The sequence below is a fragment of the Podarcis erhardii genome (genome assembly GCF_964252035.2).
Source record: "Podarcis erhardii genome assembly, chromosome: 7".
NCBI lineage: Eukaryota > Metazoa > Chordata > Lepidosauria > Squamata > Lacertidae > Podarcis > Podarcis erhardii.
In genome coordinates this window covers 57186214-57308109 of record NC_138511.1, presented here as the reverse complement: position 1 = coordinate 57308109, position 121896 = coordinate 57186214, and the positions used below count along the sequence as shown (strand labels likewise).

General features: G+C 46.0%; 4 protein-coding genes across 12 annotated transcripts; 2 read left to right on the top strand and 2 right to left on the bottom strand.

The window, feature by feature from the left end:
• The first annotated feature begins 510 nt into the window (after positions 1-510).
• Positions 511-24335, top strand: DRC7 (dynein regulatory complex subunit 7). 3 transcript variants are annotated; one of them, XM_081872426.1, is made up of 18 exons: positions 511-530; positions 3119-3297; positions 4666-4840; positions 7284-7409; positions 8383-8577; positions 11460-11618; positions 12268-12486; positions 13377-13505; positions 14209-14281; positions 15787-15915; positions 16348-16476; positions 18066-18292; positions 18669-18884; positions 20514-20624; positions 21496-21606; positions 22775-22969; positions 23279-23418; positions 23717-24335. In XM_081872426.1, the coding sequence occupies exons 2-18, from the start codon at positions 3158-3160 to the stop codon at positions 23808-23810; spliced, it is 2568 nt and encodes an 855-aa protein (XP_081728552.1). In that variant the 5' UTR covers positions 511-530; positions 3119-3157; the 3' UTR covers positions 23811-24335. The 3 variants fall into 3 exon arrangements, with proteins under 3 accessions (XP_081728552.1, XP_081728551.1, XP_081728553.1); XM_081872425.1 differs by lacking the exon at positions 511-530 and adding an exon at positions 533-644; XM_081872427.1 differs by lacking the exon at positions 511-530 and adding an exon at positions 556-605.
• Positions 24336-32812: 8477 nt separating this feature from the next.
• LOC309347710 (cell adhesion molecule 2-like) lies at positions 32813-46378 on the bottom strand. The gene is made up of 8 exons (XM_081872462.1): positions 46356-46378; positions 44862-45034; positions 41649-41975; positions 39739-40059; positions 37933-38235; positions 37078-37269; positions 36036-36082; positions 32813-33477 (listed from the first exon to the last, which is right to left on the bottom strand). The coding sequence occupies exons 2-8, from the start codon at positions 44902-44904 to the stop codon at positions 33334-33336; spliced, it is 1377 nt and encodes a 458-aa protein (XP_081728588.1). The 5' UTR covers positions 44905-45034; positions 46356-46378; the 3' UTR covers positions 32813-33333.
• A 2639-nt stretch (positions 46379-49017) lies between these two features.
• ADGRG5 (adhesion G protein-coupled receptor G5) lies at positions 49018-68996 on the bottom strand. Of its 7 annotated transcripts, none has more exons than XM_081872442.1 (15): positions 68511-68995; positions 68232-68322; positions 64605-64728; positions 62974-63112; positions 62030-62162; positions 61050-61197; positions 58845-58979; positions 57229-57345; positions 55826-55868; positions 55067-55176; positions 54694-54815; positions 53217-53485; positions 51449-51548; positions 49546-49820; positions 49018-49441 (listed from the first exon to the last, which is right to left on the bottom strand). In XM_081872442.1, the coding sequence occupies exons 3-15, from the start codon at positions 64674-64676 to the stop codon at positions 49350-49352; spliced, it is 1755 nt and encodes a 584-aa protein (XP_081728568.1). In that variant the 5' UTR covers positions 64677-64728; positions 68232-68322; positions 68511-68995; the 3' UTR covers positions 49018-49349. The 7 variants fall into 7 exon arrangements, with proteins under 7 accessions (XP_081728568.1, XP_081728570.1, XP_081728569.1 ...); XM_081872444.1 differs by having other exon boundaries at positions 62974-63089; positions 68511-68987; XM_081872443.1 differs by lacking the exon at positions 68232-68322 and having other exon boundaries at positions 68511-68996.
• Positions 68997-75273: 6277 nt separating this feature from the next.
• On the top strand, positions 75274-112797 carry CCDC102A (coiled-coil domain containing 102A). Its single transcript, XM_081872451.1, has 9 exons — positions 75274-76002; positions 92153-93080; positions 96972-97198; positions 97294-97402; positions 99128-99244; positions 100736-100945; positions 102695-102865; positions 104208-104311; positions 111765-112797. The coding sequence occupies exons 2-9, from the start codon at positions 92478-92480 to the stop codon at positions 111889-111891; spliced, it is 1668 nt and encodes a 555-aa protein (XP_081728577.1). The 5' UTR covers positions 75274-76002; positions 92153-92477; the 3' UTR covers positions 111892-112797.
• The last annotated feature ends 9099 nt before the right edge of the window (positions 112798-121896 follow it).

Below are 121896 nucleotides of genomic sequence, written 5' to 3'. Positions count from 1 at the left end.
GAGATTAAACACCTGTTATATTCTGCATGTCTGGATAGGCTGGCCTAAAGAAAAATGTTTTAGGTGCTGAAAGGGATAAGGTGAAGATGCCTGCCTGCAGGGAGTTCCTAGAGCTGGAATTGTGGGATGAAGTGGCCGGGGGAGGGGGCTTCAATGTAACCAAAAAGCCCCACTGCCTGACTTTCCGCAATTGTAGCTTAATCTTAAAAATAAAAACGCAGCTAAGGGAACCATCAGGCCCCCCAATAAATTACGCACTGGGACAGCTGCACCAGCTGGGTTTCTGCCTGTTAGGTTTTGCATTCTTCCAGAACTGAAAAACATGGTTCCCACCGGAAGCTAAATTGTTGGGGTGGCATTGCCCGTCGCAAATGTGCTCTTTCTTTGCAAACTTGGAAGAGAAGACAACTCAGACCTCGTTTGTGGACGAGGAAATGGACACACACGACTACAACTCCCAGAAGCCTCAGCTTCCCAGCAGGTGGTTGCCATGGGGACAGAAATCAACAGACCCAGGAGAACCTGGCGAGGTGAGTAAGTGGGAAGGGCGACCTGTCTGTGCGGCTGCTGCGTGTGCAGCTTCAGAAAGGGAAGAGAAAGAAAGTGTGCGCACAAAAGCTCATCTACACAAACAGGACGTTTTGGTAGATATTCTATCCCTGGCTTAGCTCCCCAAAGAGGCCGGTGTGTGTGTGGTTGGGGGGGGGGAATGTTAGCTTGAATTCTGTGCGTAATGCGCACTCTAAACCTCCTCTCCTGGGCTCCCCTTCAACTGCTTTTCCAGTGTCATTTACATTTGGCAGCCAGGGCAAAGCACCAAAGCAGTGGAGCAGATCGTTTAATGGCTGTTCAGTGGATAGAACAGATAAGTGACTTGAAATGAAACCACTTCTGATCTTAACCACCTGGCCAGCAGTATTTCGTTGGGCCAAGATTGTGCCATTGTTTCTAACTCAGCTGCCCAGAGCCCCTGGGTTTACCCTGGAAAGGTAAATCATCTGAAATAAAAATGAGGTGAAATAAAGTTAAATGGGGCAGGTTTCAAAATGCTGAGTGTTCAGTTGGGATTTAGGTTTGTATGATGGAGAGGAGGTTCAAGCGGAATGCAGTCATGAAATCAGAAACCATGATGTGACATTGCGGATGTGTGTGTGTGTGAGAGAGAGAGAGAGAGAGAGAGCGCGCACACTGCATTACCACTTCTTGGTCAGATGATGGTTGTGTGTGCACAAAGCATTTTCCTTTGCCTGTTACATACTTTATATATTTCCTGCAGTATTTAAACTATTTTTGTTTGTTTAAATTCACGCTAATTTCTATTAAATTGTCAAACTTTTATATAATCAATGTTCATCAAGCAAATATCTTGCTGTTGGTTAACTTCTATTTTGTCAAGACCATGTTAATCAAGTAAATAAATTCTGCAGCCATTAAAAAAAAAAACATTGCCAGTTCTTTGGCTCAGTTCTGAGCAATACTAGATGTCCTCCACCTACCCACACAAAGCATTTCAGGGGGCAATCCAGATGGCCTTCTGTCTTGGTAGGGCTTGGTTGAAGGAATGAACACCGACATGTCCTTGCATTTATCTGTATGCATAATTCTCATTCTTTCCCCCAAAACAAGTGGAAGTAAAGGGGATGTACAAGGTCCTATTGTCATCTGGTTATCTCTGCCGAGCACAAAAACAAAATCAGAGAGAAGTTTGCCTTGTCAGCCCTTCTTTCTCTTTTGCTCATTACCCATTTTGTTTACATTCTTGGAATTGCCTCTCTAATAAGAATAATATTTTTTTTTATAATGGTGACAGGGGCAGGGGGATCAGCATTCACATAGTTCCAGGGCTAAAAAAGTGTCTTTTCAACTCAGTTTCTAATTTAGGGCTGAGGAATTTCCATTTCACAATCTGTCCAGGGATGTTTGGGGAAGGATATGGGGAACATCCCCCTTCTCCCCGATTGTAGGCCATGCATGATGGAGCCCCTCTGATCCTGGCCAGCTCATCAGTGCAATTCATGATGGTTTGAAACAATTAAATGGACCAAGGTAAAGTAGAAACTCCATTGACCTCTGCTGACAACCTTCTCATGTTGCACTGTAAAGATGTATGAAAGCAACCACAGCAGATGTTCATAAACGAATGCACTCTGTTCACAGTGCAATCATATGAAGTCTACTCAGAAGCAAGTCCCATTAATTTCAATTGGGTACATTCCTAGGTAAGCAGGTATAGGTTTCCAGCAGATGTCACCAACCTTTTGGAGCACATTTGTGGACCAGAGAAATTGTTGTGGACCTCACACACACAAGCACACCCTGTAATATCTTCTATTGGCTACATCAGAATGCTTCTTTCCAGCCCAGTTTCAGCAGGAGTGTGTGCCAGAGGACCCAAAGAAGGCCTCTGTGGGAGTATGTGTGCCACAGCTCACTGGCAGAGGAACAGGGGTGCAGGGGGAGCGCACTGCCCCCGGCGGCACAATCTCGGTGGGGCGCCACACCCCCAAGATGCGCACCATGCCCCTGTGGGCGGTGCACCATTTACCCAGGATGCATGCCACGCCCCTGCGGGCAGCATGCCACACCCCAGGACTCACACCAGCCATGCCCCTGCCTGCTCTCCACCCCACCCCCGCCGGAGCTCGAAGCTCCACCACTGCCACAGCTGCCACGTTGATGACCCCTGGTGCAGAACATGCTGAGCTAGATGAACCCAAGACATAGCCCTGGGTAAAGAGAGCATCCATCAGGCCATGCCAGCCTGAAGCTCTGATGTCCTTCAGTGGGTCTTACACAGGACAAGTCTAATGGGCTGCACTCATTGGATGGAATCCAAATGAAGTTGGACTTGTCCAGACAAGTCAGCAAGACTTGTCTAAGGCTAAGTTAAGCCCTGTGGATTTCACTGCAGTGTTAACCCCATTGATCCTCAGTTCAATAGGATTGACTTCTGACTAGACATGGTTAGGCTTGGACTCTAAAGCAGCACTAAGAACCTCTCGATCCAGCGTGTTGGCCTGCAGACATTTTGTATTAAGTGGCAGATAAATAGAAATAGTATCGGTAATAATGCAAGAGGTAAATTTTTTTTAAACACTTCCCTTCATTACTGCCCTAGGTCTTCTAAACGCCGACGTGTGCAGCCTCTAGGAGCAGGATGGAGAACAGTGAGGGGAGCTACGTCTCATCAGGAGAGGAGGAGGAGGAAGAGCTCTCCTCCTTCCAGCTCAGCGATGAACTTCAAGATCTAGAGAAGCAGCTGTCCCACATCCAAGTCCATATTCCTGAAGTTGTATTGTAAGCCGGGTCTTAACGTCCATCTCTTTGTGTGAACATGGAAACACCACCTTCATCCACACCTTCCTGGCTTAGTCTTTGCTACAGAAACCCCAGCCCAAAGCAAAAGATTTTGCATTCTTCTAAAACAGATGGGGAGCCTGTGGTCCTCCAAATGTTGATGGACTCCAACTTCCATCATACCCAGGCATTTGGCTGGGGCTGATGGGAGTTGTAGTCCAGCAACATCTGGAGGGCACCAGGTTGGGTAGGACTGGAATATGTAGACAGTAACTGAGCTAGATGGTTCAGTGGTCTGGCACAGTGTAATTCAGCTTCCTATGTTCTTAAAGCAGGAGAGGGGAACCTCTCACTATCTGGCCCTTAGGACTCACCGCAGGCCACCCACCCTCTCCACCCACACCTCTCACCAGCCTTCTTTCACATCCTCCTTGTGTGATTTTGCCTGGCTGGGATGTGTCCTTGTGGGTGACTGACTAAGGGACTTGGGAACAGTTGAGGGAACTGGCTGTGTTTAGCCTGGAGGAGAGGAGACTAAGAGGTGATATGACAGCCACCTTCAATTATCTGAAGGGCTGCCACATGGAAGATGGAGCAAGCTTGTCTACTCCTGCTCTAGAGGCAGGGGCCTGAGCTGTGGATTCAAGTGGCGAGAAAGGAGATTCCAACAAAACGTTAGGAAGAATTTTCTGAGGGTAAGAGTTCAACAGCAGAATGGACTCTCTTGGAGGTTTGATGGCCATCTGTCAGGGATTCTTTAGCTATGGTTCCTGCATATTGGGGTTGGACTAGATGACCCTTGGTGTTCCTTCCAACTCTGCAGTTCTATGATTCTATGAACTCCTATGATGCCTCTTGCTTGCCTGATGAAAGGATAGAGAGGGGTGCGCCAGTGTGTGTGAAACTAGAGTACTGTAGAAAGGAAAAATGTTCACTCTTGCTTCTGACCCCACCTGCGCACACCCCCCCAAAGTTGCCCAGGAGGGAACATGGCCCATGAGCTGGAAAATGTTCCCTGCCTTTGTCCTAAAAGAAGGAGCTTGCTTGTACAGTGGTACCTCTGGTTACAAACTTAATTCGTTCTGGAGGCCTGTTCTTAACCTGAAACCATTCTTAACCTCAAGTACCACTTTAGCTAATGGGGCCTCCTGCTGCCACTGTGCCACCGGCGCACGATTTCTGTTCTCATCGTGAGGTAAAGTTCTTAACCTGAGATGCTACTTTTGGGTTAGCGGAGTCTGTAACCCTAAGTGTTTGTAACCCGAGGTGTTTGTAACCCGAGGTACCACTGTATTGAATGCTGCAAGGATGGTGCTAACCCATTGCTCTACAAATGGCCCATTTATCCACTTGTTCTTCTGCATACAGTGAATTTGACTGGAGTTCCGTTGACACCAGCAACCTACCCGAGTCCTACAAGACAAACTCTCCCAAGGAGCAAATGCTGTTGCAGGTGGCTGACAATTTTCACCGACAGTATGCGCATCTCTGCCCAGACCGGGAGCCTCTCTTCCTCCACCCTATAAACGAATGCCGTGTGGAAGTAAGTGGAAGGGCTGGGATTGGTCCAAGAGTTTTACTCAGCTTACAATTACAATTGCATGGACAGAGTTTTACATGAGGTGAGGCTCACCATGCCTTAGCTAGCAAGCTCTTTTCAGAACCAGGCTCAGACTCTACAATATATAGAGAGAAAATCAAGGAGCCCCTCTGAGCATGTGCAGTGCCCTTCACTTACCACATACTTCACTGGGTGGCCTTCCAGATCTGGGACAAGGTTACTTTGCATTGTTTCTGCCTACATCCTCCCTGTGTAGAAAATAAAACTCTGTTTAGACATTTCGAGTTCTCACAAGGAGTCCTGGGAAATGCAGTGTAGTGAGTTTCCCAAGCACCCGCCTTCACCAATTACAGTACTCCAGGAAGAAGGACTCATAAGCCAGTTTAATACTGTAATGGAGATATGCACATATTTGTGCTATACCTAGTGCTGGTGCCAGGCAAATTTGCACCCTAGGCAAAGCTAACTACTTGCACACAGGCTCAAAGATTGCTTACTTCAATTTTCAGAAATGTATATCTTGTATAAAAAATGAAAAGGACATAACTTGAAACTGCTAAATTTATTTTCAATTGCAAGAATAAGTAAAACAACAATCTTTGATTGTCTTTCTAAAATACAAATAAAAAAAGTAGCATGCAAATCATTTTGAATAATCCTGTAGATTGTGGTGTTAAAATTTAAGGCTCTTAAAAGTCTCAGTTTCAGGCACATCAAAATCTCACTTTATGTGCCTTTTCATATCCAAATTTTGTCACCAATTCCTTCAAGTCGAGTGCTGATACTTGGGCATGTTCATTTGATATACAGGTGACTCCCCACTTCTGTGGGGGCTACATTCCGAGCCCCCCACACACACACACATAAGCGAAATCGTATAAAGTGGGGAGCACCCTCTATACACCCTTTAAACGCCCTCTTCCACTCTCTCTTCAATCCATACCAAAAATACTGTGTCCAAAAATATCCACAACTAGAATTGAAGCCCTGGAGCTGGCAAAATGCTGGAAGACATAAAGGTAGGCTGCTACTACTGCTGTGCTACCCCCCACACCAGCTGTTAGGCAGGGAGGCTGGGCAGCATAAACAAAGCCCTGCTGAATCTCTTTGGGGCTTCCTCTGCCCCCAGTGGCATCCTCTTCAGGCTCCGTGGAGGGTCTCCTTGCAAGCCACAAGGACTCTCCAGCTCTCTCCTACCATTTCCAGGTTTGAATTGAAGTATTTCATTGTTTTCCGGCGCTGCGCATATATGCAGTCATGTGCGAGTCAATTGCACGTAAGTGGGGGAACATCAGTAGCTGCTAAGTCAACTAGTCCCTTTTGCAGCCTTGTTGAGCGTATGTAAGTTTTTCATAAATTTCAGCTTTGAGAAATTGTGTTCACCACTCGCCACTGACAGTGGAAATGTGAGAAGGATCCTTACAGAAACAGAAAATAAAGGCACATTATCCAGGAGTTTTTGTACTTGTAGCGGCATAGACTTTGGAAGTCTTTGAGCTACTGCTATAAGTTCACACCATCAATATGTTTTGTTTCCACTGTGCATCAGTGATTTTTCCAATTTCTTGCAGGCCTTTAGTACATCTTCAGTAGATGTTTTGTTGATAGTGTATATATCATACAGGAAGCCAAACAGGGAATTGTGTTGTAGCAGTTGGAATCTCTCTTCAACAGATTGTATAGCCATGATCTAAGATAGCATAGTAGAAACCTACTTCGGATTTCTACTTTGAATTTCAGCCATAGCTCACTAGAATAATGAATACATTTTCTAAATTAAATTAAGATGTGATAGTAAGATTTAAAATTAAATGAATTTTCACTTTTTATGTGTGTGTGTGTGTGTGAGAGAGAGAGAGAGAGAGAGAAAGAGAGAGAGAGGGGGGGAGAGAGAATAAAGTTCTGTGCAATACATAGTGCAACAGTTGCACTAGCAGAAACTTCTTGTGCATAATCTGCATATCATTTGCACAAACGGCGCAAATCCCAAACAGCAGTTGTTGAGTATATGTTTGCTTTGCCAGAGGGTCATTCGGAAATTATTGATCCAAATGGGGAATTCCTCAAATTAGTCTCCCCCCCCCTTTTTTTTTGCTTTTAAATGATTGATTTATGTATTTATTATTTAAAGGGCTTAATTGTTTTGCAGAGTGTGTTGTTTGTCATACCAATCACAAATGAAGAGAATATATTTTACTGAAATAAACATGCTTAGGTCTAGAATATAGAAACATTTTTTAAGTGAAAGCTATGATTTTCACATGTGCAAAAGCAGCCACGCAGCTGTGCTTCCAGGGCCATAAGTAGCCCTCCGCGGGGAGTGGGGTTTGAATGTATTGCTCTCTGCTGAAGCCCAGACTCCTTCCTTGTGATCAACTTTTCTCCTTCCCTGATACATCCACAAACTGGTGCTATTTTCTTGCAGAAATTTGTGAGCACCACTGTGCGCCCAACTCTGCTTCCGTACTCAGAGTTGTACAACTGGGATGGCTGTGCCCGCTTTGTGGCAGACTATCTCACCATGGAGCCCCTTCCGTCTCCTATCGCACCGGTAAGAAACAGGGCCTTTTTGCATTATTTTCTTCGCTCAGATTCTTTTAGGCAATGTTAGCCAACAACACTAGGGGGTGTGGGTTCCACCGGGGCATTTCTCAAGGTCAGAGCAATGCAAAGGACAATTCCGGGTGCTGGTTTTGACTTGGGATCAAGTGAGACAGGATGCTAAGCATGTCATTAACAACCACACCTGCTTCTTCTGGAAAATTAATAGCAGGTATGGGGTGGGTGGGTGATTTTCACCAAGGCTGCAAAAAAGAAGGAATGTTTAATCCTTTCCTCCAATGCTACAACCCCTTGCCAGCTTATATGAGCCCCAGGTAGCAGGAGGAATGGAAGAATCTGTCAGTTTCTCTCTGCTTCCCATTTCTTCCAGTCTTAAATTCAGTTCTACACATTTCTCCAGCAATTTGCATTTTTGAAAATATTCTCATGAAAATTCACCAGCATTTTAGCGTGAATTTATCCCCATGAACACATTTCATATGCAGTTTTGCCTCACATGCTCACTTTTGCAAAGCAACATCTCCTGATACAATGGGTTTCTGTATGTTATTTTCATGAATCAATGCATTGTTATATGTACTTTCCCCCTCGTATATTGCATTTTTTGGTAGTCACTGTAGGATTGGCAAGCTGCATTCAAAAATTTGAAGAAGAGAGTTTCAAATGATATCTATGTTTCGGTTCTCACTTTGTTTCAGAAAGTGTGAATTTGACAAATTCAGCTTTAAATGTGAACCAAAAGACACTCCCTCCATTCCTGTTCAGTATAAGGCAGCTTCCAACAACAACTTGTTGCTTGCAACCTGCCCATCTGACTGGGATGCCCCAGCTACTCTGGGCAGCTTCCAACAGAATATAAAAGAACACATAACACATCCTGTGTCCCTAACCCTTTCCATGACTATTTCCATGACTAGTGTAGGGCACTATTCCATTGAAAACATGGTCTTTTGTCTACACAGCCCAGCTACCTGTACTCCCCGACTACGATCCTGCGCTACCAGCGGGGGAACTGCTTTGACTTCAGCATCCTGCTGTGCTCTCTGCTAATTGGCGCAGGTTATGATGCCTACTGCGTCAATGGCTATGCCACCCGGGAAATATGCATGATGGATGAGTCCAGGGAAGTGTGCCCACTCTTGAAGAAACCAGAAGAGGTGAGAGCTGTGGGTGTTTTCAGAGCTGAGCAGTGTGTAAGGGGCTTTAATTAGGACCAGGGGGTGGGATTTGAAGGGCAAAACATCAGTTGACTCCTTGGCCCTGGCTCAAGAAAGCTTTGCTAACTCTGTTCTGCTGATACTCTCCCAGCAGATGGCAACAGGAGCCACTAGGAGGCAGCAGAGGCATAATTTTAATGGGCATCAGAAAGATTTTTTTCTCTCTTGTATATGTTGATTACTTCTCTGTATTTCTTTTTTCTTTTTTCAAAATTATAAATTTTATTTAATCATCCATATACATCCCTGTATTTCAACTGCATATTCTTAGACATATCTAAGGTATCATACCACATTTATATGCTTATATAGAAACATGTAATTTGCACATGGTCTTTAATATATTCCGTGCATAAATACCACATGCTACTTACACATTTCATCAGTACGTTTGCTATACTATGAAATGCCTAAGATCCTATTTGAAAAGGTATAAAGGGTGAATATTGTGTATTATATAATAATATGTAAAGACTACATGCATGCGTGCATGTTATGTATTAACTGTGGCATAATTAAGAAAGATCAATAAATAAACAAATGAATAGTGTATCAATGTTCATGTAAGAGCACACAAAATCATACTCATCTTATAATAACGTTAAGTCAAACCCAATTCCACAAAGTTTAGACTCATTTTTTTAATATTGGTGTCTTGCCAAATGCAAGGGGGTTCTTTTAATGAGATTCAGAAGCAATACAAACAAAAGTGAGTGAGAAGATTAAAGATTTTATTCTAAACAGTAAGCAAGATATACATTAACAAGCAAGCACTTCAGTCTGCCACTGGGAAGCCCTCAAGAAGTGGCGAGGTGACCCCCAGGTAGCCTCAGGTTGCACAAACCTGCAATCGATCAGTCCATGCATGAGCTTCTCAGAACTATGCCCCAAAAACATCCGATTTATAGATAGCTAACTTGTTAGCCTACATGCATTGCCCAACTAGCTAGCGCAGATTATTACCGTATTTTTCGCCCTATAGGACACACCGGCCCATAGGACGCACCTAGTTTTTTGGGGGGGAAATCAAGGAATTTCCCCCCCCCCCACACGTTTGCGCAGCCATCCCCAAGCTAGAAGAGGGAGACTGAGCGCTCCGTCTCCCTCTTCTGCCTTCAGGGACAGCCTCTTTAGCCTCCGTGGGGCAGCGGCTTGCCCCGCTGTCCCCCGAGTTTGTGGGGCTGGCGGGGGGGAGAAGCAAGCTTGCTTCTCCCCCCCCCCCGCCAGCCTCCAGATCAGGTCGGGGAATAGCGGGGTGGCAGCGCTGCGCCTCCCCGCTGTCCCCCGAGCTTTTGGGCTGCAGGCTGCTGCCCGCAAGCCTTGCGAGCCCGCGGGACCTCCCGCCGGGCTTGCAAGACTTGCGGATAGCTTCCTGAAGCCTGGAGAGCGAGAGGGGTCTGTGCGCACCGATGCCTCTCGCTCTCCAGGCTTCAGCGAAAGCCTGCATTCGCCCCATAGGACGCACACACATTTCCCCTTCATTTTTGGAGGGGAAACAGTGCGTCCTATAGGGCGAAAAATACGGTAATTGGCTATCCTCCTCTTCCAATACCACTCATTCCTCCAAACAATGTCTAACAGAATGTACCCTGCATTATCACTGGCCTAAGAAGGTCAGAATGTACCCTGCTTTATCACTTCCTTCCAACAAATTAAAGGCTGTTCTCAGCCATCAAAGAGCAGAACCAAGAGATAAAGAGGGGAAGTAAACAGAGGCAGGAAGAAATGACCATTTCAGATCACTAAATTCCTCGAAATACAAATATCTTCCGGAAAAGATTGCCCCTACAATCAGTCCAATGACTGGAGCAATTCTGGGAGCTTCTGTGGGCGAGGACCCTTCTCCTTGTGGAATGGAAGTGGTTTCATTTTTCCAGGGGTGGGTTGGCCACCCCTTCCCCCAACGTTTTAGTCCCATAGGTTCCTACATCAGCTGATGAGAAGCAATTTTCATCTTGGGATTCTAAGCATCTGCTTGCTTGCTTGCTTGCTTGCTTGCTTGCTTGCTTGCTTGCTTGCTTCTTCTGCTTCCCTTTTAAACATACCTCTGCCTTTCCTCCAAAGAACTCATGGCAGCATACATGGTCCTTCCTTCCCATTGGCCTCCCAGCAGCCCTGCAAGATAGGCAAGGCTGAACAATTCTGGCAGGGTTGCCCAGGTGAGCAAAGATTTAAACCCAGATCTCTCCAGACTAAGTCAAACATTCCCTTTCCAGTACACCACATTGGCTTATACAGCAAGATATTTGCTCATAGTATGGCAAGTCCCATTCCTATCCACCCCCACCTCTGGCTCATTCATGAACTGTAATAAGCCCACACTCTTCACACTGCCAGAGGCTGCCAAATAAACACACACAACCTTGCCCAACTACATACAGGCACCCTCTGCTTAATGGCAGTTCATTTAATCTGAAGGTAGACAGAATGTGATTGTAATATTCTGGCAGATGAAAGGCAGTGTAAATGAATGAATGAATGAATGAATGAATGAATGAATGAATGAATGAATGATGTAGCAGCTCAGTGGAGGCTGCTGTGATTGGGACAGGTAGGAGGGAAGGCAGGGAGTCCAACAGTAGGTCATGCCAAAGCCCAATGATAGACAGAGACAACTAATTCTGGTCTTGTCCCCATCCTCCTCCATGCTGAGTTCTATAAGGGCAACACAGACTGAGGAGGAGGAGGAAGTGCTTTCATCAGAACTCAATGTAATAAGGAGGCAAGGAGTGTGGGGCTGGCCAGGAGGAGGGTCAGCACCCCACTTAACTGAAAGTACTTGTCTCCACTGGAACAGCTTCCTTTTTGATTTATGACTACAGGTCGCAGTAGAGGCTACAAAACAGAAGCCCAAGAAGTATGCCATCAAGCCCCCCCGGGATTTAAGCAGCAAATTTGAGCTGCGCCAGGAAGCCAAGCAGGAGGCAATTGTGCAGGCTGCTCTGGAGAAGAAGCGGAAGGAGGAAGAGGAAAAGAGACTGGTGAGCAAGGCTTGCAGAATTCTGTCTTGCTGCAGGCACACAGCCTGGATACGGAGAAGAACACCCACCCACCCCCTGGGAAGAATCCTGGGAGCTGAAACATAGTTTCCCCCAAATGTTTTCATTTGTGCAAAAACCACTCTGTGCACGCACGCACACACACACACACACACACACACACACACACACACACAATCGTTTGTGCATTCATTAGGGTTGCCCTTCACTTGATCTTACTCAAAATTGCCTTCAGTGACATAATCCTCATTTAGCAACAGCATGGTTTGTCTGAGCATCTGACCTCAGCCCAGCTAACTAACCATGGTTAGTTTTCTGACAGTAAACCATGATGTGAAGCCATGGGTTTTTTTTGCCAACTTACGAACCATGACTAAGCTTACCCAACAGCCCAACAGCCTTGTTCAGATGTGATGATTTCTTTGGCCACCTCAAACATTCATCAGACTGCGGTGGCACAAAGCAAGAACAGCTACAAAACAAACCAGGTTTTGGAGAACAAACAATGGCTTGTTTTTTCATCACAAACCATGATTAAAGTAAACCATGGCTCAGTGATGTGCACAAAGGGGAAGAACAATTGCTTTTAGTTGTATTATAGTCATTGCTCTTCTTTGTTTCTGTGTGGCAGGAAGCTGAGAAGCCCCCGCCAGACAATCTGTATGGTCTCCGGGTCCATGCCTGGGTTCTGGTTCTTTCAGGCAAGCGTGAAGTGCCAGAGAGTTTCTTTATCGACCCATTTACAGGGAAAAGCTACAGTACCACAGACGATTACTTCCTTGGTATTGAGAGTGTCTGGAACCATCGGAATTACTGGGTCAATATGCAGGACTGTTGGAATGCCTGTAGGGTAAGCCAACGGAATGACTGGCTGGGTCTGAGTGTGGAACAATTAATTGACTTCTGGCTAGAGGGGAAATGTTTCTCTTCACCAGATCTAGCCTGAGTGATACCCTCTAGTTGTTGTTAGACTACAACTCCCATCAGGCTCAGCCCACATGAGTGATGGCCAAGGATGATGGGAGTTGTAGTCCAATAGCATCTGGATTTGTAGTGGTTGGCTATGTAAGCTTGGGGCCACTGACAAATGGGAGCTATCATGCAGTCTAGGAGTGTTGAGTAGTGGGATGGGGAACCCTGCAGGCTCTCCAGATGTTGTTGGACTCCAACTCCCAACAGCCACAGCCAGCAGGCTAATGGTTGGAGATGATGGGATGCGTAGCTCCTGGAGCCCTCTTTGGATCCATCACAAGGCACATGCCTCTCCAACATAGTCCTGCCTTCGGCACACTCTTCCCATTCTAAATCAGGGATGGCCAAATCGTGGGTTGTGAACATCGCCAAATGCAATTTGACCATGACACAGAGGTGGCTGCCCTCTCTTTCCACCCTGGCAAAACAGAAGGGGTGTTCACACATTACATCCAATGATTGTACAATCCATTGAGCTGCACCCCCTTGCAGTGATTCGCTCAACAAGTGTTCCGTCTGCGTAACTGTGAGCATGATAGTGGAGCTGCCCAAATCAAAATGCGTCCATGCATAGAAACAGCTTATTATACCTGTCTTTGGTCCAATGTGTGAAGGAGCCTCCAGGGAAGGAAAGGGACAGAGGTGGGAAAGAGCAAATGGAGGACAGGGTGGGGGCACAGCGGCAGCGTCTCCGAATGATCTGGACTCAGAGCATCCCTTGCAAAGTTCCTGAGATCTGATTCCTTTGGCAACTGATTGTTTTTCCAGGATCTCCAGTTTGACCTCGGGGACCCCGTGCGGTGGGAATTCATGTTGCTCGGCACTGACAAGCCCCTCCTGTCACTGCCAGAAATGGAGGAGGAAGAGGACCTGGCGGAGGACGAGGTGGATGACATGGTGAGCCATCCCGCCTTCTTCCTTGCAGTGCCAGAGGATTCTGTGCTGTGCACTAGCTCTTCCTGAGGATGGGCTCATGCCTTCCAGCAGCTTCCCCAACCTGGTACCCTCCATATGTTTTGGACTACAAAGACCATCAGCTCCAGTTAGCAGGACTGTGCTGACTGGGGCTAATGGGAGCTGTAGTCTATTGACATGATGTCACCTATTTACATAGGATCAGCAGTCACTTGAGCAGCAAAAGATCCTAAGAATGCCCTCAACCCTCCCAGTTCGTTGTCCCCATGACATGGACTCAGCTTATCACCGAACTTTCATCGTCCCAGTTTCCAAGAGCTGACACTCCTGGCCTGACCAGAAGTAAATGGGGTGGCAGGTTGGACCTGAAGTGATGTTACATAGCTGTGGTTGATCCCAGGAAATGTTCTTTCCTTCCTTGTTGGACCAGACAGCAGGTGGGTGGCAAAGGGGAAAGAAGAGAACCTGAAAGAGCATTTGGCGTTCAGCAGCAGAGGATCAAATAGAGCAATGCAGGAGATCAGGAAGAGGCTGGCTGACTCAGTGGCAAGTCAAGACAGTGATTCCTTGCCATATCAGATATGGAAAGTAGATGGGGTTTGCCCAGATGAATATGGGGGCAGGTGTTTTGGGCAGAGCAGGTTTCAGCCTCCTAACGGCTTCTTCTCCTGGGTCTTCTTGATAGATGAAGGAAGAGGAAGCAAAGGGCTTTGACATGCCTGCATCTTGGGTGGAGCAGATCCAGATATCTCCAAGAGGTATTCTTCTCCCCACCATCACCACCTTGACTGTGTTGTGAGTGGCCAAAGTGTAGATCACTGATGCAGCTCCTTGGTGCTTCAGGGATTGCTTCTGGAGAATTTAAGAGTGAGGCCATTCAAAACTGTATTGTCCTCTTCCTCCTCCCTATTCTTCCTGTGTGGTGTGAGAGCCAGTGTGGTGCAGTGTGGTGTAGAGAGCCAGTGTGGTGTAGTGGTTAAGAGCAGTGGACTCGTAATCTGGTGAACCGGGTTCATGTCTCCGCTCCTCCACATGCAGCTGCTGGGTGACCTTGGGCCAGTCACACTTCTCTGAAGTCTCTCAGCCCCACTCACCTCACAGAGTGTTTGTTGTGGGGGAGGAAGGGAAAGGAGAATGTTAGCCGCTTTGAGACTTCTTAAAGGGAGTGAAAGGCGGGATATCAAATCCAAACTCTTCTTCTTCTTCTGGGGCTGAGATAGCTTGGGAGAAGACAAAGGTCAATGTCAATAAAGACCTTCCTTGGATGCTTTTAAACAGAGGTTGGATGGCCACCTGTCAGGGATTTTTTTAGTTGTGATTCCTTCATTGCAAGGGGTTAGACAGATTTTGGGTTCCTTCCAGCTCTATGATTCTGTAGGTTGTGCTGGCCTCAGTGACCAGTTGGGAGCTCATGGGTTGGGGAAGGAAAAGAGCAGGAGGTTCAGTTGTGGATCAGGAAGCAACAAAGGATGAAAGGACTATAGAAGGCTAAGACCAGGCAGAGTACAGCAGGCACTTCAGGCAGCAGATGAAGGGGCCGAGGAGCAGCAGCAAAACATTGGAGGATGAAGCTGTGTATATCCATGGCCTGACATCCCTCCCTGCTCAAAGACAGCTGCTTGCGCTGTAGTCAGGTGCAGCTGCCTGTCCATTTGGCTTCTGTACATGGAATGGGAGGGCCGCCACCTTTGCTTCAGGCAGCAGAATGTCTTGGGCTGGCCCTGTGAGGGGGCTGTGAGGAGCCACAGCAATGTCTAGGCTAGGCTCTGGTGAGCAAGTGAAGATGTGAAATCCACGGAAGTTGATCAGCTGACTGTTGAGGCCTGCGTAGCACCTTGCATGGAACATTAGAATTATAGAATTGCAAGGGACCCTGTAATGCAGGCAGAACTAAAAGACTTCAGAACTTTAACACCAGCTCTTGGGCCACCTAATGTAACACTACAGATAGCGTATTCCAGCGAGAAGTTTAAATGGGGATTTGTTTATTTATTTAGAGCATTTGTGCCTCGCTTTTCAGCCCAAAAAGGCTCCCAGAGTGATTTACAGACCGTCAGTTAAAACTAGACAGTCCCTGCCCCTTCAGGCTTACAATCTAAATGACATCCAAGGAGAAAGGGGGGGGGGAGAGAGAGACAAGCTCAGGTGCCAGTTCTTAAATACTGTACTTGTTCTTATGATGACTGGTTTGCAGAGCATTTTGTACCATTAAAATACATGCTCCATGGCCAATGGTCATCTTTGTTCGTCTTCTTGCTCCTAGAATTCGAGACACGTTGTCCCCAAGGCAAGAAGGTGATTCAGTACAAGAACGCCAAGCTGGAGAAATGGGCGCCGTATCTGAATAGCAATGGACTGGTCACCCGCCTCACCCTCTTTGAAGATCCAGACCGTGAGCCAGCTCTCTGGGGTTCTGGACAGGGGTCTCTCCCAAGCCCACCTAGAGATGCTTCTAGCAATTGCACCTGCTGGGGGACATGCAAAGCAGATGCTCTACCCACTGAGCCACCATCTCGGCATTGCCCGAGTTTATGGGGCTGATAGGAATTGCAGCCCAACACCACCTGGAGGGCATCATGCTGGGGAAAGCTGGTTTTCACAATGTAATCATTTACACCAATCTTTCATTGGGTTCTCATTTACTGTAGTCAAGGTCTGATTGCTCCCAACACACTTCTAGCAAAGTCCACAAATGAGTGGAGGGGTTCATTTATTATTGCACTTATATCCTGCCTTTCTCAAGCAGCAAAACATCCAGGGCCACCCCCATGTGTCTAGCTTGTCTGTAAGCCGCCATTGCCATGGATTGTTCTCTTCTCCTAAGGCACCAAAGTGCTGGAAGTGAAGGAATGGTACAAGAACCGGGAAGACGTGTTGGATACAAGAGAGCTGAATAAGCAAACGGAAGTGACGAAGGAGTTCTTCATGCCTGGGCATGTGCAAGGCCTCAAAGGTGTGTGTTTTTATATTGTAATGTTACGTTGTGAACTGCCCTAAGATCTACGGGTATAGGGCGCCATACAAATTTGAATGACAACAATAACAATGGTAGCCAAGCCTTTTCTCAATGTCCTGGTTCAGGCACTGAAGTTTGGGGCTGTTTCTCCAGCAGCGTCTCATTCCTGGGTCTCGGCTTCCTTGGTTCTCTGCCAGGCCCTGATCCAGGCAGGCACTTTCACAACCTTCTCCGTAGACTCACACATGGCTAGCAAGGCTCTTCACCAGCAGATCCAAAGCGCCTGCCTAGGGTCGCAGCTTCTCTGCTTGTGTGGTCCTGCAAGTGACTGGCAGGAGCATTACAATTCATGGAGGAGAGGGCTATCAATTGTTACTGGCAACAACTGCTATGCTCTGCTCCACAGCTGGAGGCAGCAATGCTGCTGAATACCAGTTGCTGAGAATCACAGGAGTGCAGAGGGCTCTTGTATTATAATATTGCTTGTGGGCTTCCCATTGGGGCATCTGGTTGGCCACTGTGAGAACAGAATGCAGGACTAGGTTGGCCTGATCCAGTGGGATCTGTTGATGTTCTTACTGGCAACAGAGCTATGCCTCCAGAGTGGTTGTGCTGCTGTGCCTGTGGAGGGCCCTTTTGCCCCATCCAAACCTCTCTCAACAGGCTTTCTGTTAAGGTATGTATGCTTCAGCCCGCCAATTGCAATAATCAGGAATGTGTTTGCTGGTTAAGATATGCCCCAGAGGCTCTGATCTGGTTACCCATCAGTAGCCCTGGAGAGTTACGGAGATGGGGCATTTGCAGTGGAACTATAATAATAATTTATTATTTATATCACGCCCATTTGGCGGCTTCCAACAAAAGATTAAAATACAGTAGCCCTTCAGATATTAAAAGCTTCCCTAAACAGGGCTGCCTTCATGTCTTCTAAAACTCTGGTAGTTGTTTTTTTCCTTTGACATCTGGTGGGAGGGTGTTCCACAGGGCAGGCACCACTACCAAGAAGGCCCTCCATCCCCAGATGTGTTTTGCTGGTGTCTTCTCTCTGCTATCCTTTAGGCTGTAGGAGAAAATCATCCCACCCTTTAATCAGATCATCTGTTGCTTCTCAAGTGGGCTCTTAATTGCAGGTTTTATAATGCATAGAATTGTAGAGTTGGTAGGGAATCCAAGGACCATCTTGTCCAACCGCCAACAATGCAGGAATCACAGCTCAAGAACCCCTGACAGATGGCCATCCGACCTCTGTTTAGAATTCTCCAATGAAGGCAGAGTCCACCACCTTCCAAGGTTCCACTGTGGAATGGCTTATATTGTCAGAAAATTCTTACTAATGTTTAATCGGGATCTCCTTTCTTTTAACTTAAGTTCATTGGTTTGGGACCTCTCCTCTAGAGCTGGAGCAGGAGGAGACAAGCTTGCTCCATCTTCCATCCGACAGGCCTATGAATGTGGCCATCATATCACCTCGCACCTTGCTATCTTGTATTTTGCAGGATATAAATGTAACACATCAAATAAATAAAAATAACACACCTTCTTTACCTGGCAATTCACCCTATTGGGCTTCTGTTTTGGGTTCCTAGCGCACGACTACTTGACGATGGACCCCGAAACAGATCGCACCATGGAGTTTTATAGCGAGACGCGGGTGGACGGCCTTCAGAAACGGGTTGAAACTCCCAATGAAATGGAGGAGTATTTTGAAGGACGGTCGGATTTCCTGTATTACCGGCACGCTGAGTTTGGCAAAAGAATAAAGAAACCAGGCAATGCTGCGGCCATCACTGAAAGCAATGCCCGACCTATACTGGTAAGTGGAGCACAGAGGCTCCGAGAAACAGAGCTGCAGATCAGGAAGCCCTTGATTGGCTCTGGTGCCACCTACTGTTGGTCTCCTTGCCTTCTTCCCTAACAGTCCCAGTGGGCACCAGCCACCACTACACACAGGTTGGCCCTCCCAGCTCTTTGCCATTGCTCCCAGCATCCATTGACTCACTCTGTCTAATGCTAGAGCCAGCTCAATGTGTGGCATAACATCGCCAACTGCTGCTGGGCCAAAAACTTGAATCTCCTACTCTCCCTCGCTCTCTCTCTCTCCCTCCACCCACCCACTCCCTCCTGTTAACTTGGTGGCTAGGAGTTTGATTCCGGCTGACACCCTTTTTCTCTCCACACGCTCTTCCCAGAAAATCACTGAGCGGTTCCACAGGAACCCACAGAAACCAGCTGACGACGATGTGGCAGAGCGCATCTTTTCGATAGTGGAGGAGAAGATCTTCTTGACCTACCACTGCAAGGAGAACTACATCACCCCCTCGAAGAGGGACTTCAACAAGCGGGCAGACGTGGACAGCATGGGGAATAAGATCATCATGACCCCTGAGATGTGCATCAGCTACCAGGTAAAAAATAGATGGGGAGATCTGCATGTTGCAGATAGCAACTGGAGGAGCAGCTGAGATGGGGCAGAGAACCTAATGGGTCGTGGCTGACAAGGAAGCCACTGGCAACAAACCTCAAGGCCTGGTCTTGTTTTTGTCATAGGATTAAATTCAGTGTGTGCATTTGGGGACATGCATTTTAACAGATTTCTTTTTAAAAAAATATGGCAGCTAATTAGCTCATTAAGAGCCACGTGGACTACCACTCACCATACCTAACAGCAGGGCTGGCCTTGGTCCTCACATACTTCTTCCTCCCCTTCCCTTAATGCACTGTGATTCCCTCCCTCTTTCCTCATAGGCAATCCATGGTTTGGCATTGCATTCAAATAAGGGAAACAATGGTTTGTGATCATTATTATGATTACTTTGATTTCTTACCCCTTGTTTGCCAGAAGACCCCAGGGCAGGTTTCAACCATTTAAAATGCAATATTAACAGTTCAAAACAAGTGACAGCCACAGGAATATAGTGAGTCCTGAAAATAGGTCGCCCTGAACATCAAGATTGGAAATCATGGTTTGGTCGTGGTTTGCAACTGATAGTTTGTCAGCTTGGGATGTGTGTGTGGCAATCTCAGGTTTTTCTCAAAACAGGAAGCAGAGGAAGAGAGAAGAAATCAGTGTGTGAGGGGAGGTGTGAGCTTGAGGCTCCCGGCAAGTTTATGCTCTTAGTGCCCAGCTGTGGTTTGGTGGTGTATCTCAGTGGTGTATCTCAGCTGAACTTGTGTGCTTTAGCAGATTGCCTGTTGAATGGCTGCCGGCTGGGCTATGAAATCCCAGGTGGGTTATGAAGCCCTACAAGTGAGCTTGGGCCAGCCAACCATTTCTCAGCCCATCCTGCCTTACAGGGTTGTTGTGGGGAGAAAATGAAGGTGACCCTCCATCCCCCACAGCTACTGCAGCTTCTTGAAGGAAGGGCACTGTGGAAAACTAAGTAGTAATAGGAGTATATTTTAATGTTGCCACTGGCTGACCTTTATTGTATGGTTATCAATGACTAACTTTTAGGTTAATTTTAAGCTCGTTAGCATCCTGTTCTTACAGTGGCGAACCAGACGTCCCAAAGGGAAGCCTGCAAAGAGCTCCTGAGTGCAAAGGCACCCTCTTTACTTGTGAGTCTCACAACTGGTATTCTGAGGCATACTGCCTCCGACAGTGGAGGGAGAACATAGACATCATGACCAGTCACCAGGAAATTGTCTGATCCTCTTTCAAAACCAGTGAAGCTGCCTTTTTGAGGATCCTGGACATATGTGCGGGTTGATGTGCAATGCCAGAATCATATGCCTTCAATGCCTCTAAGAGTGACCCTACACTGTTTTGAGGGGGGGGGAGGTTTACAGTCAAGTGGTCTATACATTTTATGAAAGAAATAACTCTGAAATTAGCTGTGATTCCTGCATTGTGGGGGCAGGGGGCCAGATGTTGCGTTGGGTCTCTTCCATCACTTTGGTTCTGTGATTCTGTGTGCCATCTACACCTCTGAGAGTGACCCTCCCTTAAACCCAAGATGTCTTATGTGTTTTGGAAGGGCTGGCCATTCCTCCCCCTCCCCCTCCCCCTTCCTCACAGGCTCCTTTGCCTTTAGGCAGGGTCCACGGAGAAGGAAAAGAAGCTGTTCCACCTGTATGAAATGATGATGCACCTGATAGAGGATGAGAAGAAATCCCGGCACCTAGTGTGGGAGTCAGAGATGGAGGTAATGGGAAAGGAGTGGAAGGCGGGTCATAGCTTAATAGTGGCCAAAGGCTTTGTCTACAAGCAAAATAGCTTGCAGAGCAGATTTGGGAAAGACCCCTGCCTGGGGCCCTGCAAAGCTGCTGCTAGTTTGAGGAGGCAGAGTTGAGTTTTAAATGCATTGCATTCTGTCAGGGAACTGCCATCAGTACTGGAGGGGGAGAGCAAAAGCCAGAGGGATTCCAGAGAGCGTCCAGGGATCGGGAGGAGCAGCCCATCTTCTGGGGAAGAGAATCAGCGTAGCACCAGTGGAGAAGGGGGGCAGCTGGGGGAAGTGGCGAGGTGGTCTCATGACTCCTTGCCTGGGACCAGCGGGGAGAGTAGGGGTCTTCCGTTGCCCACGCCCTCCCTGCGCAGAAGGCTTCCACGCAGAGAGGGTAGGCGGAGACTAGGCGTCAAAGAACTTCTTTGCTGGAAAAAGTTTAAGAAATGCCCACTCACGGATTCTACCAGCGATTGAGTCAGCCATGGGTGAGTGGCTGTCCGGACAGAAAAAGGTTCACTTTGGCAACCCATTCATTGCTCTACTCACCACTGGCGTATGGCCCTCAAAAGATTGCCTAGAAGGAAATGAGGCCCTCAGGATGAAAAAGACTCTCCCCGCCTCTATTCCAAAATATAATGTGTGCCATTAACTATTACATTTGCTAAACACCAAACCACCTACTCTCCTTTTTTCAGATATGGTGGATCTTTCGTTTTTTGGGGATTTTTTCAGTTTTCCGAGTCTTTCTAAGCTCCAGCAATCTCTCATGCGCAGAGTGTGCTATATGCACTGGCCGAAGAGGTGTGTTGGCAACAAGGTTATTGCTAACATTTCTATCCCATCAAAGGTCCTGGATATTCTGAGGATTCGAGAGGAAGAAGAAGCAGCCAGCAAGTTGACCGTGTCTATTTATGATACTGAGAGGAACGAGAAGAGCAAGGAACAGCGAGAGGCAATGGTAGGTGATGAGGGTCATCTTTAAACTCAGGAACATTTATTCATTCATTCTTTACATTTATATCCCACCTTCCCTACAAGGAGCTCAAAGTGGTGTACAAAGTTCTCCCCATTTTATTCTCACAACAATCCCGTGAGGTAGGTTAGGCTGAGAGGCAGTGACTGGCTCAAGGTCGCCCAATGAGCTTCATGGCCAAGAGAGGGTTTGAACTCTGGTCTCCAAGGTCCTGTTCTGGCATTCTTAACCACTGCATTCCCTCTTCCCAGGGAACCCTCCCTCTGCTAGTGATGGGTGGGGCCAGAGGCCAAAGTGGGTGGAACAATGGATGCTGCTGTGCTAGGCTCATTCTGGCCAAGCAAAAGTACAGTGGTGCCTCGCAAGACGAAAAGAATTCATTCTGTGAGTCTCTTCGTCTAGCGGTTTTTTCGTCTTGCGAAGCAAGCCCATTGACGGCTTAGCGGATTAGCGCTATTAGCGGTTTAGCGGCTTATCGGCTTAGCAGATAAGCGGTTTAGTGGCTTAGAAAAAGGGGGGGGGAAGGGAAAAAAACCCGCAGGAACTCGCAAGACATTTTCGTCTTGCAAAGCCAGCCCATAGGAAATTCGTTTTGCGAAGCACCTCCAAAATGGAAAACTCTTTCGTCTAGCGAGTTTTCCGTCTTACGAGGCATTCGTCTTGTGGGGCACCACTGTAAAAGGTTTCTGCACACACAAACCCAGGCAAGCAATTCTGACAGTTCCAGCTGGCCAAAGCACTCAAGGTGGTTGTGGAGCAGGGCAGAAGGGGGGGGGGAGTGTGGCTTGGGGAGGATCCAAGGGCCAGAGAGAGAGCTCTGAATGCTTGAATTCTGCCCCCAGGCCCCTGACATGGAACATACAAAAGGCCCCACTGAACCAGGTCCTGTTCTCAGGGTTGCTGTGAGAATCAAACTCATAAGAAAATAAGAGAGCTTCCTGGGTCAGGCCAGTGGGCCATCTACTCCAGCATCCTGTTCTCACAGTGGGAAACCAGCAAGCAGGATTCAAGCACAGGAGCCCTCTCCCCGTCCTGCGCTTTCCAGCAACTGGTGTTCAGAAGCATTGCTGCCTCCAACTGTGGAGACAAAGCGCAGCCATCGTGGCAGCAAGTGTAGTAGCCACGGGCTCTCTCTTTTTATCCCCTCCTCCAGGAGCGCCAGCTGCAAGAGGAGCGCCAGCGGCAAGTGGAGCAGGATCTGGACTACCTGGCGCCTTTCCTGATCCAGATTGGTGGCATCGAGAAGATGACCAAGTGGCTGGCTTTGCGCCTGAAGGAGGACTGCCTCAGCGATTTCAAGCACCGTCTCGTTGACAAGGCCAACCTCATCCAAGCGCGTTTCGAGAAGGTGCCTCCTCTTTCCTCTACCTTTTGGCTTTCTAGGGAGGAGGGCCAAAGCATGATGAGCTTTTTCTGCCTTTGGGGGGCAGAGAAATTCAACTCAGTTCACTTTTAAAGGTGAAGGTAGGTAATCCACAATTTCCGAAACAACCTTGTTATGGACCACACCTCAGCTTTTGGTCCAAATGGATTGACAGCCAGCTCCTTCTCCTCCAGACCTAAGCTGCCCAGTGCCTGGCCCTTGCTAAGCCCTGGTACAATGCCCCTCCTTTCCCTCTCTCCACAATTTATTCCCTGCCTCTCTCTCCCTGCGCAGGAAACCCAGGAGCTCCAGAAGAAGCAGCAATGGTACCAGCAGAACCAGCTCAACATGACCCTAGAGGATGAGGATGCCTACCTGACCTACTGCTCAGATGCCATGTTCCGCATACGCATCCTGGAGCTCCGCCTCAGCAGGTACAGCAAACAGATCTTTATAGACGAGTTGTATGAACCTGCCCAATGGTTAAGGTCTGCCTCAGAGTCCCTGCAGGTGTGCCTGCCTGCTAGCTCTATGCTCTTGGCAGGCACAAGGGTCGGGGGCTTTTCTGTGGTGGCTCCCAGGCCTGTAGAACTCCCTCCCTGGAGATGGGTGCATGGCTCTGATGCTGCAGGCTTTAATCAGGCACAGCATCCCAAAGAACATAAATGTCTGCAGTGTAGAGGATATGCCTCTATTTTCCTCGTCATCATCTTCTTCTTCTTCCCTTCTCAGGCACAAAGAGAGAGCTCCGCTAAAATACATAGCGTTGGAAGAAAAACTATGCAAAGACCCTCGCCTGTCTGAGCATCTCAGATTTTATATGTGACTTTGCTCCAAATTTGCACAACCGTAGCTGGGAATGACCGCTTGATACCTCTTGACGGCTTCCTTGATCTGCCAGTGCAAAGTATAATGACCAAAGAAGAATTTTGTTCTATATTGTTTACCATTGGCCTTCCTCTTCCTCCTCTTCCTCCTCCTCTTCCTCCTCTCACTCTCTCACTCTTTCCCTTTCTCCCTCTCTCCCCAGAAAACACTGGGAGCTTCCAGACATGCAAACACCCAGTGAACTGTGTTTTTTTTCTTTGGGTGGAAGTACAACTATCAATTCTCAGTTTGGAGTGGGCAGCAGCACTCACCTGACGAATCAACCAGTGACAGGTCAGGTGAACACAGCTGCCCCTCCATGCCAATCACCGCTGACCACAGCTTACAGGCCCATGTCTGTTGCAAAAGCCCACTAGCTGCAGTCTAGCTCTTCTTACATCTGTATTCATGTGAAGTGTCTTTAGGCCCCTTCATGCCTGTTTCATTTGCCAAATGTGCTCCCAGTAAATGTTTTCCTCTGGCACCTTTTGTTCTGCATCATAGAATTGTAGAGTTGGAAGGGGACGCTGAGGGCCATCTAGTCCAGCCTCATGCAATGCAGGAATCTAAAAGACCATATGGTACTATTGTTTGAAGGTTTCACAACTCTTTGCTGAACCCCTAGTTGAGGGCTCAGGGTGCTGGTTTCAGCTCCGCTTTGCAACCCTCAGGACCCATCTACGTATTGCAGTCCAGAAGACCTCATAGTGGTGAGCAGAAACTTCAGAGCAACAGGAATCTCCTCTCTGCCCTCCACATGCCTCCAACTCACACAGAAGAGAAAAGTGAGAAAGTGGTCAGGGCCAATGACAAGAAGGCAATGCATGGGCATATTTGTGTTGTGTCTAGGGCAGTTGTAGGAAGCTTGAGCAGCCTTGGGACCAGGTCAAGGAGGAGCAGAGTGGAGAGGGGTGGGGAAATTTCTTTGTCCACCTGCCAGTAAAAACAACCTCTCAGAAGCTCCTATTTGCATTTCAAGAGAAGCCTCAGTTACCACCACTGGAGAGGCTTCCCTCCAAATGCAAATAGCAGCCTGTGAGAGGCAATTTTTACTGGCAGGGAGTTAAATTTTCCCACCTCACTCTCCACAGCTGCTCTATAACTAACAACAGTCATGCATAGTAATTGCATTCAAGCAATTAACATCACAGCAACTTCGACCCTGAGTCTGCCTCTTGGCTGCAAATTATCCTGCCCTTCTACTTGTCCGTATCATCGAACCAAATTTAAAGGTCCTTGGGTTGATGGCATTATGGGGGCATTGCGGTAGATGAAGAGTACAGGCAGGTTGCTTAAACCAGACAGAATAAAATCAGTCAGACCTGAGCAGCCAGACAGTGCAAAGGATGTGTGGCTCTGTGGCTTGATCAAGCTGGCTTCTAGGGCTGCATGTGTCATTCCTCTCCTCTTGTTTGAACAGCCAGGGCTGCACCAGGTTCACAAACTTTGAAAGAGAGCACTCAGCTGTGCAAGAGGGCTTCCTCCACTTTCCCTGTCTCACCCCCCCCCCTCGTTTCCTGCCAAGAAGTTGATGGGTGAAGCATCTGTGCACACAATCTCAGCTACTCCAAATGAACCTGGATAGGTGGGGGTCATGGGGTGCAGAATATCTATATGGGGGGGTCCAAAAGAAGGCAAAAAGGATCTCCTGGACTGGGTGGTGCAATTGGGTGTAATTTCAGACTATGGACTTGGTGGGTTTTTTGGGGGGGGATCTTAATAGGGTGCTACTTCAAATGTGTTGAGCCAGCCTTGCTACATTTGAAGATCCTGCTTCTCATTCTGCTCTGCAGGCCCTGGATGTCTGCCTCAAAACTCTGCCCTGAAGGCACCATGGTCTGGGGGAGGAGGGGCAGGCAGGGTGTTGTCAAATATTTGAATACTCCCCTCTGGAAAATACTGTACAGTGGTACCTCAGGTTACATACGCTTCAGATTACAGACTCCGCTAACCCAGAAATAGTACCTCGGGTTAAGAACTTTGCTTCAGGATGAGAACAGAAATTGGGTCACTTCCGGTCGGCGCCAGCGCTTAATGGCAGCTTTCTCTCCGAGCTCCGGAGAGAGGGCTGCTTCACGAGTTCGGGTCTGACCGCTACGGCGAAGCGGGGACCCCTAAAATCACAGGCGCGGAAGCCTGTGAACAAGGAGACTCAGCGGGCACCATTTGCGCCCCCCTTTACTGCAAAAGAGCCTTTTTAAAGGCTCCGGAGGAGCATCGGGGGATCGTGCGGTGCTGAGAGTCGCTACCCAGCCCGTGGAGTGAAGCCGCGTCGCCATTAGCGGAGAGCGCCGATTCCTTCCTGAAATTTGGACTGAAATTGAAATACCCGTAAGTAGGATTGGAAAACTTATTGGGACTTTAAAATAAGTGAAATTTGGCTGAAAGCGGGGATGGTAAATAAAGGAAGTCTGCCTCCCCCGGACTGCATGAACTTTTAAAGCAACGGCATGAGAAGCTGCAATTGAAAGAAAAGTAATTTTGAATCGTTTGAACTGTTTAACCTAGACATTGAACTTGAACTACCCCCCCAGCAAGCAGGAGCAGGGGGGGATGAAAGAGAATTAATTTTAACCTGCATGAGAGGAAAAACTAAGTGAAAACTCCTGCTGTCTCTGATTTTGGGAACGGATTGCCTGGGTGAAGCACTTTGACAGGAGACTGTCAGACAAGAACTGCTGCAAAGCGGTGACTTTATTGGATACAGTTTTCTTGGACTTTATAAAAATAACATTGTTGCAACTTAAAGACTGAAAGACTGTTGTTAAAAATTTCTCCCCTCTGAGGGCTTTGGGTTTCTTTGTTGCGCCTGCTTACTGGATACAATGATGCTCCCTCTAGAGGGCTGAAAGGTAACAGTTGTAACATAGACTGCTAAAATCAAGTCACTGGATTTTTCCACTCAAGCTGTTCCTGTGGGAACGACCTTGGGACATGAGTGGCCCTGCAGAAGAGATAGTAACAAGATCTAAGGTTAAAACACAAAAGAAAAGGGCCTCAATAACAGGCTTACTGTCAACAGGCACAGCTGGACAGGAGAAGGGAATAAACGCATTTATGGATTCAGTGACACAAGCATTGCTTAAAATAAACAAATCTTTAGAAAATTTGACAAAGCAGAGTACAGAGAATACTAAACAATTGACAGAACTTTCAACAAAATTGGACTTGAATACTAAGAGCATTACATCTAATACAGAGACTATAAATAAATTGGTCCAAGAAAATGCTACAATTCGAAAAATAGCGGAAGATGCTAAATTAACTGCCGAAACCACGCAGGAAAGTTTAATACCAGTGTGTAAGAAGCTTGACCAGCATGAGGCGGCCTTGTCTTTGTTGGAGATGCAACGGAAAGAGAAGAATTTCTGGCAGGTAAACTTAGAGGAAGAAGAATTTAAGATAACAACCGCCTTCAGATTAGGCAGAAGGCAAGGTAGGAAGATCCCAAGGGATTGCCTGATAACTTTGAGATCTAAAGAGGAAAGAGATAAGATACTAAACTTGCATTATCAGAGAACTCTTCAGATTCAAAATGTCTCTGTGCAGATTTACAAGGACATCCCTAAATACATTTTGGAGGTAAGGACATACTTTAAGAATCTGGTTGACCTGCTGAAGAGGAACAACATACCTTTTAGGTGGGAATTTCCACAAGGTTTGTCTTTTAACTTCAAAGGAAAGAAAGTCAAAATAAGAACAGTGCAAGATAAAGAACAATTCCTGGACAGAAACGAGGAGGACCTTTTGAAAGGAGTGTTAGAATCAACGTCGGAAACAGATCTTGGAAACCTGACTTTTGGACTCAAGTCACCAACGGAAGAAGACCAGCCGCAGGGAGCGACTGGAGGTAACTAAATAACAATGTCTCTGCAATTTCTAACTTGGAACTGTAATGGACTGAACCTTCCTAGAAAAAGGCGTGAGGTTTTTCATATTTTGAAAAGAGAACAATTGGATCTGATATGCTTACAAGAAACCCACGTGACAAGGGCACATAGAAGATTGCTTATAAATAAAAGATTAGGACAGGAATTTATTTCGTCGGACAAAGTTAAAAAAAGAGGAGTGGTGATCTACGTAAAGGAGAAATTGATCCCAAAACTGATCTTTAAGGATGAATATGGAAGGATTCTGGCAATTGAGATACAAATCCAAGGAGAAAAATTTTTGATAGTTGGCATTTATGCACCAAACGAAGGGAAGGCAGAATTTTATAAGAAATTGCATGAGACATTAATGGACTATCTGGATTATAAGGTGATTTTGTTGGGAGATATGAACGGCGTCGTCTCTACTAACATGGACAAAGCACAAAGACAGGTGGTCTCTAAAGAGGGGAGACTACCTAAGACCTTTTTTGAAATGACTGAAAATATGGACTTGATTGACATCTGGAGAACAAGAAACCCTCTTGAAAGAGAGGGAACATTCTTTTCAGAGGCACAGATGACATGGACAAGAATAGATCAAATTTGGATTACCAGTGGAATGGCTCCAAAGATAAAAAAAGTGGAAATCTGCCCAAAAACGTGCTCTGACCATAACGCAGTGAAGATGGAAATGAAACTGACAACAGCTGGCTCCTTCAGATGGAGAATGAATGACACCCTATTTAGAGATGCTGAGATTTACAAAAAGGCCCAAAAAACTTTGAAGGACTATTTTGAGATAAATCTGAGGACAGAGGTGGAGAAAAGAGTGATTTGGGACGCAAGTAAGGCTGTGATGCGAGGCTTCCTTATACAACAGAATTCTTTAAAGAGAAGGAAACAAAATGAGAAGAAGGACAGGATTTTGGAAAAAATAAAAGAAGGAGAAAAGAAACTGAGGTCTAAACCAAAGTCTCATGAAATTTTGAGAGAAATCAAGTTTTATCAGATGCAGTATATGGAATTGATGAATCAGGAGATAGAATGGAAAATCAAGCAAATGAGACAGAGGACATTTGAATCAGCGGACAAATGTGGGAAACTTTTAGCATGGCAATTGAAGAAAAGACAGAAACTGAACACAGTCACAAGCTTGGAAGTGGATGGAAAAAACATTTTTAAACCAAACGAGATTAGCAATTGTTTTCAGAGTTATTTCAGAAGGTTATATGCACAAGGGCCTGAAAATGAAGGAGTTACAGAGGACTTTCTTAAGAAATATGGATTACAAAAAATTTCGCAGCAAAGTATGTTGATTTTAAACGAGAAAATAACAGATAAAGAAATAGAGGGTGCCATTCAAAACATGCAATTAGGGAAATCTCCAGGGCCAGATGGACTAACCTCCAGATACTATAAAACATTGAAGGACTGGTTAATACAGCCGTTTAAGGAGGTTTGTAACGAAATACTAGAGGGGGAAAAGGCACCTGAATCGTGGAAAGAAGCTTTCATCACACTTATACCGAAGACTGAAACTGAAAAAAACCAGATTAAGAACTACCGCCCTATATCGCTACTAAATGTGGATTACAAAATATTTGCTGATATTTTGGCAAAAAGACTGAAGAGAGTGTTAGTGGAGGAGATTCATAAAGATCAGGCAGGCTTTCTCCCAGGAAGACATTTATCAGAGAATGTAAGGAATATAATTGACATCATGGAGCTGTTAACTGTAAATATTAATACAAAAGCGGTGTTGATTTTTGTGGACGCGGAGAAAGCCTTTGACAATATTTCTTGGAACTTTATGAAAAAGAATCTCCATGGGATGGGGGTAGGCCAAAAGTTTGAAAATGGTATAGGTGCAATATATTCTGAACAAAAGGCAAAGCTAATTGTAAATAATGTGGTAACTGATGAACTTTCCATAGAAAAAGGGACACGGCAAGGGTGCCCAATATCCCCATTACTTTTTATATCTGTCCTGGAGGTTTTGCTGAATATGATTAGGGGGGACCAGCTGGTAAAAGGAGTTCAGGTCGGAGCTAGACAGTACAAACTGAAGGCATTTGCAGATGACTTAGTATTGACTTTGCAAGAGCCGAACACTAGTACAAAGAGAGTCTTGGAATTAATTCAAGTTTTTGGTCAGGTGGCAGGATTTAAGTTGAATAAACAAAAAACTAAAGTTTTGGGAAAAAAATTAACAAATGTTGAAAGAGAGAGTTTTCAAAATGAAACTGGATTAACGGTGGCAAAGAAAGTAAAATATTTGGGGATTAATATGACATCCAAAAATGTGAATTTATTTAAAGACAACTATGATAAATGTTGGACAGAGGTAAAGAAAGATCTAGAAATATGGTCTAACCTGAAGCTTTCCTTGTTAGGCCGAATTGCAGTGATCAAAATGAATGTATTGCCTAGAATGTTATTTTTGTTTCAGACACTACAAATTGTTGATAAACTAGATTGCTTCAAGAAGTGGCAGAAAGATATATATAAATTTGTCTGGCAGGGCAAAAAGCCCAGAATAAAATTTAAGATACTTACTGATGCAAAAGAAAGAGGGGGGGTTTGCCCTGCCGGATTTAAGATTGTATTATGAATCAGCAGCTTTCTGCTGGTTGAAAGACTGGCTACTTCTTGAGAATGCAGACACGTTGGATTTGGAAGGATTTGACAATAGGTTTGGTTGGCATGCATATTTATGGTATGACAAGGTTAAAGTTCACAAGGGTTTTAAAAACCATATTGTTAGAAAAGCATTATATAATGTTTGGATTCGATATAAGGATTTGCTGGAAAATAAAACTCCTAGGTGGTTATCACCTATGGAAGCCAAGGAGGTGAAGAAACTTAACATGGAATCTAAATGGCCAAAATATTTTGAAATTTTAGAACAAGAAAGTGGTAAATTTAAATTACAGAGCTATGAGAAAATAAAGTCTAAAGTACGAGATTGGCTCCATTATTATCAAATAATGGAGACTTTTAAACAAGACAGGAAAATTGGTTTCCAGGTGGAGAAATCGAAACTAGAGACAGAATTGTTAGAACCCAATACTAAGAATTTATCAAGAATGTATAACCTATTGCTGAAGTGGAATACAATAGACGAAACTGTTAAGTCAGCTATGATTAAATGGGCACAGGACATAGGTCATGACATTATGTTTGCGGACTGGGAACAGTTATGGACCACCGGTATCAAATTTACGGCATGTAATGCCTTAAAAGAAAATATTATGAAAATGATTTATAGGTGGTACATGACCCCAGTCAAGCTTGCGAAGATTTACCATCTGCCCAATAATAAATGCTGGAAATGTAATGAAGCCGAAGGTACCTTCTTTCACCTTTGGTGGACCTGCCCAAGGATTAAGGCCTTCTGGGAAATGATTTATAATGAAATTAAGAAGGTACTTAAATGTACTTTTCAAAAGAAACCGGAGGCATTTCTCCTGGGCATGGTCGGCCAATTGGTTTCAAAGAGGGATAAGATTTTCTTTATGTACGCCACTACAGCAGCAAGGATCCTTCTAGCAAAGTATTGGAAGACACAAGAATTACCCACACTGGAAGAATGGCAGACGAAAGTGATTGACTTTATGGGACTGGCAGAAATGACCGGCAGAATCCGCGACCAAGAGAAAGAGACAGTGGAAGAAGATTGGAAGAAGTTTAAAGTATATGTTAAGAACTGTTGTAAAATAGAGGAATGATAAAATGTCAAGGGGAAGGAAGATGCAGAATTGCAGCTAAAACTGTTTGATGATTTAAGGTGAAATTGAGAATGACAATGAGTTTAAATTTAAAATTTAATTGGCAAAAGGGGTTGTTGAAAAACTGCAAAATAAGGATGCAAAAAGGGTGAGGTACGGGGAAGTCCGAGAAACGAGGCGTATGAAAGTGAGGTTAAGAAATGATATTTTTTGGGTGTGTCTGTATTTGTTGATGTTTGTGTGTTGTTGCTGTTTAGTGTTAAAAATTGGAAAATTAATAAAAAATTATATATAAAAAAAAGAGAACAGAAATTGTTCAGAGGCTGCGGCAGCAGCAGCAGCAGGAGGCCCCATTAGCAAAAGTGGTGCTTCAGGTTAAGAACAATTTCAGGTTAAGAATGGACCTCTGGAATGACCTAAGTACTTAACCCGAGGTACCACTGTATGTACATTAAAAGACTGGATGAGGCTGAAGCATACCCTGGCCTTGACACACCATGTGTGAGGAAGGGTCGCTGTTGGTTTTCTAACATGAGGAAGCAATGAAAGTTGGTTTTCCCCAGCTGCAGTCTTCAGTGTTTACAGTCCTATGAATTCTGGTTAATGTACAGTTACTGTGGCATGAATCTGCACAATATATTGTGACAGCAGAAGGGCTTCTTCTGAACCAAGGTAAGACACTTAAGTGCTCGGCATTAATAAAACTGCAGCATTTAAACACTTTCTTTGCAAATGAAGAGGACTGGACAAGTGGAGACCACACAACTTGCATCCCAGCAGAGAAGCAATTGTGCCCCTTCTGAACCAAAGGAAAACATGTTTCAGTTTAGTTAAGTGCTAACGATCTGTAAAACAATGTTAAGTGTCCATAATATCTTTGCAAGGGAGGGAGATGGGGAGCACACCAGAACTTGGCCATGCCCATGACCTCTAGGTGGCAACACCCCATGACTTTGTAGCCCTACTAGATCCAATAAGCGCCAGCTATCACTGGCTGTGCCACAAAGTTGTCCATTGTCTGAATGTGTACTTCAGTGCATGGCTCTGGCAAATGAGAAGCAGAGAGCTGGTAGAATCATACAAGTGTTGAATTAGGAGGCACCCCAAGGGCCATCGAGTCCAACCCTGGGCAATACAAGGAATCGTTGCTCCTCATTTGACATGACGCACAAATCCAAGCCTCTTCTAGCTGATTGCTCCATGGCCTTGGGGATGGAGGCTCTTGAGAGCAAGAGGGGAAAGATTATATATGGAGAATTTCAGCCGAGATCTCCAGTTGCTTGACAAAGGCTCCTGTCGCACACATTCATAACAGCATTGCAGCCACTTCTCTGCAACCAGATCAGATGCATGGTCAATTGGCCCCCTCCCACATGGTAAATGTATTCACAAATCCACACTGCAGCTATGTGGGGAAGTGGCTTCTCAACTGCCACAGGTGGGAATGAAGGAAAGCCAGCAGCTCTCGGAAGCAAGTGCATGCATTCCAAATGTTAGCTCTGAAGGACACCCAGCCAAGGGACCTCGCCCTAGTCAGTCACCCTCTTTGCAGCAGCAGCCACCACACGCTTCCTACACCTGCTCCTTTGGAAGGAGGGAGATGGCTGAGATGGCGAGGGCCAATGATGGCTTCAGCAGCATCCCAAGAGGCAGACATCATGACCATAGATTCAGGCTGCCCAGCAAAAGATGAGGAAGAAAGGGGGATGATGGCGTCAGCAAATCTTCCAGAATGTGGGTTTTCAAGGCAACAGCTCCGTTTTTTCTGAAAGGACAAGGAACAGTGTCATAGAGAATGGGGGTCCAAGGGCTTTTGAAAGGCTGCTCATGCCTCACTCCCATCCTGTTTCATTTCCTCTAGTGCAAGTGGCTGGTTTGGAGGCTAGATCTGGCTGTTGCCAGCTCGCTGTTTCGGTTTTGTTCGCACTTCTGCATAGATCACCCCAGCATCTGGTTCCACTTCCTTTTTGTTGAAACGAAGGCTGGCATAGGTCAACTCTTTCTGCCGGCTGGTTAAAGGAAGATGCTGTTAAGAGAAAGAGAGGGGACGGGGAACAGAAAGTTTGTTTCATTCTGTCTGTGGTGGTCTTGAAAGCATGTTGTTTGCAGGTGGCAAAAGAAACTGCAGAAATAAATATATACATCGGGAGCTTTGGAGCAGGCAAGAGGGGAAATGGATATAGTAAGTAAACTTTTGACAACCTGGTGCCCTCTGGATGTTGTTGGACTGCAACATCTGGAAGGTACCAGGTTGGCAAAGGCTGCAAGAGACACGATCCAACCCTTCCTCAAAGAAATAGAGAAAATTTCACCATCCTGGGGAGGCAACACCACAAGAGGTGTATCACCATTTTAAAAAGGTAAAGCGACCCCTGACCATTAGGTCCAGTCGCGGCCGACTCAGGTTGCGGCGCTCATCTCGCTTTATTGGCCGAGGGAGCCGGCATACAGCTTCCAGGTCATGTGGCCAGCATAACTAAGCCGCTTTTGGCAAACCAGAGCAGCGCAGGGAAACGCCATTTACCTTCCCGCCGGAGCAGTACCTATTTATCTACTTGCACTTTGACGTGCTTTCGAACTGCTAGGTTGGCAGGAGCAGGGACCAAGCAACGGGAGCTCACCCCGTTGCAGGGATTCAAACCACCGACCTTCTGATCAGCAAGTCCTAGGCTCTGTGGTTTAACCTACAGCGCCACCCACATTACTCCCCCTCTAATAGTGATTTTTTGTGATAAGTGAAAACAGAACTAGAATCAAAACCAGGCCACTAAGAAACAAGAGGGGAGGGGAAAGGTATTAATCAGCATGTTTGGGGGAAACCCAAGGTTTTCAGAAATACATTTCAGGGTAATGTATCAACACCCTAAGGGAGATGCAGATATAGATATAGATATAGATATAGATATAGATATAGATATATATTTAAAAAACAACACAAATCACAGTCCAGTGATGACTAACCACAGTGGGTTTTGGGGGGGGGGTTAAAAAATGAGTTGCCAGTACTCATATCTTGATTAAAGTGCCATGGGTAACAACTTAAAATGGCTGCCCTGGACAGGAAAAAAAAAGTGACTGTACTCCATAGCAATGAGTAATGTCACCAAAAGAAAACACTGACTAAAAATATTCAGTAGCTACAGAACACTGAATCTTAATTGAGAGAGAAAAATGAAAGGAGGGGTAATAGAATGGTGAGGTTGAGGACAGCATGAATGGGCTGATGAGCTCTCTGCTGGAAGAAGGAGACTCAGTGGCCAGCCAGATGTCTGTGGGAAAACTGAAAGCAGGATTTAAGCAGTTTCCCCTCCTGCAGTTTCCAGCAGCTGGTACTCAGACGTTATTAACTCCAGCTCTGTAGGCAGCATAGGTGCCAACTCCCTGGGGCCCTGGGTGCCTGAGCACCCACAAAATTCCCCATGAAGGGGCCAGGCACCCACAAATTTCAGTGCAAGGGCCAGTCATGCTGCATGTCACCCATGGCCCTGGGCACCCACGGTTGCAGGGCCAAGTTGGCACTCCTGGTAGGCAGAGCAGTTATCATGGCTAGTAGTCATTGATAGCCATCTTCATTGATAGTTATTGATAGTCATTGATAGCCAAATCTAACAATGCGTATTCTTGCTAGTTAGCATATGAAGGGGTTAAGACCACAGAGCTGTACTGCTGATAGGCAGACCCAGGCCATAAAAATGTAATTGGTAGAGAGGGCTTAGTGTGATGTCATTTCCCTGCCTCTCTTTCCCTCCTTTTCTCTTTGACCAGCAATGGAAGCAGATGGATATCCAATTGCTCCAGTTGAGGCACATACATGAGGCTGCTTTTACTGTAAATTCAGTATTTTGCCTGCATTTATTTTACTGCTGTTGCTGCTGAGAACAAATGTGTGACTATGAGTGAGTAAATCATATTTTAAACTTACTTCTCAGTCTGTTTTCTGATTCTTTGCTAAGTGGGGTAAGGAAGGGGTGCCAACTTATTTTGCAGCTGAATTTAAATAAAAGAAGGTTTCACAGCCTAATTCCTATGCTTCATTTTTCTTCTTCTACGGATGGGGCTGCATTTTAAACAAAGCAGTAAGCTGATCTCTTTGTATGTCCAACCCACCCATGTGAGCACCTAAACTGCAATTATTATGTCTTCTCCTACCTATTTAAACCATCCAGAGTTCTAGAGTTTAGCTATCTCCCAGTTTGGAAGTGATAGGATGGTAGGGAAATGCAGGAGTAAATAAAGATGAGCAGGGGTGAAACAGACTTGTCCAGGAGTGGGATGAACCAATTCTATTCCAACCAAACTCTAGAGTGGATAGCAACATGTGGAAGAGATCCTATGATCCCTTTTAGGGATGTTAGGCTGCCCTGCACAAGAAAGTGATGCCTAGTGCTCCCCACTGTGAACAGAAGGCCATTTGGGCAGACAAGATGACACTCAGGGTGGACCAGAGTGGACATCCTAATGCACCAGATACCTCGGAGCAGATGCGGGGAGAAGCCTAGAGTGGCCCCAGCAAAGCCTAGCACAGCCTGGAAATTTATAGGAGCAGGATATGTGTGTTCATTATGTAACATTAATCCCTCTTACCGTTCCTGCTTCTTTGGTTGAAGCAGCTTCTGTCTCTGTTGTGCTTTCTGGAATGGAATGATGAAGAGAAATTCGAAAGTGGTTATGTTTGAATAAGCATTAAAGAATCCCAAGAATGAATGAGTCAAGAACACATGTGACTGATGACACATTCCACAGAAATTCCTTGTTAACCATCCTGGGTGGAGATGGGCACTAATTTGCATTTCTGAGACTTTCTGGGGGGACGCAGGGGTACGCATACCCCTAAACATTTTGAGAATCTAAGTTTGGCTACTGTCCTTCATCATAAGATCTCAGGGCAGTTCACTCAATGAAGGACTCCATCTGTGGAACATTGTAACTTATGGTCATTTATTTTTTCCTCTTCCCAAGCTATCCCTTTTTTGTGTTGTGTCTATTAGAATGTAGGTCTAAAGGCAGGGGCAGTCTTACTTCTGATCTTTGTAAGCTGGTCTGGGAGGCTAGTAAATGTTCTAGGTATATAAATGAATAACAAAATATACATACTTCAAATCTTTAAAAGTGGGAGGCTCATATAAATAATTTTTACCTCATATAAATAATTCTAAATATTGTTTTCTCTAATATATGCATTTCTATGTACCCTAGAACATGCATTTTGGGCATGTTACTTGGTTGGGTGACAACATTGCACATTTCAGAGAAGCACGAATTTGGAAGGATGTATTTCAAATCAGAGATTGTTTCCAAAAATGTGAATTCGGAAAGTTTGCATCAAATCAAATGAACTGAATTGCAGTTCTTTCCCGTCACAGTCTGCAACACCCTCTCCCTGCCATGCCCAGGGAAGCATTTGCAAATGCACATTGTGTGAGTTAATCCAGTGTTTCCCAACCTTGTGCCTCCAGCTGTTTTTGGACTACAATTCCCATCATCCCTTGCCACTGGTCTTGCTAGTCAGGGATGATGGGAGTTGTAGTTCAAAAGCAGCTGGAGGCACAAGGTTGGGAAACACTGAGTTAATCCATTTACCTCCCATATGACCTCTCCAAGATGCTGTCAGGGGAGAGAGACTTACCTTTAGCCCTCTTCTTGCATCTCCATGCTAAGACACTGAGCAGCAACAAGAGGAGGAAGATTCCTGCTGCAGCTCCGGCTCCAGCTCCAATTCCGGCTCCAATTCCAGCTCCAGGACTTCCACTGTCAGTTTCTAGCTGCTTGTCTCGTTCTGGTTGAGAAGGAATAAGAAAATAAAGACCCCCTTGGTGGTCTGTGGAATGAAGCAGGCAGGCAAGATTCTGCTGCTCCACAGGGCTCCATTTGAGGGTATGGCTGACACCTCAAACTTTTGCTCATGCCCAGATTCCAATTTCAGGAAAATTAGCATGGATATAGGACCAGTGGGTAGTGGATCATTAAGTTGCTTTGATAACTGGTCATTAAGTTGTTTTGTATTTTATGGCTTTGCTAGCCACTTTGAGACTTGTGGGAAATGATACATCATTTAATACCTAGGTTTAATACCTAGAAAGTGGAAGTGGGATCAGTGGAGACACATTCACTGTCCTCCAGTCTTTCAAAACACCCATCAGCTCATCAGCGATAACAGAGCTGTGTCCCCAGGAACAGCTATTTATTTGTTATGTATCAAACTGAAAACAGAACTTGCAACCTGCTGAGAAATGTTCTCCGCTCCCCCACAACAGTGGGGACTTTGAACAAGAAGGGGGAGGGCAGAGGATGGAGCAATTGGAAGCTCTTAACGTCTGGTTTGGGTCAAAAGTGACCCAGAATTTCTATCTATCTACAACTGGAAAATTTTCTTTTAATTTTCTTTTATACCCCTGTACATTTCACACCTATCAGTTCCAAATACCTTTACATCTCATTCCCTGTAGAAAGGAAATCAGAAAAAAAATATGATTCTGTTTACCAGAGATTGTCACCATGGTCCCATTTCCTCGGCCATTACTACCGACAGCACATCGGTACATTCCAGAGTCATTCCTTTGGACACTGGGCAGAATGAGAGAAGCCAGGCCTGTGGTTGCGCTCAGAGTCCTGCCTGCACCTGTCACCTCCTCCTCATGTCCATCAGTGCCATTTTTATACCAGGTGACACTGTACGGGAGGAGTCGCACATTCTTGGCAACTGCAACGCTACAGTTTATAATGAGTGTTTGCCCTTCCATTCCTTGGATGAAAGCAGGTGACTGGATAACTGACAGATTAGCCGCTGTGGAAAGAGCAGAAAAAGCATTTGACAACTTCAGTGTGCAACCTTCAAATTGCCAGAGGAGATAAAGTCTGCATCTGTGAGACTGGACAAATAATGCCAGATTTTGTGACTTTGAGTTAAATACGCAGCCATGGAACTTGCGCATGGAACAACTGACTTCTTTGAAGTTTGCGTTTTGGGCTTTTCTCTGGATCTTTGTTAGGCTGAGCACTGAGGGTGCTAAATGGCTTTAGGAGTGGCTGTGAATGCAGCCTTCAGTGTGGGCCAGGGAACAGCCCTCCAGTTGTTTAGGACTACAATTTCCATCATCCCCAGCTAGCATGGCTGCATATCATTGGAGCTGATGGGAGTACAGTTGCGCAGGCTGGGGTTCCCGAGAGTTGTAGTCCAAAAGTTGTAGTCTGATGGTGTTTCCTGCTTGGCAGGGGGTTGGACTCGATGGCCCTTGTGGTCTCTTCCAACTCTATGATTCTATGATTCTATGAAAACATAATGGAGGTCAGCAGGTAGACAAATGGAGAATGGACCTGTTGCAGTGCTATTGCTGAAGTCTGAAGCTACATGAGGCAGACAGAGAGAGATTCAGATCTGTTTCGTCACAACTGAATGCAAACCACATTTGCACTTCCCCCAAATATATACAAACCCATATGCAGCTACCTGTTGAAATTCACACGTCCCCAAATTTGGCAAAGCAGTGGTCTAGCCATATAGTGTCTACAAAAATGTGAACATTAAAGGAGAAGTGTGTACAAAGATGCATATATGTGTGAAAATAGCATACAAAAACTCATTAGGATAAATTGGCACTAACATACTGACAATTTTCGTGAGGACTTAAAAAAAAAGTAAACTGGTGTGGAGATGTGGTGAATTGAACTTAAGACTGAAAAAATGAGACACCAAAAGAAACTGAAATTGACAGATCCTCCTGTCTTTAGCACAGGGCAGAGGATTTGATGGCCTGTGGTGGGCCAAGGAAGATCCAGCCTGTTGACTGAGAAGTGTCAGCCTGCCAAACATAGGGTGGAGCTAAAAGCAAACACTCTATGGTCCACATGCTGCATTTAAAGCACATGGGGGTCCGCCATCACCCCCAGAACCTTGGGACGTGTAGTTTGTTAAGGGTGCTGGGAATTGTAGTTGTGCAAGGGGTAAACTACAATTTCCATTATTCTTTGGGGAAAGTCATGTGCTTTAAATGCATAGTGTGGCTGTGACCTATATGCTTCCCCCTTAAATCTGGACATTTACCCTGTGATTTTAATTTTATCCCAGGAGACCATGTGAAAGGGATTGAATGACTGAAAAATTGTGTCAGCTTCTGACACCTCAGGCTGTAAAAGGTTTCCTACCTCTGCGTTATGGAGCAGAAATACAGACTTGGGTCCAAGGACCTCTGAGAAGCTTCAAATGGAGAGTTACTATCCTCTGGGGTGCATTCCTATAACCTTCTCTGCTCATTGTTTAATAACCAGATAGAAAGTTCCCAGCACTTACTCGTGATGACAACATGAGATGCAATTCCTGATGATTTTGATTGATTTCTTGGTTCTCTCCCAACGTTACAGGTGTACAACCCTGAATCGCTCGCAGTAGCATTTGTGAGGGTGAGAGAAGCAAATCCTGCTCTCAGGTTCTGAGTGATCCTGTAGGAGCCCGTCTTGTTAGCCTGCTCAACCGCAAGCCCATCTTTGTCCCAACTGACATACATGCTGCTATTCCTGCCGACTGTCCTGAAGCGACACTCGATGGTGACATCCGCCCCTTCCACTTCATGGATGGATCCAGAAGTCTGGTTCACCTCAAAGTCAGTAATTTCTGCAGGAAAGAGATGTCATAATCTGCACCCCTACTGAAAGCATTGGACACTGAGAAGGTAGCTAGAGTGGAAGAAGAGGGATTGACGCATTCAGAAAAAGCACCTTGGACAGTCCTAGGACTGGACGGCTTTGAGGAAGAGATGGATATCTGTGTGTGTGTGTGTGTGTGTGTGTGTGTTTAATTAATTATCTTTTTTAATTAAGATAAAACAGCTATGTACAGTCAGAGAATCATCTCTGAATACTCCAAAGAACTTGGCTAAGTATATATGCTAAAATCATCACAATCTTAACAAACACAACATTATACATAATAACCTCCATTGCTTGGACTATTGCCCACAATTAAAAAGATATATAGTATCAGCAGCAGTCCTAGTCTGCAGAGTTTATATACAAAGGCAGGAGGGGAAAATAAAAGATGTGCTTCATGAATGCCAAACTGTGCTGTAGACCATAGGCACCGTTCTGCTATATGTATCATTGTATGATCCATAAAGTTGCCTCAGATTGCATAAAAGTTATCATAGTTCCTCTAACCTCTTGCTGTCTTCAATTTCCATGTCAGTTTTTCCAATAATGCTACCTGCCAGATTGCACTATACCACTGGTCCATGGTCAATAATTGCAATGATTTCCATGCCCTGGCAATGGCCGTTCTTGCTGTGGTTAACAGAGGAGTTATGAGTTCTTTGTTCCAAATTCATGGTGTAACCTGACAGGTTAAGCAGAGCCTGTCCTGGGGTCATGGGTACCATCTGACTTGTGATCAAAGATATCTCTGTAAAAACATTTCCCCAGAACTTTTCAATTTTTGGACATGCCCACCACGTGTGTCAGTATGTCCTTATAGCGGGACACCCTCTCCAGCATATGGGAGAACTGGTTTATAAAGGCTAGTCAGCTAGGTGTTAAGTACCAACCATGTATGGTTTTAATGGATCTTTCTCTGTTTGTTGCTAATATAGATTTAGGTGTCTATGTGTTTGTGTGCTCTGCAACATAAGAGAGGCAATGGGAGAAAAGAGGCCTTTGCATCAGCTCTGCTGAAAACTGGCAACTTTTGACTGCTTTTCTCATTTTAAATAATCACAGTAAACAAGTTTATGGACCACAGTGCAGCACAAAATGATCAAAGCAGTGAGCACAGCAAAAACAGGACAAAACACAGGCATACGAGCTCTAAGAAAAATAAAATGAATTTATGAGAATGGGTATCAGATGAGTGAAAGTGTAGCAAGGCTGTGGCTCTGACCTTACCCCACACTTTGTGTCAGAAGACTTTTTACTCACATGGTGACCCCTCAAATGTAATGTGTGGAGGACACTTTCATTTTGCACATTTCAGAAGAAAAATGGACCCCATAGATCAGTTACTGGAACATCCATGGTGCTCCCATTAGACTAGAGAGGCACTGATTTTTATCTAAACTATTGTCTTACTTTGGAAAGCTAATGTGGGTTTTCTGAAAGGTGTTGAGCAGCCTCAAATCCCCACAAACATTCTCCAATCCACAAACTATACAAGTGTTAAAGGACTGAAGCTACCCTGTTAAAACAGATTTTGGAAAGAATTCAAGTATTTACCAATGATGGTCACCTTTGTCCCATTACCGAGAGGTTGAAAATTCTCATCGATGACAACGTTACACAGATAAGTTCCAGTATCCTTCAAATCCACAGATGTCAAACTGAAATTACTTAATTTGTCTTTTAGATGTGTAAATATGTGAATTAGGCTTGAGTTAAGCAATTCCATCTGTTCATTGCCTTTAACTTTATACCATTTAATAGACCATTTGGTGCTGTCTTCATTGAACCTGCACTGCATATTCAGTGTTGATCCTTCCTTCACAGTCACAGTGGTAGGTGTTTGAATCACTGAAGAATGTGGAGTAGCATTCATAATAGACCCTAAAATGGCAAGGAGAAAAACAGTGTAACAATATGAAAGATTAACCTAAAAGCACAATATCTGTCACTGAGCCACAAACTTCCCAATGCAATTGCATCCTGAAAATTGCATGCATGCAACTGCAAAGTGTATGTATGCATTCTGCATATTTGCAAGGAACACAAGTCTGTCTCTCTCCTGAGACATGCTCCCCTCTGCTTTGATCTTCTTGCAACAGCACATGGTTGAGCTAAATTTAAAATTCAAAATTGCAAACAGTTAAAACAAAATACCATCACAGGAATAGGGCAGTCCCTGAAATACACCTTCCAACTCTATGAGCCTATGAATACTGGAAATGGGCTGCTGAGGGGAACGTCCTTAAAGTAATGGAAAGTGGCAAGATAAGGTTGGAGAGAAATGAGGGTTCCCTACTTTCCACATTAGGTGTCACTAATGGAATCTGTGATTATTCCTTCCCTCATCATTTGAGCAAGATTTGTATTTTTAAGGGGAGTTTTCTTGCCTTTTATAGCCGCCTTGGCTAGGCTTGTTAGCCACACTGGCATGTTCTTGGACACTAGATACATTTAAGCTCAGCTTCTATAATTCTAGTTTTAAATAACCTCCAACCACCCTGAAGAGACCTGACTTTTCCAACTTCCTCTCAACTCCCTCCTAATGACTTCCTTGAAATTTATTGAGATTTTTCAGCATTTGCTCTTGTGAAACAAACATGACCTTGCTGAACTTCCTGAGGAACCGGCCACATGAAGAATTGGTTAACATGAGGAAAACTGTGTCCACTTGTCCTGAAAGGTCAAAACGACTTACAACTTTCACAGGATCCTGGACACCAAGATTAGGTACATTTTTTGTGTGGGTTTTTTCCCCCCACTGGGGAGATACCACACAGGGGAGAGTTTGGTTTATTGGATCTGGCTTGTGACAAAGAGCTTGTTACAGGCACACATGACAGGGGTGAAGAAGAATAGACAAAGGGCAGGCTGATCAACTTTCAACATAAAACAGGACAGGGGATTAGGTACAAAGTTGTACCTGATTAAGAAGAATGGGCAGAATTAAGAAGAATGGCGTGGGCAGAATGTCCTTGGCTAATCACTGTCTGGTTTGCAGTACAATGGAAATGATTCCCATCCAGTCATTTGCTGAGCATTCAGCTCTATGGATGAACAGTGTGGAGCCAGATATACTGGCCTTGGTCCAGTATATCTGAAGGAGATTCTCCACCCCCATCGTTCTGCCCGGACACTGAGGTCCAGCACCGAGGGCCTTCTGGTGGTTCCCTCACTGCAAGAAGCCAAGTTACAGGGAACCAGGCAGAGGGCCTTCTCGGTAGTGGCACCCTCCCTGTGGAACGCCCTCCCACCAGATGTCAAAGAGAACAACAACTACCAGACTTTTAGAAGACATCTGAAGGCAGCCCTGTTTAGGGAAGCTTTTAATGTTTGATGTATTACGGTATTTTAATATTTTTTGGGGAAGCCGCCCAGAGTGGCTGGGGAAGCCCAGCCAGATGGGCGGAGTATAAATAATAAATTATTATTATTGGTTTTCTTTTTAAAAAATCTGTCATTACTATGCATACGACTGTTTCCCCCCCCCCCATTTTCTTATTCTATTATCTATTTATGTAAAATATTTATTAACCCCTCCCCCAGCTCCCTTCACTAAAAACTCCAGGTCAGTGAACAAAAGTGTCAGAGGCACCAACTTGCGCCAAAGATTCTCCTTCTCCTTCATTTTGTGGGCTTGCTTAACAGCCTAGGCTACACTGTCCTGGGCAGCTGGAGCTCTGGAAAGCCCTCCCCCAGAGGCTGCACAGGACAATTCCCCCTTCATGGGCTGGTTTCTGCTAGGCCAAGAAGGCACTCTTTCCAATTGCTTATGGACTCCTCTAGAATCATTCCAAAATGTTGCCCACACATTCTGTGTGGGAAAGATCTCTCAGGAAAAAAAACTTGCCCATACGCAATAAAAGCTATCTTGTGTACTTTTGTACTGCTGTTTCTACTACTAATATCACAAATGGCAGTAAGTTTTTGACCTGCTAGAGCAGCCTTTCCCAACCTTGGGTCCCCAAGGGTTGTTGGACTACAACTCCCATCATCCATAGCTAGCAGGAGAAGCAGTCAGGGATGGTGAGAATAGTAGTCCAACAACTTCTGGGAACCCAAAGTTGGGAAAGGCTGAGCTAGAGACTCTCGTGGCCTACACCTGATCTGTCTACCAACCTGTCTATCTATTTTATTCCCTTTCTTCCAAGGAGTTCAAGGAGCTCAAGGTGGCATAGCCAGTTCTCCCTCATTTTATCCTCACAAACATGTTAGGCTGACAGGCAGTGACAGGCCTAAGGTGAGTCCTGGTGGTGATTAAAACTCTGGTCTCCCAGGTTCTAGCCCAACATTTTAATCACTACACCACTCTGACTCCAAGCTAGCTATCGAAGAAGTCTTGTACCTGGCATTGCCAACAACACACGAGTCACTGTAGCACCATTTTTTCATGAGTCACCAAGGCAATGTGAATATCCACTCTGCAAGCCAGGTGGCAGAGAATGGGGAGGTGGTCTGAACCCAGCCAGTCCCCTTTCAGATTGTAGGGAGAGGAATCATATTTCTGCCACTGGAAAAGTTAGCAGGTCTGAGAGGGAATATTCAGCATCGTTCTCTGCTGCTAGCTTGCTACAGAAAGAGATTTATATGAATATATATTTACATGGAGGTAGCATCTACCCCCCCCCCATTGTGATATGAAGAAAGCACAGCCCAGAATTCTACAACCTCAGTCAACTGCATCTTATTCTGCATAATGTGCCAATAGGCTGTTAGAGGACCCGGGTTTTCTGAAAGCAGGAGAAGACATCTCTTGGAAAGGAAACTCACCCACATGCAGGAAAAGCAAAAACAGCAAGCATGGAAGCCACATTTTGCCCTGCTGGAGACTCCTCTTCTTGCAATATATCTTTCCAACCGGAGCTCCAACTGCTAACTCCACAATGCCAGGAATCCACCATGTGTAGTTGGCCGGTGGTGATTTCCTCTCAGTCAGACCCACCCTGTAGGGAAAGAGAGACTGCTGGATTGCTGAATAACCAGGTCTTTTTTTCCTCTTTCTACTGCACCACTCCCACCCTCTGAACATAGTTCCTCTTTATTCTCTCTCTCTTTCGCTTTCTCTGTCTCCATTCCATCCATTTTGCAAACTGGTATCTGTTCCCTTTTACATTTGCCATTTGTTCAGCTTCAGGGACAAGATAACTACACAGAGGAGGCATGTTTAATAATAATAATAATACCTTTATTGTCAATGTACAACCTGTATACAACTTCCTTAGGGAAGTTTTTAATGTTTGCTGTTTTGTTGTGTTTTTAATATTCTGTTGGGAGCCGCCCAGAGGGGCTGGGGAAACCAAGCCAGGCGGGCAGGGTATAAATAATTTGTTGTTGTTGTTGTTACTGAGTTGATATTTTTCAGGGACCTCCCTGAAATAACCTCATGATGGAGAAGATGGGGGCATTATCTTCCATACTTAGTAGTTTCATGCAGATTTTTGCTGATGCTTTTGAAAATCAAACCAGATGTGCACCGTTGCCTCGGATTTGATTGACACACAACAATCTACTTGCAGGCCTCCAACAGATCTTTGTTTGGCCACAGTGAGAACAGGATACAGGCTCCCTTTGGCCTGATCCAGCAGAGATGCTCTTATGTTCTTACAAGTCTGAGGAAAATCAATGAGAAGATTAGGGGAAAGAGGGAGGGAGACGACTCTTCAAAAGCAAGAGGCAATAAAAGTTGACTGTTCCTGACAGCACTAATAAAGCAGACAAGAAATCAAGGGCTCATCCAGATTTCCTTTTGTGTCACATTCCTAGGCACAGATCTGCATTTCAAAGCTCTGTGTCTGAGCTAAAAAGTTGTAACATCACTTGGGAATTCAAAAGATATTTTTATTAAATCAATATAATTTATTATTGCTTGGTAAATAACATTTGTGTAAAGTTGCATAGAAATAATTAAAAATGATTGCCAAGTACTTGCAGTTTATATATTATATATTATATATTATATATTATATATTATATATTATATATTATATATTATATATTATATATTATATATTATATATTATATATTATATATTATATATTATATATTATATATTATTATATATTATTATATATTATATATTATATTAACATTCTACACACACACAAACGGTGCTATCTATCTATCTATCTATCTATCATCATCTGTCTATCTATCATCTATCTATCTAATACTTTAGATTACCTGACACTTTTAGAAGGCAAAATTAAAATTCTTCGGTTTTCTGAGAGTAATTTATTTGCTTTGTAATTAAAAAAAAGACTTACCAAGGTAAATGTTTTCCAATCACAAAAAAGCAGATTTGAATTCCTCACTCCCAAAAACATATTCTTAAGACCCCTCACTGAAGAAATTTGCAAAAATTAAGTTTCATCCTCTAAAATGACACACCCTAGTGGATGAGTTCTAAAGGAAGTCAAGTCGGATACACAAGTAAACAGAGATAAGAAAAATTGTTGAGCTCAAATTAGACACAGGAGTTGAAGTCCTCTCTACATATTCTTATATCCTCTTTTTTGATGTTGCATTTGTGATAAAGCATAAGTGGCTACAGTTATATTGTTTCAAGCACTGTTTAAATGTTTCTGTGAGTGGTGGGGGGAAAAAACATAAAAAGCAGGGGAAATGGAAAGGAAGATCTGGAAAGAGCAGGGAGTGGTTCACTGTCTCCCTTCATGTCCAGGGGAGGCTTTTCTCTCAGTCTCCAAAATTGTTTCAACTATGAAATCACACTCAGCTTCTCTCTGCCCACTGCAAATAACAGGCTGGAAAGTGGAGTAAGAAAGTGCTCAGTGGGTCTGAGTTCCAGGGAGTGGAATGGATGTGTAGTCCAAGCATGGCAGCCACATTTTGAACTGCTGGAGACTTCTCTTCTTTTTTCTGATGGGAGCCCCAGCTGCTAACTCCACAATTCCAGGAATCCACCATGTGTAATTGGCAGGTGGTGGTTTCCTCTCAGTCAAAAGTGAGTTGCCCAACCCACCCTCCCTGTGGGGGACAGAGAGAGTGGTGGATCACTGAATAACCAGGTCTTTCCCCCTCTTTCTACCTGACCACTCCCATCCTCTGAACATACTGTAGATCCTCTTTTTATTCTTCCTTCCTTCCTTCCTTCCTTCCTTCCTTCCTTCCTTCCTTCCTTTCTCTCTTTCTTTCTCTCTTTCTTTCTCTCTTTCTCCATTCTATCCATCTTGCAAACTGAATTTTTTTCCCTTTTACATTTTGCTATGTGTTAAGCTTTGGTAATATTGTGGAAATCAGAACACAAAATAATCATTTGAAACATATGCCAGCGGCATTACTTTATTTTTCTGAAATGCATATCAGGAGAGTCACCTTGAACATCTGTGCCATTGGTGCTCTGAACATTGTACAAAGTGCAAAACATTTATAGAATAGTTGGCACACAATGAGCATGAGAGTTACTTCCTCAAATATACTGGAAGATTACAAAAATTGTAAGAAGATTTCAAGAAGTTACTAAAATAGTTTTGTCCTTTTAAATCAGCTTACATAGCAATTGTTTTGCTTTAGTGGAATTTTGAAGCAAGAACATTTTTGCTGATATCACTAATAGAGCAGACAAAGAACGAAAGGAAGTCAAGTCAAATATAAAAGTAAGCAGAGATAAGAAAACTGTCCAGCTCAGAGTAGGCACATGAGTTGAAGGCTACACATTATCTGCAGTGCAGCCTTCAGCTAAATGGTTTACTTTTTGGCGATCATGGCAAATCTTTCCTATAGGAACATAGGAATCTGCCTTATACAGAGTCAGACCAGGCTCTCCAGGCTGCAAATGAGGATGTCCTTCATTCAGATCTCATCTTTGCTGTGAACTCCCAAGGTGGCCTCAGGCTTGCCACCCTCTCCAGTCCTGTATAAGGATGCTGCCTGCCTGCAAATCCTACATACAGGTAGGACAAAGAGAGAGAAGCATGCTACATGTTGGAGGGTGGAAGTCTGATGTGGTGAGTACAATATGGGATTCAGCAAACAAACACATTGTTTTTTCTGTGTTGACCATTTTCCAGTAGCACCCCATACCAGGTTGCAGAGTATTGGCCTTCGGAATCTCGTCCTTCTGCCATTTGACATTTCCTGCTAGCTCACTGGAGCATGTATTCAGCAATGTCAACGCTAACTTCATTGGGTAAGAAATTTACAGGAAGGAGCTCTGAGGATAGGAAATGCTTCAGTGACTGATGCATCTTGCCTGAGCAATGGCACAAACTCTGCTGGAAAAGATGACATTTGTTCATAGGTTCATTGCAGTTCAGAGCAGGGTGAAGAGGAGAAAGGTCATGAAGCAGAGATGGGGTGCCTCCAGATGGGTGTCTTATGACAGCTGTATGCAATGACCATCCTTTTACTCTCACAGTGTGGATGGGGATGGATTTGTACCTGACCCTCCGCTGCTCCATCCACTAAACCGGAGATGTGTCATTTCTGTCCCATGGGCTCAAGCCACCTGGAGGAATGCCTGTTTGCTTGCCTGGTCTTGAGACTCCACCTGTTTGCCATGCTAAAGACTGTGCCCACCCCGTCCTTCAAAAACTTGGGGCAGGGGCCATGTCACTTGTTGGATCAACACCTTAAGCATGTGCATAGCCATATTTCTAATCCTTTTGCATACCTACTGTACCTTTCAACTGTTGCCTTGATTTTGTACCACCCTGATTTAAGTTTCTTTGGTGGAAACCAAGCTTTGAGTCTGAATTCTTCAGCTGACAGTGAGGGCCAAGACAAGATTCCCCTGCAGCTATGTAGGATTTAGATCAGGGATTGAGAAACTGTGACCCTCCAAGTATTTATCGATTGATTATGTATTTATCTCACCTTTCCTGCAAGAAGTTCAAGGTCGTGCACTTACTTCTCCTCCCCATTTTCTTCTCACAACAACCCTGTGAGGTAGGCTAAGCCCACGGTCACCCAGTGAGCTTCATGACTGAGTGGAGATTTGAACCCCGGTTCTCCCAGTCCTTGTCCAGCACACTGACCACTACAACACTCTGGCTCTCTGTTTCTGGGCTACAAGTTCCATCATCCTTGACATTGGCCATGCTGGCTGAGGCTCATGGGAGTTGGAGTCCAACAACATCTAGAGGGCAACAGATTCCCAATCCCTGATTTAGACCACATGCATATACTTGCCTTCCTTCCTCCTCCTATGAAGATTCCCTTTTGGAAGGCAACACCCACTAAATTTCCAGAATTTGGGCATCCTTTTGTTCCAAGGCTTCGCCAGTCATGCGATGCTGCAGTCACTGAGATGAACGAGATAAACGAGAGCCCGTTGAGATGTTCTCCTGCGAATGGGACCTCAAGGTGCAGTACCAGAGACAGATGAAAAGCCCTGTGAGCAAAAAGAGCAGCTTCAGTAGGCTTGGAGGGGCTGCAAATTGGAAAGCGTTAAGGGAGAGAAGCATTGGCTCCCAGCAACATGCTGAGCTCACAAACCTTGAAGTGAGTTGAGGACAGTGAACAGGAAGATCTGTGGGACCGAGAGCACCCCGAAGGAGAAGAAAACCAACGCCCAGGTGGCACCCAGGAGGCATGTCAGCCCAAGAACTGTCACCATGTCCTTACAGGAATGCTCTTTCCGCTGCCGAGGACTGGCTCGGAGCTGCCTGAGCCTCCAAACCACCAAGGTCAGGACAGCCATATTGAAGACTATGGTGCCACTGCAATAAATCAGGTTGAAGTAATGCACTGTGGGAGAAGTGATCCAGCACCTGCAGGAGGAGAGAACTCAATGAGACACTTCCAGATTCTCTTTCTTCTTTTCATATGGGTGGGGGGAGAAAATACAAGAGGAGATTAGCCCCAACACTTCCCACAGCCCTCACAGGAGGAGGCCACAGTGCAGAAGGTCCTGTGTTCAAACCCCAGTATCTCCAGGTAGGGCTGAGAAGAAGCAGATTTAGGGGAGTGCAGCCGTTTCAGTCACAACTGGGCACAGAGCCTCAGGGGCACCATAAGGGATGCCACAACAATGTTGTAGAATGGAAGATGGGGGGAGGCTCCATATTTTCAGTAGTTAGCTGGCTATCATGGCTCTCCTAGTTCGAATTAGGATCTTTATTCAGCGCACACAAGGAACAAACACACACATGCTTAAGGACAGGTATCCTCTTCTCTCTCTTGCTCACTCTCTCTCTCTTTACACACACACACAAACAAAACAAAACAAAACAAAACAAAACAAAACAAAACAAAACACTATTGCTTAACTTACTATTAGTATGGGTTCTCTGGCAAAATTGCCAGGCCCACATTGAAAATGGTTAGGGATTTTTCCACTCTTTAGATCAAGGTATGTGCATGTTGCTGTGCAATCTGCTGCCTGCTTAAATTGCAATTTTGCCATCACAAGCAGCACTTATGTATTCTGTCACTTTCATTCATTCATTCTTTCTTTCTTTATTCCTTTGTTTGTAAGACCTTCTTGTGGGCATAGAGTCAACGGCAGACACATATTCATAAAAGGATGGACGTCATAACTCCAGCAAAAGACCCCAAAGCTCTTGGGGGGGGTGATTACACAGAAGTGCTTGGGCACCCAAGTGGGTTCAGACACATATTGCAACAACAGCACAACTGTGGTAGGTGCTGAGAGAGGCTCTAAAGTGCAGATGAGCTCCAGCCCTCCTCCTGAACCTGGAGTTTTGGAGGGGGGGGCAGAGCAGCAGGGGAGGGACACCACAGAGGCACTGGAAGTGAAACTAAGCCTAAGTGCCCATAACTGCATTTCCCCACTAGATATGTGGCTGGGACTGATAGCAGCCTAAACATCTGGAAACCCCCAAGTAGGATAAGACTGCTAAAAGTGAATTCCATCACTTTTGCTTCTCCCTTCCCTCTCCTCATCACTTCCTCTCAGATTGTAAGCTTTGTGAGGCAGAAACTTGAAGTTACTAAATAAAGCATGGGTAGGCAAACTAAGGCCCAGGGGCTGGATCCGGCCCAATCGCCTTCTAAATCCAGCCCGTGGACGGTCAGGGAATCAGCGTGTTTTCACGTGAGTGGAATGTGCCCTTTTATTTAAAATGCACCTCTGCATTATTTGTGGGGCCTGCCTAGTGTTTTTACATGAGAAGCATATGTGCTTTTATTTAAAATGCATCTCTGGGTTATTTGTGGGGCATAGGAATTCGTTCATATATTTTTTTCAAAATATAGTCTGCCCCTACCCCACAAGGTCTGAGGGACAGTGGACCAGCCCTCTGCAGAAAAAGTTTGCTGACGCCTGAAATAAAGCGTCCCACTCACTGATGGCACTACATAAATCAACAATACCCACATGATGAAATAATTTGCTACCAAGACCATTGGTCCGCCCCCCCCCCCCCCCGAAACTCACATGGTACTGTTGCGGTGAGCAGAGCTGGTTTTGATACCATAACGGCCATAAATTTGGCTGTTGCTCAGGAAGATGATCACCACTGCTAAGCCAGGGAACCCTGTTGGATCCAAGAATGCACAGTGGTAAAGGCACAAAGAAGATTCACAAGCATTGCTGTCCTAAGCACAACCACACATACAAGATAAAAGGTACACTCATTGCATGTTCTACAGAGCTCAAGCCTATCCAGATCTCCTGCTACACAGCCTATGCCTGGAATAAATAATGTCATTTCAATGTCTGTAGCCATAAGAGATGCTCAAGGCCAATGTAAGTTAAACCAGCCTAAAGTTACACCAGATCCAAACTCTGCTCAACAGCAGGGCTAATGCTGGGTGGGGGAAACAAGCCTTAAAAATAGTGTTTGGGTTACACCACCCTTTCTGCTGGTTTAACTTAGATGGGGTTGCCAGGTCATGTGGCCAAGATGAATGGGCTTAGGATCCAGCCTAAGTCTCCCACCCCCCTGGTCAGGCCCCTGCTACACCCACAGAACGCTTGTGCCAGCTCAATCAATCAAATCTTTATTATGGTCATAGACCTGCATAAGTAGGATGGGGAAATCTAAAAAGTATTACCGTAAATCTAAAAAGTATTAAAACAGAAGGTATATTTAAAAGACGATAAGAATCTAAACGAAACTAAAAGACTCTAAAAGAAGGGCTAGGAGCATTAAACAGATGTGGAAGAACATGAAAGGTTAGTATATAAAAGACTACAGCTTTCAATTTAGAGAGCACTCTGATGTGAGTGTTCACTAAATCTAGTTTGTGGCTCAGATGATCATCCGATGAATTTTGAACACTGCTGTGGAGAATCTGGCAACATTGTATGTTGTAGCAGGGCTGGTAATTGTCCCGGCTTAAGACCTGGTAGGCTCAGCTCAGCCAGCTGGGTGCCAGCTAAGTCAGGATGGAGGAGTTATATGCCAGAGTATCTCTGGGTAAACCAAGGATGAAGGAGTTAACTCAGCCAACCTGATCCACACTTTCCAGACTAATACATGGTTATCCTTCAGTTTTCACACTTCTCTGAATTTTATGAGGCAGTTCTTGCCTCAAACAATACACCAAAATCCATACTTGAGGTTAAAATGTGGTTTTTCTCTCTCTTTTTAAGTGTGTTTTAGGACAAAAGGCATTCAAAAAGTGTATTCTAGGGTAAAATGCTAAATCTTCCTTGTAGGTGTAGCATAGATTTCTGTCCTCAAGCTGCCACCTTAAACAAGAAAGGGGCCGCCTAGTGCAGGCCTAGATGCTTCAGTCGAATGCAAAGCAGAAGGTCATGCCCAGATTTTATGTTCAGGGAAGCACAGGGCAAAAATTAATAGGTTCTCATTTTTTCTGCAAACCTACCTAATTCACACTTCCTGAAGCAACGCACAAGCTGAAACATAGCAAGACTTCAAAGTTTGCACTTCTTTGAATTTTGTGATCCAGTTCTCCAAGCAACATAGGCAAATACAAATGTGTATATCAGGCTTCCTCAACCTCAGCCCTCTGGATGTTTTTGTCCTACAACTCCCATGATCCCTAGCTAGCAGGACCAGTGGTTAGGGATGATGTGAATTGTAGTCTCAAAACATCTGGAGGGTTGAGGAAGCCTGGTGTATATTATGGGGAAAGTCTGCACACATTGCTGTTTTAATGTTTCAGTTTGCTATTGTAAGCATACCAGAGATGGTTATTAAAAAGATATAACGGGGGGAAATCATATTGATCCTCACCCCAGCCAACTGAACACAGTTTAAGGAGGTAGCGCATGATGTATGAGTTGTAGACTCGGATCACGAGCAGGTAGAGGTGGAAGCCTTCGATGGCCATCCAGGTCAGGCAGCAGAGCAGAAAGTAATGGAGGAAAGCGGCTGCGGCTGTGCACAACCATGAAGAGCTGGCTGATGCTGGGAAACTGCTGCCCAGAAAGGAAACATTGAGAAGGAAGAGGGCTCCCAGAAGGTTCATGTGGATCTTTGTTGCGGAATCATGCTGGATTTTCCTGCAAAAGGTATTAAAATGGAGAGTTTTGCTGACTCAGTAAAAGACAGGGCAGACACTGTGCTGGTATACTCTTTCTAGTACTTAATGGGATCTCAAGGCTGTGGAAGTGGCTTTAGGCATGAGATCTTTGCATCCTTTACAGCAGAATGCGATGTGTATCTCCTGAGGAGCAAATCCCATTGAGTTCAATGAGACCTACTCTCGGGTACGTGTGCATATGATTGCAGTCTTAAAATTGTAAGGATTTCAGTTTTTTAAAAAAGGTCAAGTTACTAGATCTCATGGGGTGAGTTAAATACAGAAGGGGGAATCTGCAGACCAGGTCTTGATCAAGGTGTCCTTCCTTTGGGAGGAAGGGTGGGATATAAATGTAATAAACAAAAACTTTAAAAAGAGAGTGTTTGCATGTATATGAGGGGAACCATCTACACAAATCTAGAGTGGAGTCCCTAAGACAGTTGGATGGTGCCTTGTATGTCTCCTTCCAGCAACTCCTGCAACCAAGCTGGTGCCAAATGTATTGCTCTTCTTTCCTTTGGACTGCATCAACTGTCATCTGGGCAGCCCAGGACCGCCATACACATTGCCTAGGCTTGTGCCCCAGGGAGAACACTTCAGTGCTGCTAACTCAGCAGTTTGACTTCACCCCCAGAGGCGCACTCCACTGACTCTGAAGACAGACCGATGCCAACAACAAATTGTGTGTACTGTACAATGTTATGCAAATGCTTTCAATGGAGCAACAGCTACCCCTAGTGGCCAGCAGAGGCTGGGAGAATATTTTCAAAGAGAAATCACATTTCCATAAATTTGGTTACAGAATCATTTAATGAAGAGATGCTGAAGTTTTCAAAACAGCTAGGAAATCCCACACTACCAAAACCGGCATGGAAGAACCCCAAACAACTATCATTTTATTCTTCATAGTCTGGGGCTGGAAGCAGGCAATAGTTTTTTAGAGGCTTGAAGGAGCGATCATTACTCATGGTCTGCACAGTCATCCCCTCTTGCGTCAGGTCAGACAGGTGCTGCAGGTATTTGCAATGTTTCAAAAACCTGCACTACATATTTGACAGAAGCGTTTATACCACAGGAACCAAAATGCACTCCTAAACCACTATGAGATCTTATTTTTAAACAATATTGCCTGCCTTTAATGCAGGAAGCAAGTTTCTTAGGTATTGACTGAAGGAGCACTGTACTTACCGGGATAAAATGTAGAAAAAGATAGTGAGCAGGCATGCAAAAGCAGAGATACTGCAGCCTATGTTGGTGATATAGGTCAGAGGAGCCAGCAGAGATTCATCCAGAGTGGTTGGGGAGATTTGCTAAATGAGCAGAGAAGGAAGAGGATGCAAAGACGAAAACAGAAGGAATTCAGATGAAATGGATATGTATTCTCCCCAACAGGCTAGTTTTCTAGGTGCAAGAGACATTTTTTCATGGAGGAAAGTTCAGTCCTAGGAGCCTGTCTCTGCTCCCCCACCAACCCCACATCAGCTGCCTGAAGTGTTGCAGCCCAGAGAGAGGATGTGGACCCTGAGAGAGGACCTGGGCCACAAGGGAGCCCCGCACTTACCACAAGGACAGCAAAGTAGGTGAGGTGGTTGCACTGGCACAGAACCATGCCCTCCCAGCTGATGTTAGTTGTGCAGCCTTCCTGGCTCCAGCTCCCCATGCTGCCCTCTTCTGCCAAAGGGGAGAAACCCAACCACAATCAGAAAGCAGCAGGAACAAGGGCCAAACTAGACAAGAGGCCACTGAAACAACAAGCAATTGCATGCATGCTTTTTTTAAAAGCAGGCAGCAGGCAGTGAAGGAGGGGCACATGTGTGTAGGATCCATAGAAGGACCCTAGCAGAAAGGAGAGGAGGGCTTTGTCCCCTACTGTGGTCCTAATTCAGAGGTCAGGCACCCCATGCCTGCTATTTGCATTGGGGAAAGAGGGCGTTTCCATTGGCACAAATGAGAGCTTTCCTTCCAAAACAATTTGGGAGGGGGTTAAATCCAAATCAGGGTCAGTGCAAGGGGCAAAGGATTAAAGTGCCCCACCTTCATCTCCCCATGTTGTTGTTGTTTTTTTAAAAAAAATTCACATATTGACTAATTGTGTCAATAGAGTCTCCTCTAATTTGGTCCAAATTAAGGCTGATGCTTCCAATCCTGTGTACTGTTACATTCAGGATTATCAGAGCAACAATATAACAACTTTTTAAAAATATTAAATACTTGCATTTGTTCCTTTCCCTTGCTTATATGCTGCTTTTGTTAGTTTGTAAACCACTGGCATGGAAACAGGAAGGGAAGAGGATGGATAAGAAGCAAATTCTGGCCTTACCTGTTCCTTCCAGCCAAAAAACACAGGCAACGCTGGCATTGGCCTAGAAGGGAACAGAGACAAGTTGATGAAAACGTTTTCCTACCTCTAGGGCAGAATTCCTTCAGTGCAACTGAAGAGTGCTTGTCAGGCAGATGGTGATGCCCAGCAACACAATTCCTGCCCTCCTCAGTCAGCTAATAATAATAATAATAATAATAATAATAATAATAATAATAATCTTTACCCCCTCTTTACAGCTAAAATATAGGAATGCTCAACCATGGCCTGTGCATTGCACAGCAACCAACTCTTAAACTTTCTCCTGTGTTCCTCATGTCCTGCATTGGAATGTTAAAAGGGGGAAACCAGAAGCATGTGCCTCCCTCTGCAGTAGGGCTTCCTCTGCAAAACTGCCCCTCCACAAAAAAATATAAGGTCTAGAGTATTTACAGAAATACAACACTATTGGTGAAGCGCAACTGGAGATCATGGCTTGATCATCCAGGTAAATGAACACTGGAACATAAGGAGCCTGCTGGATCAGGCCAGTAGCCCATCTAGTCCAGCACTCTGTTCTTATAGTGATGAACCAGGTGCCTATAAGAAGTCCATAAGCAGGAGCTGAGCACAAGAGCAGTTTCCAGCCTCTGGAATCCAGAAGCATTGCTACCTCTGACTGTGGGCACAGAATATAGCTACATCTCCCTGAATTAGCCTGTCTTGTATGGTGGAACAATGTAGCTTTCGGGGTCACGCATGTTATGCTCTGCACAGGGCTTTGCAGCCCCCCCCCCCCCCAGTTTTTGGTGCCTTCAAATCCCCCTTTTGGGAATTGCCCCACATTTGATGTCAAGTACAGGACAAGGCCAAGTGGGGAAGCCTGGCTGAAGGTTCCCCTCTGCTTTGCTGCAGTGTTGGAGCTGCAGCCTCACTGCCCTCCCATCTGCTTTTTGCAGAAAAGCTTTGTTTCATTCTCTCAGGAGCTGGTAAGAGGAAGGCAGGGGCAGCTAATAGAGTGTCTCCCATGCACTGTTGGCCTGCAATTCTCATCATACCTGCCGATTGGCTATTGGGACTGATGGGAGGCGGAGTCTGACAAATGTGATTCCTGCATTGCAGGGAGTTGTTGTTGTTGTTGTTAATTTATTTATAACCCACCTTTTCCCCTGACAGGGATTCAAGGCAGCTCACAGATAAATAAGAATAGCAAAAAAATACCCCACCCTTTTTATCATTAAAAACAAATAAACATTAATAGAATTAAAAACACCATATGTGTTTTATTAAAAACATACACATACAATAAACACAGCATAGCACCAGCTGGACTGTGATTCCAAAACCTGGAGGGCACCACGCTGACTAGTCTGGCACAGAACAAATGCTTATTGGGTGACCACTGTGGCTGCAGCACAACTCACCAGTGTGCGGTTGTGCCAAAACCTGATCTCCACCGGTTGACTGAGTTGAGTAACACTGATATTCCCAAAGGTGGCCCCTAAGATGTCATCATTCAGCAAGGAGTGGTTCTTTCTGTCCTACAAGATAAAAAGCAAAAAAGACTTGGCATGGGATCACTGGGGAGGGAGTCTTTAAGCAACCCTCCTCACAATTCCCCCCCTGTTCAGCCAGTAGAGCTGATCAGCAGCAGCAGCAGAGCAGTCCACTCCATTGGGAACAACTGCTTTAAGTTACTCCAGGCACCTCAAGGTGGTTGCTGCCAACAGACCTGGATTTTCCCACCCCTGTCCTTTACAGATGGAAAAGATGAAAAGGGAGGGAAGCTGCTGGGAATCTGTGTCAGGGAGACAACAAAGGAAGTGTGAGGAAATCAATGCAGTGGTGAAGAGGGGGGCTCATTTGTGATGGCTGCCATGGTATTCAAGTAAACCTAGGCTTTGTACATACGCTCATGAGGCCACCCATTCTGCCCTCTTCCAGGTCCAAAAGGACCCACATATTGGTGGTTGAGTGCAGTGGCGTAGCGTGGGGGGTGTAGGGGGTGCCGGCCACACCGGGCGCAACATCTGGGGGTTAGGGTTAGGGATAGGGTTAGGGGGCGCAAATCCAGGGTTAGGGGGCGCAAATTACTTGCCTTGCCCCGGGTGCTGACAACCCACGCTACGCCACTGGTTGAGTGTCAATTGGAGGTGCATAAAACAGTCACTGTCTGTAAACCTTTAAAGCACATTCTTTTCCCTCAGAGAATTCTGGGCACTGCAGTTTGTTAGAAGGGTTAACTACAGTGCCCAGAATTCTCTGAGGGAAGAGAATGTGCTTTGAATATGCTGTGAAGGTACAATGAATACGCCACCTTAGTCACAGCAAGGCATGGCGACAGTAGTTGCACCCAAGTTTCTGTGGGAAGGGGGCTTTTGAGAAGAGATGTAAAGGATTAAAAAAAGAGAAGGAGTTGACATTGTGTAAGAGCCAGCAAGGGAGAAAGGATGGAGTCAACAGGGAAGCCCTCCCCAACACACTCGGGACCACAGCTGTGTTGACGGGTGCTGATAGGATTTGTAGGGCGCCAGAGAATACAGTGACAGAGCAGGTGATCTTCAGATGCCGAGGGTAGACAAGGAGAGGTCAGAGGCAAGGATATGTAAGATAAGAGAGTCATTAAAATGAGCCAGAAAGAGTCACATGAATTGGCTTACCTTTCCTCCACTCTTTGTAGGCACCGTCTGAGCTGAAAAGTTCCATGTTTCAGCAGAGTTTTATTGCCCCAGAGTTTCCCCCATGAAAATCCACTCTTTAAAGCTCAATCAGCTCTCACGAGCTTTAAAGAGTGGGTTTTTGAGGGAAAAGCTGGGGGCGAAACAAAAAACAAGAAAACCCTGCTCAGACACAGAGTTTTTCAGCACAAACCTGTGCCTGGAAAGAGCAGGGCAAACAATAAGTGTGGGTGTCCACAGTGTAGCACAAATTAGGCTGGCTTTCGCATGACCCTTTTCGGAGTGTACGTGGCCACTGTCTGGGCCCAGTCTCCACCTCCGTCACCCCATTAACCAAACCTCAAATTCCAGGGAGTGCCTACCTGGAAGAAGCAAGAGGTTTTCAGGTAAATACAGGTGAGCCGCATTTCCTTTGCAGCTGTGCCCTGGGCTCTCTTCGTTAGCTCAGCGGGGAAACGCATGGCATGTCGGGTTTGGTTCTTCGCCAAGGTATTGCGCTGCTCAGAGTGAAACAGACATGTACACATTGGAAGGCGTTGTTTTTCATTCAATAGCATTTATATGCCACCCTCCATTTTAAAAAAATGATGTCAAAACAGTTTGCAATAAATAGTAAGAACAATGAAAACAGAAATTTGTAACTACAGGAACTGGGGCTTGTTAGAACTAGCACAGAAGACCAAGGAATGCCTGGGCAAATAAGTGCTCAATAACTGGTAGAAACCCATCACAACTGATAGAATCATAAAATTGTAGAGTTGGAAGGCGCCCTGAGGGTCATCTAGGGTCATCTAACCCCCTGCAATGCAGGAATCACAGCTAAAGAATTCCTGACATGTGGCCATCCAACCTCTGTTTAAAAACTTCCAATGAAGGAGAGTCCACTACCTCCCAAGGTATATCTATGGATAAAATAAAATTTAAAAAGCAGCCAACTGTTTTTCTTGTTGCATGTTGCTGTGAGGATCATGTAATGAGGCCCCTTTCCCTTAATTAATTGCAAACTGAGGCTACTTGCCCATAGTCTTGAACCTGATCTGCAGGACACAACTACCCAGGACTGCATTCTGGGGGCCAGGTTAATGAAAAAGTGACAGAGCAGTCATACTGGAGGGTCATCATCCAATGAGCAAGGAACGTATGTGAAGGGAAGCTGTGAAATAATAGGAACACATCTCCGGGTTCTCATTTCACTTCCAAAAGGAGCATTTGAAGAAAAGCCCAGAGCAAATCACTTGCTCAGATATTCTTAAAAGCAATCTGTTTGGAGGCTGTCAAAGCCAGACAATGTTCTCCGCAGTTGGGAATAGCATCCAACTGAAAGCAAACAGGGCCACCTTTGACCTTTCACTGAAGTTCTTCTCTGCATGGTTTTGTGAACATATTCGCATTCCTGGCATACCAAGAGCCATGCAGAAAGGAAGCCAGCCAGGACAATGGAAAATAATGTAGGAGAATATTAATAGAGCAGAATCATAGAAATGTAGAGTTGGAAGGAAGGAATGAAGGAAGGAAGGAAGGAAGGAAGGAAGGAAGGAAGGAAGGAAGGAGCGGTGGTGTAGCAAAGGAGGCACAGGAGTGGTTGCTCCAGGCACAAAATTGTTAAGGGGTGCAAAATGTCAACCCCCGGGAGCTGCCTCAATACAGCTGTGTGCTTCCATCACTAGGCTCTGTTGAAAACGACTTCTCCATGCAAACCAGGAAGTGACCTTTCCAGACAATGGAATGTCTCTTCTTTTCTTATCTATGTGGCTGTGATCTCTTAGGTCATGCGGACACCGTTAGGCAGTTGAATGCACTTGAGTACTCTGTCCAATTCCCTCCAAAGAAGGAGAGTCCACCACCTTCCAATGCATTTTTTAAAAAATTGCATTTACATCCCACATTTTTCTCCCACCCACTGTCCCCACCTCTGCACAGCCTTGGGGGCTGGCAACCCATGCTACACCACTGGGAGTGAGTAGAGGAGGAAGCCACTGCTGTCCATGAGCATGCTGCCAGGGTCGAGGAGCAGGAAGTGAGCAGCAGTGTTGAGCACCCAGCAGTGGTAGCAAGGAGCAGGAGGTGGGGGACTGTGCAGGGGCTTTTGCCTCTAGCAGCAAAATGTCCTGGGCTAGTCCTGACACCACCTCTTTCCTTAAAATCAGTCATTTGAACACAAATATAGGTGGTTCCAGCAATGGGAGCCCATCCACACCTGCCCAGAGACATTGTAGACATATACCAAGATCGCAGTCGCCACTTCCTTCTTCCTTCTCCGCCTGGGGGATGTGCAGGGAGGGAAAGACAGGGACAACCTAACCAAGGGGAGGATTTTCAAGCATGTATCACATAACCACACCTAGCACTGTGGGAAGAAGGATTGCACACTGAGGGTGAGCATGCTTGAGTCTGGATTGAGGAAAAACTGTGTCTTTGCGCTACAGGTGGGTTAGTGGGTTCATAGTCCCGGTCAAAACTTGGTGCATTTTCAAAGCATGTCTACCACTCTGTGTGTCTCTGCTGGGTATTCATTCTAGGTAGCAAGAATCAGCAGCAGGGTGTGAAGATAGCGGGAAAATACTAACCATTAAGCTGTCGCTGCTGATATTCAGTCCTCTGAAATCGCTAAGATTTATCCTGAATATTAATGTTTGAATATTGTCATGCACAACAGTGAGATTCTCTGTCAGCAGACTGGTTTGCAGCAGGGTCTTCTCCAAATTTTCTTTGGCTCTGAAAGTGGAGAAGTGTTGAGAGAAAGCGTGTAAATGCTTAAGGGTTGCACTTGGAAACACAGAGCTGCCAAGTGCCTCAATGGATGCTGGCACAGATTGGGAGGATTATTTACATACTTATCTCATTACATTCCTCTCACACCTTTCCTCAAAAGAGTTTAAGGTGCTGGTCATGATTTCCCTCCTCCTCAGAGTTGTTTAACCCCCAGCCCCATTTCTTCTCAGGGCACTTTGGAAATTGTAGCTGTCTGAGAGGAAAAGAGATGGCCTAATATGGGACGCAGGTGGCGCTGTGGGTTAAACCACAGAGCCTAGGACTTGCCGATCAGAAGGTTGGTTCGAATCCCCGCAACGGGGTGAGCTCCCATTCATCGGTCCCTGCTCCTGCCAACCTAGCAGTTCGAAAGCACGTCAAAGTGCAAGTAGATAAATAGGTACCGATCCAGCGGGAAGGTAAACGGCGTTTCCGTGCACTGCTCTGGTTTTTCAGAAGCAGCTTAGTCATGCTGGCCACATGACCCGGAAGCTGTACGCCGGCTCCCTCGGCCAATAAAGCGAGATGAGTGCCGCAACCCCCGAGTCGGCCACGACTGGACCTAATGGTCAGGGGTCTTTTTACCTTTAACATTCTCAGCATTCTTAACAAACTACAATACCCAGGATTCTCTGGGGGAGTCATGACTGTGGTACAATACTACTTTTAATGTATCATGCACATGGGGCCTGAACTGTGCCTGGGTAGAGTTAGGACTTTCCCACTGCGGAATCTTATGTTCAGGTACAGCATTTGCTGAGGGAAAGAAACATCTGTATCTGAGATTGAAACTTACCTCCTCAGCTCCTTCCTTTCAGAGACACATCCTTCTTTCTGGTGCCTCTCAAATATTCTCATGGCTTTCTCCACATCACTCTTCGCGCCAAGATCCAAGGGTAGCCTGGTTGTTTTCCCACTGGGTGCTGCCCCTTAGCAACAGTGAGGGAAAGACAGGCCGTCAGTGTAGAGGAAACAGCACGTACTCCCACCATGAACATCACCTCCACATCACCTCCAGCAACAACACAAATGAGTCCTACACCATGCACAGGGAGAAGGGACACATAAATGTGGACCTTGGAAAATTTAGGATTCCATAAGGACATAAGAGGAACCTGCTGGATCAGGCCAATGCCCCACTTAGTCCAGCATCCTGTTCTCACAGTGGCCAACCAGATGCCTGTGGAAAACCTGTAAGCAGGATTTGAGCACAAGAGCCCTCTCTCCTCCTGTGGCTTCCAGAAACTGCTATTCAGAGGCAGAGCATAGCCATCATGGCTAGTAGCCATTGATAGGCTTCTCCATTAATTTGTCTCATCCTCTTTTAAAGCCAGCCAAATTTGTGGCCATCCCTGCATCCTGTTTAACTGTGCACTATGTGAAGGACTTCCTTTTCTGTGTCCTGACTCTTTCAACAATCAGCTTCATTGGATGTCCACAGGTGGAAGCGTGATGAGAGAGGGAGGAAAAACTTCCCACTCTCCCCTTTCTCTATGCATCATCTTATACACTCCTATCATGTTGCCTCTTACTCCCCTTTTCTCTGAACTTAAAAGTCCCCAAAGCTATAACCTTTCCTCATGGGAGAACCACGAGGAAAATACAGAAGTATGTTAATTTGATGGCTATGCCATATGGAAAAAATGAAGTGTGGCACCCCTGGGTCTCCCTGGCGCACAACTCCCTCTTAGGAAATCAGGAGTGCCCACCTCCTTGCCCCTAATAAGACATCTTTCCTACCTGGTATCTGGTCCATAAAAGCTGCACATGCAAAGAGAAAAAGGCAAAATCCTGTGGCCATCTCTGTATTGCCGGAAATGTAGTGCAGGTCCCCAAACACCACAAATGTCTGGGAGCTGTTTACAATGTGAAGAAGAAACTGAAATGAGGTCGAGTAAAGTTACGGGCACATTTGTGTATTTGGAAGCTGCAAGACAAAAAGAAGAAGAAACCCTCTTTCCAGACTCATCTGGACTGCATTTAAAACAGGATAAAATGTGACAAATAACATTTTGTTGATGCACCCAGCAAAAAGCTGCTTTGACTCCTGCTGCTGGAGCTACCTGCTATGTCTGAATTTGCTCTCTGCCATGAACCAGTAGAGTTCTTTGCTCCCACAACTGATCCAAGGAACCTCATGGGGGAGCAGAAATACCACCCTTCAAATATATGGCGAAAAAATTAAAAACTGGGTCTGCAAATGCATGTTTGAGCTACCAGTGGGCCCCGCATCTGAAAAGTTTAAAGGCTGCTGCTGGAGTTAAAAAGCGACCTTCAACAAATACACTTGCCATGGCGAGGATGGTGCCGTCTCCTAGTAAGAGGGGAAAGTGGCCAACCTGCCTCCTCTGAAGCCACAGAGGAGAGCAGGACCATTCAAGCAGCTGCTTGGCAAATCCCTTCCCCACCTCCAGCTCTGAAGCTGGAAGGAAGGGTGGGGGCTGTTTGGCAGCTGCATGGCAAATATGGAAAGCCACACATGGCTAAACTGGCAACCTTCCTCTCTACTGGTCTTGCCTCTTCAGAGTGCTGGACACTTCCTGCCTGAGAGCATCCTGTGCACCTTAGGGGGATGGTGCCCAACATAGCCCACTCCTAGCCTCTCAGGTCTTCCCCTCAGGAAAAGCTGGGTGACCTGGCAACCTGGATGTTGGTGACTTTATTTTTTGGCTTGGCCAAGAAGGCCAGCCGGAAACTCTAGATCCTGGGTGAAAAGGATCTTAGAAGAGTCACTGCCTGTCAAATTAAACCATTCAAAGGAAACCCAAATTGCAAGGGACCTGAAAAAAGGCATTTGAAGCCGGTTTGGGCAGGATAAAGAAAACGAAAGAAGAAAGCTTATAAATGTGTGAAAACCAAATTGGGACCTTCGGATAGAGCAGCCAATAAGCCTAATACTTAAACAATCAAGCACATATTGTGCCTGGGCATGCAGTTATGCTAAGAGGGTGGGAGGTAAGCAATCTACACAATGGAATTTTTGTGCCCCTGTGTGGGCAGTGGTGTGCCTATGTTCTAGCATCAAGGTGCCCACAAACATGACATGAGGAAGGCAACAGTAGCGTGGGGAAGGGACTCGGGCTCAAAAGGGACATTGTGGCATTTGATAAGTTCCAGAACTTGCTTTTATCCACAGTAGATCAAATTGTGACACACATTCTCAGCTCAGAACTGCAAATCTAAGCAAATAAGAGATGCAATCTAGTAAAAAAAACAACACTTTTTTTTTGTTAACTGATACAGATTTTGTCATATGCTTAACCTCAACTGTGACGCTGTACGAAAGCGAGCTTTCCTCATTAATTACTGCATTTCACAGAAAAAAGACTTGAAATGCATTTGTTAAAAAAAAGAAAAGAATTATGACTCACTTTTTCCTTTATTTCTTTTTGTGTGTGTGCCTTATTTCGCCTTAATGTGCCTTCAATTTTCTGTGGCTGCATTTATTATGGCTAGGGGCCTCAAAAGCCAGAAGTGGTCCAGACCTCCAAAAACCTGAGATGCAAAGAAAGTAGAATTTGTGGAGGCCTATGTGGAAAGGTTGGAGGAGTTGGTTATGCTTAACCTGGTGAAGAGGCAATTAAGAGGCAAAATGAGAACCATCTTCACACATCTGAAGGGTTCTTGCCAACAAGATGAAGCAAATTTGTTGCTCCAAAGAATAATAAGACCAGAACCAACTAGAAAAGAGGAGATTGAGAGGTGATATGATTGCCATCTTCAACTATCTGAAGGGTTGTCACATGGAAGATGGAGCAAACTTATTTTCTTCTGCTCCAGAGGGGAGGGTCTGAACCATGGATTCAAATGTCAAGAAAGGAGATTCTGACTAAACATCAGGAAGAGTTTTCTGATAGTAAGAGCCATTCAACAGTGGAATGGATTACCTCAGAAGGTGGTAGGCTCTCTTTCTTTTTCTTTTTTTAAATAATTTTTTATTAAGATTTTAAAGATTACAGAAAAAAAGAGATTAAAGTAATAACAATTAAAGAAAAAGAAAAAACAGTACACATATATTAAAAAAATAATCAAAAACCATAAAACAGAAAAAAGATTAAAAAAAACCAGTCAAACCTGTACATCACTTGCTTACATTCACTTATTTCCTTGACCTCCTCACACCACCCATTTTTGTATTCTAATTCAATTTGTTATTTCAGCAAATCCTTCCAACCTTATTTTTATCTTAATAATTTGTCTTAATATACTATAATTTTACATTCTCTCTTTCACCAACTCATTTTTACTTAATCCTTTATGTCATTTCTACTAAAACCACATAATTTTCTTTTCCCAACATCTTTCTAACAATCCTTAATTTTGCAATATTTTTGAAGATAAACTTTGAATTTTTTCCAATCTTCTTCCACCGACTCTTCTCCTAGGTCCCGGATTCTGCCAGTCATCTCAGCCAGTTCCATGTACTCCATCACCTTCATCTGCCATTCTTCCCGGGTGGGTAGAACTTGTGTCTTCCAATACTTTGCGATGAGTATTCTTGCTGCTGTTGTGGCGTACATAAAAAAAGTTCTATCCTCCTTTCGCACCAATTGGCCGACCATGCCCAGGAGAAAGGCCTCTGGTTTCTTCTGGAAGGTATATTTAAATACCTTTTTCATTTCATTATAGATCATCTCCCAGAAGGTCTTAATCTTTGGGTACGTCCACCAAAGGTGAAAGAATGTACCTTCAACCTCTTTACATTTCCAACATTTATTATCGGGCAAATGATAGATTTTTGCAAGCTTGACTGGTGTCATGTACCACCTGTATATCATTTTCATAATATTTTCTCTTAAGGCATTACATGCCGTAAACTTCATACCTGTGGTCCATAACTGTTCCCAGTCAGCCATCATAATGTTATGTCCAACATCTTGTGCCCATTTAATCATAACAGATTTAACCATTTCATCCTGAGTGTTCCATTTCAACAGCAAGTTATACATTATTGACAAATTCTTAATTTTGGGATCTAACAATTCTGTTTCCAATTTTGATTTTTCCACCTGAAAACCAATTTTCTTGTCCAAATTGTAAGCCTCCATATTTGATAATAATGAAGCCAATCTCATACTTTGTTTTTTAGTTTATCAAAACTCTGCAGTTTTAATCTGTCTCCTTCTTGCTCCAAAATTTCCCAATATTTCAGCCAATTTGCCTCCATATTAAGTTTTTTTCAGAGCCTTAGCCACCATTGGTGACAACCACCTTGGCGTTTTACTTTCAAACAAGTCTTTATATCTTATCCAAACATTAAACAGTGCTTTCCTGACAATATGGTTTTTAAACGCTTTGTGTGCTTTGACCTTATCATACCAAAATATGCATGCCACCCAAACACATTATTGAAACCTTCTAAATCCAAAATATCTGTGTTTTCAAGAAGCAGCCATTCTTTCAGCCAGCAAAAAGCGGCTGATTCATAATAAAGCTTCAAGTCTGGCAGGGCAAATCCACCTCTTTCTTTAGCATCAGTTAAAATCTTAAATTTTATTCGAGGTTTCTTGCCCTGCCAGACAAATCTAGAGATATCTCTCTGCCATTTCTTGAAACAGTCCATCTTATCCAAAATTTGCAATGTTTGAAACAAATATAACATCCTTGGCAATACATTCATCTTTATCGCAGCAATTCGGCCTAGTAATGATAACATCAAATTTGACCATATTTCTAGATCTTTTTTCACTTCCATCCAACATTTTTCATAATTATCTTTAAATAAATTCACATTCTTAGCAGTCATATTAACCCCCGGGTATTTCACTTTCTTAACCAATGTTAATCCTGTCTCCTTCTGAAACCTCTCTTTCTCAATCACTGTTAAATTTTTCTCTAACACCTTAGTTTTCAGCTTGTTCAACCTAAAACCCGCAACCTGACCAAATTCTTGAATTAGTTGCAATACTCTTTTAGTGCTGGATTCTGGCTCCTGTAATGTCAAAACTAAATCATCGGCAAAAGCTTTCAATTTATACTGTTCGGCTCCGAGTTGTATACCTTTAACCAATTGGTCCTTTCTAATTGGTGGTAGGCTCTCTTTCATAGGAGGTTTCATTGGAGATTGGATGGCCATCTGTCAGGGATGCTTAAAATGGATTGCTGCATCACAGGGGTTAGACTAGATGACCCTGAGGATCCATCCCAATTCTACAATTCTATGATTCTATGGAACAAACTACAAGAAAGAGTATTTGGGCTAAACATTAGGAAGAATTTCCTGATGGTATAAGATGTTCAAGAGTGGGAAATACTGCCTCCAGATGTTAGGGATTTTTAAAGGAGAAGCTGGATAGCCACCTATAACATTTGGAATCCCTTTCAACTCTGTGAATCAAAGATGCAGGCACACACACTCAACCTCAGGGGGTTAACTCCAGACCGGGAACAAGGCTGAAACCTGAAATATTCTGGTATATGCCAGGACACTCAAACACAACTTTTAAAAGAGAACCTGAACATATTCCCCGAAAGCAAAAATAGGAAAATGGATTTACTAGGGACCAGTATTAGTACAGTAGGGGGTTCCAATTATTTTGGACCAGAGGGCACTTCTTAAATTTTGAGAGCGTTCGGGGGGGGGGGCACACCAGTCACAAAATGACTGCCATGAGAGGATGACATAATGCAAAATCAGAGAGAATACAGTCATGGTGAAGTTTTTCCCATGATTGTATTTTCACACGATAATTCTGCCTAGAAAATAAGGCAGAAGCAGGAAAAGTGCATTAAAGGGGATGGCGAAACAGCAGAACCAAACATCTAATTTATCAATCACAGCTCTGACTTCACTTGTTTGCTACAAACAGAGGGGGGAGTAGGCTGGCCTGTTCATTTCACAGAAATGACTTAAAAGGGTACCTGCACATTTTGTTTCATAACTTTCTTTCTAAGGGGGCCGAGGACTTGCTTAAAAAAGAAAGAAAGTGCAGTGCCTAGGGTGTAGAAAGACACCCAGAGAATATGATGGCCTGATTTGGCCATGATAAAGCACTTACGTCCAACCGAGTCCTCAAGGAGAGTTTGGTCCCACCACGATGATTTTAATTTGTTTCTTTTCTGTGGCGTTCTTCTCCCATGTCAGCCTCACTGTAAGGTGCATTAGCATATCATTTAAAAAAACCAAAAAACATTTCCTGGCCTATACAGATGGCTTCCTGAAGCAGGAAAAGGAAATTCTACATCAAACACTTGATCAAAATACACATCACTATGCGAAAAGACTCAAATCTATCAGAGCTGAAAATGGGTGTGGAGGGCAAATGTTGACAACTCACCCGCACTCTGTGGAGTGTGCTGCTGCTTTCAGATGTTCAGACCACTGGAAAATGCACGTGGCTTGTTTCCTCTGCTAGCTTGTAAGCAAGTGAAGGCGGAGGCCTCGGATGCGATTTAGCAGCAGCAAATTTTGGACAAGCCACTCCCCTTGGGCTATAACTTCACCAGCTCCAGGACCTTGCAGAGAGATGTGAGCTGAGGTCCATTCCCAGAATGCAAACCACAGACAAGCAAAGTCTGCGAAAGGGGGAAGGAAGAGGATGGAGATGACCGAGATATCCGGGAAAGGACTGCAGAGCTAAGGAGAAGTTCAGTTGAGGAAGTTGAGGAAATGCAGCAAACAGGCAGAGCAAAGAACGCATCTGAAAGCAGCACCTGCACAGGGAGATCTTTGTCAAACAGAAAATAAAGGCTTTTTCTGTCTCCCTGATCTGTAATGGCTTTATCACCTCTCAAGAGGAATGTAATGGGATGTTTCTGATATTAGGGAACAGATTAACTGGTTTTAATATTGCATGTGTACATTGTTGCTTAACTAGAGATGAGGGTGGGGAGGATCTGCCAAACTCAGATTTACCTAATTCAGTCTGGGCAGTGGCGTAGCGTGGGTTATCAGCACCCGGGGCAAGGCAAGTAATTTGCGCCCCCTAACCCGTGGATTTGCGCCTCCTAACCCGTGGATTTCCCTAACCCCCAGATGTTGCGCCCGGTGCGGCCAGCCCCCCCTGCACCCCCCACGCTATGCCACTGAGTCTGGGCACAACATGACTCTGAATTGGATCCAGAGCCCACCTCTTAGAAGTGCCCGCAGCCTAAAGCAGCTAGGAATTACACTTGGAATTACAATGGAGCAAGTCCCCTTGGGAATGACAGGAGCTGAGTATGTTCTGTCACTCTCAGCAAGAATTGTTTGAGGAGGAAACATGGGAAAAGGTAAAAAGGATTGATGGTAGCTCCAGGGGGCTGGCTAAGCTATTTTTGCAGCTTTTGAAAAAGCAACTGTGCATTAGAGTGTGCAATGAGTGCAATGACACACTATGGATTACAGTTTCTGATTCTTTCTTTTCTTTCTTTTTGTTAACTTTGCATTTTTCTTTTTAAACAATCAATAAAATATGCAATATATATTTTAAAAGGTAATTCTAAATAAACCATATATCATAAAGACACCGCAGGTTTCACTGTCCCTAAGTTTTCATAAATGATAAATCGGAGAACCTGCCTGGGAACGGAGATTACACAGAAGGGGGGGGGATGAGGAAAGAGAAAATGGCCTATTGTGGCTCTTTTTTGGTTCTTTTGAAAACCACTATCATCTGAGAAACCCAAGTCACACGTTGTGAAATATTGCCTGCATCCAGGGAAGCAAAGGATGCCTCCTCCATTGTGCAAAGAGTTACTGCACGTCCAATAAACACGGCTTGGAGGCAGAGGCATAAAGGAACATCTGCCAGCAGCTGGAGAGCTCCTCCCAACTCGGCCCACAGACATATCTTCACTTCTCTGAGCCTTCCCTTGAAAAGGATAGCAGGAATATCACACAAGGCAACCAGGAGGTATTGTTCACTTCTGAATTTTGAGTTGTTACACTGACCTCAGCTCCTGCTGCCCTGCCAGGCCATGGGAGAGAGCAGAGCTTGGAGGCAGAACAAGATGGTCCCAGATTTAGACACTGGAAGCATCTCCCATAAGGAGGAGGAGTTGGCAGGCAGGGGATGGAAAAGACCTGACCCTGGAGGGTTGCTGCTGCTGATCACAGAAGGCAATATTGGACTACATGAAGAATACTAGTCACCCTCTTCTGCATCCCCTGATCAGCCAAGCCTGCCATACCTTGCCACCACAAAACACCATTCCTGTGGAAGAAGAAAAGGTGAGGAAAGGAGGCATTCCTGCACACACATGCCTGGCACTTGGTGCAGAGGCCAAATCTGCTCTGGGGTTGTTCCAGATCATTGGGCTCTCTGGGATGCTGCTCTAGGACCTGAGCTCTGTGGGTTTTCCACTGGACAGCCAAGCTGAGGACGGCTGCCTCTGTGCTGGCTTCATACTGTTCAGCAGCATTACCTCATAAGTTGCTGGACAGTTATCCTGGTTTACAACTAGTGGAGGCCCATTGGGCAGAAGGCAGGGAGACTAACACTAGGGTGGAATCTACACACATATAAAAGCCATGCTGAAAATGCATTGAATTTTCCATAAGGCTCACCATCACCATCTAGTGTCACATTGTATATTTCACTTAAAACACACTGAAAAGGTCTTATTTGCAGCTGTATAGCTGAGTCCCAGATGGGATGTGGGTGGCACTGCCGGTTAAACCACAGAGCCTAGGATTTGCTGATCAGAAGGTCGGTGGTTTGAATCCCCGTGACGGGGTGAACTCCCATTGCTCGGTCCCTGCTCCTGCCAACCTAGCAGTTCGAAAGCACGTCAAAGTGCAAGTAGATAAATGAATGGCGTTTCCGTGAGCTGCTCTGGTTCACCAGAAGCAGCTTAGTCATGCTGGCCACATGACCCAGAAGCTGTACGCCAGCTCCCTTGACCAATAAAGCGAGATGAGCGCCGCAACCCCAGAGTCGGCCACGACTGGACCTAATGGTCAGGGGTCCTTTTACCTTTACTAGCTGAGTCCCTGGGTGGAACTAGAACCAATGCCTGACAGAGCTAACTAAAGTAGCATTCAAACATCCGTTCCCTATGCACACACTGCATTTCCAGTGCTATTTTGTAATCTGTGTTCACATAATGGTATTCAAGATGCATTTGTAGCTGTACTTTGTTATAAAATACTACAGATCAATACACACACTGTGGTCTTTAAGCAGTTCCTAACTGATCTCTAGCCAAGGTTTTAATATAAGGTAAATATAAGGTAAATACATCCCCACCAACGCCAAACCTCCCCGCAAACCAGTCAGAATCAGCGCTCCAGAAGTAGCTGCTGCTTTCTAACTGGCCACAAGCCTTATGCAACCAGGACAAATGTTCAATAAGTGACTGAAGACTGTTGCCAAAAGTAGGAGAAACTTAAGAGATGAATATCACCCCCCAAAAAAGAGCAAGACATGGAGTAGTTTTGCCGGCAGTTTTTGCACAGAGTTCTGTGAGTTCTGTGTGTCACAGGAAAAGAGGAGCCAGCCTTGATAAGAAAAAGAAAACTTGCCTACTGGCCTGCAGCGAATTATTGATAGGGCAAAGTCACACTCGTCTATGAAGGAGGAATGAAATGCAACCTCCAAAAGGCCACATGTGTAATGTGGTCCAAAGTTTTGCAAGCAAATGCAGCTGCTGGTCTCTTATGCTCAGTTGAGCTCGTGTTTGCCAACTCTGAAACCAAAGGAGGAGGTCCCTCAATAAAACATGCAAAATAAGCCACAAACCAACGAATAACAGATTAATAATGAAATACATATATATAAGGCACAATCTGAGAATACACAATTATGTCTCACTGGAATAAATTTTATAGTAAGGGGGGAAAGCATCTGCCACTGGAATATAAAACTATGCAACTGAACAAGTTTGTTTATTTCTATTCTGCGCAAGTCTGATTTTGCTAGTCAGGGGGTGGCACAAAAGGCCCATAAGTGTAGAGCAGCCTTCCCCAACTTGGTGTCATCCAGGTGGTTTGGACTACAACCCCTGTGCTGGCCAGGGCTGACTGGTGTTGCAGTCCAAAACTGGAATTGGGAAAGGCTAGAGTGGACAATGTGAACTAGGTAGACTGGTAGTTCTGACTTGGCTTCCTAGGTCCCTATAATAGAAATGCAGAAACGACACAACTAAATTGAGTATTCTCTTGCAGATTGTGAAGCAGTGAGAGCAGCCAGAGGAACAGTCAGCAGGGACTGGGTGAGACCCAAAATAGTTATCTGTTGATACAATTGCCTCTCTGTTCTGCATACTGGACCAACGTTACTGAAACTTGCCGAGAGAATCAGCAATGCTTCCTATGAACTGAATCTCAGAAGTTGGGACTTCATGTTCAATGTACATGTGCTCAACCCCAAAGTTGAAGCTTTCCTCCTTTTGCTCACGGGTGGCGCTGTGGGTTAAACCACAGAGCCTAGGACTTGCCGATCAGAAGGTCGGCGGTTTGAATCCCCGTGACGGGGTGAGCTCCCGTCGCTCAGTACCAGCTCCTGCCAACCTAGCAGTTCAAAAGCACATCAAAGTCATGCTAGCCACATGACCCGGAAGCTGTACGCCGGCTCCCTCGGCCAATAAAGTGAGATGAGCACCGCAACCCCAGAGTCGGCCACACCTGGACCTAATGGCCAGGGTCCCTTTACCTTTAACTACAGCAAAACAGAGCACTGTCGTCTTGCAAACTATGGGTGACACTATTAAAATGGGGGGGAGCAGCCGGCCCCCACCTGCCTGCCTTGGTACTTACAACCAGTCCAGGGGTTTTCAGGCCTTGTCTTTCAGCTTCCTCCTTAGTCTCTGCCTTTGTAAAACTCAGTAGGGAAAAGGGGATAAAGCAAAATTAGTTGGCTCTGCCTGTCACTGACCCTGGCTCCTTCATCTGTTGGTCTCCCTGCTTTCCACCCCACCAGCCCAAATGGGCACCAGTCATCACTGCTTGGAAGTAGACAGCTGGGCAGGTAGTTTTTCCTCGGAAAAGTCATATGGGTTTTCTCTTAGTCCAGCCCATTGCTCAGCACAGGAACCTTACAATTACAGCACCAGGACAAGTGGCCGTCTAACTTCTGCTCAAATGTTTCCAGTGAAGGGCAGCCCATCACTTCCCAAAACGAACAGGCATAGGACTGTTCCACTTTCAACCAACCCTCACGGTTGGGACATTTCTCCTCAAGTTTAACTACAACCTGCTTTCCCTGGCCGTTTCCACCCATTGGTTCTAGCCCAGCTCTATAGAGAAGCAGCCCGCTCCATTGTTTGCGTGAGAAAAGCCCTCCAGATATTTAAAGGCTGCTGCCATGTCTCCCTCTTAATCCCCTCTCCTCCAGGCTAAACATACTCGGCTCTTTCAACTGTTCCATATAGGAGTTTTGTTTCCATAATGGCATTCCAGAAAAATGCTATAACTGCAGCGTACACACACAATCCCTAGAACGCTGCCAAATACAGTTCATAAATCTTCTCTTGTTAATGACAAAAGCATCGCTCTCTTGGAATGATGTTGCCTGGCCAAACAGCTGCTAGACATACAATGTGTGTGTGTGTGTGTGTGTGTGTGTGTGTGTAACACACACACGCGCGCGCGCACACACACATATATATATATGAATGAGAAATAGAGAGTGCTACATTGTGTATTATTGGCACGATCCAGTAAAACTGGGGCAGCCTAACTGTGAGGGTGCAAATCACACCTGGGGTCCCATGGACAAGAGCCCCCTGGACCTGCCCCTTCTTGTAATCTTGATGGCTATGCTCTGCCTTCACATTTGGAGGCAGCAATGCTTCTGAATCCCAGTTGCTGCAAAGCCCAGGAGGCAAGAATCCTCTTGTGCTTGGGTCCTGCTTGAGGTTTCCCACAGACACCTGGTCCTCACTGTGATGCTGGTTGGATGTTGAACAAACTAGAGGAGCCACTGGCCTGACCCACCAGGCTCCTCTTACGTTCTCTTCCCCCATTGTGACCTGTCTTGCCCAAAGACCCTCCAAAACCTAGAGCAGAAACGGAAAACATAGCTATGCAGATGGTTAAACCATGTCCCAACAGTTACAGATAGGTAGCCGTGTTGGTCTGCCATAGTCAAAACAAAATAAAAGAAAAAAATTCCTTCCAGTAGCACCTTAAAGACCAACTAAGTTAGTTCTAGGTATGAGCTATCGTGTGCACGCACACTTCTTCAGATACACGTATCTTCAGTGTATCAGTGTATTCTTCAGTGTATCTGAAGAAGTGTGCATGCACACGAAAGCTCATACCTAGAACTAACTTAGTTGGTCTTTAAGGTGCTACTGGAAGGAATTTTTTTCTTTTATTTTGTTTTGATCATGTCCCAACAGTATCAGTAGTGGCTGGACATTACCCAAATAAATATTTGTTTTTACATTTATATCCTGGGACCCGTAGTTTACCCTCACAGAGATAGTGCTATCACAAGAGATAGCATCCTTAGCAAAGTTCCCAGGATTATTTGGGGGAAGCCATGTGTTTTACCTGTATGATGTGCACACAGCTGTTGCTGCAATGGAATACATTTACCTGAAGCCATCCCCATTTGAAGTCAATGGTGCTTACTCCTGAGTAGGCATGCCTGAGATTGCTTTCAGCTTGGCTTAAGCACCTGGTGTGCCACAAGTCCCTGCAGCTTGGTTCCACACACAGGTTACCCAGAAGTGACTCCTCTTCCACACCATCAGGGCTTCCTCTTAAGTGATGGTGGCAGAAGTAGGAGCCATGCAGCCCAATTCCAACCACAAGTGCTTGGGAATAGCATTCCAAGGTGCACAAGATTTAGATCACTCTTTTTACCTCCTCTGATTTTGTTATCTAAGTATCTTTGGCCCTCCTCACATAGTGAGATGGTCACTATGGGCATAGCAAATATTTTTGTGGTGGGGCAGAAACAATGTGATTGGTCAGTTAGTTAAGTACTTCTATTGTTTTACTTGATTGGGGAGGCAGTTGACCCCCCCCCCCATGCCCATGGTCATACATGTAAGAAGTCCTTAATTTGAACAGCATTTGGACAGGAAGATGTGTAAAGGAAGAAATAGAATGAAACAAACACTATGCAAATATATTTTGAAGTGTATTTAATTCCCTGCCAAACTTTTTCTTAAAAAAACCAGTTTAACATATAACAGGTCCACAATTGTTTGGTTAATTTCCATAGTCAACGTCCTTCTACTTTTTTCCTATTATTTTGTACGTTTCAGTTGACAGTCCTCTCATATTCCGGTAATAGCAAGGAAATTTCTTGTCCGAAGTTGTTTTTTAAAAACATTTTCTTTTACACAAACTCCCCTGAGCATGGTCTTCATCACGTCCCAGATAGTTTGGTGTTATAAACTGGTTGCTAAGATATCCGAAATGAGAAGACTAGCCCCAAGAGGCTGGCAATCTTGTCGGCACTTTGAAAAATCTCCAGACCTGAGGAGCACCCATTCTACAATACTGTAAATACCCGCCAGCGAAGCACCAGGGAAGTAAAAAGAAAAGAAAAGAAACGTTTGCCAACGACCTATTTGCAAAGTCAGTCCCTCTCCCTACCCCAAAAAATTAATCTGGAAGCCCCCTCGTTTATTTAAGCAGAAGAACTCGACCCTGCCGCAGCGTCACGTGCGAAGGCGCCCCTTCCCTCGCCTTCTACCTGCTCCTGGCTCAGCCTTCCCAGACAACGCCAAGCCCCCCTCCGTCTCCCCCCGTGTTTCCTTCAACTCTGAAGGGGAGGAGACTAAAAAGTTCTCCCTCTCCTCGAGCCGCGACGGCAGCGGCAATCCGAGCCACGGCAGCAAGGCGGACGGAAAGCGCGCGCCCGAGCCGAGGCGCCATCGGGGGCCGCCGAGGTGAGGGACAAGTCGGGGATCGGAATGGGGCGCCCGAAAGCGGGGCGGGGAGGATAGGCACCCCCACTTTCCTCGTCCTGGCGGGAAGGGAGGTGGGGAGGGAAGGCGCGGTCATCCTCCATATGCACCCCCGGCAAGTCTCGATGCTGCGCTCGCGGGTGGGCTCTTGCAGAGGGGTCGCTTCTCTCCCTCCCCCCAGAAAAAGTAGGGCCCCCCCCCGGGATTTTCTCTGCCCTGTGCCTGCAGCGGGGCGGTGGGGGAGGGAGTCCGGGAAGAGCCGCCCGCGCGCTTGGAGAGGTTTCCAAGGCGCAGCGCTTGGGCAGGGCGAGGAAGCGCCGTCGCCTGTCCGGGCCGGCCCAGCTATGCGGGGAGGGGGGCGTTTGGAATGCCGGGAGGGCTGGCGGCGCTTCTCAATGGGGAGAAGCGCCCTAGGTGGTCACTCTCCTCGGCCCAATGGTCGGGCGGGAGGACGGCGCCGGCCAATGAGAGGTTGGCGCCTGGGAACGAATGTAGCCAAAGAATGCGCTCTCGGCCAATGGGAGAGCCGACGGGCAAGGCCGGGGGAGAGTGAATGGGTGAGTGGCAGCGGCGCTTGCAGCCTTGTCCCTGCAGCTGAGCCGAAGATAGGGCCTCGTGGGGTTTGTTGTGTAGCCCACAGCCCTGGAGAGGGACTTTTCTTTTTGGAAAGTTCAAGTCGGAGGGAAAGGGCTCATGTGTGGCTTTGGTGGGGAGGCTGAAGCAGATGCTGAAGTCCCGGTATTTTTGCAGCTCTGGTTCCAAATGCTTGAGAGTGTTAGACAGACGTGGGAGCTGATGTTTTGCATTCCTGAAGGTCCCAGGTTCACTGCGAGAGACTTCAGTGTTTGGAGCTGCTGCCAGTTTGTTTGTTTATATTTATATATACCACTATATAACCAAAATGTATCAACAGTAAAAAACAATAAAACCATATAATAAAAAGCATGAAAAGTTGAAAACAACAAAGCTAGAAGCTAAGATCAGTAGACCATTGTGGGGGATGTACTCCTTATTGCCTACATAGACCTGGCAGGATAAAAAAGTTTTCAGCAAGTGTTTAAAAGTTGGCACAGAAGATGTCTGCTGAATCTCCCTTGGCAGAGAGTTCCACAGGACAGGGTTTGGTTTCTTCTTGTTGTCAAACGAGCCTCACCAACTCTAAGAAGGACCAGAAATGCTCCTGCAGGTGATCTCAGTGGTCAAGCTGGGATATAAGGGTTTAGGCAGTCCATGAGTGTCAACAGTATTGGGCTGAATGAACTAATGGTCTGACTTGGTGTAAATGTGTTGGTGGACCAGATGCATCTTTGGTCTGACTTGGTGACTATGTTGGTGGACCAGATGCATCTTTGGTCACAGATTTAGCTGAGTGGTAGAGAATCTGGTTTGCGTTCAGAAGGCCCCAGATTCAATTCTCAGCATCTCCATGTAAGGCTGGGAGAAACCCATGTTCGAAATCCTCGAAAGCAGCTGCCATTCAGGGTAGACAAGGCTGAGCTGGTTGGGCCAATGATCTTATGTGGTATAAGGCAGCTTCCTATGTTCCTAAATTCAGGTTGTACAAGCAGCATTGATTGGGAGGCCTTATGCAACAGATTCACCTCCCCAAAAGTTTGGAGTTTATGTGACAAGAAATGTGACATGAAGATGCACTGGACGGTGAACATAAGAATAGCCAATGGCCCTTCTAGTCCAGCATCCTGTTCTCACAGTGGCCAACCAGATACCTGTGGGAAAGTGTGGGATGACCCCGACGCAACATCATTTAGCCTCCCCACATATATATGTGGATGCAAACTCAATAAGCAGCTTGTCATTTATTCAACTCTTGACATTCTACTTTTATTGCCATTTTTCTGCCCATTTCAAGACTCCAGTGCAGCGTTTTCATGCATACTTTGTCCCTATCACATAAGACAATAAATTTGTGTGCTGGTAGTTCGTGACAGGCACTTTCTAAGCCCAGCACCTCAGACAATCACATTCAAATTTATTAATAAGGCAACTCAAATGCAAGCTGTAGCAAAACAAAAACACATGAGCATAAATTATACTTAAGGACAAAAAAACCTGACCTGTACAACAGATAAGGCATACATAAAAAAAAGAATCCCTTGGGGCACCTGCCATTAGATCAGCCTCTGAATGAGGACTCCTGTAAATGTTATTTATAGCTGTGCCAGAGAAGAAATTGCAGGAGGTGCTGGTCTTTGTTCCTGTGTGCTACAAGCTGTGCCTCTCCGAATTCCTTCTGGAACATTGTGCTGCATTTATTTGGGAATACTTGTATGCGGTTCTGTGGTCCAAGGGCTCCCAAAACGCTCTACATAAAATGTTGCAATAACAGTTGGTCCATAAAAAACACAATGAAAAATAAAAACAGCAAGAACATAAAAAGAGCCTATTGCACCAGCCTGTTGTCCATGGCCCATCTAGTCCAGCATCCTGTTCTCACAGTGGCCAACCCAGTGCCCCAGGGGGACACCCACAACCAGGACCTGAGAAGAACAGCAGCATCTAGCACCCCTCCCTAGTATCACAGACCTCTGATATAGCAGGACTCAAGAGCATCATCACGACAGCCATGTCCAGCAGCAGGTTCCTGCCTCCTTGATTCCTGTTCGTTGTGGTACATACATTGGGTTTAGGCAATTAGGCTGCCTTGACAGCGGTGGGCTGACCATCCTCCATGCCATGTACTTATCCAATTAAGACTCTCCAGCACCCTCCCATTAAGGTTTCCTGGAGACTTTTCCAGCTTGGCAGAGCTGTTGGCTGCTCCACTCTGGTTGCAAATCCTTCAGGAGCTTGAGTTAATTTCAGCTCTTGGAAGCAAGAGGCGCTCTGCAGAGGGGAGCCTATGAAATGCACAGAAGCCCCCGCAGAAGTGCTATGGCTGCTGAGCATGGCTTGGGTTCTTCCACTGGCAGGGAGACCCACTAAATCCTGCCTCAGTTTCTTGGCTAGTAACTAGAATTCTGTGCCATAAAAAGCTGCATTTTGTGACCTTTATAAATTATGCAGATTTGTTTTCTGATTTCTCCCTTCATTGTTGCTAGTCAGGGGATGAGAAAGAGCCCTGCAGAGCATATACAGGGATTCCTCTGGCTGCTTGGCTTTTCCTAGGCATTGACCACAAACTTTCAGGCAGCTGTAAGGAGTAGAAGCTTTCCTTGAAAACAAAACAGAATCTGCTTAGGAAAATGAATTCTATAGTTAATGCCTTTTTAAAATAGCTATTCTATGCTTCACCAACCTTCCCTACAGACCCACTTGTGTGTTAAGATCAACAGAGGGGCCCTCATGGTATTTCTGCTGCCTCAGACTATTGGCAGATGAAGACCAGGAAAGGGCATTATCTGGCTGCCCCTAAGCTGTGAAATTCCATCCCCACAGAGGTATGGCTGGTACCTTATAGTTTCCGTCATATGCTGAAGGAGTACCTCTTTACTCTGGCCTTTGGCATCTGAAATATATATAAATATTAGGACCCCTTGGCATCTGAAATATATATAAATATTAGGACCCAACCTATTATTCTTATTGTACCTTGTTTAAATTAACTGATTTTAATATTGTTGTAACCTACCCTGGGACTGGGATGCGGGTGGCGCTGCGGATTAAACTACAGAGCCTAGGACTTGCCGATCAGAAGGTTGGCGGTTCGAATCCCCGTGACAGGGTGAGCTCCCATTGCTCGGTCCCTGCTCCTGCCAACCTACCAGTTCAAAAGCACGTCAAAGTGCAAGTAGATAAAGTGCAAGTACCTTCCAGCGGGAAGGTAAACGGCGTTTCTGTGTGGTGCTCTGGTTCGCCAGAAGAGGCTTAGTCATGCTGGCCACATGACCTGGAAGCTGTACTGTTGTTCCTTAGCTCCCTCGGCCAATAAAGCGAGATGAGCACCACAACCCCAAAGTCGGTCATGACTGGACCTAATGGTCAGGGGTTCCTTTACCTTTTACCCTAGGACTATATGGAGAAAGAGAAGTAAGATATCAAATAAATGAATAACCTGGTGCCCTCCAGATGCCTTGGACTACAACTCTCATCAGCCCCGGGTGTGTTGGCTGGGCTTGATGAGAGTTGTAGTCCAAAGCATCTGGAGGGCACCAGGCTGGCCTAAGGCATATATGATGCCCCAATAATAGGATGGCCAGGTACTATATTATGAGAGGACTGGCCAACTCTTATCTTTGATAACTATATATACAAAAATGATATTTCAGTAGCTGCATATTTTCTGAGTCCTGAGCAGAGCAGTGTGGGGGCAGGGGGAGACCTTTGCTACTGTTGTTCCTTAGCTTTTAAGAACATCAGAAGATCCTGCTGGATCAGGCCCATGGCCCATCTAGTCCAGCATCCTGTTCTCACAGCAGCCAACCAGATACGCCAGTGGGAAACCTGCAAAGCAGACCTAAATGCTAAAGCATTCTCCCCTCTGCAGTTTCCAGCAACTGACATTCAGAAGCGTAACTGCCTCTGGTCGTGAAGCCAGAGCATAGCCATCATGGTTAGTAGCCAATTCTAACACCGCCACCACCCCAATCCTTGTGTGTTAAACACACCAGTTTCAGCCTTTGTGTGTTAGTCTCTTGTCTGCCTGTTGCGATATTGCAAAGGCTAGAGAATCTTCAGGAGTTTCCACCATCTCTACTACCCCACTATCTTGCTTGCATCTTGGACAAAGGAATAAGCAAAAGGGGCTGCCAAGCCTGGGCTGGTTGAGGGGGAGGAGGGTAGCTGTGGAAAAGGACTCCTTCCTCGTAGGAAAAGATGCTTTGTTCGCACAGCTGGTTTAGCCATTATGCGCTTGGGCACCAGCCAAACCAGGGTCCCTCTTGTGCTGCAGTTGTCTGCCACATGGTGCCTCCCTTTTTTCCTTCCTGCATTTGTCTCTTGATCCCATGGAAGAGAAGCATCTCTCCCCCCCCCCCCCAATATCTCTTGGGGAAAGGTAGCGGCATTGAGGTCATGTGCTAGGTTTGATTTCCGATATGGATCTTGTTCTTCTGCTGTTGTCGGCAGTGATACTGAGCCTTCCTTATGGCCCATTTACTTTTTGCTTGGCGGGAAAATAATCAGCAGCTAAGTGTGCAAAGTCCCATCTATCCAAAAACCACGTGCACATCGGAATGCAGAACCGAGTGCTGTTATCTATCAGTATTGCTCATTCAGTAGCAGACCTGCATCTTTGGCTGTGCGCAGCAACCAAAGAATGACATAGAAAGCTGCCTTATACTGGGTCAGATCATTTGACCATGTAGTTCAGTATTGTCTACACTGACCAGCAGCAGCTCTTCAGGGAGTCTTTCTCAATTGTCCTTCAATATGGCAGGAATTGAAATTGGAACTTTCTGCATGCAAGGCAGATGCTCCACCACTAAGCTACAGCCCTTGCCTTAAAAATAAAGTAAGATTCTAATTATAGAATTATAGAGTTTTGGATCTGGAACTTGGATCCCTGAGGATAATCTAGTACAACCTCCTGCAATGCTGTCCCATAGGGGGATTGAACCTGCAACCTTGGTGTTATCGGCACCGTCCTTATGGTTCCAAACAGTGGGCTGATTTAAATAGGAGCCATGGAAGTTGCCTTATACCAAGCCAGACCATTGGTCCATCCCACTCTGTATTGTAAACACTGACTGGCAGCACCAATGGGTCTTTCCCAGCCCTACCTGAAGATGCCTGGAATTGAACCTATGACTTCTGCAGGCCAAGCAGATGCTCTGCTACTGAGCGATGGCCCAACACATCAACTGGGAACACATCAATGGGCCTTGCATGTCTGGAATCTTGCAGCGCTGCAGAAATGCATAGAAACCCCAAAACACTTCCCTCTCGCGTTCCCTTTGGACAGGAACAGCTGGCATTGTGGAGTTTGGTGGAGGCAGTCTGGGGGCCTCTGAAGGGCTCAGTGGAAAACGAGCAGACATCCCGCCCCTGAAACTGAGTAGACCCCTGCCGTCGTCCTCCTCCCTCCTGCAATGTCTGCTTGGTGTCTGGCTGCTAGCACTGGGGTCCTTTCATGTGGGCAAAGCTCTCTGCAGATGGGCATGCCTGCAAACAATTAGGACGAGCTGTGGGCGGCGCAATTTCTGTGGCTCTGGTGGATCCTTTCCAAAAGGCAAAAAGACACACACACAGCCTCCCCCAAATGGAGCAGAAACACTAATATGTAGAGGTGAGGAGATTTGGGGCATATTTTGTTGCCTCAGGCAAAATACCCCCCCCCCCCAACATTATTATTATTAGTATGCGTATTATTAGTATTATTATTATACCCCACCAATCTGGCTGAGTTTCCCCAGCCACTTTGGGCAGCTTACAGAACATATAAAAACATACTAAACCTTGTCTTGTAGCATGTTGAGTGATCAAGAGTGGTCAAAGATCTGATTTTTCTGCCTCTTCCTCCTCTTTGAGCTGGTGACAATCAAGAGGCTCTGGATTGTGTCCCCTAGAATGCAGAGGATATCGCTAGATTAATAATAGTCCTTATCCTTTTCAGACCCATGTTCCACCTGTTTCCCAGACATGCCTTTCAGGATCCACATCTTAATATATATCTTTTTGCCATTTATTTTTCTGATAGTGATTCCTGCCTTGCAAGGGGTTGGAGCAGATGCTCCTTTGGGTCCCTTCCAACTCTGCAGGTCTATGATTCTACAGTAAAGATGCTGTTACAACCCACTTACGTTAGGCAGCAACTGAGTGGTGCAGGACAGGGGAACGTTTTGCCCATGAGGGCCATGTGCGGTGATAGGTGGGCAGTCTGGGGCCACATGCCAGTGGGCATCATCCAAGCCAGTGATGGGCAGAGTGGGCTGGACTGCTAGTGAGAGAAGGGATGCAGGGCCACTCCATCAATGCATCTGGGGCATGAAACAGCTTTGCCTTCTCTTTTGAACTTCACCTTTTTTCCAAATTAAAAAGACCCAAATATTGTGGAGTTAAAAATAACTGTAATGCAAGGCACACCTGCTGGAATTCCGGCTTCCAGACAGCAAATAACATCACAGAAGCCTTGCCTTCTTCTCCAACTGACCATCCTAGGCAAGGGGGTGCAGCCCCTGGGTATACTGCACTTACATTTCCGTACTAAACTTTACCCCCCTGATCCTGGCTCAGTTTCTTCAATGTCTTGTTCCTTTTATGTAAACGAGAGCAACTGCCATCCCTGCCATTCAGAACCAAATACTTACTCCCTTCTGTTGCATACTTCTCCCCCTAGAAAGTCCTAAAAGGATTAAGCAGCTCAGCCCTTCCCAGGCATTCCCAGAGCAGACTTACCAATATGTCAGCATCTCCTGTCCTGTTTGATTTATTTAACCAGCTTAAACCATCATGCCTTTAGGCAGGCAGTGAGTTGGTGCTTAACAAGGAAGCAACCGGCACAAGCTGGGTGTGCCTGGATTTGCAAAGCCCCTCTTGAGACATCTTCAGCTCACCTCTCCCTGCCCTGAGCTTCCCCTCTCTTTAAAAGGGCAGGAGGGGGAAGCAATGTCTGCTCTCCGAACCAGTGGGATAAGGGGGTGCTATCCTGGCTAAAATGTGTCTGTGAACTCCCATAATCCCTCTTGCTTCTCTGGATGGAGGTCTTTGTGTGTGTGTGTTTGTAAAAACTAGACAACTCTTGGGGGGGGGGTTACATTTATAGCTCTGCCCACTTCTACCTCTGGCCCTGCCCACCATTGGCACATAGTTCTTGGACCCGCCACCCCCAGGTCCAGAAATATGATTGAAAAGCATTGAACTCAAGGTTCTGCCCCCCCCCCAGTAGAAGCCTTCAAGTTCTCTCTATTGGGTTCTGCCCCCTCCCACAAAATTCCTGGTTGCGCCCATGCTAACATTTACATTGTCTTTTTTGTAAAGGATTATACAGTATCTGTGTCTGCGGGGTGGGGGTGGGGACAGCAATTTTAAGTGCTACAAAAATGCTACCTTAAGAGAAAAGGCCTTGGTCCTATTCCAAAAATGAGTGACAGTTGTGCACTTATTAAATGAAAAGGTCCTGTATTTCTGTGGAAAGGAGAGCATGGTCTGTAAAGAAAATGCCATGCTTTGTAAGGTGATTTTGCCATCCAGCTGGCATTAACTTTATTCAGGAAAGTCCTACAGGATCTTGAGAGGTTTGGGGAGGTGCCCACTTGTGGCTCCCTTTCAGCACTTAAAAACTGCATCCATTTGCTTTGATTAACGGATGCAAACAAGCAATGGCGGGCTCTTATCTCCCCCACTCTCACTTCTGGCACACATCTGCCCATGTGGCAGCTCCACCACAGCTCAGCCTCATGGAGTGTGTTTGCTTTGTGCATGGGAAACCTTGACAGCCTTGGGAATATTGTACTCTTCTCAGCCTTACCTACCTGACATAAATAAGATGAGAGTTCCAGAGCACTTTGTGTACTGAATAACGGTTCAGGAATGGCTGGCAGTGGCCTGCTTAATGTGAAATGTTGAAACCTACTAAACAGCAGAGCATGTGTGTTTCGGCAGGGAGGGAGGTGCTTGCAAGATCGTTGGGCTGTGGTGGCCCCTCTTAGCTGCAGGAGCCCTGAGTGGGAGGGCAAAGGTCAGGCATGTTTATCTAGGCTTGCTCAGGGGACAAAGGCAGGGAGACCCCGGCAGCTGTTCTCCAACATGGAGAAGGAAGATTTCGGGTGTTTGAAGATTAGAAGGAACAGATTAGTCATTTATCAGAACTGCTGGGACTGGGAAAAGATCACTCTGTTGGCAGTCATAGTATACGCCCCAGGAGCCCACGTTCTGTAATTTTGCACAGAGGAGCCCCCGATTCCATTGTTCATAACCTACCAAATATGATAAATCTGGCAAGGGTCCTGTGTAGGCCCCTTCAAAACACATGGGGACTGTGCAGAAGTACTGTCGTGTTCTATGCACGAGAGCCCTCTCTGCTCCTGTGGTTTCCAGCAACTGGTATTCAGGAGCGTTACTGTGGAGGCAGAACATAGGCACCATGGCTAGCAGCCATTGATAGCCCTCTCCTCCATGAATTATTTGACTAATTCTATTTTAAAGCCATCTAAGTTGAGTTCCACAGGTTAACTGCACTGCGTGAAGAAGTACTTTCTTTTCCTCTGTCCTGAAACATCCAACATTCAGCTTTATTGGATTTCTACAAGTTCTAAGGACGCGGGTGGCGCTGTGGTCTAAACCACTGAACCTTGGGCTTGCCAATCAGAAGGTCAGCGGTTCGAATCCCCACGATGGGGTGAGCTCCCGTTGCTTGGTCCCTGCTCCTGCCAACCTAGCAGTTTGAAAGCACGTCAAAGTGCAAGTAGATAAATAGGTACCGCTCCAGTGGGAAGGTAAATGACATTTCCGTGCGCTGCTCTGGTTTGCCAGAAGCGGCTTAGTCATGTTGGCCACATGACCCGGAAGCTGTCTGTGGACAAACGCCAGCTCCCTCGGCCTATAGAGTAAGATGAGCGTTGCAACCCCAGAGTCATCCGTGACTGGACCTAATGGTCAGGGGTCCTTTTACCTTTACAAGTTCTAGCATTATGAGAGAGTGGTGAAAACTTTTCTCTATCCACTTTCTCCATGTCATGTATAATATCATAAGCTTCTATCATGTCACCTCTTCCTTGCCTTTTCTGTAAACTAAAAATGCTGCAACCTTTCCTCATAGGAGAGTCACGCTATCCCGTTTCTGAACATGGTCACAGGGAGGAGGGGGTCGCTTATTAATGATGATGTACATCCCAGAATCCTTTGCACCCTTGCAAGTGTTTCGCTTGGGCAAAACTCCCCCATTGCACCGATGAGCCGATGGTCTTGGGTCAACCAGCCTTGAAGCAGACCCTCTTGGCAACATCTTCAAGCCTTCCTGGTCTGCCAGCGTGTCTCTCTGTGGCCATCTGCCATGTCCTGAATGGCTTCCATTCCCCCGACTGCTCCCCCTTCTTGGCCATGTCTCCTCCATGACTTACACACCTCTCTGTCCTTTTAACAGGCATCCTCTTTCTTAGGAGCCCTTTCCTAATTTTTTTTAAGGGTATGTGAGAGAGTGGGGAGGAGCATACTAGGTAGCAACGGGTGGGGGATGTTGAACATCCTGGATGAATTTTGTGAACGCCCCTATTTTTTCCCCTATATTTCCCCCCTTCTCCTTATGCAATTGTTATAAGAAAAAAATGCGCCTTTTCCCTTATGGGGTACCCAAGAGACCATATAGAGTCCTTTTGTAGGTTCCCTATCGGTAGGAGAAAATAGCAGAGGTCAACCAGAGAATATTGAGAAGCAAAACAGCTAGTAAGCCTGATTTTTATTAACTGTTGCAACACGCACACGCAGGAGGCAGGAGGGACCCTGAACAGTGGCATGCAAGCCCTTATATAGACTTTTGAAATTGTCCATCCTGAAGCCCAAAACCACCAGCCCCCCATACATCATACATACATCAGAGAATGAGCGGTCTAGAACAGAATCCTGTCTGGCAGGAAACCTGCTGATGGGTTTACCTGGCTGTTAATGAGTTTACCTGGACAGCCTGGTTATTCTTTTGTGATGATAAATACTTAATTCCTGAGTCCAGGTCACAAGCTCGCCCTATTCATATCTTAAATGTGTCCTTAAGGCAGGATTTGTGAGCAAACAGACAATGGGGAGGTTTTTCCTCATTTCTTCCCTCCTTGCAGAGAAACATTTCAGGTCCATTTGGGGGGGACAAAATGATTTCAGGACTTTTTCCTGTACTGTTTCAGACTTACGGTTTATATATTTATGTATGTGTTTGCTTGGTACATTTCTTTTATATCTTAGACCTCATAATTCTCATAACACAACTAATAATGCTAGCAATCACATGTAGCTGATGCTCATAGGTGAATCTCCAACTTTTTAGATGTTCACAACATTAGATTACCAGCTGTTTTATACCAGTGCCGACTGCTGCTCTATTTCGGACATTCACTTTTAATGTATATCAAGTACAAATTGGGTTAGAGAAATCTGTGGCCTTCCAAATGCTGTGGGAATCCCATCAGCCCTGCCTAACATTGCCAGGAACAATTGGAGATGTAGTCAAGATGGAGGGCCACATCTGCTTGTTGCTGTGGAGGACCACGGCTTGTGTAAAAGCCAATTGCTTTTCAGCAGTCTTGGAACATATATGCAGGAAATCAGCTGGGTTCGCAGTCTGATGCACCTTTGCTGGCAAATGCAAGGCTTGCTGTCTCCCTGTGTCTCTGTCAGGCTGCCCTTACATCCATTCCACCATGAGCACCTCTCGAGCCAGGATTGAAAGCTCGCAGATCTCAGTCCAAGTACACGTGGAACCTCCAAATTGGCCCTTTCTCACATGGTTTTAGAGCTGGGCCCAGAAAATACTGTGAATTGATGGAAACCATCTGGGGCAGTAGGGGGCAAGGCAGGAGGAACAGGGCATGGGTTTGGAAGATCTCACAGATCTCTGCCTATTTGCCAGCCTCTTGAGACTGGGAAGGGTCTCCTGTCATCATTTAGGGGGCTTCTGCCTCCAGCTGCTTGTCTGTTAAGTAACTAGAGAGCAGCAGACCTCTGGACTGGGGCTGGGGGAAGGAGAAAGGCAGCCAAGGAATTTGGGTTGGAAAGATGTGTCTGGAAGAGGCTCCATCTTTCCTTGTTTTGTTTTTTGGTTTCTTGTGGGTGGATGTAAACGCAAGCCAGACTTCCTGTGAGAGGGAGGAAAGGGGCCCGGGATTTCTCTGGATCATCTTTAGGCAGCCAAGAGAGTGGAGGAGTCAAAGCAGTAGAGGGTGAGAAAGTGGTAGAGTTGGAATAGGTTTGGGGCAAATGCGGCGAATGCTGAGGGTGGGAGCAGGGCAAGGTGCCGCCATCTCTGAGACAAGCTTCACTATTGCATGCATATATGAATGATTTAAACACACAGTCCCTCCTAACTAGGAGATTTGTGTACGTAATAATAGATTCCCAACAAAAAACCACTTTTAGAAGTGACAACAATATCACACAACACTCCCTGCCTAAACTGCCCCATCCCAAGGCATCACCCCTGGTTAATGCTGGCAGGAAAACATCACTTGTTTCTGTCATCCCAGGGACCAATTTCTTTTGTATTGAATTCATACCCCAAGGACCACAGAGCAGCAAGCAAACACTAACTCAAAAACAAAAAGCAAACACCTTCAGAACAGTTTATAGCACTGGTGTCCAAACTTTTTTCAAAGATGAAGTGAACATGCGTGAGCGCTGGACAAAGTTGTTGAGCTTCTTTTAGGATTGCTCCCCACAGAAATTGTTGGGTTTAACTTACATTTACACTTAGGTGTTGAGGAGACAGAAGAGAACAGTGGCTGTGGTCAAACTTCAATGAAACAAGCTCTCCATTATTATTGACATCTCCTTTCCAGGGCTTTAACTCCTGAGACTCTACAGCAGCCTTTGTCAACCTGTTGCCCCAGATGATGGAGACTACAACATGCAGCAGCAACAGCAACAGCAACAGATAGCATGAGAGCTGAGGCATGATTTGATGAAGTGAACATGCGCGAGGCCCGACCATTTTGCCTGACCTTAGAATCATTAAAATCGAATGCAAATTTTATGCAACGATTTTATGCAAGGTTTATTGCAAATGGCATACTTTTCATTTCGTCACATGGATGACAAATCTATACAGGTGTTAAATCACTCTGCCTTTCATATCTGAAGGCCAGATGAAAAATAAATCCAGAAAGTTGAAATATATGTCAGGAATATTGTAAAGTACATTAGACAGTAATAAAGGTTGTCTGTCAACTTTTAAGTTCACAACATATGAACAGGAACATAACACCAGGTATACTTGTTGTGTCCAAATATATTTATACCTGATTTAGACCAACTGATATTAACTGAGATTTTACAATGTATTCATCTCAATTGGGGGGGGGGTGCCTGCACAAATGCGAAGGGTGAAACGGAGATCTTCTGGACTGCAGCTGAGGGATCCCCGCCCCCTCCTGCTTGCACATAAGTAGGAGTAGGATCGGAGCTGCTCTGATGGGATCCCTGTCCTCTCCTGCTTGCACGCAAGTTGGAGTTGGGATAGAGCTGCTCCGATGGGAAGGGAGGCACCGCGCTGCCCAAGCCTCGCTGCCACTGCTGCTCTCAACCCTCCTCCGCCTTCCATGCCTGACCCACTATGCACCGAAGAACCAACAACTCAGGGGCTGCCCAGGCTCACGGAGAAAGGAGATAGAAGCCTCAGAGGAAGGGGAAACATGGCAGTTGAAGTCAAGGTGGCCGCCGCCCCTCTGCCACCGCCATCGCTGCAGCATCAACATCCTGAACGTGTACTGTAGTATTTATTTATTTAGCCACATCCTCCCCCCGCCCCCGGCTGACCAGATTAGTCGACCCAAGGAGTCACGCAGCCGGGGACTCCCTAATGGCCACTCCCCCTGTGCAGAGGGGAGAGCTCATGACAAGCCCACAAAAAGGAAATGGCTTCGGTGGGCAGGCGCTTAGGGGCTGCAAGAGATTGTTTTTTCAAAATTGCTGGGGGGGGGGGCATTTGAAACCAGCCCAGGGGCCACAAGTGGCCCCCGGGCCGGACTTTAGACATGCCTGGTTTATAGTGTTTTAAAAAACAATTGTGATCAAAACCAGTCCAAAACAGTTACAGTTAAAAGCATTCTTCCATCCAGTAATCTCAGGGTTGCCAGGAGCAGTATCCTTCACCCACCAAATGCGCCTAGGCAAGCTGAATATTCACTTCCTTCTTACAAGCTGCTCTGTTCATCAGCATTCTATTGTTGACACATTTCCCCTCAGCAGCTAGAATGTCCACGAACATCCCATAGCATCACAGGAACTCACGTCAATGGCTAACTTGGTGCCTCATATGCAGAAAGATGTTTTAGCCTATGTAAAATGTGACTCTACAAGACTCCTGTTTTGCCGTACTGTATCTGACTGGGAGTGAACATTTTTGCCTCCCAGGTAGGAAAAATGGTTCTTTCAAGAGCCGGTTCACTTCTCTGCCTAATGCCTCCTGTCTCATTTTTAAGCACAGGCCAAGGGCAAGTGATCCATTTTATCTTTGGCCAATGGAGAAACTGTGTGGGTATTGCTTAATGACAGTCTCTTGGCAGGCCCGCTGGCCTCAGTCTGTGCCTTTGTGGTTTTCAATTTCCGTTGCATGTATGTTTCTTTCTGTGTGTTTGTATCAGTCTGAATGCAATTATCCTCCTTGCTTTTGTTTGTTCCCTTTCTTCCAGGCTAAAAATTTATTCCTCCACTCCCCCATCCACCCGCTCCCTCCAATTTTGTCCGTCTCCTTCCTACAATTTCCAGGCCAGGTTCCAAAAGGAGTTGAAAATGACATGACGTCACCTTGTGCCCTAATGCTGCTGCTGCTGCTGCTGCTGCTGCCCCCGGCATTACGTTCCTCTGAGAAAGGGGTAGATCCCTTTCCAGGCTCTGTTGCCAAAGCACAAACTGAACCCCTTTGCATTAATTTAAACAAGGAATGATCGTGTGCTTTTGCAGTTTGGGATATACATTTTCAAGCTGCTCTTGGAGACCACCCTTTCAAACCATTTTAGCATGTGTAGGGAGGCAGGGGGATGTTGATATGATCAAGTAAGATTTAGTAGCTCTGGCTTCCAGACAGGGACTATTGCACACGGGTCCGTTATAACTTATTTTTCTGTTTGTGCATTTGGGACATTATCATGCACACATTCCCCGTTTTTTGGCCCTGGACTTCAATTGCTATTCTGCTGCTTGTCATCCACGTCAGTGGGAGGAACTTGATGGGAATGTATCTTGGATGTGCTTTCTGTCTCTCTCCTTAGTCGCTCCTCTCCCGTTCCACTACTTTTTTTTTCCATTCTGCCCATTTCTATATGCATACAAACATTTTTATTTTAAAAAGCGAAATCGCACAAATTTTACAATAACTTAAGACTGCAAATATCACCAACCTAATCTTGCAAGTTACATTTGACAAAAGACAAAACAGAGGCTTGTGCTTTTGGATGTGGAGGGTCAATATCAGTTTCCATTTTGGGGTGGGGGTAATTCTGAGGGTTATAAAGCTCTCTTGCTTAAGACCTCCATATTATTGTTATTTTTAAAAACCTGAAGTACATACTGTGATTAAAATCTCCACACATTTCTGTGTGCAAATCTTGAGATACTTTTTATTTATTTCATAAAATTTCTACACCACTTGATTGTAAAATAAATTTTAAAAAATCTCTGAGCTTTTTACAAATGATAATATGTCCTCTTAACTAGACATTAGGCAATCAGCACAAATACCGGTAGGTTTATTTCCTTTGTCGTTGGGGGCTGCCAGAAACAAGAGGGCTAAATTGTGCTCATTGAAGAGCACATCATCATGTACAGTGGTACCTCGGGTTACAGACGCTTCAGGTTACAGACGCTAACCCAGAAATAGTACCTCGGGTTAATAACTTTGCTTCAGGATGAGAACAGAAATTGTGTGGTGGCAGCAGTGGGAGGCCCCATTAACTAAAGTGGTACCTCAGGTTAAGAACAATTTCAGGTTAAGAATGGACCTCTGGAACGAATTAAGTTCTTAACCCGAGGTACCACTGTAAAGGAATTTGCCTGTTACATCCCAAGCTAGCAACATGAAAGGCCGTTAATCCAATGAGCTCAAGGTAGCGGACGTGCTTCCCTCTTCCTTCCCATTTTAACCTCACAACAACCCTGTGAGGCTGGTTAGGCTGAGAGGCAGTGACTGGCACCCAAGGTCACCCAGTGAGCATCATGGCTGAGCAGGGATTTGAACCAGACCACGCACGCAAAGGGCTTTGAGCACCTGAAAAGCGTTGTGCAAATCATAAGTTTCTATTCTTTCCTGTGCACGCACCTCATTCCCTCATCCATTGTGATGGAAGACGGTAATGAAAACCAGAGCAGCCATGTCACATGCAGCCATGTCACATGCAGCCATGCGCAAGTTCCACAGACCCAATGGTCTGACTCAGTATAGGAACATGTTCCTATGTTCCTGCGGATTTGTAACATTTTTTCCTCCCTTAAAAAAGCAGAAGAAATAACAAATGGTGAAAGGCTGCAACTGAGAATTGCTGGTGTTTTGGGCCACAATAGTAGATTTGGTTTTAATTCCTTCTTCTTATTTATTCAGGTCTCTCTATCTGCTGGTTTCCACAGCGACACTGGACTTACTGAGAGGGAGCCAGAGTTGTGTTTCGGCCCAGAAGCACCAATAACATTCTCTTTGGATGTCTGCCTCCAACATGCTTGGCTTTCTATGAGGTAATTTTTGGAGAGGGAAGGTGGTGCGGCCTCGGTCATGCTGGCCTGAGTGTGTACAGTTGAAGAATTCCTTGGGGCAACGAAGAAAACAACTCTTGCTGGGGAGCAAAATGGCGGCTTCTGCTCCCTCACCATACGCCTCTTGAACAGGCCGGGTGACTGCCATTAACCTGAGACCACGTCCCGGACACGAAATGAGCCAGAACGCCAACTCCCACTTGGCCGATTCACCCCAGCTCTCCAAGAGCAGCCTACTCAATATCCTGGGCAGCCCTCAGCCCGAAAGGATGAGCCTCTCCGATTCCCTGCCCGCCACCCCAAAGAGTGGCACCCCTTCGCCCGGCCCCCCACCACAGCTCCCCTTGCTGAGCGCTGGCTGCCTGGACGGTGACTGGGAGAGCCGGGAGGAGCTGCGCTTGCGGGAGCTGGAGGAAGCACGGGCCAGAGCCGCCCAGATGGAGAAGACGATGCGCTGGTGGTCAGACTGCACCGCCAACTGGCGGGAGAAGTGGAGCAAGGTGCGCGCTGAGCGCAACAAGGCCCGAGAGGAGGTGCGCCAGCTGCGCCAGAAACTGGAGACCCTGACCAAGGAGCTGACCAGCCTGAGGCGGGAGAGGCAGGAGGTGCTGAATGAGAACGAGCAGCTGGGCAAAGAGGTGGCCCGGCTGAAGGGAGAGGGCAAAGGGGAGAAGGAGAAGGAGCTGGACAACCGAGTCGCGTCCGAGAAGGAGAGCGAGGCCTCCCCAGAGCAGGAGCCCGTGCGGGATGTGGGCTCTGAGAGGCTGCCGAAAAACAAGGTAAGTAGGGGCATCGGGGCACGAGTGGCCTGCTTCATATGGAGGACTCGTAGGGATAGAGGAAGCTGCCTCATACCAATCCATTTGGTCCATCTCGTACAATATTATCCACACTCTGGGATTTCAAGTGAGAGTGTCTCCCAGCCCTGACTGGGGGTTGAACCTGGGACCTCTTGCACATTGCGCAAGATGCTCTGTCCCTGAACTGCAGCCCTTCCACTGAAAACAAATCAAGGTTCCAGACCTCATGGTTCTGAAGAAAGAGATGGCTTATTTACTTATAGGGGAGAACAGCCATTGTAGGGCTGGCTAGGGGAAAGGCCTGTGTGTTTATCTCGTGCCCCAGTAATTGTACCAAACAAGTGCAAAGTTTCAACTGCACAACCTTGCCAAAGTTCCTTGTGAGCAATTCTCAGTAAATAAGAGCAGCCTGGAATTCAGAACTTGAACAGGTGGAGCTTTTCGCACCAGTTATTTCAGTGCCAGGAACAGCTTCAGTTAACTCCACTCTGCATATTTGAGGTGCAAGGGCTGTTTTAAAAGGTGGCAATCTTCTCCATGCGTGACAGGGAGGCCTTGAGGAGGTCGTGTGGAAAATGGGGCCAGCCAGGATAATTGTCAGCAGTCATTTAACCTGTCAGTTTACTTCCTCTTGTTTAGCACAACAATCCACACCAATTTCTGGTATCCACATACTTTTCCTGTTTTATATCTTGATTTACTGAAATACAAGCAAGTAGAGCAAGACATTTTTGTGGGTCTACAAATTTCTTTGGGGGTTCTAAAAACCCTGCATCTTCACAGAAAGACAGAGAAAGGTCTTTGCAGACCCTCATTTGTTTTTTGCTTTTATCAATCCTTTGGATTGCCTTGAATTGCTTGCCTTGAACGTCTCTCTGGCCTTTTTGTTTCCCCTCCCAAAAAACTGAATATTTTGGGGGGGATGAGGAGGCTTTTACAAAGCAACCGAAATGCAAAATAATGAGGCGTTTTGCTGTGAGAAAGTGCAGGGATGGGGATTTTGGCTCACATAAAGAGCCAGCTGGTGCACATCAAAAGGAAATTGCTTGGACTCAAAGGCAGAGGCCGATGGGAACTGATGGCTGAGAAGATAATTTCACATATGCAGAATATAGAGGGTAGAGCAATTCATCGTCTTCAGAGTAGTTACAATTTGCTAAACTCCTCCTTGTTGCCTGTGCTCTTAAGACGATGGAATCGCTCTATGGTGTCTTGGCTTTACTGGCCAACCACAGCACTGTGGGCAGAGAGTTGCAATCAGGGCTAATGGGCAACTCATTCACCTTCACATTTCATTATATTTATACTAAACACTCTTAGACAACAATTTGGCAGGTTTCATTGAGTACCAGTAAATTGCCTAGTTCAGGCAATCCTCCAGTCATTGTGTGAAATACCAGAAATAATCCTTAGGTTCTCTCTTCTTGCATAGCTTCACTCACCATTGTTCTGTTCCAATTGCCATGGTGTCCAAATCTGTAACTATCAGTTGCACTTGCAAACCTGAATTGCAAACCATGGTTTGAGGTGGGATTTCAATTCCAGTTTGGAGGACATTGGAAACCATGGTTGATTCAGATGCAGGGACACAGGAAGCTTATATAGGAAGCTTATTTTGCCTTATACAGTCAAAACGATTGATCTGTCTAGCTCAGTGTTGACTACACAGACTGGCAGGAGCTCTCTACAGTTTAAGGCAGGGGTCTCTCCCAGCCTTCCCTGGAGATAACCAAGGATTAAACCTGGAACCTTCTGCATGCAAAGCAGATGTTCTGCTACTGAGCTTCAGACATTCTCCATGGCAAATTATGTTTTATGATAAATTGAAAATGAAGGTGTGATGGAGAGAGAGGAAATAGGTGCAAGGAAGGCTGTGGCTCATTTCCTGTCCTTGAAACCATGGTTTGGAGTTGCCATCCCATCCCAACATGTGTCTGCGAGTCTTGAATAGAGCTTCTCCCTTCCCCCTCCTCCTCTCAGTCCCCTATGCAGCACATAGATTCTGTGTTAAGTTTTCCCTCCTAGCAAACTTTTATTCCTTTACAGAATTTCAGCATTCAAGTTCAATGATTCCTTCTTTGCAGATAGAATGTTCATGAATATTCTGTGACATCACAGCAGTTCAGCCAATAGCACAGGAGCAGCTGCTTGCAAGCAAATGCTTTTTGTGTGTTTTACACGAGAAATTGATGATAATTAATGGCCCCTGATCTGATCGGCATTGTCAGTTTGTTTGTATGTATGCCACTTTCCAACAATAAACATATACCTAAATAATACACTGCAGCATGTAGAACATGCTAGAATAGCCTTTGCCAACCTGGTGTCTTATAGTTCTTTTGGCAGAGCTGACTGGGGCTGATGGCAATTGTAGTCCAAAACATCTGGAGGGCAACATTCACTAGAAAAATCATAATAGCCCCCTCCAGTTTCTCCCATGCACATTGTTTTGCTTTGTTTATAAACCACCAACTAAGTAAAAGCCATTATAAGATCATGAAGCAATCATTAATATCTGCCCATATCCTGTTTTACTTGTGTGTTTCACCTTGCTGTGCATGTCTAGAGCAGAAATCCTGCTATGCAAGCCTCACTTTTCCAGAATGCATCGATTTGGAGGACTAAAACAAGTTCCGCTCACTCATAGACACTTCTCAGAGAGGTGGAAGCAGCTTTTCCCTGAAGAGAGCGAGCTCTGATGTTCCAGCCCTGGAGTTAGTGGTGCATTCCTGGCCAGGGTTGCCGCTAAGCCACCCACAGGCTTAGCCGTAATCCAGGGTTGTCCTCAGGGTAAGGTGAGAGTGGGAGTCGAAACCTGCACTCTGGTAATCAGCTGTCAAGCCCTGCATGACTTTGTCATTTCAAAAAAGCATTTTATTGCTTTTTCATATATAATAAACATAATTTAAAATGCAAAAAACAATTGCAGCTAGTCTCTCATCTTTATTGGAAAAAAGCGCAACATTTTAGAGCCTGTTTATAATACATGTTACAGTCTCCGATCCAGTAGGTCTCTGCTTCCGTGGGTCTGAGGAGGTTGTTTCGATTGACCATCACGTCTCATATGGGGAATGAACAGAGTGGATTTGATTTAAATCAAATTGATTTAAATCACGATTTAAGTTACTAGTCAGTAAGACTTGATTTAAATCTTTTTTTTTACGGAAAGACTCATTCTTGCTGGTATAATCTTAATATTTACAACCAGATGAAGGTTTTATTTTTGGAATAATAAATTTTCAGAGTAGTTTTTGCAGTTATGTCAAAAATTACTGATTTGGTTATACTGTTAGAAATACATAGACAGATAATTATGAAATTATTGTGAGGTTTAATAAGTTAACTGTTTACATTTGGACAGCTTTTCTGCTGCACCTTATTGGAAGGAAATATAATCATTTCTGTAATAACAATTTAAACAATTTATTTAACTAAAACAAAAACATTATTGCATATGTACCCATGTTTGTTAACTGATGTGGTTAAACATAAAAAAAAACTTAGAATGAGTTTTAGCACATATGAAAGACTTAAAACAAATAATTATTTACTGATGAATAGCCTTTGGACTATAAGGTAACTTAAATAGAAAACTATCTTTAGAAAGATTTTTCCTTCAAAAGCATTTTATTTTTAAAATCCATTGTAAATTTTAAAAATCCAATTTTGTTGTTGTTGTTTAAAAAAAACATTGATTTTTATCCACCCTGGGGATGCATGTGCTATAGAAGGATAAAGGACTTGCCTTGCCTCTGGCTGCCCTGACCTGGCAAGTCAATTTCTCGGCCAGAACAACAGACCACACCTGAGCATACCATGAGTCTGTAGACAGGCCTGACTTTGGCATTTGTGACCTCTTCTTATCCACAGTCGCTGCAGGAGTTTGAGCTGATGGAGAACCTCCTGAAGAGCAAGCAAGAAGGGCAGGAGTGCTGGGACCAGCGGAGCACGGTCAGCGTCCGCTCATCTTTCGCCCGGCAGGAGAGGAGCCGGTTGCTCTGGGAAGACGTCTCCGTCATCGAGGAGGACGCCACCAAGATCACGGCCCTGAAACTGAGGCTGGACGAGTCCCAGAAAGTGCTGCTCAAGGAGCGGGAGTGAGTGCTGCCTGTGCCACCCCCCTCGCTTACTGAGGAAGCGCCCAGAGTGCGGCCCTCAGCCTTGCCCTTTGTGTTGTTGTTGTCTCTTTCAGGGACAAGCTGTCCCTCAGCAAGAACATCGAGAAGCTGGAAGGGGAGCTGAGCCAGTGGAAGGTCAAGTATGAGGAGCTGAACAAGAACAAGCAGGAGGTGTTGAAGCAGGTGGGCAAGATCTGTAGCAGAAGGCCCCAGGTTCAGACCTCAGTGGCATCTTTAGGTGGGGCTGGCACGGTCCCCTGCAGGAAACTCATAGCTAAACAGGAATTGCATTGCTACAGCAGCTGGCAGCAGCTAGACTGGTGACTGGGAGTTACCACTGAGACCACATAACACCGGTTCTGAAAGACCAACATTGGCTCCCAGTACATTTCCAAGCACAATTCAAAGTGTTGGTGCTGACCTTTAAAGCCCTAAACAGCCTCGGCCCAGTATAGCTGAAGAAGCATCTCCACCCCCCATAGTTCAGCCCGGATACTGAGGTCCAGTGCCAAGGGCCTTCTGGTGGTTCCCTCACTGCGAGAAGTGAGGTTACAGGGAACCAGACAGAGGGCCTTCTCGGTAGTGGCACCCGTCCTGCGGAACCCCCTCCCATCAGATGTCAAGGAAATAAACAAGTATCTGACTTTTAGAAGTGTTTTTAATATTCTGTTGGGAGCCACCCAGAGTGGCTGGGGAAACCCAGCCAGATGAGCAGGGTATTTATTTTAATTTTTATTTTTATTTTTATTTTTATTTTTATTTTTATTTTTATTTTTATTTTTATTTTTATTTTTATTTTTATTTTTATTTTTATTTTTATTTTTATTTTTATTTTTATTTTTATTTTTATTTTTATTTTTATTTTTATTTTTATTATTACAAGAGACAGTGATGGTCACCAAGCACCCACTTGGATGGCTATAAAAGAGGATCAAACAAATTCATAGAGAAGAAGTCTATTGATATGACTGTGCTCTGCCTCCATGTGTCTGAATACTAGTTTCTGGAAAGCATAGGAGTGGAGAATGATGATGATGATGATGATGATGATGATGATGATGATGATGATAAGAACAACAACAACAACAAAATATGCCACCCATCTGACTGCCACTCCAGGTGTAGTTCAAGATAGAGTAGCTTTCTGTGTTCTGTACTTCTGAGTTAAAGACTGCCTGACTGCGCAATTGCATCTGGCTGCTTGGAGTGGGGTGCTTTCATTGATGACAATGAAGCAAGTTGCAGCCCAGGGATTCTTGGGGCACAGCTTTTCAACAGGGCAGTGAGGGTGGTAGGATGTCTCAAGCCCCTATCTGAGCCCTAGATTTTGGGTGTTAGACAGGTATGTCCCCAAGCTTGCAGAGAATTCCCCAAAGCCCCTCTTGTTGGACTGTGTTGTTGGACTCCGGTTCTCATCAGTCCCAACCCCAGGCAGTGGTGAGGGGTGATGGGGGATGGAGTTGAACATCCGGAGAGCCACAGATTCCCCATTCCTGCTGCAATGGCTAGAACAGCCACCAACCCACCAACCCCAGGTTTTCACTTTCCAAGCACTTTGGACTACTTTGGGCTGGTGGGAATTGCAATCCCAAACATCTTTCAAGTCGGTCAGTGGTGATTTTTTACTATCATCCTCTCCTGAGTCAACATTCTTGAGAAAGTGCCCTCATGCAGCCACTCCTGCAAATCTACATTTTAAAGCAAATTCTTTTTTAAATGTTCGGAAAAAATTATAAATATGAGCACAGGGGGGTTCTGAAACATCAGAGAACGGCAGGATATTTTCTTATCAACACAGCAGCTCTCTGCATCCCCCTGCTCTTAATGTGGCTCTTTAAAGTGCTGCTATTGATTTTGCCCACAGACACCAGAGGTAATTTCCAACTTCTCTTTTCAATCTGTCTACAGCTGAACATTCTCAAGGAGATCCACCAAGACGAGTTGGGGCGCATCTCTGAGGATCTGGAAGACGAACTGGGGGCTCGATCAAGTATGGACAAGAAATTAGCTGAGTTGCGATCAGAGGTGAGAGTTAGGGGGAAGTTGACCTGGAAACCTGCAAGAACAGCGGTGTCCTTTGTGTTTCCCCATTGCTCACTTAGTTGCCCCCCTAAAGTGTGGTGTAGTGCCTAGAGTGTCGGGCTAGAGCATGGGAGACCAGGGTTCAGATCCCTACTCAGCCATGAAGTTCACTGGGTATGACCTTGGGCGGGCCAGTCAGTGCCTCTCAGCCTAGCCTACCTCACAGGGTTGTTGTGAAGAGAAAATAGGGAAGGGAGAGGACCATGTACACCACCTTGAACTCTTTTGAGGAAAAGGCATCATCTAAATGTAATAAATAAATAAATAAATAAACTGAGCTCCAAACGTTTCTTTTGTGGCTCTGCTAGTACAAAAACTTTCAAACTTGTTCCTTTTGACATTTGGAGATGTGAGTTCAAATTCTGAGGCAGACGTGATGGTTTGTTTGTTTGTTTGTTTGCTGTGGTGTTTGACTTCAGCCTTGGTTGCAGGCAGCCAATGTTAAGTTGCCTTTTTGGTCCACACACAGCTTGGAAGAGATGTCACTGAGACACTGGGCTGCCACAAATGGCAAAGTCGCAGAAAGGGTGGTGGAGGAGCATCCTTTGTAGACAGAAGGTCCCAGGTTAACTTCCTGGCACCTCCGCTTCAGAAGATTTCTGATTGCTCAGCTGGAAAAGATCTTGGCAGCGGCTCTCTAAGCCAGCATTGGCTTAGGTAGAACCAAAGTCTCCACCCTTGGAAAGCTTCCTGTGTCCATCCCAGTAACCCTTGCAGCATCACAGATTTGCACATCACACATGGCTTTATTGGATTATATATAGAATTATAGCCTCTTTGGTATGTGTTCTGTTCAGGCAGTGAAAGTACAGACCTTTTCACTGGTGGCCCCTTGGCTGTGGAATATTCTTGCCAAGGAGGCCCACCTAATGCCAGCATTGTCCACTTTTAGGTGGCAGGCAAAGACATTCCTGTTCTCCCAGGCATCTGGAGACACCAGGCAGCATGTTCAGCTTGCTCTTTTGAACTGGCTACTAATGCCCCATGGGTAGTCTAATGAACTGACCAGGACCTTGCAGTCGTCATCTGAAGAAGCCCTTCTTCATGTGCCCCCTCCACAGAAGGCCGGAAGGTGGCAACATGAGGAACGGGCCTTTTGAGTGGTGACTTCCCGCTTGTGGAATGCTCTGTCCAGCAAGTCTCTCTTGGCGCCATTGTTACATGTCTTCAGGCACCGTGAGAAAACATTCCTTTTTAACCAGGCCTTTGGCTTTTAATTATCTATGTCCTCTTAGAACGGGTGGGATTTTTCTAATGTATTTTTCTCCTTGGTTTTAATGTTACGTATGTTTGGTTCATTTTGTGCGTCTCGTTGAGTCACCATAGCGAAAAAAGAAAAAGAGTGACTAGCAAATTTAATAATGGGGAAGCTGGTTCCCGCAGACATCTTTCCAGCAGCAAGACTGATCCCCTTAGACCCTCCTTTCCCCAAAGATGGAGCGGCTCCAGGCCGAGAACGCGGCGGAATGGGGCAAGCGCGAGCGCCTGGAGACAGAGAAGCTTAATCTGGAGCGAGAGAACAAGAAGCTGCGGGCGCAGATTGAGGATGTGGAGGAGGTTCTGGCCCGGAAGAGGAGGCAGACGGTCAGCGCCCTCGACACCGATTTCAAGACCATCCAAGCGGAGCTGTTTGAGAAGAACAAGGTGACATAAGCTTAAGGGAGGGAGATCACCCTGGGGGCGGAAGGTGGTATTTCAGACCTCAGGGAACCTCACTTGTCAAAGCTGACCTTTGGACACTGCAAGAAGCTGATTTCACTGCTGCTTTACTCAGCTGTGACGTTCCTAAATAAATAACTGGGACCCACTCCAAAGCACTGCAGCAGGGAGCTCTCCTGCTCTTGTGTTCCAGCCCGTCAGCTATGTGTTCTTCCAGGATACTCCAATCCGTTCTATTTCACACGCAAGTCAGTATTCTGCTGCCCCCTGAGCATGCGGGACAGCTCACTGGGCTGTTTTTATTTCCTTCTCCATGCCAGGTATTTTTTCTAAAGAGTTTTGTACTTCTACACACACACACACACACACACACACACACACACACATTTCTGTTCTCCATCCAGACAAGGAAGAATATTATCGGAGTTCAGAGACATATTTCAGCCAGGCAGAAACACTCAAAGAGGGGCCAAGCCAAGTAGAGCATGAGACTCTTAATCTCAGAGTTGTGGATTCGAGTCCCACACTGGGCAAAAAGATTCCTGCATTGCAGGGGGGTTGGACTAGATGACCCTTGTGGTCCCTTCCAACTCTACAATTCTATCATTCTATGAAGGCTGATGGGGTTTACTTTAAGAGGCACATCAAAGGTTGCTTTCTGACAGTCAACACCAGGGGGCAGCCAACCCTTTCCATTTGCAGAGATAGAGATAGAAGACCAAGTCAAAGAAATTTCCACAGGGCTGCTGCCTTACTCTGTTGCAGCAAAAACAATATAGAGCAGCCTTCCCCAGGCCTCTGCCCTCCGGAGATGCTTTGCACTAAAATTCCTATCCGTAGCACTGAATGAGACCGATGGGAGTTGCAACCCTAAACATCTCTGGAGAAAAGCTGACACAAGAGTCTTGTGGCATAAACAGGTGCCTCATTAAATCTGTTCATCTTTTAAGTTGCCACAGACTTTGGTTGTTGTTTTCTGTGCAGAATAGGAACTTGGTAAGAGACACTCAGGACTCCTCCAGATGACCTGTTTATTGAGCATTTGTCCAGATTTAATTTCACAAAGCTTGCACAGAGGTTTATACAGTGGTACCTCGGGTTAAGAACTTAATTCGTTCTGCAGGTCCGTTCTTAACATGAAACTGTTCTTAACCTGAGGTACCACTTTAGCTAATGGGGCCTCCCGCTGCTGCTGCACCGCCGCCGTGCAATTTCTGTTCTCATCCTGAAACAAAGTTCTTAACCCAAGGTACTATTTCTGGGTTAGTGGAGTCTGTAACCTGAAGCGTCTGTAACCTGAAACGTTTGTAACCCGACGTACCACTATACAATATTGGCACTTTTGGTTGAATTTGTTTGCAGAAAGGTTACACCTCTTCTAATCAATCGATGGTTATCCCATGCTTTTTAATGCATTTCCTCATCACTTCCCTAACTGCAAAAACAAACTCGTATTTCCAGTATGCAATTAAATTCCTCTTGCAAAATACTGATAGTTTGGGGGGGGGTGATGCTCAGAGATCCTTAAGAATGAAACACACAAATTGCACGTCCTCTTTGAAGGTGGCACAAGAGTAGAAACCACCACTTTTCCCTTTAAAATACAGGGTGGGGGTGGGGGACTAGGCAAAGTGGCGCTATTTTTTTTGTAGCACATGCAAAACACACCCTAAGCAGCAGGCTTCCTTTCTCGGAGAAGGTTGAGTACTCCCTCACCGCCGTTCCCTCCCACAGGAACTGGCAGATCTGAAGCATGTCCATGCCAAGCTGAAGAAACAGTGCCAGGAGAAGATGGCCGAGCTGGCCCATGCGAACCGCCGGGTGGAGCAGCACGAGGGCGAGGTGAAGAAGCTGCGCCTGCGAGTCGAGGAGCTCAAGAAGGAGCTGGCCCAAGCAGAGGACGAGGTAACCCTTTGCACCTTCCACACTTGTGTCCCCTTTCCCTGACCTTGCAGCAGCTTCTACTCTGGGGAACAGGTGCTCACTGTTCCAGGATGGTTTGGGACCTGCTTCTGTCCTTTCACTCAACTCCCCACCCACCTCCTCCTCCAGCTGTTGTCCCTATATGATGACAGCACAGGCTGTTTCATCTGGACAGGCCCACATATTTCAACAGTAACACAGCAGCATCAGTTCCTCCTTGCTCAAATATGGGTACCATTCAGGGCATGGCTTTTGAAACTCTAAATTCCTATGGAGCCTGGCATATTTAAGATAATGTCTATTACCTCATGAGCCCAGGGAAGTGATTTGCTTAGGGTTACCCTCAATTTGGGTAGCTGGATTGGTAGAAATCATCCTTCCCCAGCCTGGGTGTCCCCTCCAGATGTTCTGGATTACAGCTTTCGAAATGATGCAGTTATGTGCCTTTGTATGCCACATTTTGCATGATCTGTGTGGAGAAGGGCTTGGCTCAGTGGTAGAGCGTGTGCTTTTGCATGTGAAAGGTCCCAGGTTCAATCCCTGACGTCTCCAGCTATGGCTGGGGAAGGGTCCTCTGTCTGAGATCTCAGGGTTAGGGCTACCAGTCAGAGCAAAAATATACCAGTGATCGGACTCAGTATATGCCCAATTGTGAAAAGTCATATGAGAGTCAAAAACAATTCTTGGCTTTTCCTCCTGCCCATTTGTCTGCATGGCTGTTTTATCGCAAGCTGGGCTTGCACAGCTTGGTGACCCACAACTAATCCAAACACAGCCTCGCAGTTTGGTAATCCCTTCTGCTTTTTGCTGGCTGCCTGGAACTGCAAGGATGATGGGAGGGGAGGATATCAAGGAACCGGCAGGCTGGCAGATGTGGCTGCAGGGTTCTGCATTCTGCTTGGTACTGGCCTTGTTGCAAGGTATGGAGATAAGTGAAGATGGATTGGACCTTTCCCGGAACCCCAGTCCCCCAAAAACCAATGTACTTGTGTTAGAGGACACTGTGTGTTGAGCCCAAAATTCATTTGAATTACCCGTGCACGAGCTACTGCTTCTGAAGAGGCAAGCAGTATTTCAAAACCAAACAGCTGATTGCCTCTTTGGGAGCGAGAGCTGTGTCAGAGCAAGATCAAACTGCACACAAGGTGTGTGTAAATTACCCCTATGGCTTGTGTGCTGCTGATTCCAGCATCCAACTTAAGACGTGACTGCTGGTGTCTGGCTAACAATAAGGCAAAAAGCGTGTTGGTGCTGAGGGTTCAACTCCACCTTCCCCGACTGGGTTGCTGCCCTCACTTGTCTTGTGTTTCTGTCTGCTCTGCAGCTTGACGAGGCCCACAACCAGGCACGGAAATTGCAGAGGTCGCTTGATGAGCAAACGGAGCAAAGTGAGAACCTCCAAGTTCAGCTGGAGCACCTGCAGTCCAGGTAGGGGGAAGCAAAGATCAGGCTAGAGAAGGTGAGAGATGAGCTCAGGGATGGAGGAAAAGGGACTTGGATGATGTGGTGGGCATGATAAAGCAAGCGGTGGACCTACAGTACTTGGGGATTGATGTATTAAGAGGCAGAGTATTTGGGGCGGGGGAATGAAATTCCATCCCTGCAAAGTTGTCTTCCGCTTTTGCAGGGTGGGCTGTTTATTTTACACATACACATTCGTTGTTTGATGACTGTGACATCCGGTGGCACAACTGGTTGCAAAACCCAAAGTATTCATCCGTGCACAAGTAAAGGTGCTGTGTGCGCAGCCAGTTTTTCTTTTGAGGTTTTCTCTGCAGCAGCTCTTGAAGAGGCATGCCACTTTTCAGTGTTTTAGAAAGGCTTGCCTCTTTAGGAAGCTGCTGCAGAGACAAGTCAAAATAATTTATTGCCAGACATGCATCACATCTTCTTCATTTGGGTATGCCCAGGGTAGAGAAATTGAGTGCCTGGAGGCACACAGCAGCATCTAGCTTGGCTCACTTACTTGAGTGGTCTTTGGCTATTTGTTCTCCCTCCACTTTTCTCTCTGCTCTCTGATGCGCTTGCTCTCTGTTCGTTGCATGCTGTGGTTCAGATTGCATAATCCAGGGCTGGTAACAGGGTGATTCATAAAGGCAGAATGAATGGACAACAGAAACACAGACTTCCTGGATTAGCAAACTGCTTTAGGTGGCCGCAAGTACAATCCTAACCTCAGTCAGGCACACTGAGCAGACCCCAGTACAACCTCTTGCTCACTGAACCAGTTTAGGATCCAGTGGATCCATGGCTGTCTCAGCTCTGCTCTCTCTTTGCCTTGGATGACTTTACACAGCTTTCTCTAACCAGGTGCCCTCCAGATGTTTTGGACTACATCAGCTGGCTGGAGTTGATGGGAGCTGCAGTCCAAAGCATCTGAAGGACAGGCTGTTGCAGATGGCTGTGTTATTATTACTTACATTTTTATCCCACCTTCTTTCCTCCAAAGATCTCACAGTTCTCCTCCTCTGCATTTCAACCTCACAACAACCCTGTGAGGTAGGTTAGGCTGAGAGCACATGACTGGCCCAAGGCAACCCAGTGAATTTCGTGGCCAAGTGGGGATTTGAACCCAGATCCTAGTCCGAAACTTTAACAACCACACTAGCATCCTTCGCCTTTTAACTCCCTTCCTGGATTTGTTCCACGCATCCTCCAGTTCCTAATTTGAAGTTGAAATCTTTGCCTTCTTTAAAAAAGCATCCTCCTGAACCAACTCCTGGTAGTTTGCGAGCACAAGAGAACATGCAAATCAGCTGTGGGTTAATTTAGACTGCAAACGAGAGTGAGTGCTGGGGCGTTAGCTCTTAAGCGCTGTTCGAAGACGAATTGGACGAACTGTTGTCTCCCTGGAGGCTTTGCAGAAGCGGGAGTCCTTTCCAGGAAAGGAAGGTTGCATCAAAGGGTTGAAAGGGGGTGGGGAGGGGAGCCAGGTGGGAGAATGATCTCATTGATAAATTGGAGGAGAGCATCAAGGGGAACTCTTCAAATTGCAGCCATCCGTTTCTCAGCAGCTTACCTGTCAGCCGCGGGCTGCGGATGAGAGGGTGGGAGGGGGGAAGGAATGTCGTGCCTGATCAGCAGAGAACAGTGATGGATGCTACAGAGCCTGGAGGGAGGCTTTCGGTCACCCTCGCCCCATTTCTCTCTGTCATGTTCGCTGGAGGCAGGTTGGGAGGTTAAATGTGGGGGGAACTCAATCCTTTAACCCATGTGGTTAGGGCCTTGTCAAATGCACTGAGTCAGTTCCAACCCCGGGGTCCCTTGCAATCTCCCTGTGGATACTAGGGTGTGCCGATTCCCCAGTGCCCTTAAAAACATTCCCCCGGCACCACCGCCCTCAATGACAGCTGCAGCTGCTTCTGCAATCAGCTTGGCCCTGCCAGTGGTTGTGAAACAAAACATACGTGACTAAAGGCAGGGGAAAGCTGCTTGATTTTTAGGTGCTCGTATTTCACCCCACTTAAAAGGGGGAACAAACGTGAGCAGGGCTTGTTTGCAGGTGCAAGCCTAGAAGTCTGGGGCTGGCTCCAGAGGCTGGCAGGCTTGGGCATTTTCCTGTGCCCCCGAGACTGATAAAGGGCTCACAGACGCAGCATTGCTCATCAGTTTTACTTTGCATAGAAGAAATCATAGACTGGTTGGACGCAGAGGAATGGTGGGAAGAACCAGCTGAGGAAACTCCAAGGGAAGAAGGCTCAGAGCCCGGGGGGTGGGGGGGACAAGGACGAGTGGTCAGAGGGAGAGGAGGGAGCAGAGTGAATTGGACAAGATGACGCTCAGGGACCCTTTGGCCTGATCCTGCAGGTTTTCTTTGTTGTTGTTTAGTCGTTTAGTCATGTCCGACTCTTTGTGACCCCATGGACCAGAGCACGCCAGGCACTCCTGTCTTCCACTGCCTTCCGTAGTCTGGTCAAACTCATGCTGGTAGCTTCGAGAACACTATCCAACCATCTCGTACTCTGTCGTCCCCTTCTCCTTGTGCCCTCCATCTTTCCCAACATCAGGGTCTTTTCCAGGGAGTCTTCTCTTCTCATGAGGTGGCCAAAGTATTGGAGCCTCAGCTTCACGATCTGTCCTTCCAGTGAGCACTCAGGGTTGATTTCTTTAAGAATGGATAGGTTTGTTCTTCTTGCAGTCCATGGGACTCTCAAGAGTCTCCTCCAGCACCATAATTAAAAAGCATCAATTCTTCGGTGATCAGCCTTCTTTATGGTCCAGCTCTCACTTCCATACATCACTACTGGGAAAACCATAGCTTTAACTATACGGACCTTGGTCAGCAAGGTGATATCTCTGCTTTTTAAGATGCTGTCTAGGTTTGCCATCGCCTTTCTCCCAAGGAGCAGACATCTTTTAATTTTGTGGCTGCTGTCACCATCTGCAGTGATCATGGAGCCCAAGAAAGTAGAACCTCTTACTGCCTCCATTTCTTCCCCTTCCATTTGCCAGGAGGTGATGGGACCAGTGGCCATGATCTTCGTTTTTTTGATGTTGAGCTTCAGTCCATATTTTGCGCTCTCCTCTTTCACCCTCATTAAAAGGTTCTTTACTTCCTCCTCACTTTCTGTCATCAAGGTTGTGTCATCTCTTACAAAGGCCAAAATGAGCTCCTGTCTTCTGAATTGCAGGGATCTCATTCCTTCCAAGTCCCTGGGGGGGAACAGGACAGCCCATTTTTTCATGCAAGATCTCGGCAGCCGTTTCAGGTGCCGTGATCTCGCACTGTGCTCTTGCCCCGAAAACGTGCATTTTCCAGGGCTGCGAGAGGTCTTGCCCCCCCCCAAAGTGCTTTGGGGGTGGGAAAGATGAGAGTGAGATCCGGGTCAAGTGACTCACCCAGGAGCACATCCCGGAAGACCCAGTTTTGCGTTAGAAAAAGTTGGATGGTATGGAATCTGTGGGGTTCTCAACAAGATCTTTTTTTAAAAATGGGTTAGGTAGAGCAAGGGGAGATACAGTAAATGATCAAAGAGTTGGAGCTCCTTCCCTCAAGAGGTTAGGCAATGAAGGAGACTTGATAGACGTTTACAAGAGTGGAATGTTGCCAAGGAACTGGAAACACTGGACCAGCAGGAGTCGGAAGGTGAGTGGCAGAGGCCCCTTGCACATGCTCTCTTCTTCCACTAGAGGGCATGGAGGGCCTTGCGTGGGAATGATGAACAGCAAGAGGGAGAGAAAGGGGTCTCAAAGGCGCCACCCACTTCCTCAAGAAGATCTAGAAACATGGAAGGATGAGGGTCAGAGGGCCCATGGCATGCTAAGTGAAGCACCTTTAAGAGATACTTTCATTTTATTGCCTTTAAAAAGTTTTTTTAAAAAAAAAATGCATGCATGTTTCTCTAGCAATAAAACACTGGGTTGCCTGCCAGACAAATCGATTCTGCTCGATCCAAAGAGCTTTTGAGGAGGCAGCTGAGCTCTAAAAGAAAGAAAGGAAAGAAAGAGATGATTTTTATCTCCTCCTTTTTATTGGGGAGGTTGGCATTAAATCATACGAGAATAATGGAGCCTTCCCTCCCCCTCCCTCGCCGAGCCCACCACCCTCTTTCCTTAAATAATTCATGCCTTTTTCCAGTAAAAAGCAACTGGAGTCAGAGGCTGCCGCACCTAGAGAATTATCAGAGCGGCGTCCTCCTTGCAAGCTCCTGCGTGGCTTCAGATGGGAAATCCAGCACATAAATTTCCATGGGTGGAATTTAATGCTGGGATGATCAGGGAGCTGACAGTGCTGAGAATGCCTCACTAGCGAGGCTGAAGGGTAACAAGGCCCCCTATGAAGGGAGCAGAGGGGCTGAGACGCTGCTCTGCTGTCTATGAACCGGCTACAGTCTCCGGGAGCTGTGGGCTCCTCCAAAACCAGTCCCAGCATTTGCTCATAGCAGCAAACATTTTCCGCGCTCCCACCAAAGCAGAGCCTTGGGACCCCTCTGCAGTGTCATGAGTCTGCCTGCCTCTTAGCTCCCAAGCCAGGCTCAAGGCCTTCCTGTTGACATGAAAAGCCCTAAGCAGTTTGAAACTGGGATACCCAATACAGGGAGTGTCTCCCCAAGTGCAGACCAGACCGCGGTTTAAAATCTGCTGGTTGTTAGTGGGCCTTCTCAGTGGTAGCACCACCACTGGCCCCTTAGGAATGCCCTCCCCTGGGTGGTTCGAGGGGCAGAGGCAGGCGTGAGTTTTAGATGCATCTTAAAGACCTCTATATTTCCTTCAAGACTCTTGATTCCTATTTTAAAAACTCTACTGTCATGCAATTTGACCTAGGTTATACAGCAGGCACAGAGGCCCTCTGGCCTGCGGGCAAATTAGGCCTCACCAAGCTTCTAATCTGGCCCACAAGGCTGTTTCCCAGCCCCATGGCCATGACTACCTGTCACTTATCCGATACCATGTGTGGGGCAGGTGAATCCTCAGCTGCAAAGGCACAAGCCTCGTCTACAACAGCCAGATTTGGGGATCTCCACAGGCTGCTGCCAGGCAGGATCCTGAACATTCAGTGTCTGGAACAGGAAATTCCACATTGGTGGAGGGTGACAGGACTGGCTAGAGGGGCACATCTACCCAATCCAACACCAGACCAGCACAAAGAGGTTTTGGATTACAGCCGAAGACAGAGGGAAGGCAACCTGCCCAGAGCTACCCAGTGAATTCGTGGCAGAGGCAGAATTCGAACAAGGGGCTCCCTGATTCATAACTCACCACACTACCTTTCGTGAACCTCCCCAGATTCACTGTATATACAGAGGGGCTGCACCTAATGTGTCCTTAATACCCACTTGTTAACACCAGTCTTTCCTCCACCACTGTCTCATCTGTCTAAAAAGGACATCTGGGTACTTGCTTCTCTCTTTGGTTTACAACCTACCACACCACCAGTATTAAACAGCCATGATTTGTAGCAGAAGGGGTTTTTTTGGAGGTGCAGGATTAGCAACAGTTCTAACAGAGAGGTTTTCTTTCCCTATTGTGTTGTAAAATGGGAAGGGTCACAGTTCTCTTCTACGCAGACACAAAGAATAAGATTTGTACAAATGTAAACAATTCTCACATAAAGCCCTAATTACGTGAGACAACTAATTGCTGGTGGTGTTTATATTATTAGCGTATTATTGGACTACTGAATACGGGGGTGTTAGATGTCGTAGTTCAGCCCGCAGACCCCCGTGTCTGCCTTCCCACTCCTTGATAAAAGCTTCCAGACAATAATGTGCTGTTGGTTAAGCACCCTGAATCTGAAAAGGGTTTCGAGTGAACTTTGCTTGCTTTAATCAAAAGTCTATTAAGTGCTGCTTGGAGCCACTGAGGGACGGTCTGTCCAGATCTGCCTTTATCAGCATGTAACACCCACTTAGCTGGATGAAGTTTAAACATGAAGCAGTAGCTGGGGGTGGGGGAATAGATTTATTTATATCTCATGGACCTTAATGGGAAAGGTTAGTTTCTTGCTGAATATCTAAGCTAAAACAAAAGGAGGGGTTGGAAATCGATGAATTATTCAGTCTCCTCCACAGCCTTCCCCAGTCTCTGAATGCCTCTGACCACAGTTTGCTGGGAATCGCAGGAGGAGAGAGTTGCTCTCACGCTTGGGTCCTACTTGCAGGTGTCCCATTGGGGCACCTGGTGCAAACAGGATTCTGGGCTAGGTGGGCCTGATCCAGCAGGCTCGACTTGTGTTCTTAACCTGCTGCCCTCCAGATATTTTGGACTGCAGCTTCCATCTGCCGGCATGGGAGCTGATCTGCACATGCAGGAAAAAGAAGTCAAACGTGCGCTACCACTTCAGACTGCAGGGGGTGAGGGGGCAGGGCTCACATATTTCTATACTATGTACAGTGTTCTTTTATATTAAAAATGCCCTGCAAATCAAAAATGAGCACAACAGGAATGGTTCTATCCTGGCCTTTTGCCAGCTATACTGTTTTGCTACTTGCAGAGGATTTTTAACGGGGGAGCATTAAAAATGTGATTCCCCTACTTGTAGTTCAAAGCCATGCAATCTGTTGTAAGGTAAAGGTGAAGGGACCCCTGACCATTAGGTCCAGTCGTGACCGACTCTGGGGTTGCGGCACTCATCTCTCTTTACTGGCCGAGGGAGCCGGCGTACAGCTTCTGGGTCATGCAGCCAGCATGACTAAGCAGCTTCTGGTGAACCAGAGCAGCACACGGAAACACCGTTTACCTTCCCGCTGGAGCGGTACCTATTTATCTGCTTGCACTTTGACGTGCTTTCGAACTGCTAGGTTGGCAGGAGCAGGGACCGAGCAACGGGAGCTCACCCCGTCGCGGGGATTCCAACCGCCAACCTTCTGATCGGCAAGTCCTAGGCTCTGTGGTTTAACCCACAGCGCCACCCGTTCTGCCACTTCATTCATTGTATAGGGCAGACCAAGGTTTATTCCCTGGTTTATTCCCTGGAAGCTTAAAAAAAGGTACTTGTTGGACCAGTTACAGTTCAAACCTCCTTGAATCAAGCTCTTGAGTTACACAGAATTCCTCTTTGGGAACGTACCTTAAATTCAGAACAAAGATGATGTTACATTCCTAGGCAGGGGTCATCCTGCACTTGTATATATACTGTGGAACAGAGAAGCATGCACAGAGGGCTCCCCCTGGGAGCGCATACCATGAACATGGTTGCAGCATAGCACCAGTGCAAGGGATGCATGGCCCAATAGCCCATATAGGGCTATCTTCAAACATTCCTGTTTACCCCGGCATTTGATAGCTGAAATATGCTGTCGCTGTTCTGCTTTATTGACTGTATCACATTGAAGGCCACTAGGTGATGGGAATGAAGGACACAAATGCAACACGACCACCAATAATAATAATAATCATTGTTTAATAATAATAGCCAAAAATCTCGTTTCTCCTGGGACAGGCTTCGCCGTCAGCAGAACATCCCCCTTTTTGGGAAGATTCGCGGTTCACGCTTTGGCCCTGACAACCCTGGCGATGGCAACAGCGACCTGGATGAAGACGAAGACCTGCAGATCCAAGTTCCTTAGCAGCTGCCACTGGAGAGACACTCCAGGCTATGACAGAGACACCACATGCTGGTGGAGCTGGGCCTGGCCTGTGGGCTTAGGACAAGTGACTGGAGCGGCAGAACGGTCTTTGGCCTCTTCTTTTGCCAACCCCAGGGAGAACGAATGTGAAGCTGTGAGGAAGACTTTGGGAAAGGGGAAGCCAGGCCTCCATGTTCTGGTCTCCACAGCAAGAAGGTTTGGTGACTAGGGTGGGGGCTAAATAGAGGCCCTGGGGAGATTTCATGGAGGGAGTTGCTAAACTTTATGGAAGGCTCGCTTTCTCTACAGCTCCAGTCTGTAAATCATTGCTGATACTTTAAAAAAAAATTAAGAAACATCTAGACCTGAGGGATAGCTCAGTCAGTAGAGCATGAGACTCTTAATCTCAGGGCTGTGGGTTCAAGCCCCACATTGGGCAAAAGAATCCTTCATTGCAGAGCATTGGACTAGATTTTTGTTCAAACCCTTCCATTGCTCTGGCCTTAATTCCTGTCCAGCTAATTCCTCTCCACAGCTGACCAACACGGTTTCCGCAAACACAGCACTCCTCTGGAAGTTAACCACAATACCTCTGACCTCAACCCAGATAGATGGATATAATGAGTGATACAGAGCGGGGAATCAACACATTGGAGGGAGGAATCTCATTGTTGAAATCTCTTAGGTCCATCCGCCAAAGTGGTTCTTCCATGTCTCAGGAGTTGAACTGATGACTGAATAAAAGATCTAGTGGGAAGGTGATGGAAGAGACCGATGGTATAGGGAGAGACACCCCTGAAGATGCATCTCACCCTCTCAGACTGCCCAGTGTGTGTGCGTGTGTGTGTGCGTGTGTTTATGTATTTGTATATGATTTGTATTATAAAACTTGAGATAGCCATGGAATCCCAGCCAGCACTGCAATTATTGGTCTCGCTCCCATGCCTTCCTGGTGTCACAAAAAGAAACAGCAAGAAGCTGGAAGGTCCCCAGTCCAAATTTACAACAACCTCTACCACAAACCTGCAGGCTTCCAATTCTCTTATTCTATGCAACGACTACAATATGGAGATGATAACACTCACATGCCTTTTGGGGTTGCAGGGATTGCGAGATAATACAGTGGTACCTCTGGTTAAGAACTTAATTCGTTCCGGAGGTCCGTTCTTAACCTGAAACTGTTCTTAACCTGAGGTACCACTTTAGCTAATGGGGCCTCCTGCTGCTGCCGCGTCGCCAGAGCACGATTTCTGTTCTCATCCTGAAGCAAAGTTCTTAACCTGAGGTACTATTTCTGGGTTAGTGGAGTCTGTAACCTGAAGTGTCTGTAACCCGAGGTACCACTGTATATGTGAAGTGCTTTTTAGGACTTGAAAGCTCTATATGAAGGCTAATTAATATTAGTATTGCAGTAACAGCCCCTCACCCTATTTCTGAGTAGTTCCTGCCTAATGCCCTCTCCCAGTTCATGTGCATTCTGCTCCTGGGTATGTGGAGTTAAACTATGCAATTTGCTCCCACAGGAAATGCAGTGATGGCCCCCAACTTGGTTGGCTTTAAAAGAGGATTAGACAAATTGGTGGAGGAGATGGCTATCAATGGCTATGCTCTGCCTCCACGGTTGGATGCAGCAATACTTCTGAATGCCAGTTACTGGGAACCACAGGAGGGGAGAGCGCTCATGTGCTCAGGCCCCCGCTTTCGAGTTTACCACTCAGGCATCTGGTTGGCCACTGTGAGAACCAGACTAGATGACCCAATAAAGCAGGCACTTCTTGTGTTTTTATGAGTTCAAATCGTGAGAAGGTTGCTTATAAAAGGTAGCACAACCCAACAGAAGACCATCCATCAGTCATGTGTGATGGTCAGGGAGATGCTTGACAACCCACCTGTTTGTGTATCAGAACCAGGAGTACATGGAGCCCCTGGTGGGTGTCCACACATGGGCTGAAGGGATGCGCTCAGCCTGGTAACTCACAGGTTCTGCAGGCCCCTTGCCATAGCATTGTGGACTGCAATAATGGGGGAGCCTGCTCACCCCCCACCTGCTGAAATTTTGCCTTCTCTGCAATTCTGAAAGGGGTGGGGACCATCTCAGCTTCTAGGCCCGGAGACCTGCTGGATAGTAATGCCTTCGTGGAATTTGACATCTGGTGTCAAATTTCCCATGTAACTCCATCTGTTCCCTCACCCACCCTTTAAACAAACTCTTGGGGCTGCATTTGGCAAACTCAGGGCAGAAAAGGACTGAGGGGGACTTGTGGGACTGGGCTTTACCTGTATGGGTCCCATTTCTTGGCTCCCTCCTTCCCAGCCTGTAAACCTCTGGACCCTTCCTGTGTTCCCTCATCCCATGCTCAAGAATTCCAAATACTTTGTGGTTGCAACGCTGACTCCCAGAATCCAATGATCAAGTGCATGGAACTGCCCGTGGTTTGCATTAGGAATTCAGGCTGGTGGGTTTGGGTTTCTAAATCAGAGAAGAGGAGGTTAAGGGGTGATATGATAGCCATGTTCAAATATATAAAAGGATGTCACATAGAGGAGGGAGAAAGGTTGTTTTCTGCTGCTCCAGAGAAGCGGACACGGAGCAATGGTTCCAAACTACAAGAAAAAAGATTCCACCTAAACATTAGGAAGAACTTCCTGACAGTAAGAGCTGTTCGACAGTGGAATGTGCTGCCAAGGAGTGTGGTGGAGTCTCCTTCTTTGGAGATCTTTAAGCAGAGGCTTGACAACCATATGTCAGGAGTGCTCTGATGGTGTTTCCTGCTTGGCAGGGGGTTGGACTCGATGGCCCTTGTGGTCTCTTCCAACTCTATGATTCTATGATTCTATGACATCCTTAATGCAGAATTTGGATTTGTTTGGTGCAGAGTGTGAGTGGCCCTTCATTTAACTGAGCTGATCCCGATGTGATGAGAGGGGCCGGGCGAGGCTCAGGGGGCCACAGCTGCCTCTGACAGGTATCATTTACAAACAGCACGGCAACCGTTCAGTCAACCTTTTGTAATAATAAAACAGAGTTTATACTAAATGCCTGTATGAGGTGTAGTTCAGTGGGAGAGTTGGATATTGGAGAATAAAAGGGTGTGTGCGTGCATGTGCTGCCATCTCTCAAAGCAGGGTTCCCAGCAACTAGACCCCAGAACTTCCATGGAGCCCCAGGACTATGTTTTCTTCACAAGGAGGCTGGACTGTGTCCCTCAATGGCGTCATTTGGCTGCTGCAGGCTGCCAAACAAGACTCTCCGTCTGACTCAATGCTGTCAGCCGACCTTGAGGACCAATTATGAGGCACCACCAGACCTCATAAAACCCCAGCTTCTGAGTTTGCTTTGCAACTCTGAGCAATTTGCCCTAATGGAGGGGACCACTTCAGGTCATTGGCACATGCAACCTAATCCTTGCCCTTTCTCATCTTGACACATTAGGAAGAACTTTGTGGCAATAAGAGCTGTTTGACAGTGCAGCGGAGCTTGTATGGCCATTTGTCAGGGATGTTTCAGCTGTGATTCCTGAATTGCAGGGGGTTGGTCCAGATGACCTGGGGTCCCTTCCAGCTCTACAGTTCTATGATCCCTCTCTAGGTGTGGTATTTAGTTAAGCATCTGGGGCAGTAGAAGCTGTAGAATGGAGAAGATGAGCAGTTCACCCCATTTTGCTTCATCTGGCAAGTATCTTCTTCCAAGTTGAACATCATCTCCTGCACCCCTTGGACAGAAAGGTCTCTGGTGAAGAAAAAGCATTTGGGTGCCCTCTGCATTCATCTAGCAACACCCTTCTGAGATCTGCTTTTTTTGGGGGAGAAACAGGGGTCTCCATTTGACAGCCTTTCGATCAATGTTCTGACAAAATCAAATCCCCTCTTTCTCCCCCCACTTCTGTGTGTGCACAAAGGATCTTTTCCATGAGTTGCTCCATGAATAAAACATCATTGCTTGCAATTACCAGGCTCACCGAAGCTCGTTTGGCTTTACGGCTAATATGGTTCTTGGAGATGAGCCTAAAACAATGGTTAAAAATTAAGCAATAATGGCCCGTGATAACAGTTTTATAGCAAATGTGAGGTTTATATTTCCATCATTGCCGAGTGATGTAATTGGCGTGAGCTCACTTCCTCCACACACAGAGACACACAGTCGCTCAGAGGCTCCCACCAATCATGCAGGAAACCTAACAGGGTGGAAAAATAACAGAGTCTTGCGGCACCTTAAAAGACGAACAAATTTATTACGGCAGAAGCTTTCAAAGGCTAGTCCTCCATGGGAGTTTGCTCCGTCCCAACATAGTGCCTTGCCAAGAAGGGGCACTTTAAGGGAGTGGAACAGGGGATGCTGACATCTACACTGGCCCCTGCATCTCCTGTCCAAAATCCTGATTTAATGGTGATCAGGCCCTTGTAAAAGCACAGATGGGCCCTGAGGGGAAAATTTACTTTCCCCTTAAGAGGATCCAAGGTTTGATTCACATAGTATAGTGGCAGGGCGGGAGTTGATTCTGTCTGATCAGATCCTGCATTGCAGGGGGTTGGACTAGATGAACCTTGGGATCCCTTCCGAAAAATACTGCTGCTTTCCCCATCGCTTCCAATATTGGACAGCTTTAGTATGCTCAGGAATCATGTTTTGTGTCTCTTTAGTAGGAAATGTGTGTGTGTGTGTGTGTGTGTGTGTGTGTGTGTGTGTGTGTGTTATGCATTCTGTGATTTCCATTTTTGACACTGCTGGGAAAGAACCATTGCTTTAATTTTGTTAATTTTTTGCATTTATAGCTCACCTTTTTCCTCTAAGGAGCTCAAGGTGGTGTGCGTGATTCTTCCCCTCCTCATTCTATCACAACAATCCTGTGAGGTAGGTTAGGCTGAAAGGCAATAAGTGGCCCAAGGTCACCCAGTGGGCTTCATGGCTGAGTAGGGGATTTGAACCTTCATCTTCCAGGTCCTAATCCATCACTCTATCCACTACACCACACTGGTTCTCATTTAGAAAACAGGAAGCTGCCTTATACAAAGTCAAACCATTGGTCTATCTAGCCCAATACTGTCTACACTGACTGGCAGCAGCTCTCCAGGGTTTCAGGTAGGGGTCTCTTCCTGCCCTCCCAGGAGACGCCAGGATTGAACCTGGGACCTTCTGCATGAAAAGCACATGCTTTGCCAGTGAGTTACAGCTTGTGGGAGCTCCTGTTCATGACATGTTTGAACTGCCATATATAAAATCTTTGCCCACCTGCTTCTGATTACCCCCACCTGTAACAGCTGATAATGTAGAACCACACCTGTGACAGGCAGGTGGGCAGTTCAGGCTGCCATTGCAGATGCATCTCAGAACAACTGCAGTCACACAAACCGAGTGGGCCACAGTGAGGCATTGCACACAGTGCAGCGGTGACAGTCCCAAGTAAGCTTTAAATAGGGGTGATGAGGCCTAGGGACAAATATGCCCCCTCCCCCGACTCTATCCAGACACATCAGGGATAAATGCTTATTAAATCCCACAATCAAGCAACATGGCTCCCCTAAAATAAAGAGACTCGTTTGCAGACTCAAGGTGGCGGCGGGACTCAGAGCTTAATGCTAAAATAAATAGGCTGTTAAGTTCCTTTCTGTTCTAAGGCTTTGGGAGGAAGAGAGAGAGAGAGATAAATACAGTGGTACCTCGGGTTACATACGCTTCAGGTTACAGACTCCGCTAACCCAGAAATAGTACCTCGGGTTAAGAACTTTGCTTCAGGATGAGAACAGAAATCGTGCAGTGGCGGCATGGCAGCAGCAGCGGGAGGCCCCATTAGCTAAAGTGGTGCTTCAGGTTAAGAACAGTTTCAGGTTAAGAATAGACCTCCAGAACGAATTAAGTACTTAACCTGAGGTACCACTGTAAGTGTTTCCTCACATTTTCTCTAAGCTAAGATGTCCCAAAAGCTGAAAACTTTACTCATCAGGTAGTCACTTCATCCCCCTGATCATTTTGGTTGCCCTTTTCTGAACCCTTCAGTGTTGAGTGTTTGGAGGTGAGGTAAAAAGCCTTGCTCCTCCCAGTGGTGGCTGGTGCCCATCAGGCCTGATAGGGCAGAAGGCAGGGAGACCAACAGTAGGTGGCGCCACAGCCAATGACAGGCAGACAACAACAGATACAATCAGCTAATTCTAGATGTGTTGCCCGCCTCCTCCGTGCAAGTCCTACAAGAGCAATATTGAGACTAAGGAGGAGGAAACTGACAGACAGAGTTGCTTCCTGAACCAGTTCTATGTAAAAACACAGGCAGGTGGGTGCTGGCTGAGGGCACACTGAGGTTGGCAGGGCAGTGATCCATATGCCCTCTGAGACCAGCCTCCACTGGTTCCTTCCTGCCGAAAGGATAGTCAAGATGAAAGCAGGAGGTTTTATGGGTCCACAGAGGGAGAGCAAAGCAATACTTCCTTGGCAGGCTCATTTCAAACCCATTTTGCCTGGAAGGAGGAGGTCTCCTCATGTTTATGCCATGCAAAAGTGACAGAGAGGAAGAGAGAGCCACAGAGCCCTTCTCGAACCAAGGGCCGAGAGGAAGCAGGGAATGCAACAGTATTAAAAATTGATATTTCAATGAGATAATTCTGCTTGCTCTGGCTTTTAATTGATTGCCTAAAAGGAAGCGCCCTTGCTTGTTGATCTTTTTTATAATACAAAAAAATTGTGGCAAACATTAATAAATTTTATAGCCGAGTAAATCAAGCCCAGAGTGGATGAGGTGTCCCCACAAATCATAAGCACCAGCTAAGACAGCTGCACAGAGCAAGGTTGGGAGGACAGTTTTCATGAGGTAAGCTGGTCTTGGTCAGGATGGGGCTCAGATTCCTTGTCCGTTTGCTGTGGAAGCAATTCCACAGATGAGGAAGGGCCATAGCTCAGCAGCGGAGGAGGTCTTCTTCACAGAGGAGATCCGAGGTCCAATCACCAGTGAAGCAATGAGCTTAGCAGCCATTTTGACCTCCATTGCAGGAGTAGCAGAGAGTTGAGTAAAGTTTGTGCCTCAGGCTTATGTTCTGGCTTCAGGCACCAGGCCCACTGGCAGACCAACTCTGTGTTACAAAGATGTCTGCAACATGAACACTGGCAACATCCACCCCGCCACGTGGGAATCCCTTGCAGATGACGACAGCACCTGGAGACAGTCAGGTGACGTAGCTACAGCAGTGACCAGAGGAGAAATGAGCATTGGGAGGAGTGCAGAAAGAAGAAATAACCTGGTGCATCTGCAACAGCATAACCGGACGTCTTTACCTGCCCCACCTATAATAAAATATGTCTCTCCCATACTGGTCTCTACAGCAACAGCTGCACAGGCTCTATAACGCTCTAACAGTTTGACATCACCCCCAAAGGGCACTCCTCCACTGCATAGCTGTCAACGTTTCCCCTTTTTTAAGGGAAATTCCCTTATTCTGAATAGGATTCCTCGCAAGAAAAGGGAAAAGTTGACAGCTATGCTCCATTGTATCCCGAAACAGATGCCAACCATTTGTGCCTTGCAGTATTTGCAAGGCTTGCAACAGCAAAAATTACAGGTATGGTTCCTTATGACTCTATGCCTGTGTGTGCGCGCACACACACACAGTATAAAAGATACAGGCAATGCCCATAAACATGACTACACCTCCAGGTTTCCATGGGCACGGCTATGTTTGTTTGCACATGGTAGCCAGTGTAAACATGGCAACTGAGAGTGAGGTCTCAGCAGACACCTGTGGCAACAGCAGATAGATATGCAGTGTGTGTGCCCCCCACTGCCAACAAGTTAGTGGGCGGGGCTAGCCTGATGGTCACTTTAAATCAGGTGTGGACAACCCTTGGCCCTCCAGATGTTGCTGAACTACAGTTGCCACCATTCCTATCCACTGGCCATACTTTCTGGGGCTGATTTATTGGGGTGCTTTACATCTTGGGTGCAAATGGGAGGCAGCTGAAATTTAAGTGCAATTTTCTGCTGCGCATGTGACCATGCTTTCAAACAAGGTCCATGGGGCCAATTGGGCCCAGTGGACCTCCCCATTGGGCTGGCGAGGCTGTCTGGTCAAGCCAAAGCCATCCACCCTACACCTACCGTTGCATATGCCGCCAGGCATGGGGCAGATAAAGGGGCTTTTCTATCTGAAAATAGAGGTGGTAGAATCTACCATCAGTAATTTGTGGGGTGGGTGGGTTGTAACTGAACAACTGCATTTGCTGATGGCTTTTTAGTGCTCTTGTCACTCTGCGTATATTACTGTTTTCCAATATGATGCTTGACTCAATTGTCTCCCTTTAAGGGCAATATCTAATGTCAGTCACACTCAGTCTCAATGAGCAACAGTAACTTAAGCCTATTGACTACAGTGGACCTACTGCCTTATGACTTAGCTGGAGACCACCCTGAGCCTTTCAACATTTCAATGCCAAGCGGGGTTTCCTTCTCTCCTCCTCCGTTTTCCTGTATCTCACATACGGGATTGTGTGAGGAGGCCTCAGTTTCCGAGAACATGCAGAGGGGATGCCACACCTACGAACTGTGTCCAAAGGCTACCATCTGATAGCGGCCTTTCCCCATTCCTCGGGCGCATAATTCTGGGTGGGGAATCTATTCTCTGGGCTGTGCTGAAAAATTATCTTATGGTGGTTTTTGTCTTTTGGCCATTTGCCAACAGATAATAAGAAAATAAATGGCAATCTAAAGTTATTAACAAAGAGGAAACATTTTAGTGAAATTCTGATGGGTTTTTGTTGGCACTCACCTTGCTTTTGTGCTGCCAGAGAGGGGTGTTTGTGAACATTCCTTTCTTTCATTCTGAAATTCATCCCACCAGCGCTGTGGGCTCTGTAGCCTTCCTGGCTGCCTACACTTCAGTTAAAGCCCAGGGTAAGGTGAGAGCCAGACTGGTGTAGCGGTTAGTGTGTTAGACTGGGACTTGGGGGATGAGGGTTGGAATCCCCACTCAGCCATGAAGTTTACTGGGTGGCTTTGGGGAGCCAGCCACTGACTCTCAACCTAACCTACCTCCCAGGTCCTTGGAGATGCCACTAGGCTATGCCCCTCCCCCAGGGGTGTATCTCAACAGATAAACTTGAGCTGCCTTAAAAAAAAAGACATTAAGTATAACAGTCACCCTACTTGCAAGTTTACTCTGGGGCAAAGCAGTCCATTCCAGAGCTGCCAGTGGGCTGCCCCCAACTCCAGATGCTGGACGGCATGCGAGGGGTTAAGAGGAGAAATGCTTAGCCCAGTCTGCCTGTCACTCATTCTGGCCAGGCCTGTTTCTTTTCTCCCTGCACCCCCATCTGTCTGCATTAAAGTGACAGGCTCTTTCAACCCTGGGAATCTGACACACCCCCTCCCCAGTGAGCTGGGGGAAGTAGTCAACTCTCCAATGGAGCCAGGCTTGAGGTTTCTGATGAAGGCCTTCCCCTTGATCCTATGCCTCCTTTTCCTCTGCTTCCTCCGCAGCAGCATTCCATAACATGGTGACCCCTCCAGAGGTTTTGGCCTACATAGCCAGCATGGTGTTGTGTAGAGCCCATGTGGTGTAGTGGTTAGAGGGTCTGACTAAGACCTGGGAGACGAGGGTTCAAATCCCTGCTGAGGCATGGAGCTCTCTGGGTGGCACTTGGGCCAGTGACAGTCTCTCAACCTAAGCTGCCTCGCAGGGCAGGTGAGGATAAATTGGGTAGAACCAAGCATGCCACCTTGAGTTCCTTGGAGGAAAGGAGAAATGAAACAGATAAATGAATACAACTCCCATCAGGCCCAGCCAGCATGACAATGTAATAAAGATTATGTCATGTTTAAAGGGAAGACATATAAACATCCTGAAAGCAAATTAATGCTACATGTTGTAATGGTAAAAAAAAAAAAAAGGTAAAGGATGATTAAGTCCAGTCCAAGGTGACTATGGGGTTGCGGCACTCATCCCGCTTTTCAGGCCCAGGGAGCCGGCGTTTGTCCACAGACAGCTTTCCGGGTCATGTGGCCAGCATGACTAAACCACATTTAC

Coding starts and splice junctions, on each gene's coding strand:
- DRC7 (XM_081872426.1), top strand. CDS start 3,158: ATGGAGAACAGTGAGGGGAGCTACGTCTCATCAGGAGAGGAGGAGGAG. Junction 4,841..7,283: donor TAAACGAATGCCGTGTGGAA/GTAAGTGGAAGG, acceptor ATTTTCTTGCAG/AAATTTGTGAGCACCACTGT. Junction 12,487..13,376: donor ACTGTTGGAATGCCTGTAGG/GTAAGCCAACGG, acceptor TTGTTTTTCCAG/GATCTCCAGTTTGACCTCGG.
- LOC309347710 (XM_081872462.1), bottom strand. CDS start 44,904: ATGTGGCTTCCATGCTTGCTGTTTTTGCTTTTCCTGCATGTGG. Junction 41,976..44,861: donor TTTGCTTTTCCTGCATGTGG/GTGAGTTTCCTT, acceptor TTGCCATTTTAG/GGTCTATTATGAATGCTACT. Junction 40,060..41,648: donor GACAAAGGTGACCATCATTG/GTAAATACTTGA, acceptor TCTTTCCTGCAG/AAATTACTGACTTTGAGGTG.
- ADGRG5 (XM_081872443.1), bottom strand. CDS start 64,676: ATGCAGCCACAGAAAATTGAAGGCACATTAAGGCGAAATAAGGCACAC. Junction 51,549..53,216: donor ACTGTGTTCAGTTGGCTGGG/GTGAGGATCAAT, acceptor TGGATCCAACAG/GGTTCCCTGGCTTAGCAGTG. Junction 49,821..51,448: donor GCTCACCGCAACAGTACCAT/GTGAGTTTCGGG, acceptor CTCCTCCTGCAG/GTGCTGGATCACTTCTCCCA.
- CCDC102A (XM_081872451.1), top strand. CDS start 92,478: ATGAGCCAGAACGCCAACTCCCACTTGGCCGATTCACCCCAGCTCTCC. Junction 93,081..96,971: donor AGAGGCTGCCGAAAAACAAG/GTAAGTAGGGGC, acceptor TCTTATCCACAG/TCGCTGCAGGAGTTTGAGCT. Junction 104,312..111,764: donor CTGGAGCACCTGCAGTCCAG/GTAGGGGGAAGC, acceptor CTCCTGGGACAG/GCTTCGCCGTCAGCAGAACA.